This window comes from Myotis yumanensis, unplaced genomic scaffold (genome assembly GCF_028538775.1).
Source record: "Myotis yumanensis isolate MYYU_CA2020_CCGP unplaced genomic scaffold, mMyoYum1.0.hap1 SCAF_8, whole genome shotgun sequence".
Classification (NCBI taxonomy): domain Eukaryota; kingdom Metazoa; phylum Chordata; class Mammalia; order Chiroptera; family Vespertilionidae; genus Myotis; species Myotis yumanensis.
The window spans coordinates 66223225-66367403 of NW_027223759.1; the positions used below are offsets into that span (position 1 = coordinate 66223225).

General features: G+C 37.0%; 1 pseudogene; it reads left to right on the top strand.

Moving 5' to 3' along the window:
- Window positions 1-22784: 22784 nt before the first annotated feature.
- On the top strand, window positions 22785-87488 carry LOC139015797 (Golgi-associated plant pathogenesis-related protein 1 pseudogene; annotated as a pseudogene).
- Window positions 87489-144179: the final 56691 nt, after the last annotated feature.

A 144179-nucleotide genomic window follows, 5' to 3' on the forward strand; every position in this document is an offset into this window, starting at 1 on the left:
GAAATCTATAGCAAAGTAGATGTAAACATGTAATGTTTGGAGTTTCTTAAGATTCTCTCTTGTGAAGAAGGCACTAGTTAAAGTCACGGCTTAGTCTCCAAAAATTATATTTGGAATGCTTATAAAAATTAAAGGGTCCTCAATATTTCATACTGTAAAGCACAATCCAAGAACACTTCATCACAACTACAGCAACATCTTAGAAAAAAAAGCAAATATTGATTCGCTCAACAATGAAGAGACATCCACAGAAGTTACAGAAGAAGGCAGGTTCTTAAGAACCTTCATCATTATCTTGTTCCTACCTTGGCACTCCTCACTTTACATTCTGTTGTTAATGGTTCTAAACAGGTTGCTAGTGCAGAAATCTTGAGATAGCAAAGGAGAAAGATATGAGGAAAAGAGACTTTACACTGGTTACTCTTGATTGACACATTTTTTTTCTTTCATGTACTAGGATCACACAAATTCTTGCTTCTCTTTTCCCTCCATGAAATTCTGTAAAGCTAAATCTATGTCTTTCAGTTCAATAACAGTGTACATATAGCCTCTATTTCTAGCACTGGGCGAAGCACAGCAGTGTCTGTATCTTATGACTATCAAGAAGCCATTTGTCCTCTCCATTAGGTAGGAAGTCCAATAAGAACTAGTTTTAGAGTGTGAATAAGGTTAATGGTGAAACATTAAACATCGGATGACATACTTTTGAAGTTCCCTGTGTTTTCTATGGCACTAGAAGCATTCTGTTTGTGGCTCTTTACTACTCAGGATTTTTATTTCTGTTACTTTCTCAAAATGTTCATTGCCAAGTGAAACTGCTGGAGACCTTTTTTGGACACCTTTTCATGGTGCTGCTTGAGAAGACAAAAGGGTTACAGTAAGTGATTGCTTGGCTAACAGTTTTGAGTTTGTTATATACATAAACGCCTGCCTCTAAGGAAGTACAGAGGCAGGAGAGAGGAAGAAAATGAAGAGGAACTGAAAGAAAGTATTCTCTCATGGGGATAACTTCTCCATTCTGGATTCTTTATGTCCTGGTTGTCATCCTCATTATATTTATGTTGAAGTTGTGCTACATTAGAAATTAATCACAATGGGTTAAAACAGTAAGAGCTACAATTGTTGGGCTGAGTTCAAATTGGACTATAAAAATAGGCATTACACTGTAAGAAAAAATTTATATTTGAGGGGACTTTGCATATATACATAGATATTTTTTAAGTCTAATTACTGTTTGGATTTACTCTAAATTCAAAATAACATTACTTTTACAGTAAAAAAAATCATCATTGTTACACATTTACTTGATAATAATTTATGTAGCATCTTCTGTATTGTTCCAGGGATGGTAGACCCTGGAAATACAGAAGTAAAAAATATATAATCCCTGCCCTCAAGGATCTCACACTCTGATTATGATCAATAAAAATTTATCCTTTGCATATATTTATTTTGTGTTTTGAATCTAGATAATAATATGAAATTATCTTGTGATCAAATAATTAAAAGGCAGAATCATTGTTGTGATGAATTAATAAATTGATAATCTATAAAATTATCTTCAGCAATTTCTATTTCTGAAAGGAACACAATACGTTTTCAATTGTGTTACTATTCCTCATGTTACTATAATTTGGAACAGATTTTTTGTAGTGCCTCATATTGTATTGATTTGTTCAATGAAGGTAAAGAATATAATTTTAAAGGAAAAAAAGACAGACAAAATGAAGTAATGAAATTGTCTCTGTATAATTAAAATTAACAACTTACGGTTAAAACCAAGTCTGGGCTGATGTTCGACTTGACTCATACTTAGACTGTTTTCTTTCCACCTCCTTCTTGGAAGAAGTCAAATAAGATGGCAGTGCCAACCCAGGTTTTTGTGGGTTTAAAGAATTTTAGATGGTTGAAGTACTTTTATTTTCCATATTATGGCATCCTGGAGTCTGCAATGATTTAATAATTAATATTGGACTTTCATGGATGGATTAACCCTTTTGACACTGAATCTCATTTTAAGCTGTGTCTTTAAATTAAAGTGAAATAGAATTGTAAGCCTGATGTTTGAATTAAACCTCGGCCACAATTATGTATATGTTTCAGGCAAAAAGTATTCTTTGGCCGGAGCTGTTGAGCTAACAGACTCACTTCTCCCCAACTTTCATCTATGTTTCAGCACCACCATGACCCAGAATGTGTAGCCACACAGAATATTTTTATCTGTACTGTGGATAGCTGTTCTTAAGCTGCATCTATTTAATAACTATTTATACACTGGTCAATTCTCATTCTCTTCCCATATCAGTAGATCTCTATAAGAACTCCTGCTGAGTTTAGAAGTTTTCTAACCAAAAGACAAGACAATTCAAGACATATATTCCTAACCCATGCATTTCAGTCAGCTTGGCACACATTTAACCAAACTACTGCAAATGTAGTTATTTTCTAGGACAACTCTTTTCCTTTTTTTCTTTTTAGTCACAAGTTGATTTTGATCCTATAAGAATATTTGAAACCGTAGCTCTACTGAGACAAAGCAAAGGGAGCCGTGAATATTTTAGTGGATATTTAAATAGGAACATAACCTGTAAAAGCTAGAGATAAATAAAGTCCAGGATATGTGAAACATTAGTTGGAGCCGATTTAAAGGATTAAAATTGTGTCAGAATTGCACAAGTCCAGAACAATAGGGTGCTTTAACAATCAATATGTGGGATCCAACAGTGGAAAAAATAAACATGAGAAAAGTATTGGAAAAATTGGGACCATGAAAAAAGAAACTGATGTTGCTTAATCTAGAGAAGAAATGATTAGAAGGAAACAATAGAAATTTCATCATTATGAAGAGTTATTTTATAGATGATAAAGTCCAGATGTTTCTCTGTCCCCTTAGCTAACATAGAATTATGTGACAACAAAAATTTTAGGTTAATTATTGTGACTAGACAAGCTGAGAAACCCTGAAATTATTTATTGAGAGTTGTGCATAGGAAGGTTTATTCAGCCATGGAGATTGACATGGGGCTAGTACCCACAGGGCTTTGTTAAAATTAACCTTTGAACAAGAAGCTGAGCTTCTGATGGTTCCAGAAATCACAGTTATGTGCATATATGTAACACATACAATTTTTAAAAAAATATATTTCTTTATTGATTTCAGAGAGGAAAAAAGAAGGAGAGAGAGAGAGACGGAAACATCAATGATGAGAGAGAATCATTGATCGGCTGCCTCCTGCACGCCCCCTACTGAGGATTGAGACCGCAACCCAGGCATGTGCCCTTGGCCGGAATCGAACCTGGGACCCCTCAGTCCGCAGGCTCTATCCACTGAGCAAAGTTGGCTAGGGCCACATACAATTTTTTAAGTAAATAATTTTTTTTCAAAAATGATACCTGTCTATTTGAGATTATTCAAATAATTACTCTACGTATCTGTATCTTAAAATGGCCATTTTCCTCATGTTTTCTATGTTTTGTATAGGTTTCAATTGAATGTCTCCATAAACGTAGATATCTGAAAACGGATTCTGATTTGGTACATCTAGGTAGAGCCCCTTTCTAAGTAAAAGCAAGAAATAAAATCACACTGAGAATAGTAAGACTTTCTCATGAATGCGCAACCACTGAAATGTATAAGATAAACTCACTATGAAAACTAACAATGAAAACTAAACAGTTTGAGGCACTCATCATTTTCTTTTGCAGGGAATGTGTCCTTTGATAGTAAAAGAGAAAATTAAAATGAAACAAGATAGCCATTCAACAGAAACTATATGGATAGGAAAGATGATTTAAAGTTATTTTTTTTTTCAGCTGAATGAGGTAATGGAAAGTATTCTTTTATTTTTTAACATTTATAGAGAAATGTAACATTTAAAATAACAAAATAACATGTACAATCAGAAGCAGGTTCTATATTACTAATTACCTATATCATAAGTAACACTAAAGAGATCCAGAAAGTTCTTCAAGCTGAAGGGATAAGATACTAGAGGAAAACTTGAATCTATAGGAATGAAGAAAAACTCCAAAAATGGTAAGTATAAAATATTAATTGTTGGCCTCAAGTTTTTTTTCAAGATATGCATGACTATTTATATAAATGTTGCATTATTTTCCATTAATAACAAAGGTCAAAGGAAAAGGAGGTAGAGGTTCCAATATGGTTTAAGTGTTTTTACAATTTATGCTAGTGTACAATATAGGCTCTGCAAGACTATTAACAGTGTGATGCATGTGTATTTTAATTCTTAAAGCAATCTATCTCTCTTTGTCACACATACACACACACACACACACACACACACACACACACACACTGAACAAGATATAGCCAAAAAGCCAATATTGAAACTAAACTGAAATATTAAAAATATCTAAATAATCCAAAATAAAGATGAAAACATAGAAACAAACAAACAAAAATATGGAGAAAAACATAAAACAAATAAAATAGTAAACATATTTCAAAAAATTTATTAATTACAGTAAATATTAAATGTTATGGTCTAAGTAATCCAATGATGAAGTAAGGCTGAACAGGTTATGGGAGGGAAAAGCAGGACTCTACTACATGCTGTCTATAAGAGATTTATTTTAAAAATAAAGCCAATGATAGGTTGAAATTAAATGGAGAGAAAAAGTATATCATACAGATAACCAATAAGCATAAGAAAAATCAGTATTTTTTAAAAAATATTTTTTTACTGATTTCAGAAAGAGAGAAGGAGAGAAAGATAGAAACATCACTGATGAGAGAGAATCATTGATCAGCTGCCTCCTGCATACCCCACACTGGGGATCAAACCCACAACCTGGGTATGTGCCCTGACTGGGAGTTGAAACATGACCTCCTGGTTCATATGTTGACACTCGACAACTGAGCCACGCTGTCAGGCAGAAAATTCAGTGTTTTTTTTTTGAAAATTCAGTATTTTAATAACAAATAAAATAGACTTCAGGCAAATAGTATTAAGAGAAATAAACAGGACATTTCATAATCAAAAAGACAAAAATTATCAATGATTATGTACCTAAAAATAGGGACTCGAAATAAATCAAACAAAAATCATCAGAACTAAATCAAGAAATAGTCAATTGCACAATCATGAAAATGTATTTTAGCACCCATGAAATAAGAGATCTGACACCATTTTGTTTTGTTTGTTGACAGTTTCTAAGTCTTACCCCTTCCTCTCTCTTTTGTGACCCACATTTTGGTAAGCTGATAAAAAACCTTGGATACTTTCTCCTTCGGTACCAGCAAAATACTCAAATGGGACCAGCCCCTCACCTTGGTCTCAGCCCCTAATCACAATAAAAACCCAGACCACTCTCCTTTCCTCGCTCTCAAACTTTTTGAATCTGCTTGAGGAAAAAAACATAGTATGTATAGGATTCAGCACTATCTGTGGTTTCATACATCATTGAGCGTCTTTGAACATATCCCTCGTGGATAAGGGGAGACTACTTTAGATAATTTTTGTTCGTATCAAAGTCTACAATTAAGATAGCTTTCAAACTAAACAGAACAAATGTGTTTAAACTATGTGGGATTGCTCCCTTTTTATCCGGTCTGTGTGGTATGCACCAGAACGATTTGGTTCCTGCTGTATCGCCCGCTCTACATACCAAGTGGCACACATGGAAATAGTTGGCCACTGTTCTCTCTCCAACACCATCAAAGAACAGCAACTCTGTGATGAATACTTAATGCAGTGCCTACAACCCCCGTGGCAATGGAAGGTCTAGCAAAAAGCAGGAAAAGAGCCTGAGATGACACTGAAAGTCTGATGACTGACATTTACAACAATGTTAATGATTCACAGTTCTCAGATCTACAGCAGGAGAGCCTCCAGTGAGGCTGCCACCTGCACGATTCGTATGCCGCCTTCCCTAGCACTACATGGGAGAGTGGAGCTTCAGGTTGCAGGGGAATTAGGGGCCACTGAAAACTGCCAATATCTTGTGGCTGGCAATTTTTTATAAAAAATTGAGTAGTGATAACACATTTGCAAATTTTGCCTCTTCATATTTCACATTAGAATGCAATAGAAGGCACATTTTGTTTTGTTTTGCTTTAGTAAATAGGGTACAGACAGTAGTAGAAAGCAACATGATCAGATCTATGAGGTCAGACATTTCAATAATATACTCGTGGGTAACTATTGCTTAGTGTTTATGACAATTCTTGGGTTTTGTTTGGCCCCTAATTCTTATTGGTAGCTAGAGCTAACCCTGGTGTACGTTTAGAACTTAATCTTTAACTTTTTCTCTGAGGTTTTTGGGAAGGCAATATGCAGTGATCTCAACAGGCCTAGTTCTACAATCATGTTAAAAATTATAACATTTTGGCCCCCGTCAGTTTGGCTCCATGGATAGAGTGTCTGCCTGCAGACTGAAGGGTCCACGGTTGGATTCTGGTCAAAGGCACATGCCTGGGTTGCAGGCTTGATCCCCAGTATGGGGCGTGCAGGAGGCAGCCAATCAATGATTCTCTCTCATCAGTGATATTTCTATCTCCCTCTCCCTTCCTCTCTGAAGTCAATAAAAATATATTTTTAAAAAATTATAAGATTTTGAACATGTGGATGAATTCTATTTATTAAATTAAGATTCCTGAGTGATAATATTGCTAAATATATTAGTCATGTGCTTTATGTTTATTTCAGGCTTACATGAATATTTAAAAAATGTAAAGTAAAACCATTAATGACATAAACTTTACCATATTTTCATGATGCCAATAGACTAGGCAAATATGCTTTGCTAATAATAAAAGTAACAGTAGACTCCATTTAGAGAATAACTATTATATGTCAGGCAATTTGCATATATTTTCTCAAATTTATTCAATGACCTTTCAAAATAGGTGTTATTATCCTTATTTTACAATGGAGGACATTACACCTGTGAAAAGCTTAGTAACTTACTTAAGTGCATAGAGCTAGATGTCAGTGTAGTAAGATTCATAACTTGTTTTATCTCATTCTAAGACCTGTGTGACTATTAAATCCTGTGCTTTCCTCTGTAACATATAGAGTATGAGTGTCACATTACATATGTATCTATCAAAAACCATGTGTTCTCACATGTAAAATATGTTCTATCTCAGCACTATAATATGGATTAAAAATTAAATGTGGCAAGGTACTTATTAAAATAAAAACGTAAATATTGGCATATTTTTATATAGTCAGACCTTGTTTTATCATGCTTTGTTTTATTGCACTTCACAGATGCTGCACTTTTACAAATTGAAGACAAGACCCTCCATCAGCAAAAGATTAGGACTCACTTCGTTGTGATGCCCACTTTATAGTGATGGTCTTTAACAGAACCCACAATATCTCTGAGGTATGCCTGAATACCATAATTAAATCTGTACTCCTTACAAATCTACCACATAGTACATGATAGCTTTGCATAGATAACTATGAGGACAAATAAGTTGCATGCTACTACATATAAGCTTTCATTAACTGTTTATGTGACCTTTATGCCTTTGTGACATCCAGAGGTCACTGTGACATAATTTTATTTGTCTTACTTTTATCAATAATAATAAAAGTATAATATGCTAATTAGACTGGATGACCTTCCTGAGAAGGCAGGGCTGAGAGGGAAGTCCGGGTCTCGAGGGCTGGAGGGAAGCCTGGGTCCCGGGTGCCAGAGGTAAGCCAGTGCCGGCAGCCAGGGGAAGGAAGTCCTACTCTTGCACGAATTTCATGCATCGGGCCTCTAGTTTTTAAATAAATAAGAATTATAGGGTTCATATAAGAGTTATATTTCTGCTATAATAAAATACTTCATAACTCACAAACACTTAGTGAGATGAAACTGGATCCTTCACTTATATCATCTGAACACATCTTTTATAATTCTAACATTTAAGTATTGGTACACAGAACACACCCAGATCATTTGTGCTTTGTGCAAAAGTTGATTAACAAGTTAAAACCACTAAGTAGTATTTATTTTTTACATTGCCTATGATGCTCCTTGTTGGATGAAGTAGTGAGAAAATATTTCTACCCCATGTATCCATTTTACCATCCCAAGAGAATGTACATGGTATTAGGATTACTAAGTCAAGTGGATTCTTATTTCTTATACCTGTTAGTGTCTCTAAATGAAACCATATATTATTTTGCTTTATATTTAAACCATGATTTTTTTTTCTTTCTTACAAATTTTTTCTTTAATATTTCTTTTTTTCCCCAGTGGAATGACAATAATAATTTTTATTGTAACCTTTGTCTTTAATTTTTATCTTACTTTGTGAATTTCCAGTTTCTCAACTATTCTGTTTCACATGCTCCCTACTAACCTGGAATATTTTCTCAATATTTTTTTTGTCTTCTTGTTTTAGTCTGTACTATTTTGCTCTAGGCTTGCTACATATTTAACATGATGTGAATCCTCTGCTTGCAAGATCATATATCTTCCTATGTCTTTGTACTTTCCTTTTTTATTACAATTTGAATTTTTTAAATTACACTTTAAATTTAACATTATTTTGTATTACTTTCAGGTGTTCAACATAATGGTTAGAGAATCATATACTTTACAAAGTGTTCCCTTCAATATTTCAAGTACCTACCTGGCACCATACATACTTATTACAATACTAGAGGCCTGGTGCACAAAAATTTTGCACTCGGGAAGGGGGGCGGGGGGAAGGGGGTCCCTCAGCTCATCCTGTGCCCTCTCACAGTCTGGGACCCCTCAGGAGATAATGACCTGCTGGCTTAGGCCTGCTCCCGGGTGGCAGAGGGCACGCCCAATCCCTAGGTGCAGCCCCTGGTTGGGCTCAAGCAGGGCCGATTGGGGAGTTGGGGCACTGCCCCCTGTCATGCACAGAGCAGGGCGGATCGGGAGGTTGCGATGCCACCCCTAGTCAAGCTCAGGGTAGAGCCGATTTGGGGGTTGGGGCACTGCCCCCTGTCACACTCAAGGCAGGGTCAATAGGGAAGTTGCGGCGCCACCCCCTGTCACGCACAGAGCAGGGCCCATCAGGGGGGTTGGGGCTCCATACCCTGTCACACACAGAGCAGGGCTGATCAGGGGGTTGAGGAGCTCCCCCCTGTCACGCACAGAGCAGGGCCGATCAGGGGGTTGAGGAGCTCCCCCCGTCACTCACAGAGTAGGGCCGAAAGGGGAGTTGGGGCACCGGCCCCTGTCACACACAGTGCAGGGCGGATCAGGGGGTTGGGGCGCTGCCCCCTGTCATGCACAGAGCAGGGCCCATCAGGGGGGTTAGGGCTCTGTACCCTGTCACACACAGAGCAGGGCCCATGGTGGGGGGTTGGGGTGCAGCCCTCTATCACTCACAGAGCAGGGCCGATCAGGGGCTTGGGGCACTGCACCCTGTCACCCACAGAGCAGGGCCGATCAGGGGCTTGGGGCACTGCACCCTGTCACCCACAGAGCCACAGGGCGATCAGGGGGTTGGGGAGCTCCCCCCCGTCATGCACAGAGTAGGGCCGATAGGGGAGTTGGGGCACCGCCCCCTGTCACACACAGAGCAGGGCGGATCAGGGGGTTGGGGCTCCACCACTGTCACACTCAGGGCAGGGCCAATGAGGAGGTTATGGCTCTACCCTGTCACACACAGAGCAAGGCCCGTGGAGGGGGGTTGGGGCGCCACCCTCTATCACCCACAGAGCAGGGCCGATCAGGGGGTTGGGGCTCCACCACTGTCACACTCAGGGCAGGGCCTATGGAGAGGTTATGGCTCTACCCTGTCACACACAGAGCAGGGCCCGTCGGGGGGGTGTTGGGGCGCTGCACCCTGTCACACACAGAGCCGCAGGGCGATCAGGGGGTTGGGGAGTTGCCCCCTATCAGGCACAGAGCAGGGCTGATCAGGGGGTTGGGGCGCCTTCCCCTGTCACGAACAGAGCAGGGCAGATAGGGAAGTTGTGGCCCTGCCCCCGTCACACACAGAGCCGCAGGGCGATCAGGAGGTTTGGGCGCTGCCCCCTCTCACGCTGATCCCGGTGCCGGGAGCCTCGCTGCTTCGCTGATCCTGGTGCTGGGAGGCATATTACCCTTTTACTATATAGAATAGAGGCCTGGTGCACGGGTGGGGGCCGGCTGGTTTGCCCTGAAGGGTGTCCTGGATCAGGGTGGGGGTCCCCACTGGGGTGCCTGGCCAGTCTGGCTGAGGGGCTGAGGGCCGTTTTCAGGCTGGTGGGTGCCTGAATCTCCCAACTGCTCCTTCCTTTTCTTTTCTTTTTTTTTATTCTGGGCCAGCTTTAGCTCTGAGGCCTTGCTGCTGAAAGCAGGTTTCTGGCCTTTACCTTCTGTATTTGATACTATGTTGCGGTCCAGCTGGCTGAAGCCCGGCTGACTGAAAGCCGGTTTCTAGGGTTTTGTTTAGCTTCTATATTTGCAACATAGTTGCTTAGAGTTGCAGCTGAGAGGCCGGCAATTCAGGTGGGGAATGTTAGCAAGCAAGCCTCCCTGTTCACTTTAGTGCATGGCTGCCAGCCGCCATCTTGGCTGACAGTTAATTTGCATAAGGATATGCTGATTAGCCAATGGGAAGGGTAGCAGTCGTACGCTAATTACCATGTTTCTCTTTTATTAGTGTAGATTGTTGACTATATTGATGAGTAACTTTTCAAAAAACTTTTAAAATTACATAAAGGAGTGTCTTTACATCTCTCAAAATGTCCTAATTATCTTACAAAATATGATAGTTTTTCTGGGTATCAAATATGTTCAAATTCATTTTTCTTTAAAAATGTATGGACTTTACTTCACAAGCTCTCAGAAATTGTGATTGAGACATTGGTTGTGTTTCTGATTTGCTTAAATTTCTATCTCTGGAATAAAAGAATGTGTCTAACTGTGGATCTTTTCTTTCATATCTTGGTGGGCATGTGGTGTACCTTTCCAAACTTGAGACATGCCCTTTAACTCTTGAAAAGAGCTATTTTGTTCAACAATTTTTTCTTTATGTTGCTCTTTTGTGCATGAATAAACTCTCTCAATATAGTCATAAAACTTATTTTTAAGGATATTTTTTGTTTCCAGAATTAGCTTTTATTCTTCAAAGTTTAGTTTTTCTGCTTGTTTTAGTGCTCTCCTGCAGTTTGCTCAATTTTTCTATATGTAGGGGAATTCTTGCCAGTGCATTTGTACTTAAGATTTAAGAATTGGTAGCTCACATGAGTTTCCTCGGCTATTTTTTAAGTAGATAAATTCTATAATAATCACTTCCCATGAGTAGAAAGTACGCTTGAATGGAGTGTCAGATTCAGCCTTTGCTTGGAGCTAAGTGAGCAAAGAGCTGGCTTTCAGATTGGAACCCTTATATTGCAGTTTGAAGAAAACTTGAGAGAAACTTCACCCATGTTAAACATTTTGAAGCTATCCAAAAGATACATTTATTTACATATTTACTCACTTATAATTTACCTGAAGAGTGGCACCAAGGTGCTTCCATCTGTGCATAGAAACAGGAGGGTAGGAGGATACTGATTTTTCCATGCCTAGATCTTAAACTAATGTGGCTCTTTTCAGCTCAATTTTTCACTCCTGTTTCCCATTATATTTACAAATTCAGAACCTCTGGGGTTCTGACAAAAAATGTAAACTTGTCAGAGTATGCTCTGGGTTATGGCTACACATTTTATCTGGTCTAGAATAAACTGAGAATCACATCTACTTATGAATAACTCTTACCAGTTCTTTTTACAGCTATGGCATTATTCCATATTTTTACTTAGTACTTGCATTATATTGGGAGTGATTTAAGGATAAGAAGGAAATGTATTTATTCAGTCATGTTGAATTGGAAGGTGTCCTTTTGAAGTGCCAAAGGACACATTTAAACAATAGTGAAATTGTAGTTGCTATCTCCTGAATTACCCATTATATAAAATGAGGAAATTAATATCCCTATGCTTTGCTCCTGCTCTCCTCCTCCCTCCTTTGTCTTAACTCCTCTCAGTTCTTTCATAATGTTTAAATCACAAAGTGGATAACATTTATATTCTTAATTTTTTTACATTTTAGGGCTCAGTATATACAATGATTCTGAAAACTGAATACCAGAAAGCAGTGTTTATAAATTGTATAATGCAGAACTTAAGAATGAGGGAATTTTTAAAAAGCAAAACAAAGGTTTTAACTGATAAATATGACAGTGAGACTAATACATTATTTCTTATTTTTTCAAGAAAAAAAATGTAGTCTTTATTTTACTTATAGTAGAAAATTGATATTGTATGAATAAGCCAGTCAATAGTATAAATTCTGCATTGTGATTGGTAAAGTTGCATTGCTAATACCCAAACATAATGACTTCTTTTCTGACACCTTTCTCCTCAATGGCCTTGGCAACCCTATCTTCTCCTTATCACTATCTTGCAGCCTATTTCTCTTTCTCAACACTCACTTTTTGTGTACTAATACTTCAAATTTTATATTCAAAACACTTGTGTGTATGTGTATTCCTTTACCTCAGTTTGGCATCTGAGTCACATCTGTATTTTGAAGGTTAAAGGCTGTCATCTCTTGAGCTTCTGATTTGCACATCCTATTGACTGTTGAGTGTGTTCACATAGATGTGCTATGAACAACAGAACAGAATTAATCATCTTTTCTATTCCTACTTTTACACTAACAACACTTCTCCCTTGTGTGTCTCTTGATTCATTTATTACAACACTTTTTTACCACATCTTCCAGACCAGAAACGTACTCCTGCTACTTAGCTCTCATTAGAATTACTTAGTTTGCATTTTGTTTCTTTGATCTATCTTCTCTTGTCCACTTCCTTTATGGATATCCCAATTTAGCCATTGTCATGTCTACATAGGTTTTGTGGGGGGTTTTTTGGTTGTTGTTGCTGTTTTGTTTTGTTTTTTGCTTCTGTCACTATCTCTCCCAATGCATTCTTCACACTATCGCCAGTTATCTTTTTAAGACCAGAGCATATAACTTTGCTCCAAAACATTCAAGTGTTCCTCATGTCCTCAGAATGAAGTCTAACATTATTCCTTGGCATGGAGGAATTCCCACTATCCTACATGCTTCATCTCTACTCCTGCATCTCTCTCATGCAGTGAATTCTCTAGGCATTGGCTTTTCTATTTAAAGTAAGTTATTTCACACTGTCTTCCTTTTCAGAAGCCCAACTCAACTTCCTTTCATCCCATAAAGTCTTCCCAGATACACCTTGATTAAAGTTTATCTCACTTTTTCCAATTTCATGTTTAATTTGTATCGCTAATGCATTAATTCTCAACTAAGGTGATTTTTGCTTTCCATAGGATATTTGTTAATATTTGGAGGTATTTTTGATTGTCATGATTTCAGGGAAAATGAAGATAAAAAGCCTTCTGTCAATGAATTAGTAGAGGCCAGAGATGCTTCTAAACATCCTATCAAGCAGGGTCAGTTTCCCACAATAAAATGTTAATAGTACTGAGGTTGAGAAACATTTATTTACTGTAATACTTTGTTATATTCTTCTTCAACAATAAATATTTGTGAGATACTTAAATATTTTAGTAAAATGTAAGCATATTTAGAATAAGAACTGAGTCATACTTTCTTCGATTTCCCTCTTTGCCCAGCACAATAATCTTTTTGTTTTGTTTTGTTAATCCTTACCTGAGGATTTTTTAACCACTGGTTTTTAGAGAGAGTGAAAGAAACAGGGGAGGGAGAGAGAGAAACTTTGATGTGAGAAAGGCACATTGATTGGTTGCCTCTCCCATGTGCCCCGACAGGCCAGGGATCAAACCTGCAACCCATGTATGTGCCATTGACCAGGAATCAAACCTGTGACCCTTCAGTGCACAGGCCGATGCTCAATAACCAGTGAGAATGCTAGTCAAGACTGCCTATCATAATAACTTTTAAAAAAAGGAAACTTATCAAAGGCTTGTTGAATCAAAATGTAGACCTCTGAAAATGGTTTGATGTATCCCCTCAAATTTTTCTTGTCTCAACTTTCTCCATTTAAGTGTGTCTCTATTTGTTTTCACTGGTTCCTTTGCTTACACTTCTATCATCCTCATAATACTATACATAAATTTTTTCACTTGTTTTTTTCACTATCTTGTAAGTTCCTTATTAACAGAGACAATATGCCTTTATCAGGTTAACTACGGACCTTGGGATAATGTTTGAAAAAGATATTTGATAAATGGTGCAAAATATCTGAATAGTGCAATTATAGAAAGTGGTGTTAAGAAAATATATGAAGCAATTTCTATTGTAGGCAGACTTTCCTCTGAAGAAAATTAGAATGTTGGACATCAACTTTAGCTGATGCTTCTATTTAATAGTATCAGAGAATGCATACATGCCATTAGATAGAAATAATATTCCCAAATACACATTAGCAATTATAGCTATTAGGTTTGTTAGCAACCTAACAAGAAATGTCTTACTTCAATGTTTCTCAACCTATACAGTTGGTGGAACAACTGTATCAGAATCATCACAGGATGTTATGTAAAAATCAGTATTCTTTATAATCTTTTGGGTGATTCTTATGCATACTAACACTATAGGACCACTTACTTTCTTGTGCTTTTCCATTTGACATAAACAAGAATCTCCTTTTTCTTCTCACTTATATTATTTTCATAATAATGTCAAGAATAACTATATTTACTGAACATTTTCTGTATACCAAATATTGCATTAAGCACATGTGTTTTATACCATTCGAGGTTCACAATCAACCTATGAGGTAGCTTCAAGTTTATATCTATCTTGAAGATGTAGGAATCTAGGTAAAGAGAGGTTATTTGCCTAATGTCACACAGAGAGTAAATCCCACATTTGCTCCAAAACTCCTGCTCTTAAGCATGATGCTCCCTGCCTGTGCATCTTTTGTAGATCATTTTATTTCTTAGTTGATCATGCAATGTTCCCCAGTCTGAGATTTCCATTTAACTTCAGTCAGCTTGACTATATTCAGAGTGGCTTTCTAATCTGTGAATAAAAAGATTAGTGAGTTTTCCAAAAGACATATTCCATTTGGAGGGGTGGTTCAGCTCTTATGTTTCAATATCCTTAATTGATGAAGATTTCAAAGTGTAGTTTCTTTCAACACATGATGGAATCATTAGTCAATATAGATTTAAAACCGCTGTGAAAAGTTAGGCTAAATTGCCTATCACAGTTTGCAGTTTGAAGAAAATCTGAAAAATGAAAACCTTTTAGACCTTCCTGCTGGGGTGACAGGAACTGTCAAAGCTGTTATCACCTGATAATGCATCGCTAGGTAAGCTAAGTTTTCCAAAGGCCGCTGTATCCTGTGGTGATGATGACTCGTGGTGCACAGCTCACTGGGCATCCTTGAGGGAAATCGTCCTAGATCATCTAGAGCAGCGGCTCTCAACGTGTGGGTCGGGACCCCTTTGGGGGTCGAACGACCCTTTCACAGGGGTCGCCTAAGACCATCGGAAAACACATATATAATTACATATTGTTTTTGTGATTCATCACTATGCTTTAATTATGTTCCATTTGTAACAATGAAATTGGGGGTCACCACAACATGAGGAACTGTATTAAAGGGTCGCGGCATTAGGAAGGTTGAGGACCACAGACAGAGAGCAGCAGAATTCCCATGCTTGTCCCTGGAAAAGCAGAGGGAGTACACTCTCTCATGGTCTCATTTCAGAAATATTTCCCCTTGTCTGAACGCTGCCCCACAGCCCCGTTCACTTCACTAAGTGCAAAATCCAAGAGCTACTTGTCTGACAAATACCTGGCTCTGCCATCAACCAGGAGGCTCTGGGTCGAGGGGAGGGAAGGAGAACAGGCACACGCGATGTCACTGTGTTCCCAGCACCTGCTTGTTGACTTGGAAGCACAGGCTTGTTTGTCTTTATCGCGGCCCAAACGGTTCTTCAGCTAGTATTTTTCTTGGCTGCCTCATTCTGCTCTCTTCTCGCTGCGCAGCGGATGATTGTAACTGAAATTCCGATGGCTCTCATTTTACGTCCAAACAGTTCTAGTTTCCCCTCGCCATATGGTCATCCTGATGTTACCATTTGCCTCAATCATCCTTTTTGTAGCTGCTTGAACATCTTAATTGATCTCATGAGCTATGTTAGGGATGTATAACAGACATCAGTATAATTCATCTCTCACACACACATGGATGGAGTCTTTCTTCTGATTGGATGTGTTACATATACACAGATACTTACAATTCTCTAAAACCTAGGTTTCACCTTAGTGATAACGTAAATGAGCATTCAAGGTCTATGGCTCACCAGAAGAAACAATGACCTGTGTCCCCTTCTCTGACAGGTATTTTCTATTTCCCTGAAGTGTTTGGTGTATTACAAGGTACAAGCCTTTTCCTCCTGTTTAAAAAAAGCAATAAATACACTCAATTTTAAAAGTGTTTTTTTTTTTTAAATAAACTGTGAATTCTTATTTTAGTAGACACCCACATTGTTGTTTTTTTCTCATTCATTCATTTGTATTATCAGTAAGACACTCAGAATTATCAAACAATATGTGCTCATGAATTTTTTTAAGCCTCTGGACACAAGATTTGCATTGGATCTCTTACATTGATCTGTGATTTCATGTGTCCTTTAAAGCCGGCCCTTCATTGAAGTATCCCTCTGTTTTCAAAGTAAATTCTCAAAAGCAGATTCCTATAGCTATGTAAACTCACCCGCCACTCCCCTTATAAACCTAGTATACTGAAAGCTAATATTATAGATTGAAACAATAATAATTGTAAAAATTTTCTGTCTGGTGTTTTTTAGGTCTTGACAAGTGGGTGTCTATCAAAATCACTTTTTTAGGGGAAAGGTTTTTGACAAAGGTTATTTTCTGAATCTAGGAATTGGGCCTGTTTTAAGAAAAAAATATCAAGTAAGCCAATTCGATTTTTGATACTATTAGCTCTTCTCCTGAGCCTTCTAATTCTCTATCCTATTTTAACATAAGGATTGCCTCTGTGAGTTTTCAACTTTCTTAAAAAGCATACCACAGATATAGTCAAGATCTTGTACTTTATCCAGGTCCATTTACTTTTGAAAATTGACTTATAATTGTGAAACGAGAGTATTTATCCTGAGGCAAATTTTAAGGAAATTCTGTTGATTATGATGTTGTTGGGTTTTTTTTGATCAACTGAATAATGATCTGGTCAATTAATAGCATGTGCCTGATGCTACGTCTCTTGTTTATAGTGCTTTACAGGGTATCAGACAGATCTTCCTACTCAGCCTAGGGAGAGGACTGCTGGGTCTTTTGCAATCAGAAGCCCGATCTCTCTGGAAGGAGAAAAAAGAACACTGAATGCCCTAAATAAATAATATCAAAATGAATCTGAGGTAGCATGAGGCTCAGAGTTTTTGCTCACATGGTGTTAGTTCATCGGGGAATTTCAGTGAGAAAAAAAATCACTCTCAGTAAGAAACAGTCCACAGAAGCCCAGTGGTATACCCGTGAGGTTTTACTCCGGAAATCCAGGGAACCAAAACTTACACCTTTTGCATACCATGTTTTACGCATGCAATTTAACATATTTTATTTATGTTGACTTAATGTGGACAAATAAATACAAACACACTGAAGCATATAATTGGGTGCATGGCTTTGTCAGCTTACTGAACCTCTCTGTACCTCAGTTTCCTAACATGAAACAGGAACATATTTACGAAGAGAAAGAACATCCAGGCTGACATCCACAGAGGGGCACCAGATCAATTATTTTATATTTGGGAACAGAGTTGTTTATCTCAAATTCTAATTCCATCACTTACTAATTCTGGATCTATGGGAAGCACACTGACTTCTCCATTTCCACTTCTTTAAAATGGGGATAATGATATCAATCTGGGAAGGTTTGATGAGCACTAAAGGGCATAATAAATGTGCACAATGCAGTGTTGGGCTTTACCAGGCGTCACTTTCTTTTTTGACATCGATGGTGCATCAAGGATGAATCTTCCTCCAAATGAATATCAACGTAGAGTTAAGATTGAAAATGAAAATAAACAGACAGTTACGACATGACCCGCATTAATGCTATTGCTATGAGCACAATTCTTATAAAAGAGAAACAACTGAATTGAAGGATACAGAACCGACTAAGTGCCAAGAATTAGAACTTCAATAGAAGGAGAGGGTTAAATGATAAACTTGTAACTGGACAGACATTGAGTCCGTGCTGCCTGTCACTACTTGAGCCAATTAAGCAAAGACAGGGTTGAATCATATATGAGTGTTTATTCCAATACTGCCAGCAGTAGGAGAGAGCAGCAGGTCATCCACAAAAAAATATGTGCTGCACCCCTCCATAAGCCAGCTGCTTATAATGGTAGGAGTACAAAGGATTACAAGGGAAAATAGGCAAAAGGGCAAATGGGCAGTTTACCGATATGCAAAAGGACTGGGGATCTTCAAAGGGTTTAGTGATATGCAAAAAGGGCAGGGTCTTCAAAAGGCTTAGTGATATGAAAAAAGGGAGGGGTCGTCAAAGGGCTGGCATTTTTGGTTTCTGGCTCTGGTTTCTGCAGTAAAGTTCTTAGTCTTTCCAGCTTCAAATGGGGAGGAAGGGCTGCAGTTTCAGGTGAGCCCGAGTGCAGTGGCCAGCCAAGTTAGCACGTGCCTTCTTTAATCAAACAAAACAATCACAGTTAACAGAGCATGATTAATATTTCTCACCATTCTAGCTGGTTCCCCAACATTCTATTTCTGCCCTTATCAAACTCACAGTAGAAAATTTGAGAAATCAATTTGAAGATGCCAAGGACAAGGGAAGAGAAAAGGGATCTTTCAAATATGCATAGAAAATCAAAAATAAAGAAAATGTTCGGTTTGGGGTAAGGAAAGTGTTTCATTCTAAACTTAAGTCCTTAAAATGTCTTTTGGAGACTACAAAGATACTTTAGACATCGATCCAGCTTTCAATAGTTTTCAAGCACATAGTTTGAGAGTAGCATTTGAAATTATTCCAAATGGTGGGTTTGTTTTAAAGTTTGGATTAACTAAGAGGTAAGTGTTATTAAAGGATGTGACACTGAGCAATAAAGACTGATAAAATGATCACATGAGTCAGGATAGAGACAAAAACTGAGACCTCATGATGTCTTCAAGGAGAATCGAGGCCTGTAGATGACAAGGACAAAAAAGATGGAGACAGTGACATAACTGGAGGAGGTGATCTTCAGAGAAACTCAAGATTTTAAATACATACAAAGGAACAATGATTGGGTAGAAGGAGGAGCCATTCCCACAGAGGTGATAATTGACACTGGGACTAGATGAGATTGCCAAGGGCTAGAATAGAGAAGAGGACTTCAAGGATAAGCTCCTTCTGTGGAGGCCAGTGCAGACTGTAGAAGTAAAGCCATTTTTGTTCTGTGAAGTGGATGGTGATGGGCACTGGGTCTGGGATTTACTTGTGGCTGGTGCTCTGGTACAGGTATTTGTTGATGGTCAGTTAGATACATACTTATCTGATATCCTTACAACGTCCTACCTTATAAGAAGAGAAAATCTACAAATGTGTGCTAAAATGTTATAGGCTATCGTTCAAGTAGTGTTATTTCCTTTTTATAGTTTCAAAATTCATAAGGGCTTACTTTTCATCGAAAGAATCTTTGGCCTGCTGTAGTGGCTCAGTGGTTGAGTGCAAACCTGGGAACCAGGAGGTCACAGTTTAATTCCCGGTCAGGGCACATGCCTGGGTTGCAGGCTCAATCCCCAGAGTGGGGCAGGCAGGAGGCAGCCAATCAATGATTCTCTCTCACCTTTGATGTTTCTATCTCTCTCTCTCCTTCTCTATTCCTTTCTGAAATCAATAAAGATATAAAAAATAAAAATAAAATAAAAAGAGCATTTGACTTGGACCCATGGTCTTTTACCAATAAAGAACAGTGTCAGGAAGAAAAGAAAAACAAAACAAAACAAACAAACAACCTTCTATCTTTCAAAGTTCTTCTAGTTGGTCTAAGAATTAAATTAACATGGGGTAGATTAACAGAAGAAAATAAAATTTAATTTCATAAGTATGGGGGCTCCATAGGGATTTTCTGCCATTCTAAACTAAAGAAAATAGGTAGAAGTCCGGGACTCCAAAGGAGAGTCAAGCAATTCACATGGAGATGTAAAACCGGTGTTTGGAAAACAAATGTTTGCTATGCCATGCAGAGACCAGGGGATATAGAGAGGACTTTGATCTCCAAGCCCTGCTGAGTTTCCTCTATTACACTTCGCCCATATTGTTAGTAGAAATCTCTGGTGATAAGGTTCTTCCTGGACCAGGCTCTTTATCTATATTCTTTTAGGCAGTTAAGTGGGGAGGTAAAAAGTTCTTTCTGAGCCTTTTGTTTCTTAAAAATAATAAGCCTAGACTGCCTTTATCCCATTGAATGTTCTTGCCTCTTTTGTCAGAGATTAATTGACCATATATACATAGGTTTATTTCTGGGCTTTCTCTTTGGTTCTATGGGTCTGTTCTTATGCAAGTACCATGCTGTTTTGATTATAGTATCAGTTGATAACAGGTAGTGTGATACCTTCAACTTTGTTCTTCTTTTTCATGACTGATGTCACTATTTGGGATTTTTTTTGTGTTTCTATACAATTTTTTTGGATTATTTGTTCTATTTTTGTGAAAAATTCCATTAGTATTTTGATAGGAATTTCATTGAATTTATATATTACTTTTGGTAGTATGAACATATTAATAATGTTAATTCTTCCTATCCATGAACATGGTATGTACTTCCATTTATTAGTATCTTCTTTGAGTGTTTTTTTTCAATGCCTTATAACTTTCTGAGTACAGGTATTTTACCTCCTTGGTTAAATTTACTTCTCAGTATGCTTTTTGATACAATTGTAAATGAGATTGTTTTTTGCACAGCAAGGTAAACCATCAACAAACTAAAAGAAAACTACAAGAATGAAAGAAGATATTCACCCGATACATCCAATAAGGGGTTAATACCCAAAATTTATAAAGAATTCAGAAATATCAATGCTAGAAAAACAAAAAATCCAATTAAAAAATAGACAGATGATCTAAATAGACACTTCTCCAAAGATGACATACAGATGGACAAGAGACATATGAAAACTTGCTCAACATCACTAATCATCAGAGAGTTTCAAATTTATACCATAAGAAGCCCTGGACAGGTAGCTCAATTGGTTAGAATATTGTCTGATATGCCCAGGTTTCTGGTTCAATCCCTAGTCAGAGCACATACAAGAGTCAACTAATGGATGTATAATTACGTGGAACAACAAATCAATGTTTATTTTTTGCTCTCACACAAATCAATAATTTAAAAATAAACTATAATGAGATATCACTTCACACCTGTCAGAATAGCTATAATAAATCAATCAAGAAACAACAAGTGTTGGCAAAGATGTGGATAAAAAGGAAACCCTAGTGCATTGTTGGTGGGAATGCATACTGGTGCAACTGCTATAGAAAAAAGTGTAGGGTTTCCTCAAAAAATTAAAATAGAATTTCCTATGACCCAGCAACTAAAATTTTATAATTATAAAATAAATATTTCCCCCCATCTTTAGTCTAGCTCTTACCAGCCAAAAATGATTTTATATTGGTCCTATTCCCTGTCTGCAAGGAACTTAAAATAAGACTCTGACAGATTCACCTGTATTCTTGTGTCTTCCCATCTATAAGGTGAAAAGGCCAAGTTGTGTGGAGAGATTTGGTGGTGGAAGAACTGTAATGCAAAGATAATTTACTGAAAATAAAAAATGACATCAGGAATTATTCAATGTTAGTCCTGTGCTCCAGTAAATGACAGACTTAGTTTTAGAAGCCAATGATCTTACTCCTGACCAGTATATGACACTGTTAAGCTATATCAGCGTACTTTAACTTGGCTCATAACTAAGAAATGAACCTTTTTGTTTCTGAACTGCTGAGTGTTTTCATTTGTTCAACAAATATTTGTTCAACTTGGTAGCTACAGTACTAAGCCATGTGATACAAAATTTTTTTTAAAGTATAGTTTCTGTCCTCAAAGAGCTTATAGAACAATGATAAAAATAGTTTTAAAAATGAACTATTATAATATTCTACGGAATATAGTTCTAACAAGATGACCAATGGTGTCTTTCAATTGTAAGGTTAACCTATCATAGCCTATGAGAGGCACCTGATTTGAATTTATTGGAGCGATTCAAGTTTGTGTTGATCATTAAAAGTATGTTTTATTGTGTACCAAACTGTAAAAATTGAACTATTGCAATAGTAGTTTCAAGGATGGTGCCCCAAAAGATATACTAATATTAATATAAAAGTGAGGATGAAGGGAATTGCCACAGGAAGAATTTGTAAAAGAAAAACAAACAAACAAACAAACAGGATTTGATTCCACAATTATTAGATCCTCTATTGGAACAGAACATTAAAAATATATGAATAAGAAGAGATTTCTCCAGACAGCTTTTGCCATTCTATGAGTTTCTATACTCCTTCCCAAATGGGCAGTTGAATATTTCCTTATCATAAGCCAAGAGAGGGAGCTTTGTGGAACCCCCAGAAATAACAGAATGTTTCCCCTGTTGTTGGATTATATTTAAAAGAGCAAAAGCAACCTTTGGCAACAGGAGAGAGATAACTACGTTGGAATTTGCTTGGATCCCAGAGTTTATTGGGCAAGAGATGTGTTTATATTTCTGGTGAACTAAATGTGTGCCATAGAGAGAAACTGCTGGGATGGAGTTGTTTTAAGTTCTGCCAAAGAATTTCATGGGCGTCCAAGAGCAGGAGTCCGTGTGAAACGAGCATGAAGAGCATCACGGACAGAGATGCCCCCTGGGAAGCCGGGGAACCTGAAGAATCCACGGATACGCCCATTAGAAAAAAGGATTCACTCTCAGATCCTCCAGGCTCTGAGATAATGAAGCTAGCTTACAACAGTACCTATCCATCATTAGCCAAGTCATCTCTCCTGGTGTATCCCTTTATTTCTGCTCCTAGTACCTGCTTAGACCCCAGGTGTCTTAAAAACCAGCTAGAATTCAGAAACAAAGTAAACAGGGAGAGAAAAAGCCAATCAGCCACCTTCCCATCCCCTCACCCCCACTGCACTCTTCACTAGATAAAGTTTAATGATAGTTTTATTCCAAGGGAACATAAGAATGGTTTTTAGATAACAGTCTTATAAACGAAACATAGAAAACAAAACAAGAAAATAGACCTATTTTACTTTTCAACTAGAGGAAAAAGGACAAGATGGCCAAAGTATACATTTAAAGGAATAATGGAAGATCAAAATAAACAAACAAAGGTCATGGTTTAATGGCATCAGAAATCACGCTTTTTATACTTTATGTTACATTTGGAGATGGTGCCAGCGATTGGTATTAAGGAAGCTTTAAGGATTACTATACAGAGAAATCATGGACTGTGATATCTATCAATACAATGCTTCAATTAGACCCGATAAGGAAGAGTTCCATTTTAGCACTATGTGATAAGTCTGTCCAGAAATTTATCATTTCAATAAGTTTCTTTTGACCAAGGCACAGATATCTCTCTGTACATAGGTTTGTAATATAGATTTGATCTTTGGAGTTATTTTATTGATATGTATCTTCAAATTGTAGCAAACTCTATTAAGTCTAGGCAATTAGCAGAGAGCTTACTATTCTTATTCAGGGCCCATTTTCATAATCACAGAGGCCTCCAAATGCTCATCAGTGAAGTGGAGCACATACTTCCCCACTTTTGTGAAACTGTGATTCCATGGATAAAGAGCTCCTTAATATATACAAAAATAATAGGACGTGCACACACACACACACACACACACACACACCAAACATTTCCTAGTAGCATGTACATACGTCATTAGAGCATTCTCAGAGCAGTTGTTAACTTAATTTACAGTGTCTGAAACCCTTTGAAATGTTTAGTAAAAAAATCAATTCCAGATGAAATGTGAAGTCCCAGAATTGATATTATTATCTGTGTGACATGGGTAAGGTTCCTTAACTTTTCTGAATTTTAAACTTTCTTCAGTAAAATTGGCACAATGAAATAAGAATTCCCAAATAACAGTGTTCCCTGGAATATAGCAGGGTTTTCATGGATAATAGTATTACTTCTTACCTTTTTTTTTAAAGTAGAAGGTAGCCCGCCAGGCATGGCTCAGTGATTGTGTGTCAACCTATTAGTCAGGAGGTCTTGGTTTGATTCCCAGTCAGGGCATATGCCTGGGGTTGTGGGCTTAATCCCCAGTGTGGGGTGTGCAGCCAGCTGACTAATGATTCTCTCTCATCACTGATGTTTCTATCTCTCTCTCCCTCTCCCTCCAAATATATTTTAAAAAATAAAAGTAAATAAAAGTAAAAGGTGAAAATGGAACAAAAAGTGCATGAATTAGAAAAATAAATCCTTCAATTCCTTGCCATCTCTTGCCGACATTTCCCCTAGATAGAGATTTTCCCCTCATTTTCCAGAGGTTATATTTGTGAAAGCTCTGCTCTGGTTATACAAAGCAAGTTGCATAGTTTCTCACTGTATAAAATGTCATAGTGGACACCCTGACTAGTGGTGTTACAATTGGGTTACAATGGGCATTATTCAAGCCATGAAAACTGAATTCAGCACAGACAAATTGTTTCTCTTTCTTATTTTTTTCCCTTTGGAAAACTGTTGTTTTGTTTTTTGTTTTTTTTTTTCATTTTCACTCACCTTTTAGCTATACTATGCTTTCCAAAAATATGAGTGCAAATGAATTAATCAATATTCTTTCAGTTCATTTGATTAATATTATATGTAAAATGTATTGTTCTGGCAAGCCATACCAAAGTTGCAATGCGAATAAGGAAAAGTAAATTTTTAGGAAGGCCAATAAAATGGAAAATTATAAATACTACAGCATAAAACTTACTACCTCATTCATTTTATTAAGGGATCCCTTTGCTCCAAGTAAAACTCACATCAATAGAAGACAAAATAGAAGTTTTAGAATATTAATCATTAGACAAAATGAATCCTAGCATGAAGTTTAGATGGGGAAATTTGAAACAGCTGTTTTGAATGGGAATGTACTCTTTTTAACTCTCTTGATTTTATTGGGTCATTATTGATTGACAGCCCCTGATGGGCCTGTTATGAATTGCTAAGAAAGCACTAAGTAATGTTTAGTTTTCCAAGGTTTTATACTCACAATATTTGCTCAATCAATGGTTTTGTCTTTTAGCTCAGTGTATGTAAAAAATTACCTTAATTTCAATAACTCATTTGAAATGTTCCTCAAAGATTCTTTAGAAAATAAAGGTAGTGTATCCTAAAATCAGGAATTGGGACTGAAAGATAAAGGGACTTAACTTTCATCTTTACAACCTCTTTAGGCAATTTTTTAACCACTCTGAGTCTTAGTCTCCTTGTGCATAAAATGAGAATATTATCTTTGTGGCTGATTGTTGAGTGAAATATGTGCAATAGTGTTTGCAGTGTCCAACGTGGAGGCTGGCAAATAGTTCTGTTTAATCAAAAGAAAATTATACCATCTAATATAAATAGTTGCCACTTTTACCTAAGGATATTTTTTAGGCCTATACCACTGTACATAGCTCCAAGAACTTCTTTAAATCAAGGGCAAATCTGATCTCCAGATGCTGAAGGCACTATGTAACATAATGGAAAGAGACCAGGCACCATGCTTCCTCTTACCTTAGATGTGTGATCTTGAGAAATGACTTTCTAACTCTGGTCCCATTTCCTCACCTGTAAAATGAGAACAATATCCCTCTAACACAGCTATTTTCAACCTTTTTCATCTCATGGCACACATAAACTGAGTACTAAAAGTCTGCGGCACACTAAAAATTGTTATAATTTTTGCTGATTTCACACACAAAAATAGGTATAATTTTGATTCATTCACACCAGAAGGCTATTGTTCTGTTGGCTGTTGTCATTTTTTTTCTTCTTACAATCTAAGGGGAAAGAAGTCAATGCCATGGATTAGTAGTCAGGTATTGCATGCTTTAAAAAAAAATTGTCTTTATTGTTGAAAGTATTACAGATGTTCCCTCCCCCTGCCTCTATTGACTCCCTCCTTCCCATTCCCACCCCCTCCCCAGGCCTTCACTACACTATTGTCTGTGTCCTTGGGTTATGAATATATGTGTATAAGTTCTTTGGTTAATTTCTTGCAGAAATAAAAAAACAAACAAATTGGAAACAAATGAAAGTGAACGATTAACAACCCCAAATCTATGGGACACAGTGAAAGCAGTCCTGAGAGGGAAGTTCATAGCCTACCTCAAAAAGAAGGAACATTTGTAAGGTATTGCATGTTTTAAAAATTCTTTCAGCAGAACTTGTATGCATATATGCATAACTCATGGACACAGACAATAGGGTGGTGAAGGCCTAGGGCGGGGGGTGGGGGTGGGCTATAAGGGGCCAATGGGAGGAAAAAGGGGACATATGTAATACTTTCAACAATGAAAATTAAAAAAAAAAATTATTGCAGCATAAAGGTTGAAAATCACTGCTCTAATCTAATTGCCATTAGAACAAAGTAACTGAGTGCTTAGCATAAAGTGGGTCAATGAGAAAGTACTTCATAAGTGGTAATTATTAACAGAGGGATGCTATACTTTCCTAATACAAAATTCTTATTATGGCACTAACATAAAAATTATGATTTATTTTCTTTTGTTTTCCACATCTACTATCTCATTTTATCCATAGACAACTTCAAGAGTTGGCATAAAAGGAATAACCCTTTATTTTATAGATGAGAAATTTGAGGTTCTGAGAGGTTTACATTTCCTTATATCACACAGCATAAATCAGTGAACTAGACCTTCAATCAGTGAACTAGACCTTCAACCAGTGAACTCTCCACTATTGGACACTTTTTAAGACATTGTATTGCATTTTGATTATAGAATTGATAGATTGCAGGTTTTGGTTCATTAAAGAACTTTAAGGAGCAGCACCCCTACAAAAAAGAAGTGAAAAGGAAAAGAAAAGAAAAGAGAAAGAAAAATTTCAGGAGTCAGCTACTTTCCCTAAAAACTTTGTATCATATTGAGATTAGAAAACTTTATTAGCTAATTTCAAAATGATATGTCTAAAAAATTACTAAACCTGGCTTTGCTTTTATTCAATGAATGGAATGACTTTCAAGATAGTTATAGCACATTTTTCAAACGGTATTTTGTGTGTTTGCAATAGAAACTTGAATGTTCCAGTATTTTTCCACGGCAGGTGAATTTGATATTCAAAAGAATGAGAAGAGTAATGTTTCTGATCAGAGTGAAGCAGAAAGTGAGGAGGATGTGTGAACTTCCTCACACAGACATTTAGCCGGATAATTTCAGCTTCAGTGTCTGTTACTTTATTTTATTTAAAACAAAATTGACTCATTTCTGGAAATTCATGACTTAACTATGTACTTCAGTCTTTACCTGAGCAATGTAATTTTCATATACCTACGATCAAATCAGTAAACCAGAATACATGCAAAGCATGCATTTTCATCTACACTGTGCTCTTTAATCTCTAATATTTTCTGATCCTTAGAAGTGTCTCCATATTAATGTCATTATATCTACACAAATAGACAGTTTATTGCATTGTTTGCATGTATTTAGCCAATAATTTTTCAAATGTGATTCATTTGATAAGTTTTATGAGACAAAGAAATATTTGATGATCAAAGATATTTGTGAGCTGTTGGGATAAATTACCTAAGTCTCTAAGCAAGAGACAATGTTATTAAAGACTGTCAATTTTGTTTGACTAGGAATCACTCTTTCAAGAAAGCACTTATTCTTTGTAGTTTTTCATGACACATAATTTGGTAGTTCTTGTGTAAACTGGCATTGTGAGGATTTTATTTAATAATTCTCTACTTCACTTGCTGATTTTCTTTGTTGTAAAATAATTCTAAATGATCCATTCTTCTGAGTTTCCTGGTGTTATCGTTGAAAGTCCTGCATCCTGGCAAACCCATAAGTTCCAGGCACACAGGGCTGGTTGGTCAACTTCTTATCCAGGTTGGTTTCTATTACATAATCTGATACTGAAATTTTAATTAACATGTCTATAAGTTCTTTGATAGCTTTTCAATCAAGAGGCAGCATATAAGTCCCCTTCTTGAATAAGAGGTGACCACAGTGCTCCCCGGCATGGCTTCTGAGGACATAAGAGATAATACAGCCCCCTTCTACCTGCCTCTCTGTCTTGAGACACATGCCTCTGGAGTCCCAAGAGACCATGCAAGGAGTCTGGTTCTCCTGAAGCTCCCATGGTGGAGAAGCCACACGGAGCTGCCTTCAGAGCCACATCTATTCCATCTCAACATCCTTGCATTCCAGGCAGGTCAGTATGCTGACCTCCAAGATGACTTCAGCCCCAGCCTCCGCTGATTGCAAAACCTTCAGCCTCGCTGAGCACAGTCAATTCAACCTCTAGGACTGTGAGAAACACGACTGAATTGTTCTTTTACACACCTATGCTTGTTACATAGCATAGATAACTGGAACAATCCCAGAAATACTTCCATTCTGTCACATTGAGAATATATTTTCCAGGTTCAACAGTGCTCATTCAGATCACAAAACAAATATTGAACAAATATTAGTTGAGGGAATATTACTTTATAAACTGCAAGTTTCAAACTCACCCGAAAAAACTAAATAGCACAATTACAATCAATCAGTATTTAGAGCCTATTATGTTTCTGTATTTATTTCTCATTTATGTGATATATATATATATATATATATATATGCATATATTACCTTAAACTTAAATGTGTTGCTTTAGGTTATTTTGTTAACATCACTACAGAGTAAAACAAAAAAAGAGTTTATTTTATTTTATTTTTTTATATATATTTTACAGAGAGGAAGGAAGAGGGATAGAGAGTTAGAAACATCGATCAGCTGCCCCTTGCACACCCCACACCAGGGATGTGCCCACAACCAAGGTACGTGCCCTTGGCCGGAATCGAGCCTGGGACCATTCAGTCTGCAGGTCGACACTCTTTCCACTGAGCCAAACCGGTTAGGGCAAGAGTTTATTCTCAAGAGTTATGTAAGAAATAAAGAAAGAAGTGAACAAAGAAGAAAAAGAAATAGGAGGAACAAAGAAAAAAAGGAGGGAAGGAAGGAAGAAGGAAGGAAGGAAGGAAGGAAGGAAACATTGTTCTAGGGAATAGAAGCCAGAAAAGCAATGGTTTTGCAGAAAAGGCTGTACACATGACAGTTGGGGAACAGTATTCCCAGAACACATGAAACATAAACATCACATCTCTAGCTTGCAGATCTTCCCTGCATCACCACCTGGGTCATCATTACACTGTATTACATTTAAAAATTATCTCCTAAGCCCTAGCTGGTTTGGCTCAGTGGATAGAGCATCAGCCTGTGGACTGAAGAGTCCCAGGTTCGATTCTGGTCAAGGGCACATGCCTGGGTTGCAGGCTCAGTCCCCCGTAGGGGGCTTGCAGGAGGCAGCCAATCAATGATTCTTTCTCATCATTGATGTTTCTATCTCTCTCTCCCTCTTCCTTCCTCTCTGGAATCAATAAAAATATATTAAAAATAAATAAATAAATAAAATAATCTCCTAAAAGCTCCTTGATTCTCGCCTCATCTGTTTCTAATCTATTTGGCATAGTACTCTAAGAATTAAAAATCCACTGCACTGTGTGGATATTGTCCTTCTGCTTCAATTTTTCGTCATTGAAGAATTCAGATTTCTTACCATAGTTTAAAGCATCTTTCAAAATATGGCTAACTATCTCTCAAATTTTATCCCCATAATTCCTTTTTATGAAAGTTGGGTAATCTTTAACACCTGTCTTTTACCAATAAATATTCTTAGATACTGTTAAAAAAGAAGAAGAAGGTACAATTCTATTCTTTTAAGTGATTTTTAATAATAAAATTCTGTTTATACATTGAGGTTAATATCTATAATAATAAAAGCATAATATGCTAATTAGACCAGACATCCTTCCGGATGTCCTTCCGGATAACCTTCCAGATGAAGCCACGGCAGTGGGGGATGAAGCAGAGGCAGCCACTGTGGCGGGAAGGGGCCAAGGCAGAGGGTGGCAGGTGGGGGCTGAGGAGAGGCAGCCACTGCAGTGGTGGGGGCCAACCCCCTTGCACGAATTTCGTGCACTGGGCCTCTAGTATTATAATAATGTTATAACAGAAATACATATATTATGTTATTTGGAAGATACATTGCTAAAAATTGTCTACATTTGTCAACCTTTCAGAAATCTTTAATAAATAACCTAAATTAATAATCATCACATACAAAAAAAAAACCACAAGCAAAAACCTACAATTTTCTTTCTAGTTACTTCACACTGTTTGTGTGAGTTTAAGAACATTCATTCATTCCTTCAGACAAAACGGATGAGGATTTTATTTTTTAACAGAAAATGAATTATAATACCACAATCTGCTAAATTTTGTCTTCTCATGATGTCTGCAAGAATTTTTCTAAAGCATATCCATAAATCCACTGGATTGTTTCTTTTTACACACATGTTCAAAACAAAAAGAATTGATAGTAAATTATTTTCGTTACTCATCTTTTTACAAGTATAAATCCTAGTCAATAGAGCTTATTTAAATATGGAGATAGAAATATTTTTCATAAAGACATATAATTTTCTGTCATACAGAAAACCTTTTCCAATATTTTGGGGGTTTTTTTCAGACACAGCTTGTACCCCTTTATTTTCCTTTTGCTACCTGACAATTTCTCAACTTTGTTTCATAGTTTATTTTATGTTGATTAGCTTATATTTTTATCTTTTAATGTTTCCCTCACTTTTGTTGTGCATAGCTTTATTTTACTCCTCAGTGCTCTGTCTGTAAGGTCTTCCTTGCCAGTTTTAATGGTCCATAATTTCCAATGGAAAGTCTGCTGCCAGATCCTTCCATTTCTAGTGTTAATGGCTGCTCTTGAGAACCTGCCCTGCCCTCCATCATCTAATTTGAGTCAATGAGGGGGCAGACAAACAGATGGTTGGCACAGGATGGGATGATTCACTGTTTGAAATCATGGTGAAACATTTTTGAAATTGGTGAGGGAGAGAGAAGCCTGACATTCGACAGAGCCATGTAAATTCCAGACAAAGTTGAGTTTAATTTTGACTGTTATTTTCCAGATGTAGTGATCATATGATTACAATTTTAAGATTATATCCAGAATATACCTTTTCCCGAATGCACTATAATCATTTTAGCAAAATTAGTTTGTTGTCGTGTCCATGTTAGAACTATTTTTGAAGTTACCGTGTTGTCCTAACTTATGTCTTTGTGCTTTCCATGACAAATTGAATATCTCCTCTAGTTCCACTTATGTGAAGCTTACCTGTTTTGCATAATCTGTCCCCATGTCATGTAACTGATTTCTTCACAAATTATGGCTGCAGTGAACCTCAAACTACTTTGTAAGGGAATAAGTAAACTATGTATATTTTAGTTGTATTCCATGTATATTTTAGTGCCACAAATTTATGGCGTGAAACTATATAACTAAAAAGTAATTATCATGGAACTAAATCATTGTGAAAATATAAAGAAAATGATAAAACAATAAAATGTAGAATACAAATATTTAGAATATAAAATATCCTTATAATTTGTTTACAGACATTTTTAATTGAAATAAAATAGAATAAAAGAAATAATAAAGTCATCATAATGAATTGATATAGGCCTTGCATTCTAGACAGGAGCAGTATCAACAACATGGGGTCAAAAATTGGATTGGTGGGGTATAAAAGGCTTCAGATATTACAATGCTTTGTAGCTCTCCAAAGGGCCACATTACATAAGCAAATATACAGAATTCTGTTACATTAAAATGTTGTGAGATGAGGGATTAGAAAAAAAATATTTTGAAAGTTCCTAAGGGGAATAAAATATATTTTAGAAGTTTGAGAAACACTGTTATAGATAAGTCAGGTCTTTCTTTGTTATGACAAATGATAGTTTTATGGTCAACCTTCCAAGCTATTTCCTTGTATCTACAATTGTAAATGCCTATCATGTAGTTTCTTTACATGATACATTGAACATCAAATAATAGTCACCAAAACTATGAACCTAATTGCATAATTTTCTTTGCAATAAGATTTATTTTAAAGTTAAATTATAGAAAATGCCATCGATTTAATGATGCAAAAATCATAAGAAAGGAGCTAATAAGCAGTGTTTAAACATATACATGTGTACCGTATTTCACATATAGGAAGGTTTCTGAAAGCCATTCCACATGGGATTTTTCTGAAGGCATTTCTTAGCACTGAAAGCAGTTGTGAGAGTTGTGCTTTCTATACCCCCTTCATTGCCAATACTAATGTGATAGCAAAATTAATTAATATAAGAGCAAAAATAAACAAAATGAGGAAAAAGAACACTACAAATGAATCGGATCAGTTCTACAATTGTGTAACGGAAAGCATATGTGTGTGCACAGCATTACAAATTAATACCTTACTATTTCTTGACTATTTTTTATTGTATGCACTACAAATATTTTAATCATAAACCAATACAATTTGGAGAGTATAGAAGCAGTTCAAATATAAGGAAAAGTTGATGAAAATTGTTGTTTATTTTGAGTGCCATAGTAAAGTCAGGGTTAAAAATAAACAAACACATTGGGATTTTAGAGACAGATGATTGGTGACCTTTTAAAAATTCAGTTTTGCTAAAGTGGTTGGACCATAGCAAGATTATAAGGCCCTGGTCCATAGTATACCAAATTGTGTTGATTTGTTTTAGTAAATTTCCAGAGCATAAAAAACATGATGCAAGACTTAATTTTGTTTGTTATTAACATGGTACTCCAACCATATGTAGAAAATGTGTGTGTGTGTGTTGTATGTGCAAAAGAGATATTTTTGAAATTTAAAGAAATTTCATAGAAATGAGGGTCTAATGTAACTTATTCTTTCAATAAATTAGTGTTATACAAAAAAAAACAGGAAGGATATTTGAGCAAATAATAGGGGGCAATGAAATTAATTTTAGGATTGCCAGTGCTTGGAATGTCTCCACAAAGTAACAGACAGGTTGAATATAAACTATGCTCTGTCCAATTTGCCTTACACAGCTTTGGAATTTATTGTGCATTTCAAAGCAATAGAAAGCTTCGGGGAATTAGTGACAGAGTCAGGGTTAAAAAACTAATTAAATTTACTGCTCAGCCAGCTAAATTAGAGTTCAAGTGAATGTACATATATTTTTGAACAGCATTTCTATGTTATAACATTATATTCTTTGCATTTCTAATTCTTGTTCTCAACTGTGCTATTTTGGGGCATATTATTAGTTCCTAAATTAGGTTAAAAATCAGTGGGAACTACTTTGATCAGACAGCTTTATAAATTTAATTTTTAAAATTTGCACATTATGTTTGTGAATGGTTATCCTGTTGTCTTCACAAATTATATTAATCATAAGGTATCATAAATTAATTCAAAATAGCTGATTAATAGTTAAATAATATTGAAGAAAGTTGTAGTTGTACAGATGTAAAATAAGATAGGGTGGAAAATATAAAAGAGAATTAGAAGGAAATTATATAAATGAAAATGTCAGCAATAGAGATGTAGAATATCTTTAATGAGATAATTGAATCAAAACAACCCAAACAGCCAATGTAAGAATCAATGAACTTAAAGATAAGCCAATACAAATTATTAAAATTTAAAAGCAAGGAGAAAGATAGTTTTAAAAAAGGAAGAAAGAAAATAAAAGGAATAAAGAACATCAGAATAGGATATTCAAGATCTGTGAGATAATATCAAGCATTCTAATATATGTGCAATTAATGGAAATATGCTCAACATCATTAGTCATCAAGAAATTGCAAGTTAAAACCAAATGAGAAACTATTACATACCCAAAAGAATGCCAGAGACAAACAACCAAATAAAACAAAATTCTGAGACTCAAGTAATAGTGAAGAAGTAGAGCAACTGGAAGTCTCATACAATTCCGATGAAAGCAAAGATGTGCCAAAAGTTCACACATTTTGGAGAGCTGTTTGCCAATTTCTTATAAAATTAAACCTATCCTTCTCATATAACTTAACAATTCCACTCCTGGGTATTTACTTAACATAAATGAAAACATATGTCATTTTCTATCTTTAAAAAAGTAAAATAAAATAAAACCTTGTAAATGAAATAAAAACTTGTATATGAATACACAAAGGAGCTTTATTCATAGCAGTAAAAAAAACTGCTTAAACTCAAATATCTATCATGAGGTGAATGATAAAAAATTGTGGTAAACTCATACAATGGAATACAATGTAATTTATTGCAATTCAGGAAAAAGAAAGAGGGAAGTATTGACATACAACACATGGATGAATCTCAGGTCCACTATGCTGACTGAAGTTAGTCAGGCACTAAAGCGTGCATACTGTATGATACCACTGGTGCAAAATTCTAATTGAAGCAAAGCAATTTGGAGACAGAGAGCAGCTCAGTGGTGCAGTGGTCGGCAAACTGCGGCTCGTGAGCCACATGCGGATCTTTGGCCCCTTGAGTGTGGCTCTTCCACAAAATACCGACTTCTGAGCATGGGCCATGAAGGTTTAATCGCACTGTATGTGCGTGACTGCACGTGGTATTTTGTGGAAGAGCCACACTCAAGGGGCCAAAGAGCCATATGTGGCTCTCGAGCCGGAGTTTGCCAACCACTGGTTAGCGGATTAGATCGAGATGAGGGGTTCACTAGTTTGGGAAGCAAAGGAACTTTATGGGTTGATAAAGATATTCTATATTAATTGTTGTGATAGTTACATTGTGCAAATCTATTCAGTATGCTTAAAATGGGTACATTTTTATATGTATATTAGAGCTCAATATGGTTGACTTTAAGATTAAACAAGCATACTGAAGTGAAGAATGTCTTTACAAATTGGTAAGACTTAGTATTTCCTGAAAAATTTAACAATTGCCCTGATACATGGTTTTCTAAGTTCTTACCAATTTAATTAATATGAAATGCAATGATGTACAGTGCATATAAGAAGGAGAACAAGCAAAGCTGGCTCACTATTCTCATCCACTCTCCCACTAAGTTATAGAAATTGTCTAATCATAGAAATTGTGGCTCCTGTACTTTTGTTATGATTTTCTAATATATTTTATAAGTCATTTATCACAATTCTGTCCCTAGGCCATTAAGCCACAGTTATCATTATTAAAAAGAGAGTTTTTGTTTGTTTTGTTGTTGTTTTTAATTCAGGAAACATGGATGTAATCTGAAAATTCAATAAGCTAAACAATAGTTTATAGATTTAGCAAGCATCTGTGTGTTTTTTAAATATATTTTTTGATTTCAGAGAGGAAGGGAGAGGGAGAGAAAGATAGAAGCATCAATGATGAGAGAGAATCATTGACCAGCTGCCTCCTGCATGCCCCACACTGGGGATCAAGCCCGAAACCTGAGCATGTGCCCTGACCAGGAATCAAACCATGACCTTCTGGTTCATAGGTTGACGCTCAACCACTGGGCCATGCCAGCTGGGCTAGCAAGCATTTGTTGAATTGATTTAAATTTTCCTAGTCATATTCTAAGAAGACTGAGTCTATTCATTTACTGATTTTAAAATGTTTTATTAAATGTGCTGTATACATTTCATTAAATATCCTGCAGTGTTATAAACATAAAAAAATACATAATTACACTCTCACTAAACTAACATTTTCCAAAAACTAGGAGAATATTCACAATAGGATAATTTGAATATTGTCTGAGTGGCAGTCTATCATTCTGACTTTTCTATTCTTTTGACTTAGCAAAAACTAATCAATTTACTGAAGGGAAAATTCAGGTCAATTTTTTTGTTATTTATTTGTTTCATGAAAGACAAGCAACATACAGAGTGGAGTTTGCTCCCACTATAAGTCTAATATATATATGCTAGAGGCCCGGTGCACAACATTCATGCACTCAGGGGGGAGGGGATTCCCTCAGCCCGGCCTACACCCTCTCACAGTCCATGGGCCCTCAGGGGATGTCCAACTGACAGCTTAGGCCTGCTTCCCATGGGACATCCTTAGCGCTGCTGTGGAGGTGGAAGAGGTTCCCACTACCACTGCTGCGATTGCCAGCTGTGAGCCCGGCTTCTGGCTGAGCGACGCTCAGCCTGTGGGAGCACACTGATCACCAGAGGACAGCTCTTGCATTGAGCGTCTGCCCCCTGGTGGTCAGTGTGTGTCATAAAGACCGGTTGCTCTGCCATTTGGTCAATTTGCATATTAGCTTTTTAATTTATAGGATATATTCCCAAACATACATGTAAAACAGTAAAAAGAAAATCTTGTAGATCATTGCATATATTACCAATTACCTAATTTCTTACAGATCCAAGTAAACCTTGCTTAGTTCTACTCAATTTCAGAACTAGTGGCCTCAGCATGAAAGCTTTTCTCTCTAATCCACTCATATTAGTCAAGTGTAGTCAAGTATAGCTTTCCCAAATCCCCTGGAGAAAATCTGCACACAAAAAAATCAGACTTTTGGTTATATCAGGTGCTAATAATCCCAATTACTTTTCAGTAAGAACTTCATAAAGCACAATAATAAAAGGATCGAACATTGTAACAGATATTCCTTTTACAAATATTTAGATTTTTAGTTTTAATCTTCTTACATTTTAACATTTAAAAAATTTGTTTTACCACATTTTAGAAAAAAAAAAAATCAAAGTTTCAGTATGTGAATGTTAAAACCTGTGAGTTCTCAGATGAGTCCAAGTTTACCAGCACGACTCACCCAGGAAGGCCAGCTGAACATCTAGTGTACTTTCCCTCTCTGTGGTCAGTGAATCAGCAAGTGTTACAGGAGTTCAGGGTGAAATGCCAGGTGCTATTTCAACAATCCTTCTTTCACAATATCTAGGGTGGGGGCATTCAGTTAGATTCTGATAAGGTTACTGGAACTTACTTCCTAGGATGGTCAAGTTAACATGCTCTACCCTCATGCTCTCTGAATGTAGAAGGTAGTCACAGAGACCTGCTTCCCTTTTTTGGGCAAAAGGTTACTCAACCACAAGCTGCTTCTTAAACTCTGTCTGGAAAATATTATTCACTGAAATTATGCCTCAATAGCATAAAGTTTAATTTTGTAATTAACCAAACATCTGCCATTGCAAGCCTCTCTTAAGGCCATCTACATGGAAGAACTTTTTCTTGTAGAACTTTGCATAGAGAGTGGTGGTTTTTGTTAATGAGTGACTGTGAGAAGGAAATGGTATGGCTTTTAAATTATGACTACAAATAGATCACCAACTTTCTTCTGCCTTTGATAACTGACCCAACTCAAAACAAATGAATTTCCTAAAGAAAATCCCCTGTGTATTTTAGTAAACTGATTTTTTTACCTTTCCATAAAATGTTTAGTTCTGTTTTATTAAAAAAAAAAAAAGATCCATCTGAAAATGGATGTTGTTGCTGCAAAGAATTATCTATCTGTGTTTTTACTATGTATGAGTAATAGCAAGATTTCCTTGAAAACTTAGAAATAATTACTAAAGAAACAACAGTTAGTATTTATTAGTTATGTAATTTATTCTTCTTTTTGGATTTCGAGGTTTTCTTTATTGCTGCATTGACCATCCATAGGTGTTTAAAACACATGCAAATGCAGGGACATCAATGAATCAGATACTTAGAAGGGATAAAACACTATCACTTTGGCATGCCTTGAGTTACATTTGCATTGGGTTTGGATTTTTAATGACCATTAAGTCAAATATTTGGGTCTGGTACCATCCAAACTGCTTTGAACCAAAAGGCCAGACTAGACCTTAAAGACAATTATCAGCTTTTGTGGCTTTATTTTTGGATGTACATGAAAAAGCATCAGAAAAAATAGAATTAAAAAAATAAATTATACAGTTATATCTTTATAATTCTAATATTAGAATTATATCTCAAAAAGATGAAGCCACATAAATGGGAAGTTGAGTTGTATAACTCAGCTTATACAACTTTTGCCACACCTTATGTTAAGTGTTGATACTACCCAGCCGTGGGCAAACTACGGCCCGCAGGCCGGATCCGGCCCTTTTGAAATGAATAAAACTAAAAAAAAAAAAAGACCGTACCCTTTTATGTAATGATGTTTACTTTGAATTTATACTAGTTCACACAAACACTCCATCCATGCTTTTGTTCCGGCCCTCCGGTCCAGTTTAAGAACCCATTGTGGCCCTCGAGTCAAAAAGTTTGCCCACCCCTGAATAGTCCATAGGAAGGAAGGAAAGAAGGGATGAAGAGAGATAAGGGAAGAAAGAAGGAAGGAAAACTGGAAAGAAGGAAGGAAGGAAGGAAGGAAGGAAGGAAGGAAGGAAGGAAGGAAGGAAGGAAGGAAGGGAGGAAAGAAGGAAGAAAGGATGGAAGGGAGGGAGGGAGGGAGGAAGGAAGGGAGGGAGGGAGGGAGGGAGGAAACATTGTTCTATTGAATAGATGTCAGAAAAGTAATGGTAATCTACATATATTAACTACTAGGCTTTTTCAAGGAGACCTTGGTCCAACTGGTATTAATGTTTTAATTAATATTTAAATCGATGCTTTTACTGTTAAGCAGGAGAATTTGTCTTAGATTACCTATATCACCTTAATATTGTAATACCACCTGTATAGATCCTTTACTCCAGTGATGCAAATGGACAGAAAATGCAGTTATAAGCCCTGAAAAAGTTGGTTTGTATGGGTTAGCTATTTTCCGATGAGATCAGTCTAGCTCTGCCACCTGCATTCCAAATGATTGGTCCCGGGAGAGTGGTGATGTCATTATGCCATCACCATCACATCTCTGTGTTGTTGTATTGAGTCAGCCAAATGTGGCCCTATGTTGGTCTGGTTTCTATTCTTCTGGCTTAAATCCACACAGTTTAGAAATGGTATTCATTTTTAAATGGTAATGCCTTACTTATAATTTTCTTAATTATCAGTTACTCTCTGGGAATGCTACCTAGATATTGATTAAAAATTGTGTGATTTGATCTCAAATAGAAGATTATGTTTTATCGTTTTAAAGTAATTATCATAGGTAATATTCCACTTATAACTTCTTCAATATGCAACTTACATGTGAACTTTATTTATATAGTCAATGTGTTGCCAAAACATAATTGCCAAAAAAGGCAAAGGGAGAAAAGAAAGACAGTAATTATTTCTAAATTTTAAATTATTTTAACCAATAAAAGAAAAAGAAAACCCAGTTTTTAATTCTAGTTTCTGGGTACAATGAGTATTCCACAAACCTCACTGAAGATAATTACAGGAAAGAGACCATCAAGATTAATACAATTATTGAATGTGTTGTAATTTTTAATTATACACCCATATTTATATTTATTAGAATATAGATGTTGATGAAAATAATAAATGCATTTGAATGCCATGTTTTTAGTTTTTAAAAAATTTTGGTGTAGCCCTAACCAGTTTGGCTCAGTGGATAGAGCGTTGGCTTATGGACTGAAGGGTCCCAGGTTCGATTCCGGTCAAGGGCATGTACCTTGGTTGTGGGCGCATCCCCATTAGGGGGTGTGCAGGAGGCAGCTGATCAATGTTTCTCTCTCATTGATGTTTCTAATGCTCTATACCTCTCCTTTCCTTTCTGTAAAAAATCAATAAAATATGTTTTAAAAAATTTTGGTGTAAATATATTTGCTTTTTTGAAATACATTTATAATGGTACATCCTATGTTTGAAACTTAACAAATAAATTAGTAAATAAAGATCTTATGAACTTGAGCTAGGCTTCCAAACTCTTTACCTTTGAAGACTTCTAGAGGATTATCTTAAAAAAACAAATGACAAAACAACATGAGATAATCCCACACAGTACTAGAATTAAAACACAGCATACATTAAAATTAAAAGAAGTTATTCAGTATATTAAAAGTACTTATTTAAAACTTCCATAACAAAAAATAAAGCAGCAACATAATAGTGATGGAGAAATTTCTTTCTATAGTTGGTTATCTGAATAGACTATTTTGAAAAGAAAAAATCTTCTCCAAATCCCTTGCTTCTATCAGGGTCAATCCTTAGTAAAAAAATAAAATGAACAAGCTAGTAATCCATTACTACTTTAGGTCTTTAAGAAGATCCTCAAATAGAGAATCTTATAAGAAAGCAAAAGATATTGCCACACTTTTAAAATGCTTCTTATTTTGTTACTACATTGTCAAATTATCCAGATTAAACAAATTCCTCTCAAATTTTTAGCTATATTTTAAAATATTATGAAGTTACAAGTATGAGAAAGAGTAAAGAAACATCCATTTGCACTGGAATTAATAAAACATTGAAAGAAAATAAAGATAAAGAATTACAAAGTGAAAATTAAATTACTTTTTAAAATATTTCTTTTAATTATTGAGCCATAAATGCCATAATTATCAGCAGCCCTTATCTTTATAAAATTGTTACAGATTGGGCTGGTTATATGCTACTGAGTCATCCAGTCTGGAAATTTACCAGTAACAAATCACTACAATTGAACCTCTTGCTCTACTTCCACATATATTTTTAGGTAGTTACAATGAGAACAAAAATAGATATTATAGAGTTTGGGATATGTTCAAGATTTAAATAACATTATTAACCCATGTCCAAATAATTTATTATTTTCCTTGATGCCATTCAATTCATCTGATTCCTAGAATTACTATATTCTATCAAAAATGGATAGAATGTAACTCAAATTATGTTTACCAAAGAGAGCATTTCCAGATTATTCAAAGCAATTATGAATGATTCTCTTCAAAAACCTTACCACTGGATTTACTATTAAATACATTGAGAAGAAGAGATATTTTCATATTGAGCTTCTATGACATTGGCTTTGGTACAAGTTACCAGCTAGCAAAAATGATTGTCGTAAGATTTTAAAATCCTATTTTTGCCATTAGGTAATTTTAGAAGAAACTCTTAAGAAATTTTTTAAGGTTCAATCATTATTGCTAAACTTTTAAAAATGTATGTTTAATAAGATGCAAAACATGAGTTTTGGACTTAGTTTCAGAAAATAAAGCACAATGGAAATGAATTTAATAAGTTAGTATTTGTTCAGGGAGAAATAACTATACAAATATTATTACATATTCAGGGATAATAAACACCTTTTTTAGAAGTAAGAAAATTTGTCATAATTAAAATAATTGTGAAAATTAAAATGGTTTATTTCTTTTTTTGTAGATAATTCCTTTACAATCATATTCAACTGCTTTAAACGTGTTTTTACAATCTGCTTTCAGAGCTTTTGAAAGGTATCCTTTTTGTTCTAAATACTTTTTGTTTCTGAAGGCTTCTTTACTGGAAGAGAGTCTAAATGAAAATTAAAGGAAGACACAGGCTATTTTATACAGACTAAAGTGAGAGTCTCTTCACGAAGAGTCCATTCTGACGATTTTGAACAACCTACTTATATCAGATGTGTTATTGAACATGGCTAAATTATACTCTTTTCTTCCAATGTTTTGGTGTCACATTGACCAAACCATGGAAGTTACATATTAGTAAGAAAAGTCCATGCAGTATCAAAAAGACATGGAGTGGGCCTCCTTCTCTCCATTAATCCATTTTGTTTTTGTTTCTGTTTTTTTGATATCCTGGAACATGACTGTAAGATGTCAAACTGTTTATTTTATGAACCTGGGTCAATTTGCATTGGTGATGTTTCTTTACAAACTCCATCTCAATACAGTGTTGTATATTTTCCCCCCAGAGAGATTACTACATTGATGCATTATGTATCAGACATTGACTTTATGTTTCAACATCTGTCAGTATGAGAAGCAATGAGTGTTGCTGTGGTCACACATACTGTACACACACTGTAGCCAACTAAAATCAGTCTTAGTTTTCTTGTCAATAAAATGGGCGATGCTTAATTCCATGGGGACCTGTTAGTAGGAAAATAAATTGTTGACACAGCTCTATGTAGTGTTCTCATATAGTAGGGAGAAACAGAGACAGACAAGCATATAGATGTTAATTATATTTCTCATTTCTCTTATAGCAGTGACTCATAAGCAAAGTAGTTGAGAATAAAGGTCTAATTTGACTGCATAAATCAAGGTGGGTTTGCACTCAGGTGGTAAATGCTGATTCTAACCACTCCACGCAGTTTGCAAATATGGCTAGGAAAGTTCTTTTCTCTTACTAGTTCTGTCTGTTCTGTTCTCTCTATCCTTCCCCCGATACCATCTTTTCCAAATTAACACCTCCCACCCTAACCCCAAACATTCTGGCTCCTCTTGATAGCTTATAAACCCTGTATCAAACACCTGTGTGTGCAATTTATTCCAACAGAAAACATGATTTCTCTTTAGAAGCAAATAAAGCGTATGGCAATTGATTCTCTAAGCACACTCTCAAATATTTTAAGCAACTTCTTGATTTTCATAATTCCGGCTTCTGAAGTGCTTCCTTTTTTTTACCTCAATTTCAAAATTACTAGGTATCATATGATGATTGTAAAGCTGTGCATTTTGCAAATCAACCTCAATTATTATTAGCCTTTGCTTTTTCAGCAGGAGAAATAAATTCCCCACAGTGGCCATTCATTTGCCTCTCAGCATGAGCATGTCCCTAAAGAAACTTGAATCTAAATCTACTTCCTCTTTTCTGGTTGGAAAACAACTGTTTGATGTGGGGGGGAGCCTGTACCTGAGTTTTATGCACACATATAGGTAATAGCATGTCCCCAGCACCACCTTATCCATTAAAGCAATTTTTAAATTCCCAGAAATGGGACTTGTTTCACAGGAAAGCAAAGCACTAGAGATTAGTAGGTAAGCAATTTGGAGGATTTAGGAAATGCAAGTACTCCCAGTAACTTGCTGCACTCTGCCCTAATTCCTTCCCTCTAGCTAGAAAGACTTGGGGGAATGTTGCCAACGCATTAGCATTTCCAGAATTGAACATGCTTTCTTGGAAATAGCCTCTTCCCAAGATAGTACTATTGGAATGCTAACAAAAAAATATTGAGCCCAACTTTACTGGCTCTCTCCAGGGTCATGGGGAATAAGGTAGTTTCATAGATCTGCTTTGGAGTCACCTATGACAAAAATCTGAAAGGTTAAACATCTGTAGTTTATAATTTTATTTTCCTCTCCTAGACTTTCTCCTGCCAAGGAATCTTTGTACAGGGACTGGTGAAAACATGTTGACAGTACTTGCACCCTTCACATCACAATATTCTGAAGTCCTCCTCTTTCTCAGCATATTTCAGGGATGACAGTCTCATCATAAGACTAAGCTGGTCATGTCTTTTAAGAATAAAGAAAGAGCCCTAGCCAGTTTGGCTCAGTGGATAGAGCCTTGGCCTGTGAACTGAAGGGTCCCGGGTTTGATTCTGATCAAGGGCACATGCCTAGGTTGCAGGCTTGGTCCCCAGTGGGGAGCATGCAGGAGGCAGACAATCAATGATTCTCTCTCATCATTGATGTTTCTCTCTCTCTTTTCCTCTCCCTTCCTTTCTGAAATCAATTAAAAAAATTTTTTTTAGAAAGGGAAGAGATTTACTCTCCTCCTTTAAAAAAAAAAGAATAAAGACAAAAAAAGAGAAAATAATATAGGAACATCATATTTAATTGAAAGTGTAGTAGCCAGTTATGTAAGCAATAGAACAACAACAACAAAAAGAAAACATTTTCTTACCCCATAGAAGGTAATATTCAATCTTTAAATGAGATAGCTAATGAGATAGCTGATAAGATCTTTTGTTTTTATTTCCATCAACAATTCCCATTTACTCTACTCCCCCATAAAGACATTATGACTTTCATTCAGACAAAACTTAAGCCATTATATAGATGTGATCGATCTATGATTAAAAGTCTCCAGAGGTCCTGGCCATGTGGTTCAGTTGGTTGGAGAGTCATCCAGTGCACCAAAAGGTGGCAGGTTCAATTCCCCATCAGGGCACATACCTTGATTGCAGGTTCAATCCCAGATCTGGGCATGTACAGGAGGCAACTGATCCACTGATCACTGTTTCTCTCTCTCTCTCTCTCTCTCTCTCTCTCTCTCTCTCTCTCTCTCTTTGTCTCTCTGGTTTTGCTTTACTCAAGAAACTAATAAGTGAAGGCAGTATGGAAAAGTACAGTAGACACAAGGCAAATAAATAGAGGACAGACATGAACACTTTTCAATTGGCTTTGAAAGGTCAGTGAGTTGAAGACATTTGCTATTTTTTTAACTTCTATTTTTGTATCTTCATAGATACAATCAAAATGACTCAACTTTTGACCAAAACTTGTTTTATAGCCTACCTTCCTTCTAGGTAGTACTCATTTCCAAAATATTATCTTGGTTACCCTAGTCAATGGAGTAACTGGAAATGACTCATCAACAGCCACTCAAGCAGTTTTCTTCTGGGAATTATCTATAATTAGGCAAGAGATAACTATGGCAAAATACTTTATGGGCTAAAGCTATTCTTTTTATATCAAAGGTTTATACATGAACACACAGATTTATGTCTGCTCAGATTATGGGTTTGCTGAAATTGAGGACATATTCAGTAACTCAGTATTTTGAATGCATTTTTTTAAAATTCTCCCTCTGAATATTAAAGACAATTTGCAACCACATGGAGAAATACAAATCAAGATTTTGACTCAGAATGGTCAAGAATTTAAAATGTTGTTTAAGACAACAATAACAACAACAACAAAAATTAAAAATCTCACAAAAATGGTTTGCCATAGAAGATAATATTATAATCCTACAGGTCATAGTTACAATTTTCGTAAGAAAAGTTTTTTCTTATTGGTTGTAAAACTGCTGACCCAATTTAATATATCATTTAAATACATGATAATACCTTTAAATAACTTTTTTCTGTTCTACATTTTTGGTTATAATTAATACAGTGACTATAGAATTCAATGAAAAAATGGGAAGTTCAAAAGATAGAATATATTCTTTCTTGCATATTGTTTGTGGCCACTGTGGTCAGATGTAGTTACTACTTTTTTAAAAAATAGCTTATTAATTGTGTGGTGTGTATCTTTTGGCAAATAATACATATGCTCACATTCATTGAAAAGTATTTTAAAGCTAGTAACTTAACAGATATAGAAATTTACCAGATATAGAGTTAATAAAAATTGTTATAATTATCTCAATGAACTTAGTGAGAACTTCAAAAAAAGAGATAGCAAGCATAGAAAAGAACATAGGAACCTTATAAAAGAACCAATCACAAATGAAGAATACCACATCTGAAATGAAGAATAACCTAGAAGGAATAAATAGTAGGTTGGATGAAGCAGAGGACTGAATCAGCTATTTGAAATACAAGGTAACAGAAAACAACCAATCAGAGTAGCAATAAGAGAACAGAATTTAAAGAAAATGAAGATAGTTTTAGAGACTTTTGAGACAACATTAAGCATAACAACATTCACATCTTAGGGGTTCAAGAATGAGAAGTGGGAGAGCAAAGGGGTGAGAACCTATTTGAAGAAGTAATGACTCAACACTTCTCAAACCTGGCTAAAGAAATAGAAACATGAGTCCAAGAAGCACAGAGAATCCCCCAAAAATAAAAACCCAAAAAGGTCCACACCAAAACATATCATAATTAATATGACAAAGATGAAGTATAAAGACAGAATCTTATTTTAAAAAACTTTTTAAAAAATATATTTTATTGATTTTTTTACAGATAGGAAGGGAGAGAGATAGAGAGTTAGAAACATCAATGAGAGAGAAACGTCGATCAGCTGCCTCCTGCACACTCCCTACTGGGGGTGAGCCTGCAACTGAGGTACATGCCCTTGACCGGAATCGAACTTGGGACCCTTGAGTCCGCAGGCTGATGCTCTATCCACTCTATCCACTGAGCCAAACCTGTTAGGGCTAAAGAGAGAATCTTAACAGCAGCAAGAAAAAAACAGTTAGTTACCTACAAGTGAGCTCCCATAAGACTATCAGCTGTTTTCTTAACAGAAACATTCCAGGCCATAAGGGTTTGGCATTACATACTCAAAATAATAAAATGCAAGGACCTATAACCAAGACTACTTTACTCAGCAAGGCTATCATTTAAAATTGAAGGAAACATAAAGAGCTTCCCAGACAAGAAAACAATAAAGGAGTCCTTTACCACCAAACCCGTTTTATAAGAAATGTTCTTTATGAAGAGGCAATAAATGTATAATCACTATCAGTGATCACTTTAACTGTAAAAGGCTTAAATGCTCCAATCAAAAGTCAGGGTAACAGAATGGAAAGAAAAAAAGACCAATATATATGTTGTTTATAAGAGACCCACCTCAGAATGAAATATACACACAGATTACAAGTAAAGGGATATAAAAATATATTTCATGCAAGTGGAAATATTAAAAAAAAATGCTGGGGTAGCCATACTTAGACAAAATAGACCTTAAAACAAAGCCCATAACAGGAGACAAAAAAAGACATTATATAATGCTAAAGTGATTAATTCAACAACAAAAAATAATCCTTTTAAATATTTGTGACTCAACATAGGAGCTCCTAAATATATAAAATAAATCTTGATGGACCTAAAGGGAGAGAGCAACAGTAAGATAGCCATAACAGGAGATTTTACACTCCAATTGACATTAATGGAAATATCATCCAGACAGAGAATCAACAAGGAAACAATAGCCTTAAATGTCACACTAGATCAGATAAATTTAAGTGATATCTTCAGAGCATTCTACCAAAAACAGAATAGGCATTTCTTACAAGTGCACATGGAACATTCCCTAGTATAGACCACACATTAAAACAAAACAAATCCCAATAAATTTAAGAAGATTCATATTATAGTCACCATCGTCTCTGACCCAAATGGTATAAAACTAGAAATCAATCACAAGAAAAAAACTAAAAATCACACAAAGACATGGAGGCTAAATAACATGATACTAAACAATGAATAAGTTAACAATCTGTTAAAGGAAGAAATCAAAAGACACCTTGAAACAAATGAAAATAAACACACACCAATCCAAAACCAGTCCTAAGAGGGAAATTCATAGCATTGCAGGCCTACTTCAAGAGACAAAAAAATAATTAAAATAAACAATCTAAATTTACTGTGAAGGAACTGGAAAAATAAAAACAAAAGAAACCCAAAGTGAGTAGAAGAAAAGGAAATAGTAAAGATCAGAGCAGAAGTAAGTGAAATAGAGTCTAAAAAAAAAAAAAAAAAATACAAGCCCTAACTGGTTTGGCCCAGTGGATAGAGCGTCGGCCTGCGGACTGAAAGGTCCCAGGTTCGATTCCAGTCAAGGACATGTACCTTGGTTATGGCACATCCCCAGTAAGAGGTGTGCAGGAGGCAGCTGATCGACGTTTCTCTCTCATTGATGTTTCTAACTCTCTATCCCTCTCCCTTCCTCTCTGTAAAAAAAAAAAACAATAAAATATATTTTAAAAAAATACAAAAGATCAGTGAAACCAAGATTTGGTTCTTTGAAAAGATAAACAAGATTGACAAACCTTTAACCAGACTCATCAAGAAGAAAAAAGGGGAGGATCCAAATAAATAAAATCAGAAATGAAAGGGAAGAAGTAACAACTGACTCCACAGAAACACAAATGATGCTAAGAAAATATTACAAACAACTCTATGCCAACAAATTGGACAATCTGGATAAAATGAATAAATTTCTAGAAACATACAATCTTCTAAATTTGAATCAAGAAGAATCAGAAAATCTGAATAAACAGATTACAAATAATGAAATTGAAACAGTAATTTAAAGGACTTAAATGTACGATGGGAAACCATAAAAATTCTAGAAGAATCCAAAGGCAACAAAATCTCAGATATATGCCGAAGCAATTTCTTCACTGATACAGCTTCTAGGGCACTTAAAACTAAAGAGAAAATGAACAAATGAGACTACATCAAAATAAAAAGCTTCTGCACAACAAAAGAAACCATCAACAAAACAACAAGAAAGCCCACTGCATGGGAAAACATATTTGCCAATGTCATATCTGATAAGGGCCTAATCTCCAAAATTTATAGGAAACTCATACAACTCAACAAAAGGAAGATAAACAATCCAATCAAAAATGGGCAAAGGAGAGAAACCAAGATCGTGGCATAGGTGAACACTGGAAATTGCTACCTCTAACAACAACTTCAAAAATATAACTAAAAGACAGAACGGTCATCATCCAGAACCGCAGGAAGGCTGGCTGAGTGGAAATTCTACAACTAGAAGGAAAGAGAAGAGCACACAGACTCAGAGGAGCTACGAAAGTAAAGTGCAGAGGTATGGAGGCTCCGGCATGCGGGGAAAGGGGCTGGCACCTGAGGACTCGGCTGTCTTTTTGAATCGGGAAGGAGTCACAAGCTCCCGACTGCTCTGAACTCCGGTTCCGGGAAATCTCTGGGGTCCCAGGGCTCATACGGGGAGAAACTGGACTGTCTGGCAGCAGGCAGAACTAGGAACTTGAGGGCGGCTTTCCCTCAGAGGTGCTGGCAGCAATTACCCGGGACACTGAGATGCGCAGCCCCTTAGGGCAGGGCTGAGAATCAGCCATAGCTGCTTGCTCCGCCCTGTTGATTCTGAGACCCTGCCCCATCCAGGCTGCTGCAAAGGCTTTTGCATATGAATGCCCGGGTCCTTTGCAACCTGAAAATTACCTAACAAATTGCAGCTGGGCCAGACAGACCCAGAACATCCAAGAGAGGGCCCAAGGCCCCACAGCAGCTTGCATTGCTTCACAGCTGGGCCTCATCTGGGCACCCCCAAACCCCAAAAAAAGGAAGGGGAATCTGCATAACTCTTCGTAGCTCCTGCTGGGTAACCTCAAGAAGAGGCTTAATTAGCACCTCCTTAGATCCAAGAGCCAGTGTATCCAGTGGTCAGAGTGGGACCATCCAGATTACAACTCCTCAGATTCATAAGGAACACACTCAGGGGGCAGACTCAGTGAGCACCAAAGCCCCACTGAAGCAAGTCTTGCCCCAGAAGGGTGTCTTCAGCACAGAAGTTCTCCCACTGCAGACACAGCTGATTCTCACTGCCAATTGGCCTGGAGGTCAATTCCTCCCAGTGACACCTAAAACAATCAAGGCATAACCACAACAAGACTGTGCACAAAGCCCACAAGGGGGTGCACCAAGAGTGTCCACCTCAGGTAACTGGGGAGGCTGAGCCACTGGGCCCTGTAGGACACCTAGCACACAAAACCACTCTACCAACACAGTGAAACAGACAAAATGCGAAGACAAAGAAACAGGTCACAAATGACAGAAATGGAGGACAGCAAATGACTGGATATAGAGTTCAAAACCACGTTTCTAAGATTTTTCAAGAATTTTATGGAAACCGCCGATAAATGTAGTGAGATCCTCAAGAAATCTAGTGAGACCCTCGATGTTGTGATAAAGGACCAACTAGAAATTAAGCATACACTGACTGAAATAAAGAATATTATACAGACTCCCAACAGCAGACCAGAGGAGCACAAGAATCAAGTCAAAGATTTGAAATACGAAGAAGCAAAAAACACCCAACCGGAAAAGCAAAATGAAAAAAGAATCCAAAAATACGAAGATAGTGTAAGGAGCCTCTGGGACAACTTCAAGCGTACCAACATCCGAATTATAGGGGTACCAGAAGAAGAGAGAGGGCAAGATATTGAAAACCTATTTGAAGAAATAATGACAGAAAACTTCCCCTACCTGGTGAAAGAAATAGACTTCCAAGTCCAGGAAGCGCAGAGAACCCCAAACAAAAGGAATCCAAAGAGGACCACACCAAGACACATCATAATTAAAATGCCAAGAGCAAAAGACAAAAAGAGAATCTTAAAAGCAGCAAGAGAAAAAAAGTCAGTTACCTACAAGGGAGTACCCATACGACTGTCAGCTGATTTCTCAACAGAAACCATTCAGGCCAGAAGAGAGTAGCAAGAAATATTCAAAGTGATGAATAGCAAGAACCTACAACCAAGATTACTTTATCCAGCAAAGCTATCATTCAGAATTGAAGGTCAGATAAAGAGCTTCACAGATAAGAAAAAGCTAAAGGAGTTCATCACCACCAAACCAGCATTATATGAAATGCTGAAAGGTATTCTTTAAGAAAAGGAAGAAGAAAAAGGAACTCTTACCATTTGCCACAGCATGGATGGAACTAGAGAGCATTATGCTAAGTGAAATAAGCCAGTCAGAGAAGGATAAATACCACATGATCTCACTCATTTGTGGAATATAATGAACATCATAAACTGATGAACAAGGACTGATCCAGAGACCGAGAGGCATTGATTGGACTGTCGGGCAATGGAGGGAAGGTAGGGGAGGGTGGGGGTAAGGGGGAAAGATCAACCAAAGGATTTACATACATGCAAGCATATAGGTCTAACCAATGGACATGAACAACGGGGGGGTGAGGGCATGAGCGGGGGGGGGGGTAGGGGGTAACGGGGGTATAAGGACACATATGTAATATCTGAATCAATAATATATATATATATAAAATGAATAAACAGGAAAAACAAATAAAAACTCATAGACATAAAAAAAAAAAAATGGGCAAAGGACCTAAATAGACACCTTTCAAAAGAGAACATTCAGAAAGCCAAGAGACATATGAAAACATGCTCAAAGTCACTAATCATCCAAGAGATGCAAATCAAAACAACAATGAGGTATCATCTCACACCTGTCAGGCTGGCTATCATCAACAAATCAACAAATGACAAGTGCTGGAGAGGATGTGGAGAAAAAGGAACACTCGTGTACTGCTGGTGGGAATGCAGACTGGTGCTGCCACTCTGGAAGACAGTATGGAGCTTCCTCAAAAAACTAAAAATGGAACTCCCATTTGACCCTGTGATCCCACTTCTAGGAATATATCCCAAGAAACCAGAAACACCAATCAGAAAGGATATATGCACCCCTATGTTCATAGCAGCACAATTCACCATAGCTAAGATCTGGAAACAGCCTAAGTGCCCATCAGTAGATGAATGGATTAGAAAACTGTGGTATATCTACACAATGGAATACTATGCTGCTGTAAAAAAGAAGGAACTCTTACCATTTGCAATGGCATGGATGGAACTGGAGAGCATTATGCTAAGTGAAATAAGCCAGTCAATGAAGGAAAAATACCACATGATCTCACTCATTCATGGATAATAAAGACCATTATAAACTTATGAACAATAATAGATACAGAGGCAGAGCTGCCTCAAACAGATTGTCAAACTGCAGAGGGAAGGCCAGGGAGGGTTGGGGGGTAGGAGGGAGGGGGGTAAGGGATCAACCGAAGGACTTGTATGCATGCATATAAGCATAACCAATGGACATAAGACACTGTGGGGTAAGAGAGGCCAGGGGATTGTCAAGGGCGGGGAAAAAAAGGACACATATGTAATACTCTTTGTAATACTTTAAGCAATAAAACAATAAAATTTAAAAAAAAAATAATTAAAAAAAACTTCCAACAAACAAAAGTCCTGGACTGGATGGCATCATAAGTAAAATTTTTAACAAATAGTCAAAGAAGAACTAACACCTATCCTCATACTATTTCAAAAACTTCAAGAGGCAGGAAGACTTCCAGGCACCTATTATGAGGCCAGCATTATCTAATACCAAACCACATAAAGACACTACTAAATATATATATATACAGGCCAATATCTCTTATGAACATAGATTCTAAAATACTCAACAAAATATTAGCAAAGTGGATCTAGCAACATATTAAAAAAATCATACACCATGATCAAGTGGGATTAATTCTTTGGATGCAAGGCTGGTAAAATATTCTCAAATCAATAAATGTGATACACCACATAAACAAAATGCAGGATATAAACCACATAATCATATCAATAGATGGAGGAAAAAACAGTAGATAAAATCAAGCACTCATTTATGATAAACACTTTCAGCAAAGTGGTATATACCTCAACATAATAAAGGCCATCTATGACAAACCCACAGCCAACATCATACTCACTGGGAAAAAACTACAAGTGTTTCTCTTACAATTGAGAACAAGACAGGGATGTCTGCTTTCATCACTCTTATTCAACACTAAAGTCCTGGTGCACAAATTCATGCACAGGTGGGGTCCAGCTGACCCACCTAGATCGGGGCCCATCGGGCCAGGCCGGCCGGAGTGAGGGGCTGCGGTCAGTTGGCTGGCCAGCCCCACCCCCTGGCCGAGCTCCCAGTCAAACTCCCTGTCGAGGGGACAATTTGCATATTAACCTTTTATTATATAGGATAGTACTGGAAATCCTAGCCACAGCAGTTAGACAAGAAGACAAAAGGCATCCAAATTGCAAAGAAAGAAGCAAAACAGGCCCTGACTTGGTTTGGCTCTGTTGGTTAGAGTGTCCTCCCATGTACTGAAGGATCATGGTTCATTTCCCAATCTGGGAACATGCTAAGGGTAGTAAAATATTCTCAAATCAATAAATGTGATACACCACATTGCAGATTCAATCCCCAATTGGAGCATGTACAGAAGGCAGCCAACTGATGTTTCTCTGACACATTGATGTCTCTCTCTCCCTTTCTCTCTCTGAAATCAACAATAGAAAAATAAATAAAACCCACAAGATTCTACCAAAAAGTTATTAGAACTGATAAATGAATTCAATAAAGTGGCAGAGTACAAAATAAATATTCAGGAATCAGTTGCATCTATATATGCCAATAATCCTATATAATAAAAGGCTAATATGCACATAGACTGAAAGGCGGAATGACTGGTATCTATGATGCGTACTGACCACCAGGGGGCAGATGTTCAACTCAGGAGCTGCCCCCAGCCCACAGGCCTCGACCTATGGCAGTGTTGGGGGGTGGGTCCAGTGAGCGAGCGGTGCCAGGCCAGCCAAGGTGGGTGTGAGCAGGGGCCCCGATCATACCGTCAGTTGCCACACAGATTGGCCCTGATCGCCAGCCAGTCCTAGGGACCCTACCAGTGCATGAATTCTGTGCACCGGGCCTCTAGTAAGAGATAATTTGCATTAAAAGATTTTTGTCCTATAATTTTAACTTTCAAAATAAAATTAGACTTTAGAATATAGGATAGTTTATGGTAACTAAGTGACAATCATTCATTGGTTGTTTAAGGTAGACACAGCTCTTCATAGTCAAAGAAGTTGAAATACATAATAAGCATTTGAAATGCAGCAAATAAAGACTAAAGTAAACCAATATCAGCCTTAAAATTGTAACTCACATATGTAACCTCACAATATAATTATTTCAAGGCAACTTATCATAAAATCAATAAGTTAATATTACATATTTTTAGAAACAAATTTTTAAAAATTAAAAGAAAAACAGAAATGAGCTAGAAAGTAAATTCTCAAATACAGTGGGGCCTTGACTTACGAGTGTCCTGACTAACGAGTGTTTTGAGATACCAGCTGTCTCTCTGCAGATTTTTTGAATTGAGTTGACAGAGTAATTTGAGTTAAGGAGCTCCTTAATGAGCTCGGTCTCAGAACGAATTAAACTCGTAAGTCAAGGCCCCACTGTATAGCATGCTGAATGAAGGCGGGTGGGCCCACTTTGATAACAGTACTTTTCTCATCAGAACAAACATCAAGCGTGTGAGAAGATATGCTACCGAAAGGACAGGGAAACTTTGCTGAGACAGGAGGTAAAATTTACAACTATGATATTGCTCAACTGTTTCTCAAGTCCTGCTTCCACTTCTCTTTCTCCAAGTTATTTAAAGGTTTCAAAGTCAAGGACTAACAATCCACCACTATTTTCCAATTTAGCTAACAACTCATTAGAATAGACACCTGGTAGCCCTTTCAATTAAGTGTGCCAAGCTCCTAAATATGCATTGAATTGATATTTAAAAGACCTGTTACTGCACAGTAATTATATGAAGCAGTGAGGTGGCACATGCCAGGTTCCCTGAACACAACTGTATACTGTCAGGGGGAACTGGCAAGGCTTGACCAAGTTCCTCCTAATAACACATTCTGCACTCATCTTCTAATCAAAATAATCTTCTCTAATAACAAATGTAGTTGTTCTCATTGTAGCTAATATGGAAATTCAAAAACTAAAAAAGAGAAAAAGTTACATTTATTTTTATATATTAACTAGAGGCCTGGTGCACAAAATTCGTGCAAGGGACTCAGCCTTTGCAGCCCCAGGCAGCCCTCGCAGCCCCTCGCAGCCCCTCACAGCCCCAACTGGCCTTCACAGCCCCTCGCAGCCCTGGCCAGCCCTGGCCAGCCCTTGCAACCCTGTCTTCATCAGGAAGGTCATCTGGACGGTTGTCCAGAATGTCATCCGGATTGTCATTTGGCTGTTCGGTCTAATTAGCATATTAGCTCTTTATTATATAAGATATTTGTTCATTTTGAATACTATATTAATAAAGCTACTCTCTTTTTAAAATTACATGATTTCTACATCTAAAAATCTCCAACTTCCAATAATCAGCATTTTTCCTTACAAATAACAATTTATAGGATAAAAAAAATAGCATATACTTCTCGCAGGGTACCTATTTTCCATTTCCTATATTATAATGCTGTGTATTGATGTCTTATACATATATATATATACACACACATGTATACAGACAATAACAATCAATGGTTTCATAATAAAAAACTTACATAGATAATTCTCTTTTACCATAAATTCAGGAAAAATGATTATTTTTTATAAATGGTATTAAATGTATTAGTTTGAATATTATTACCTGGAAAGTAGAACAAAAAATTGAATAAGTTCCATATTTTACAATTAATATATATATATGGCTAATATGCAAAATGTACCCTCAGGATTTTGACCAAGAGACCAGGAGTTCAATCACTAGCTATGACATGCGCTGACCACCAGGAGGTGGCACAGAACAAAGGAAGATCCAAGCCAGCAGCCAGAAGGCCCGGATTGGCCCTGATTGCCAGCCAGGCCTAGGGACCCTACCTGTGCACAAATTTCGTGCACTGAGCCTCTACTTTCAAAATAAAGTATTCAGAGATTCTGGAAGAGGCAAGGTCTTTATTTGTGAAAATAGAGGTAACTGCTGAACTCATCTCACAAACTGTAGTCATTTGTCATTACACATTTTTTAAATCAGAAATGTAAGTAATTGTGGATAATCTTATTGGAATAAATGCCTGGTTTACAGTTGTTGCTCAATTTCATCTGTTTCTTTACATTTTAATTAATTGATGGGGTACTCTAGTAGAAAAAGATAATTACAACTGAAATTGTAAGTCTCTTAGATTCATAACAGCTAATTGTGTATCTGTCCCTTCTAAAGATTCCTCAGTGCTGGTTTAGAAAAGAACATTTTCATGGCAGAAGAAAGAGATTTTAGACATGTTTGAGAGGTAAAGATGAATAGTTCTTAAACTATCATGACTAGACTGGACAGTGTGAGAAAAATCATTCTTTGATATTTCTTCTTAAATGACTCAGATTCACAAGAATAAAAAATGTGTTATTGTTTTTATTAAGAGTATTTTAGAATGGTTTGTACTACGTATGTATCCAGTTAAAGTAAGATATGCCAACTGATAATGATATAAGGAATCTGTATACTTGTACTTCTTTGCTATTGTGACATTTTAGTTTGAAATTAAACTTCTCACATTTGGTTGGGAACTGAGCATGTTCTTTAAATCCTGGTAAGGAAAATATGCAAAATGGCTTTGGATTAGAGGACATAAGGTATTTCTCTCAATAGCAAGCCAGTTTTCACGAGGGGGCGGTGTGCTCTCAGCACCCATCTGCATGCCTGTGAACAGACCTTCCCACCAGGTGTCCGCCCCAAGCACACACAGATGTAGAACAAGAAGGTGTCCCCAGTGGAGAAGAGGAATGGCCCTATGATAAATTATACAAACATGATGTTCTAGCTGGAAATTTCACCAAATTAATTGGAGAGAAAAAGCAAATAACAAAATGACTCATTATACACAAAGCATCTCTCAACTATAGGTAGTCTTTTATATAAAAATGGATTAATTAAGATTGTAACTATTAAATGCCACAGTCATGATATTTAGCAATAAGGGGAACATCACAAAGTATAAGGTATAATTTCTGCCTTCATGGAGTATATAATCTAGTTAGGAATAAATATGCCTAACATGAAAAGAGAAGTAACGATTCACTTTGGTAAGCAATTAAGATTCAAAATGTGGTGCAATATAATTGTATATAAACATTTCCCGTTAGTTGGTAGGAATTACTAAATGTTCTTGTGAAGGAAAGTGAAGCAATAGATGCTTCATAGCAGAATAGACAATCGGGTGATGGTAGGTAGTAGAGTATAGTGGTTAAGAACACAGGTCCTGAATTTTGACGTTGTATAAAAGTCCTGATTCTACCACATAAAAGAACAGGGAACATTATGGAAAGAGGAAAATAAGCAAGGGAACCAAGGCAGGGTCTGAGAGTGGTAAGAACTGAACCTAGAGAAGTAGGCAAGGTCTGAGTCATGGCCTTAGGTTTGAATGTCATCTAAAACCTTTTTTCCTAGAGACAGTGGGGAGCCCCTAATGGGACAAGTTGTATTGTGGAGAATACAACTTAAAACAAGAGCAATTGATATCCTTAGACCTGGACATGAGGAGCTCTACACTTTTCAGCGGTTCTCAACCTGTGGGTCGCGACCCCTTTGGCGGTCGAACGACCCTTTCACAGGGATCGCCTAAGACCATCCTGCATATCAGATATTTACATTATGATTCATAACAGTAGCAACGTTACAGTTATGAAGTAGCTACGAAAATAATTTTATGGTTGGGTCACAACATGAGGAACTGTATTTAAAGGGCCAGCAGGTTGAGAACCACTGCTTTAGATGATCTCACATCTTCGAAACAAGAAAAGAATAAGTTTATTAAATTACAGATGAGTGTGTCTGGCATTCAGGAGTCAGACCCATAACTTTGTGGCTCACACCATTCTGTCTTCAAGGAGTGCTATTCCATATCTCCTGCCTTGTGTTCTTAAAATAAAAGACAATTGAATCAAAATGCCATAAAGATGTGAAGGGCTTGCTCCTGCTGACGCATGAGAGGGATAGGGCTTCAGAGAGTAGCGAGCACAAGCAGTAGAAGCACTTGGTAAACTGAAAGACAAATTAATTAACTTGTCGAATTCTTCCTTCCAGAGAGCATGCATGTAATAAATTTTTGCACATAGTTATCATTTCCCAGGAATGTTAAGTGTCCATTTTCATGCTTTTTTTCATGTTCTAATTTGAAGCTCTGGAGATATTCATGAATTAATACAGTATTTGTAAAAGTTGCTCTTGATGGCGGAGAACTATTTTTCAATGTTAAGCAACTCATGGTTAACTTTTTTCTCTATGTAGGTCCAGATGGAACATTGTGATGCGTGGCCCCCCTTCCTTGTATCTGTTAGGTGAGAACTGTGATAGCTTTATTACTATAGAAGTGTTTAATAAGTTTTAATATAACTTTCAAAATTAAAAGTTTTCACTTATTTAAATAATTTAAATTGTATTTAGTAATTAGCATTTATCTTTGACTTTAATTTTAATAGATAATTTTGATCATTGAAAAGTAAAAATATTTTTAAAACAGAAAATCTAACTTTGCATTCTTTTATTTTTATTTTTAAAATTTTATAAAATTATATACAAATTTAGTATAAAGTGAATATGGTACTTTCATTTTTTATCATTTACATTATCATTGCCATTAGAATTAAAATTATATGGAAATCCTGACTATCATAACTTAGTAATTTAATTAACACTAAATATAAAAATAACTTACATTCAATAAATAAGAAGTTATTTTATTAATTCATGTGTCTTTGTTTTATTCACCATACAAACTTCATTAGTCCATTACAGAATAATCAAAAATTCAAAACAATTTAAATTTTATCTTTGATATTTTACTATTTTACTTATTTGTCATTAAAGAGTAGAACTTTTAAAAACATAATAGGATAGAACAGAAAGGTCAGTTGATATATATATATATATATATATATATATATATACACATATATATATACACATATATATATACACACACACATATATGAGCAACAGTGAGTTTTTCTTCTAAATATATTATTTATTCAGATAATTTAGGCTAAGTGGATTATTTTCCTGGAAACATCAGTTTTTGGAAAACCATATTTCAAATTTTCACTTTGGTTGTGTAAAAGCAGTTCTCTTAGAATTTCTTAGTCTTTTGAGAATAACATTCACTCATGTCTAAATGTTAAATCACAAAAAATAAAGGGGAAACAATATCAGAAATAAATTAAATTACATGGGGACTTAAAAACAAGTTTCCAAATGGTTAAAATAATTGAATTTTAAAATAGGAGAAAAATAAGAATTTGAATGGAAGCAGTGGCTTGACATGAATTACAAAATTTATCATTCAAAATGAACTCAAAATTTCTAACAAATAAATTGTAAATGAATCTGAGTCAATAAAATGTAAGCAAAGACAGTGTCACCCCTCTGTAATGTTGATTCATAAAAATATATACTAATAAAGTCCAAGATGAAATTAACCAAAATCTAATAGAATGTCAGACACACAAAGTGAAAGTGAGAATAGAATCAACTATCCAAACACTTCCACTTCCCCAAATACTGTTGTCTAAAAAGCAAGAAAGCTTAATCTAAATTGTCCTAGCTTGGACCCTGAATAATTGCTATATTCTCCAAGTTACAGTCTAAACCTACATTTCAATGAGTTAGAAAGTTTTAAATCTGCTTTGATACCCTTAAAACATGAGTAATAGCAGCATTAATTGTAATTTTCTTATATGCATAACACTGTGCTGTGCATTATAAACGTGTCATAGATTTTAGGATCACAGTTGGAGAAACAGGTAAAAAGTGGGTAAGTCACCAGTTAGAGAAATAGTAAGTGGTGGTGCTGCAAATGCAACCATGTCTGGCTGACTCAGAGGAACAGTGACACACTTCACTGCCCTGGATATGTGTGAAGAGCTGATCCTACAAATTCTTTTATATATATATATTTTTTTCCATTAATTTTTTTTTTTTAGAGAGAGGAAGGGAGAGGGATAGAGAGTTAGAAACATCTATGAGGGAGAAACATCGATTGGCTGCCTCCTGCACACTCCTCACTGGGGAGGTGTCCACAACCAAGGTACATGCCCTTGATCGGAATCGAACCTGGGACCCTTGAGTCTGCAGGCTGACGCTCTATCCACTGAGCCAAACCGGTTAGGGCTTATCCTACAAATTCTTACTGACTCTTAAGAAGAATCTATGTCATCCGCCCATCAGCAACATTTAGAACTTCCAATGAAGGTAACAAATTGAGTTGAGTAGGACTAAAGCAAATATGGAAAATATTAGAGTCCAGCAGAGGACATTAAGTAATATTTTATGGTTAGCACAGTTAAAGGCAGCTGAGATATCTAATAAGATGAGTACAGTCAAAGACCCTATTTCAGAGTTAATGGGCAGATCATTACAATCTTTGACCAAAGCAGTCCGCACACTGACCTAATCAAAATCCAGAATGAAAATTATCATAAAGTACATGATGAACCAATTAGCCTGGAGCTGGGTTGCTTCTATCTGCTCAAGTATCTCAGCTGGGAATGGTAAATTAAAAACTAAAAGGAAATGAGGAGGAAAAAAGCACTAGAAGGCAGGAGCATTAGTGTAAATTTTGGGCCCTAATGCAAAAGATTCAGAAAGAGTTCCCTTTTGCTTTGTCTGCAGCAAAACAAACCTATGCATAGATCTCTGGCAAAGAGCATGTAACCCTATGTGGGCCTCCACTGACCTCAGGGGAGCACGGGTAGTACCTGTACCCCACTTAGGTTATAAAGACGTGCCTTTCCTCATTATCTGAATATTAAATGCTGCTTATAGAGAACACGTGAAAGCACTTTGGAGCTGGCGCTTCAGAGCCTCAGGTGGATGAAGATTATGTATAGAAGCAAGAAGCTCATTTGAACCAATGAAAACAGAAATTTAACAAGAACCTTATGCAAAAATGATAGCTTTACTGCTTCCCGGTTTTCCGGAGCATTTATTATTTTGAGACTTTTCTATTTTAGGTTGGGAGGAAAAATTTTAAAGTAGATTTTGGGTGAAAAACAAAAGAATACAGCAAATTTTACAAGGTTGACATGACACCTTCTCTGAAAGCCTTCTTAGTTTTGAACACATCAAATGTAAGATCTGTCTCTGGGTGACAGTCATGTAGCAGAAAGAATACAAAGAGAAACTATTGGCTGGACAATGACTTACAACAGTTTTTTTTTTTTGTTTATTTTTAAAAAATATATTTTTATTGATCATCAGAAAGGAAGGGAGAGGGAGAGAGAGATAGAAACATCAATGATGAGAATCATTGTTGGCTGCACATCCCACCTTGGAGATGGAGCCTGCAACCTGGGCATGTGCCCTGACCAGGAATTGAACCGTGACCTCCCAGTTCATAGGCTGACACTCAACCACTGAGTCATGCTGGCTGGGCTATTTTGTCTTTTTTGATTGAATGAGCAGGTTAGACACAATATTCTAATTTTTTTCTTATATTAAAATATTCTCATTTTTTAATTTCATATGGATATTAGTAGGAAAATAATAATAATAAAAAAGAGGGATTGTCTCAACATGCTTTGACCTCCTCTCAGATACAACCGAAGAATGTCTGTGCATTCATTTTCTAGTTTTCTGACAAACAGTTCTTGAATTTCCTTCCCTTCCTTTCATTTCCCATTGTATCCTTCATAGTAGTCACTTAAGAAAACTAGGTACTGACTTGAAGCATGTTTCCATTGCTCTAAACTTTTTGGATTGCCTTCATGTAAATTTAGACAGCAGAGAAACATTATTATTTAGATTCATATAAGTCATGTTCAAAATATAACTCAATTTAATCTCCAGATTTCATCTCAAATTACATTAAGCTCTTTTGGAAAATTAAAGAAAAAAGTTTTAATGTTGAAAATGTGCTATCTAAAATATTTAACAGAGAACACCATAACCTCAAAGAAAATCTAAAGAGGAAGAGAGAGAGAGAGAGAGAGAGAGAGAGAGATTCAAAATGATAGATAACAATTTGGCCTCCCTAATCATTGCTGGCCAGGATAGCGTTGTCCTGCTTCATGAGTAGTTTATCTTATTGAGGACGTACTTCTATGTGTCTCTGAATCTGGGACCGTTAATCAATATTGCCAGTCATGCCTCATAGCGGGGCCCTTTAATTTACCTCCAGATGGTAAATTCGAGTCAAAGTTAGTATAATAAAATGGCATGGGCATCAGAGTCAGACAAACTAAAGCTGAAAACACAGCTTCGCCCTTGCTAATTATGTGATTTCAGGCCAGTTACTGAGCCTCGGTTTGTCAACTTATAATTATGAGAATATTATCTAATTATGAGGCTATTTTAAGAATTTTAAAAAAGTGAAAATTCTTAGCACAATGCCTGGAACTGAGTAGCTGCCCGAGTGTGGCAGGGAGCTGAATACCATTTCCCTGCCTGCTTATGTCAGAGCACTGGCCTTTATGCAGCTCAGCGAGAAGACTCCATACACTGGATCAATTGTGGCAATTTTCAGCAAGCAGAATTAAAACTTTTCAACAGTAAAATAGGGCTGATCAGGAAGAAGCTAGGTTAAAAATGGGCCTTTTTGTTCCTGAGTAGATGGGAAAATGGTGACTAGGAAGAGGCCAGAGTTCCTCCAAATTGGCATGTGGCTTCAAACCCTGACTCTTACAAGAAGATGTGAAAGATTTTAGTTTCATATTTGAGTTAAAGTAGAGACCCTCTTTTGTCAGAGTGGCAGCTCATTTGGGAACCACTGGTAGGAATTACCGTACATATGATGACTATAGACTGCATGTGGGAGAGGTGGGGGAAGGCATTCAGGTGCTTAAACTTCTCCCAAAACCCAGATAGCATCACCTTTGCAGAGATCACACCAAAATTGAAGCCAGGGAGGAAGGAATTTTAATCCTGGAATTTCAAGGTATGTGATAATACAGCTTCCTTTTGGACATCCCTGTGGACTCGGTTACTCTCAAACAATTCATGTGCTCACACACATAGACTTAAAGATGAAGCCATTCTGGGAGCAACATAATTGGCAAATAATATTCATTTATTGCGTTTAACCAAATACACTGAGGACATCAAGAATGCTGGTTGGAGGTGGGGGAGGGATGGGGGAGGTCAGTGAGGGGGAAAAGGGGGACATCTGTAATACTTTCAAGGATAAAAATAAAATTTAAAAAAGAATGCTGGTTGGACTGAGAGTACTGACTACATGTATGGCTCTGTAACTGACATGCAGCTGTCCCCTCTCTTGCAGAGCTTTGCATAAAGTTTTTCTGCCTTTCTTTTATTTTTTGTCAGAGAAAATTATGAAAGTGTCACTTTCCCTTTGCAGTTAATTCAGGAGAGATCCTCTATTGGAGCAGGGCACATTTTCATGCAAATACAGCAGCACAGTTTCCAGCCCCCTAATAGCTTCTTACAAATGATGTGCCATTACAACGAGGTTTATTTAAACAAATTTAATACATCTTTAATCAAGCTGGAGAGCATTTTCAAAGGTCACGCTCCAAATCAGGATCACTGTACTGAGCTTATCAAAGTATTAGCTTAAGGGGGAGGGAGAATTATTTCTTGGACAAGTAATTTTAGGCAAATCTTTATTTACATTTTTATTCAGTTATTAAATTTTATTCCTTTCCCTCCTCCTTCTCGTCTCCATTTATGAACCTATAAGAAAGTCTGCAAATGGAGCTATAAGCATATCACTGCAGTCAGTCCTTCCAGAGGCGAAGCTTTGAAGAAAGAGGGACTAAAAGGCAAGGACAAGAGACCAGCATTTTCAATGTCAGAGATAATCTTTTAGTGCCTCTAAAGCACCCATCCCTAAGGTCTCCCATTAGGCTCTGTATATATTGCTGAAATTCTAATGCACTTCTTCTTTAGTGGATAAATGAAATAGACTTTGTGAGTTGCCCTACCATAGACCCTCATTCTTTCTCCCTCTGTCTATCTCTCTCTGGCTCTGGCTCTCTCTTTCTGCTAATATATGTATAGCATTTATGCAAACAAATATTTATTGTTTTCCTTTAATTTTTCTCACAAGCAATAGTATGATTATCCATGGTTCTCCCTGACTCTTGAAATCTTTTACATGAATATTTATGGAACACAAAAGATCGGTCTGATGCACCTAAGAAAAATAACTTTATCTTTCAGACTAAATTTTTGGACAAATGTTGGTAACAGCAATTGCCATATGCAGTCATGATGACAGAGGAAATGTCAGTGTCTGCAGAGTGTGAGCTTCCATTCCGTAAAATTCAACCCTTTATCCCAGTATAAAAGTGACTAATGAGGCCCCAAGATTAAAGGGCAAGCGAACTCGGCAAGAACACAGAAATAGCTGATGGGAAGAGAAGAGTTACTCCTGAGGATTTTAATGCTCATTAGAATTAGGAGCTTTCAAACTTCTCAACAACAGAGAAATGAAACAGAGCATCAGAAAGGACAAGCCTGAAATAATGAAAAGATCACGCAGCAATGCGATTGAATCGATTTTGGGGTCTTAGCTCACTGCAAGCAATTGGCTTTAGGGTGAAGAAAACTGGGGGACCAGAACAAACAAAAGAGTCACAGGGATGCTGGTGTGCACAGGCCAATAAGAAACAAAGCACCACCCCCTCCAAATAAAGGCTTGCCTGTAGCACTCACACAGAATGTGGCACCTGGTAGGTCAGGGCAAAGGGAACAGTAGGTAGGAGGGAAATAAGAGAAAGAAAATACAATTATTTATGGCTTGGGATACCAGGGAATTCATATGTAATCAATAACAGCAGAACAAGGCTCCGTAAACAGTGATGTGGGATTTGGGTTGGTTCACAAAGAATTCTTGAATGTCTTATTATTAAAGTCTTTGGTGGCAAAACATTCAAGCAAACAAACAACAAAACCCTATTGCACACAGTGAAAAAGCAAGCATACTGGTACATTTGGGGATATAATCTCTACCTGCAGGTTGATTTTTCCCCATCTTTCTAAATATGATTCCCCCACTACTCGGAAGACACAGAATGCCATTTTTATGGGATGTGTGGCAAAAGTTAAAAATTAATATGAGTTTTGAATGCTCCCTGGTCCATTAAAATATGTGCCCTTTCAAAAAGGTGATAGGTTGCAGGTGTATCAGAAGTTATCTCAGATTGAAAAAGTGGTTATCTCAGATTGAGTAAGTGGAAGCCATTCTTTTCTGCAATTTGTAGGCAAACTTAAATCTGTGTTGATGTGTCTTGATCAGCAACTCTGGAGTAGCCTGGCATATTTCCTCTTTCTCACAATATCCCTGGCTCCCCTGCAAAGGGTGAGTGGTCAGATGCTGCTCCCCCTAATATGCATGGTTTGAGTCTCCCCTTTCTTCTACAACACCTGTTGTCACTGCAGTCCATCCCCCCAATACTGCTCTTCCTGAACAGAAGTCTAGAATTCCAGGAATATTGACAGAAGACTTTGTGTCTGTGGAGCCAGAAACAGTGTTTCTGCACTGGGGTGTGGGGTGATGTGGCACAGTTAAGAGTGGATTTCACCTCTCACTTCTCACACTGTTTGTCTGCAGAGCCTTAGAAACGTGTACACCCTGGCTCAGAGACTCGGAAGCGTTGTGTCTGGCCTGAGATGTGGCATCTATATTTTGAAAAACTTTCCCAGGGACTTCTGCAGAAAGAATAGTGGATCCTGGAATACCCATGTCATCTTCCGGATTAATTCCCTTTCTAACTATTATCCAGTCATTTATCCTCTCTAAGCCTCAGTTTGAAAGACGGAGGTCCATTCATTTATCCCTTCATTCTTCCAGTAAGTATTTATCATGTGTAGACTCTGTGCTTTGCATAAATGAATAATTCCACCAGGAAAGCCAATCTAGTGGAATAGACTGCTTTAAATCTGATAGGTATGTATAAAGACCTGGGCGAGTTGGAGCCACCGTTTCTCTCTAGGGAAGTCAAGGTTGGTAAGACTACTCAGATCAAAGGATATTAGCTGTGTTTGAGATGATAAATAGACTTTAACCAGGAGAAGAGGAAGGATATTCTAAAAAGAAGGGGAAGTAGTATATTTAAGCCATGGAAACATGAAACTCATGGTGCCTTAAGGCTGATAAATTCTGTGGTCTTGAAAATAAAGTTTATTGGTTAAGGAATGGGTAGTAGTTGGAAATGTGACTAGAAAGGTAGGCAAAGACTAAACTTTGAAAGTTTTAGACAACCAGGCTGTGGAATTTGTTTGCTTTTTGTTTTTTTCTTGTGGAAAATGGGTTACCAATTTTCTCTTTGTTTTTAAATGGGAATGGTACACACACACATACACACACACACACACACACACACACACACCACAGATTTATAATTCCAAAGGTGAACTTAGTATCAGGCTGGAGGAAGTGATAATGACAGGAAAACTGGTGAAGAAAGGGACATAAGAAGGAAAAGATTTGAGATTCATTTCTCAGGTACAATCAACAGGTGACTAAGTCTAGGTGATTAGAAAACATCAATGATCATTTCTATTTAACTCGGTTGAAGATAGTATGAAATTTCGTATATAAAAATGTTTTGTAAATTATAAAAAATAATATAGTGAGGAAAGTCATAGTAGAAATCTCTAAAGAAATAAACATTGATATAATTATTCACTTCAAGTTAATAGCTTGAAATATTATGTCATTGCAATGTAGACAGTTTCCATATATTATTTAATAAAAATAAAAGAATGACTTGATTCTGTGAAATATTTTGAAAAATCTGGAATTATAAAGACCCAGGCTTTCTCTACCTCTAATTTTCCATGTAAGTCTATACTGGCTTAAAAAAATCGTTGCCATAACAAATCCATAATGCTCAACTCTTCAGCTAGGGAGTGATGTGATGTTGGGCAAACAATCACTGTGGAAACAGAAGGTAACTTCTCTCTAGTGGTCCTGTCTCCTTACTATGTATTGATATGGAGAAGGATGGAAATAGAACTGAAAACCCTCATGACATATTTACTTAGTTGTTGTTTACACAGATTATTTTTAACATGGTTTTAGGTTCAGAGAGCATGGAGCAGAGATTCTCATATACTACCTGCCCCCACAAATACACAGCCTTCCCTGATGTCAATATGCTGCACCAGAGTGATGCATTTGTTATAATCCAGGACCCTACATTGACATATCATTAGCACCCATATTCATACTTTACACTAGGGTTCACTCTCAGTGTTGTACATTCTATTGGTTTTGAAAAATGTATAATATTGTGTATAGTATCAGAAAAATAGTTTTACTGCCTTAAAAATTATTTGTGGCCGAAACCGGTTTGGCTCAGTGGATAGAGCGTCGGCCTGCGGACTGAAGGGTCCCGGGTTCGATTCCGGTCAAGGGCATGTACCTGGGTTGCGGGCACATCCCTGGTGGGGGATGTGCAGAAGGCGGCTGATCGATGTTTCTCTCTCATCGATGTTTCTGACTCTCTATCTCTCTCCCTTCCTCTCTGTAAAAAATCAATAAAATATATTTAAAAAAAAATTATTTGTGCTTTGGTCATTCCTTCCAACCCCCAGTCCCTAACAATCACCGATCTTTTCACTGTCTCCACAGTTTAGCCTTTTCAAGTATCTAATATAGTTGGAATACTACAGTATGTACCCTTGTCAGATTGGGTTCCCGCATTTAAGTATGCTTTTAAGTTTCTTCCATGTCTTTCATGGATTAATAGCTCATTTGTTTTTAGACTTGAATAATAATAACTCTTTGTCTGGAAGTATCATCGTTTATTTATGTACTTACATATTGAAGAGTAAATATTTTGTTTGTTCCAAGTTTTGGCAATTATAAATAAACTAGAGACCTGATGCATGAAAATTTGTGAAAGAGTAGGTCTTCGTTCCCCAAGCTGCTGGCACCGGCTTCCCTCCAGCACCCGGGACCGGGGCTGCTTCCCTCCTCTGGCCACTGTCAGGCACCCAGGATCTGGGCTTCTTCCCTCTTCCTGCCACCCACAGGCACATGGGACCTGGACTGGCTTCCCTCCAGCCCTGGCTCTGTCAGGAAGAACATCCAGGAAGATGCCTGGTCTAATTAGGGTATTACCCTTTTATTATTGTAGATACTCCATGTGGAGATATTTGTGTGGTCATAAGTTTTCACCTCATTTCAGTAAATACAAAGGATCATGATTGCTGAATCATATGGTAACATGTTGTTTTGTTAAACAAAACAAAACAAAACAAAAAAACCTGATCATCTTAGCTGGTTTGGTTTAGTGGTTGGAGTGTCAGCCCCAGGACTGAAGGGTCCTAGGTTTGATTCTGGTCAAGGGCAAGTATCTTGCTTGGTTTCAGGCTTGATCTCAGGCCGGGGTTGAGGCCTGCAGGAGGCAACCAATTGATGTGTCTCTCCCACATTGATGTTTCTCTTTCTCTGCCTCTTACCCCCCTTCCACTCTCTCTAAAAATCAATGGAAAAAAAATATATCCTCAGGTGAAGATTAACCACACTAAAAAACAACAACCCACAGGCTGTTAAATTATCTTTCAAAGTGGCCTTATCATTGTGTGTTCCCACTACCAATTAATGTGATTTCTATGTTTTTGTCAGCATTTGGTATTATCAGTGTTGTTTTTTTGGAGGGCCAGTCTAACAGTTGTGTAGTGGTAGTTCATTGTTTTATTTTACTACTAGAGGCCCGGTGCACAAAATGCAGGCACTCAGGGGGTCCCTCAGCCTGGCCTGAGCCTTCTCATTGTCTGGGAGCCCCCAGGGGATGTTCGACTGATGGCTTAGGACTGCTCCCTACAGGGAATGGGCCTAAGCCGGCAGTCAGACATCCTTGCACTGCCACAGACAGGAGAGGCTCCCACCACCTCCATTGCGTTTGCCAGCCATGAGCCCGGCTTCTGGCTGAGTGGCACTCCCTCTGTGGGAGTGCACTGACCATCAGGGGGCAGCTCCTGCATTAAGCGCCTGCCCCCTGGTGGTCAGTGTGTGTCATAGCAACCAATCGTTCTGCTGTTCAGTCGATTTGCATAGTAGCCTTTTATTATATAGGACTAGAGACCAGGCGCATGAAATTCGTGCATGGGGGGGTTCTCCTCAGCCCAGCCTGCACCCTCTCCAGTCTGGGACCACTGGCTCCTAATTGCTTACCTGCCTGCCTGTCTGGTTACCCCAAACTGCCCCCCTGCCAGCCTGGTTACCCCTCACGGCCCTCCCCCTCCCCCGCCCCCCCCCCCCCCCCCCCCCCGCCTGCCTGGTCGCCCCATGCAGCCTGCTGTTCAGTTGTTTGGTCATCCCTCACTAACCCCCCTGCTGGCCTGGTTGTATGCAGCCATCTTGTGAGGGTGTGAGGGTTAATTTGGATATTACCTCTTTATTATATAGGATTCCCTAATGACATATGATGTGGAGCATCTTTCTTAAAAATATATTTTTATTGATTTCAGAGAGAAAGGGAGAGGGAGAGAGATAGAAACATCAATGATGACAGAGAATCATAGATCAGCTGCCTCCTGCAGGTCCCACACTGGGGATGAAGCCACAACATAGGCATGTACCCTGACCTGGAATCGAACAGTGGCCTTCTGGTTTATAGGTTGAAGCTCAACCACTGAGCAATGCAGGCACAGGCAGGCAAGGAGCATCTTTTAATTGCTTATTAGCCATCTGTATATCTTCTTTGATGAGGTGTCTGTTCAGGTGGTTGGCCCATTTTGAAACAACTTGTTGGGCATTATGTTGTTTAGAAACACATTATAATTAACCACATTTCTTATGTATGGTACATTGTTGGGCCCAGTCTGGAAACTGAAAGATGAGAAAATAAGCAGTAACAACATTCTGGAAAATAGTACATAGAGCCGTATCTATATAGACTTGTCTATACCGTGCTTTTAGGAAATTATTGACTTGCTATTGAGATTTTGTTTTATTACCTAGGAGAATACTAGTTTGTCCTTGGGAGATATATATGTTCTATTAAAAAAATAAAAACAAACAAACAACTACCCATGAAAGTCTACAACTTAGCAAATACAAATAGGGGCCACAATCTGGACTAATTAAGTCAGCCACTCAGCAATATCCTGCTGAGATTACTTTGCACTACATATCACCCATGTACAAGAAGGGGCAAGATTCTTTGGTACATCATCCTGAAGAGCAGTAGGCTTTACTTACCTAAAGATAATAGAAAAGGGCCCTCCCTGAGAGAGATGGAAAGAGGTGAGGAATCCAGAAGGAAAACATGGTCAGAAAGAGGTTTCGGCTAAGGACTACTCAGTCAGACTTCTGGCTTATAATTGAAGAAGGTTTAATAAAATAGTTCATTTCAAAGTAGCAGGTAGAGTCTAAGAGAAAAGAAAGCCCCCCAACGAAAATAAACAAACAAAAAACAAATGACACAGTAGCCCAAGACTATCAAGGAAAAGAAAGTATCACCACCTACAGTCTGAAGGGGAAAGTGGTGGAGATAACTAGGAGTTCCCTGAGATTACCACTGATTAGAGCACGAAACTTTACACAACATCTGTGTCCTTTGGGAGAGTGATGACCTATAGGGGAAGTTAGTGACATATATATTCTCATCTCATTTTCCTTCCATTTTCCAAACGTATCCCATCATCTCCCTTTGGCTAAAACCACATTAAAAGGCAAAAGGAAAAGGGTCCTGTAGAGTCAGTCCTTATAACCAAACTCCCTAGAACACAAAGCAAAACAGGATGTAGAAAGACGGAAATGGTCCTTGAAGAGCAAAAAATATGCAACACAGTGACCTCCCATGTTTGAATGTGTGCGTATGAGAATGGAGACAGACTGAGAGAGGAGAGAGATGTGTTTTCTTTAGTCTTTGAGTCTTTAACAGGATGTTTTCAACACGATTTCCCCTATTTTCTCCTATTTGTTCAATAAAATAGTTTTCCAGTCTTGGACTATTGGCCAACATGAAAGGAGGATTCGCTATGAAAGGTAACCTTACCTACAGCATGATTCTGTAGAGGCAAGCAGAGCAGGGACCACCAGGAACCAATAATACTATGAGTCCTGGAATTCCCGAGGGCCATGAGACATGAAGCCAACAGGGACTTAGACTGAAACAGGGACAAACAGACAAGGTTTTAAGGCAGAACAGAATAGGTACTGGATTTGGAAGTGCATGTGAGACCACTCTCTTTAGAATTTTTTTCAAAATATATGCAAAAGAGGAACAATGAGATACAATTTATAAATATGTTATTAAATATTATTTTTAAAATACCTCTAATCACATATTAGTTAAAAAGTCTTCTTTACACAGACTCATAGATACAGAGAAAAATACTGAGGATTGCCAGAGTGGAGGGGGATTGAGGAATTAGGTGAAAAAGGTGAAGGGATTAAGAAGTACAAATCGGTAATTACAAGAGTCACAGGGATGTAACGTACAGCATAGGGACTAGAGTCAATAATGCTGTAATAACTATGTATGGTGCCAGGTGGGTACTAGAATTATTGGGGGGATCACTTCATAAATTTATATGATTGTCTAACTCCTATGCTGCACACCTGACACTACTATAATATTAAATGTCAAATGTAATTTAAAGTAAAAACAAATAGTAAAAACAAACAAACAGTGGTTTCCCCCCCCACACACATTATTTCCAGATTACCTTGTACGGGTCCTTGAAAGAGAGGTTCCAAATTTATTTTGAACTTTTGATTATTTAGAGCCATCCATCAAGAACATGTTGTAGCTTTCAACCTTTCTACAGAAACATTCACTTGAATGAGAGGGAATATTCTGCAAATTGACTCCCAGGCTAATTTCCCACTATCATTCACAGTGGATTTGTGCCAACTCCTTCAGTCATTAGCTATGTGATACAAATTGATTTTAATAATGCATTCCAAATACAAATAGAAATGCCTATTGTGTGGGTATATGTTTTGAAATATCTGTTTCATTGTTAAGCCAGATAAGTGAAATTTTATCCCATTTCTAATTTCTGTTATTTAGTAATTAGATCCCTTTGACATTTTGATTCCAGTTAGATAGTAATTAATAAAAAATCTAACACTTTTTATTGTAAGGAAAGTATAGTGAAGACCTCTTGAAAAAATACATCATGTGCAAAAAGTCATGAGCTTGTCAGGAAGAGGTAATTTATTTCATATATAATGAAAAATAATATAAAAATGAGTGGGAGCATCTTTTAGGAAAGTAATTTCACTTCCTGTGAATATTAAATGGATGCACATTTATTTCTAAGATAGAGTTTTGTTTTCACCTTTTTGCATGCTGGCACTAAATCTGGTGTCATCCCAGTAGTCTGAATAATTGCATTCAAATTCAAATTTCTTATTAATAATGGTCTATATTAGCTGTATAATCTCTCTATATCATCTATACATATAGCATACTTCCTAGCTCTTATGCTATAATCATAACTATGCTTATATTAGGGATTTGAGCAGAAAGTCTAAGGAAATATCTCATGTAAACACACATACAAAATTTATACTTATAGTTGCTATTCCATTTTGAAGTAATTAGATATCCCAGATTCATATTCTAGGCCCTTTAAGACATGAAATTTTGTCTCAGATCTGATGACATCTTCACAACACAGTATCTGGATGCTTATTAATTTAATTTCACTAAGCTTTTAAGTGTAAACATTACACTTTAATATAGTCATTAGTGTAATCCAAACAAAAATTTGCTAAGTATGCTTAAATTGTGTTTTTGACAGTTGTTCGCCATATACCATCAAAACTTAAAATTTTTATTTTAATTCAGTTCTATTAAAATAGAAAGAAATCTCTACATATTAGTCATTTCTGTTTTTGTTTTACAATAAAAATATCTTCAATTAGCTAAATATAATGTTTTATGATTACAAACTATTTTACTTGATATTTATATGCAAAATGTAATCCAAACTTTACTGGGAGAATTCTACTAGGCTAAAATACTTTAATGTGGAACACTTCAATAAAAATATTTGTTATTCAATATTACTTATGCTTCATACAGCACTATAAATTAATTTTTTACTTTTTAGCTTGGACTATATAAAATACTAGAGGGCTGGTGCACGAAATTCATGTGCCCTTTCACAGTCTGGGAGCCCTTGGGGAATGTCCGACTGACAGCTTAGGCCCGCTACCCACAGGAAGCAGGCCTAAGTCATCAGTTGGACATCCTTAGGGCTGCCACAGGGGTGAGAGAGGCACCTGCCACCGACAGGTGTTTCCACTGTCAGGCCTAAACTGGCTCTCTGACACCCCCTGAGGGGTCCCAGATTGTGAGAGGGCACATGCTAGGCCAAGGGACCCCACCGGTGCACAATCAGGGCCTGGAAGGGATGTGGGAGGTTGGCCAGCCAGGAAGGGACCATGGGAGGGCTCCAGGGCGTGTCCAGTTCATCTTGCTCAGTCCTGATTGGCTGGACCCCAGCATCAAGCTAACCTACCAGTTGGAGCCTCTGCCCCCTGGTGGTCAGTGCATGTCATAGTGAGCAGTTGAGCGGCCTTAACATATCATTAGCATATTATGCTTTGATTGGTTGAATGGCAAACTGGACAACCAGACACTTAGCATATTAGGCTTTTATTATATAGGATTGTACATATACATACACATACACATCAAAATGATAATTCTTGACTTTAGCCATTGGTTATAGTCAATTTTTATTTTATTAAAACATTTCACTCTTTTTCCATATTAAATATACTCTCCTTTGAATGGATACTAAAAAAATGTTTGTGCCCTGGCTGATGTGGCTCAATTGGTAGGAGTATCATCCCATATACCAAAAGGTGGTAGATTCAATTCCAGGTCAGGGTACAAACCTAGGTTGTGGGTTCCATCCTGGTCAGGTCAGGGTACATACAGAGGCAACCCATGGATGTTTCTCTCTCATTTTAATCTCTCTCTCTCTCTCTCTTTCTCTCTCTCTCTTCCCATTCCTCTCTCTCTCTCTCTCTCTCTCTCTCTCTTTTAAAGGAGTTTCTTTGTTTTTTTGTGTGTGTTTTTTAATATTTTATTGATTTTTTACAGAGAGGAAGGGAGAGGGATAGAGAATTAGAAACATTGACTAGAGAGAAACATTGATTCAGCTGCACACCCACCACTGGGGATATGCCCGCAACCAAGGTACATGCCCTTGACCAGAATCGAACCTGGGACCCTTCAGTCCTCAGTCCGACACTCTGTCCACTGAGCCAAACCAGTTAGGGCCCATTCCTCTCTCTTAAAAAGAGAAATATTTGTCATAACTTTTATACAGAGATATAAAAAATAAAAAATAATTTAGTGAGAACACTTCCACAACCCAATTTCAAGCAGTCAAGACCAATCCAAGATCTTAAAGTAAGTTGATTCACTTAGTTCAAATCATTTTCATGAGAGCCCAGAAATAGTATATGCAAAGGAACCCTACTACCATAAATTGGAACATTGTGGAGGTTGTGACAGTTTATGGCTCAGAGCCTCAGAACAAAATGATTCACTTTTCAAAATAAAGGAGAAATGAGTCCTTTGACTTACTTTTCCCTTAAGGTAAGTATTTTATCCTCTTGCTAAAAGATCCTATGTAAAGAAAGATCACAACTTCCTTCAGTGTTCCTCTCTCTCTCTCTCTCTCTCTCTCTCTCTCTCTCTATCTCTCTCTCCCTCCAAAGCAAAAAGAGAAAAGTTACTGTTGTGCTTTTTTCTTTATAGCATATTCAATTTCAAAAATTTTGGAACAGTATCCATGATGGAAAATGTTCAAACTTTATCCTCTTGATAGATACTAGATAGAAACTTCAGAATGAGATCAATATGTCCTCACATTTAAATAGAACATCCCATTAAATAGAGCCAGGCTGACAAGATTGGATTGCATATATAATCTTCTTTAAAAGAATTAATGCTTCCAAATGAATACGATAGATTAAAGTAGAAAATAATATTCTCCTTGCCAATCTATCATTTTAAAGTAATACCTAGGCAGTCCATCAGCATCAAGACGATAGAGACATCTGCTACACTTTTCTGAGACAGCCTAATTTACATATTTGTAAATATTAAATATAAGTTTAGAAATTGATATTTCCTTTTTCTCATAAATGGTCATAAATCATTGATGAAATTTGAATATGCTTGAGATGAATTAATTCCTCCTCTTGTTCTCTTGGAAGCATAGCTACTTTTGTCTATGCTTGTAACATTCTGTGCTACGACAGGGTAATTCACAAAAAACAAAGATGTACATATTTTTCTTTTATTTTGCCCTTCTCTCTATTTACTAAGTATGTTGACTAAAATATTTTGTCCAGTTTTTAATGTAAGTGCATCAGTCAGGCACTGATTCATCTTCAGGTATCAGGTAGATGGCTATTTGTTATGAAATGTTTCTTTCTCAACTTTAAGTTTATATGAGATGTGGGCAATACAATAGAATATATTCATGAACACAGTTAATTTTCTAAATGCTAAGCTAGAGCTGACAAAAACAAACAATAAAAATAAATATTTTCTGGCTTTTGCTCATTGAGAACACTTGTTAACCAATATTTATTCTGAGAAATTCTTTTGACACTATATTCCCTGATTCTTATTTGCTTATTTCTTATTGATTCTCTAGCTTACAATTGACTATATATCAATGCCATTTTAAAATGCATTTGTTAAGTAAATGGAAAATAAGATATAATAAAATATGAAGGTCAATTTGTAAAAGAGTATATTTCAAATGTTCATTTGTAGATGGCTATTTGTCACCAGGAACATATTTTTCTATAGAATATAGCTGTTAGGTTCCCAGGCTAACCCACAGATAAATCATACTATTTAATCAATGTTAATCATACTAGCCTTGGTTCTTGACAGCAGGACCCCTGCTACTTGGGGAACAGGAGAATGAGGAGGATAATGAAGATAATTATTCTCCCATCCTCTCTTTCTTGGATCCAAAACTGTTTCAATATCTTTTTAGAATATTTAATTTAAAATAAAATCACACCTTTAAACCTCCCGTTCTGCATATATCTCCAATTGGAGATATACCTTCCTACTGATACCTAAGTACTTTGATATACTTTCCATAGCTAACAATTTTAAGCTCTTACTATGTGAAAGAATAATTATAAATGCTTTAAAGGTATTATTTTTTTGTAACCACAACTCTGTGGTGTGGGTACTAAATTAACACCATTTTACAGATGAGGAAATAGAAAAGAGTGGGATTTAGTAATTTTTTTTACACAATAAAAAAAAAATGGGTTCCAACACATTCATTCTATCCCAAATCTTATCTCAGTATGGCCTGGCACCCAAGTCTACTCTTCACAGTGCAGGCCTCCTTTCCCCGTGCTCAGACCCTACCACCAAACTCCCCATCTGTTCACGCAGCTGACCTAAGTTAGGTCTTAGGAAGGAAGCAATAATTTTGATCTAATTATTACTGCCTCTTCTAAATTTCCTCAGAGAAATTTTAAAAGATAATGTTTCTGAATTAAATAAATATCTTATGGGGATAAATTCCATTGCAAAGAACAGGGAAGGAAAAAATAACACCCTGTTTGGGTGGGAGGGTGCTCTGGTTTTGAGCCCCCTTTGGATACCTTGCTCCTTCTCATAGAGGTATCCCTTACTCACCTCATTTCTATTAAAAATATTTTTCCCATTATAAAAATACCATCTAGACTGCAGTCATTCTATGAAATTTAGATTATAAAAGTATACGAAGATTTAAAAAAAGAAGCAATCTTAAATCGCATCCAGCAGAGAAATCAGATGTTAAAATTTTTGTATACATCTTTTCAACACCCCGTCTCCTATATTTTGTAAATCAGTATACAACTAAGCGACTATTACAGAGTTCTCTCTTTTTTAAACTTAATATATAACATTGGCATCTTCTAAGTTTTCACCAAAATTTTATAGATGTAATGTAAAATAGATGAGCCATATCTCATCATATGGAAAAGCATGGAAAACTGGTCTTAAATCTCTACTGATCATTTGTAAATGGGAGATTATCATTCAGGGACTGCCTTCCAAACATAATCTTTACCTCTTTGTCTTTCATATGAAGGTTGGATTTGTAATGCAATTATATGTATTCAAAAATATGTAAGTGAAAAAGTTTATGTGGATTGTTAGGATAAATGAAACCCAAATAGATTGCTTTCAAACTTTAAAAGTAAAGCTGTGTGCTTTTACTCCCCTTATCTTAAATACTTTGAGATTTCAAAAACGCATTGTTTGGTAAAAAACCTTTTAGTCATTGGCACCTTTTATAAATGTCAGTATATGAAAACAAGCCAATGGTGGGCTGATTCTATAACCAAATATATAAAAAATATCAACTTATTTACTACCACCATTAACCAGGCAATTAATTTTCATTTTTATCAGACTTGAGCTAACGACATTCATTTAACAATAAAATATATTAATGATCAGTCTTCCAGAATAATTCAGACTCTGATAATTCATATGGAATGTGCTTTTCCTATTCTTTAACATATAACACTTTAATATTGGATAAAAACTGCTCTGTGTGCAACTGTAATAGATAACAGCACCTGAGGAGGTAAGTACAACTTGGTAACTGGGGTTGACTAGATGTTCTGGTTTCATGTTTGATTAGTTTACAGTGACCTGTTCCATTACCAGTCTCTGCCTGGATCTATATGAACACTGGCAGTATGGAATTCACTGTTCAGATTCAGCTTCGGGATAATAGTGCAGACACTTTCTGCTTTAGCTCAGTAGAAAATTACTGCTTTAAAAATATAATTAAAACTATCAAATCATCAAGTTTTTAGATCTGCACATTACACCAGTATTAGAAATTTGATCACCAAACATAGGAAACAGAAATTAAGAAACCAAATGTAATAGGAAAAAAAGTACAAATAGAAAAATCCGGATTGTGAGTCTATAAAATGTGTTTCCAAGAAAGTCCACATCAAAGATCAAGAAGACTCCAAATGCTTTCCGTCTCTATTCATTTCTTTTGTGATATTAAAAAGTGGACAGTCACTTTTACAAGATCTTAGCCTTGATTTGAACTGACATCTTATAGCCAAGTACATTAAAATTTAGAAGACATTCCCAAGAGGACTACCCACAAGGGGTAATATATATGTATATTTCTGTGTCTACATCTCTGTATAAAGAAAAGTGGGTAGGTCAGCAAATATAGGGAAATATATTCATAGCAATTAAATGCTTGCTTCTCTCACTAACCCCTTTTCTTTTATTGCCAAAGTATTTGCTTAAGAAAGCTGATTCAAAAACCGGTAAATGAGCCTTGTTCCTTTGGTAGCTAGACTAGTTTAGCTTCTCTTGGTTATTACTAGTAAATAATTCTCCTCGGCAGTAGGAAAAAAATCCAGCCCAGTTTTACGCATTCTAAATCAATCTCAGGTTTAAGAGAAGGTGCATGCAGGCTTAAAAGTTATTACAACTCCACTGTTTTCGCTGATAAATTACATGAATAACATTTGAGACAATGCATTGTTAAATATTTATGTCTACTACTATAGAACCAAGGAAAGCACAAGAACCCCTAGAAGAATAAATATATTTACCTAAATAAATTACTAAGACAAATATACTCCTATGTGCTCTGTACCAATAAACAGTAGGTATTCACTAAATTGTAGAATATAAATGGTTCATTTCCTCTAAATGTACACTGAAAGATCTATAACATGTTACACATTTCCTGTGCTTTGCATATATATTTCAATATTCATCATGAAAAGCCTTGCTTATGTGTCAATATACATTACTTTGCATATATTAAGAAGGGCTTTTTAAAAAAATTTTAACATTACGGATGCTTTTTATATGGGAGAAAGCTTAGGTCTTATTTCATGATTAACCCTTTCACGGCTCATCCTTTTTTCTCTACATGACATTTGCACAAAATGAATTGCTTGCTTAGACACAGCTAACTAAATAAAAGCAGGCCAGAGCTGATAGTATGAAAAATGGATTTTCATTACTGTTTCATTGATTCTTGTAAATAAGGGCCTGAGGCCTGCTCTGAAAAGGCTGCAAACAGTAATAATTTAATCTGAGGTGACATAGACCAAAATGTATGTGGACAAAAATCATCCTTGAATATTAAACAACAGCCTCAAGACAGAGAAAAGTGTTGCAGGCGAATTTAAATGTATGCAGATCGGTGGGTAACATATTTAAAAACAGAAATTAAAGATTCCTGTCATAAATCACATTTGCTGCCATGGATATGCCTTGTTATGCTGGCGTTTAAGAAAACCTGAAAGGTTAAGGCAGTTGGTGCATTAAATCGTACAAGGATAATTAATACTTTTCTTGTGGCTATTTATAAGAAATGGAAAATACAGTCAGATCAGCTGTGGCACTGTAGTAATTTGCGGGGGGAGCAAAGAAAGCATGAGTCAATAGTTTTAACTGGACAAATGTCAAATGCTTCATGATGCGGTCTCCCAATTTGGAAGCTGTTTGAAAGTTGTATATGTTTTAATGAGATTAAAAATAGTTTGCTCTCATACGACAAGTATCATTTGTTTGCCTGTCATCTTCTTCATATTTCCCAAGGGGAAACAAACAACAACAATGCCCACATGGAATTTGTTGCTATACCTCAGCCACCTATCCTGTAGATGGTATATGAAAACAAACACATTTTCTGGCACCAAGCATTTCACCAGGTCTCAGGAAATAGTAAGGACATACATTTTTGGAAGGACTAATTTACTTGTCTTATCAGGAATTGGATTAGTAACATCAGAGAATCCACCCCCGCCCCCACCCTTTTACTCACACACACACTGCTTCCCAAGAAGAAACTCAGCCTTTGTGAGTCAATGAACTTAGACTTACAGTCATTCCATTATTTACCCCGCCCCCCGACCCCTGCCACCAGAGCTTGTAGGTTTGTATATGCTGAACAGAAATCAGTGCTTCTTATTAGAATCCTGCATTAGGAAAAGGTCCCCTCACAGACAGAAGGCATATAGCACCCAATCCTCAGCATGTGAAAGGCCATTTATCTTTCAGGGAACTGCTACCTGTGTAGGATTGCTTTGAGCTAAGTGTAAAGAGTGGCTTGCCTTTAAAAAGGAAACTATTCTTGTTATGGATAAAATGGCCTCACTACTCTCAGTGTGTTATTTGTGCGAAATATAATCTAGTTTGCAGGGTGCTTTGTTTTTTCACATTGGTGTTAAAATAATAGTGAGGTTTAAATATATCAAAAATATAGCCCTATCATATTTCAGTACAAAATGTGTATGAGATAAATAAGGACATTTACCAATATATTGATATAGATTATAGGGAGATACTTTTCTGGCTACAAAATCCATTAATATTATTATGATTGATCCCAGTCTAGCTACCTTTAACTGAAAGAGTACAATTGGAAATTGAATACAATGGGCTTTTAAATATCTTTTATGTAAACAAATAACATAAAGTTAGTTTGGGGGTTTTGGTGAGCTGTGCCATCACTAAGTGTTCCCTGTTGGCAGGGGGAACCAAACAATCCATTGGGACTCTCAAGGTTTTTAAAATAGGGCGAGTTCACCCATCATTGATAGCTAACACCAAAGCGAGGTGAGAAAACCATTTTCACATTAACACTCCTGCTCGGTATTGAGGTCATTGGGTAGAGCATCATCTTTCAATACAATTCCACAACTCAGAACTCAGCCATACCTTTATTCTTATTGGTATTTTAAAAAATGCTCTATGGTTATTCTGAGTGAATGAGACCTCCCTTGCTAACATCTGCAGGTTTGTAATTGCTTAAGTGCTCACCCCTCCCCTGTGACTCAGTATCCAGAGACATTGCCTCATAGGTAGCGGGTGGACATCAATACAGCTGGCCTGACAAATAGTCTGTGAGTAATGCCCCCATTGGCCAATAGTCCTTCCAATTTGAGCAAAAATGGAGTGGCTTCTGAGGAATGAGACTGGTTTAATATCACAACAATCTTCCTGACTCAGCATGTGATCTCAGAGGATGTGACTTGGCAAGGTTGAAGACCTTCCCACAGAGTGAAACTGATAAGGTTGTAGAAAGAATGGAACTCCTGTCTTCACACACCGGCCTCAGAAACCATGGATAAAATACAATCTCTACTTAAAGTAAATTTGTCCAGGACAAATAATTAATGCTAGGGATTCAGTTATGATTTAAACAAAAATGATTATCTTTGCTATATTTCTGTAGACTGGACCTTAACTCATTATAATCTTTGTTCGTTATTAATGGTGTGATCACCAATCGGTGATCAACTTAAAAATTATTGAGCAACAAAGAGAAAAAAGAGAGAAAGAACTCATGGACATTGACAACACTGTGATGATTGTTGGCGGGAAGAGAGGAGAGGTGGAAGAGGATATAGGGGGGATAAATGATGACAGAAAAAAAAATTAAATAAAATTTTAAAAATTATTTGGCAGATTACTTTAAACTTAAATGTAAGGCTCTTTTCAGTTTTCAAAGTTCTTTTTTTGCTATTGGTATTAAACATACATTAACACATTTCTGTGGAAGCAGATATAACCCAGCTGTTAAGGATAAGATAGAGAAAACAGACTAAACACGAATTGCAAGTGAGAATTTTTCTTGAAGAGAAAGCCTCTCTGTAAATTATGTTGCAAGGTGTTGATCTAGGGAATAACATTGTGTGCTGTGCTATCACTTACTATTGCACAATAGCTAAAACATTTGCAAGATGTGAAATATTTCCTATGTAATAGTAGATTATTGTCTAGACTACTATTAAAGGTGGATTAGCAAGAACAGAGACACAACTTCAAAGTGAAGGAGCAAGTACTAGAGAAATAGATTGCTTACAGGCAAAGAAAATATTTTATAAAACATAAAACTTATAGGTATAAGAAAAATTTTACCATTAGAATGTTGCCAAATAGTTTCAATGTGAATGAGGAATTTTAAAAGGGGGGCTCATCAGCTAAACAGAGTTAGAAGGAGATAGGATAAAATGGGACTAATCATAGGCACTGATCTCTTAAGAGCTGTAATGTCTCCTGTGGGTCTGTTATTGCCTTCGTAATAAATATATCTACTGTGCACGAGCATTAACCTCTGCAAAAATATCATGAGGAAGTGTAGCACATGGACGTGTAAACATTAGTGGCAGCTGCACTGATATATAAGTGTACAATGAAATGACTCCAAAGTAGCTATAATGTCCTATCATGGCAGGCTTGGTGAATGCCAATACATTTACATGATCAAAGAGACAAATGAATTGGCTTTAAATGTATCATTAGTTGTGAGCTTCATGATTCATCATAATTGACACTGCCTTCCAATGTCATGTAGAATAAAGTACATTAAAGCTATGGAGAGAGCTGCACGTCAAGGTTTCCACACTGATCCGAGCATTGGTGGGAATAAATAGCACCATTTTAGAGAATTACAAAGATATATATATATATATATTTTTATATCTTCACTCAAAGCAAATTTAAGGGGGAAATGTAGCATTTTACCAGCACAAAAACTCATGGTATCTATTTTGAACAATCAGTGGTTATAGGCTCACTTAATAATCCGAAAACAACATGCAGAAGAAGAAGGTGGCTGAAATGTTCCGTTTAGCTTAGGTTCTGGAATAAAATGTCCCTGCAATACCACTAATAAATAACCAAGTGATCTTGAACATCACCTATGCATAATTTTCAACCAAGTAATTTCACTTCTAAAAACACAGGATTCTTATATCATGTATAAAGGCCATCTGAGTTTTTTGTAATGAAGAATAATTAGAATCCCTATTATATCCAACAGAGGAATGAATCCACATTTAAAGTATCATCAGTTCTGCCCCAACTGGTTTGGCTCAGTGGGTAGAGCATCAGCCTGTGGACTGAAGGGTCCCAGGTTCGATTCCGGTCAAGGGCACATGCCTGGGCTGAGGCTCAATCCCCAGTAGGGGGTGTGCAGGAGGCAGCTGATCAATGATTCTCTCTCATCATTGATGTTTCTCTCTCTCCCTCTCCCTTCCTCTCTGAAATCAATAAAAATACATTAAAAAAATAAAGTATCATCAGTTCTAATATTTTGAATTTTCAAAGAATATTTAATGACTTAAAGATATATTTTGAAATAGAAAAATGAATAAGAACAAGATATACAATTGTATTGATAATTTTGTAGAGTAATTTGTAACCATATTAAAAGTATTAGAAGGAAATACACACAAAATATTAAAAATTGCCTTCAAGTATTTAGAATTTTTCTATCAACTTTTCAACATCTTCCAAATTTTTAATAAGTATTACTTGTATAATCAGAAAAATAATTTGTCATAAATATTTGCTAAATAAGAAAAAAAATTAAAGAACTTATCCCATAAAGTAGCAATGAAAAGCCCTTTCAAAGTGACTACGATCTATTTTCTATCAATCTTCAGATCAATTACATTGATTTTCTCTCTTTTAAAGCAGGGTTTTATTAAGTAGTTCTCTTAAAGCTTCCAATTTCTATGTAGTGATGATGAAAACTAAGAAGAGATTTTCCAATATGAGATTATCACTAAAATACCTTTTAGAATGCAGGAATCTTCTCCTTTATTAAATCACCCTAATAAATATTCATTCAAATCCACTTTACTCCGAGTGGCTCCGTCAGCTAAATAAACATATAAACATTACATAAGTCACATTTCTTGAACTTAAATTTGCCTCTTCTTTGCCTTTTACACCACTCATTTGGGCAAATAGACAATACTTGCAGATTTGCCTTCTGAACATGAATTAGTGCCTGGGTTTTAACTCATTATCTCCATTTTGAAATCCACTACATGCTGCAAACTTAAAAGCAACAAAACTGTCTTGGGGAGTCCCCTCAAATGCTGCCAGCCATGCCCTAGCCATTGTGGCTCATTGGGTAGAGCATCAGCTGGTGCACTGAAGGATAGTGTATTCGATTCTGGATTCTGGTCAAGGGCAGGTACCTGGGTTGCAGGTTTGACCCCAGCCCAGTCAGGGTGCATGTGGGAAGCAACCAATCTATGTGTCTCTATTAATCTCTCTCTCTCTCTCTCTCTCTCTCTCTCTCTCTCTCTCCCTCTCCCTCCCTCCCTTTCACTCTCTCTAAAAAATCGAAGGGGAAAATATTCTAGGGTGAGCATTAACAACAATAAGTCTAATTATAAACTGATTAGCATAATTATAAACCTGGATACTATTTGTGACTCATCCTACCTACTCTCACAAACATCAGTTTCCCAGACCCATAGATTTACCACCTGTACCATCTTCCATCACCTGGCATCCTAATAGTTTTGCTAATATACAGAGGAACACATTTGTTTTTGCCAATCCATTCTCACATTGAAGACAGTTTCATTTCTAGAAGCCTAATCTTGTCATGTCAGTCCTCTTTCATTTAAACACAAAGGCTTTGGCACAGCACTGAAGGCTCTACAACAAAACAAACAAATAAAAAAAAAACACAAACACACACAAACAAAAAAAGTCCCCACAGAATTCTAATGGTAGTCCATGTTGCAAATCACTGCCATAATCCTTAAACTACATGCAAATTAGAAACAGTTGTACACCTGGACCAGTTCCATCTATTTCTCAGGGGGAAAAAAATAAAGCCCAGAGAAGAGAAATGGGTCACCCAAGAATATGGAGTCAACAACTACAACAGCCTTGTCTCAGAAGAAATAGTAAAAGAACAGTACCCGTGACCTCTTTGGAATGGTGATGGTGTGAAAAGTGGCAGAGAGGGGAGATGATATGTGAAGATGCTTCCAAGGTTTGAAGGGCATCATCATTGTGAAACCTTGCCCTTGGCCTTGGACCCCATACCCTTGTGAGATTGCTGGATGACAAGGGGAAAGACTTGCTTTTGGAAATCAGTATGATGTAGCCCAATGAAAAGAGGAGCTGCCCGTTCTTCTGAGCATGAATGTCTAGATGTTAAACACCCTGGTCTCTCTTATCTCTCTTCTCCCTTTACTTACTAGTATAAATTTCCTTTTTTGCTTTTATTTTCCTTTATAATATTTTCAATATGAAGGTTTGGGAAACGTAAAAATATAAAGCAAATTACCAATAAATCCATTTCATTACACAATGCCTGCCACATATATTCAAACTTTTACATAATAATTGTTGGATGAAAGAATATTGAAATTATTTGAGTAACAAGAGACATTCACTATAGTTTTTCTCCCCTCAAATAATTCCAGTATTTGATGATAAAATCATTTTTTTGATTCATGATAATTGTTAATTACTCACAATATTTAATTCATTTGTTGTAAATCAGTCATTGCCTTTTTGTTTACTTATCTTCCTGGCTGCTAGTACAACTTTTTTTTTTGTCATTAAATTTTAAACATTTTTATTTAAATAGATTTAGTTATGTCTTCAATTTTCTTGTTCATGATAATTGTTAATTACTCACAATATTTAATTCATTTGTTGTAAATCAGTCATTGCCTTTTTGTTTACTTATCTTCCTGGCTGCTAGTACAACTTTTTTTTTTGTCATTAAATTTTAAACATTTTTATTTAAATAGATTTAGTTATGTCTTCAATTTTCTTGTTCTTGACTTGTTGAAATTTATCAATCTGCAACTTTGGATTTTTGGCCATTCTAGCGATGTTTTTCTTTAAAAAATAATTTATGTAATTATTGCTCCTGATCTTTGTTTTTGATTGGGTTATTGTCTTATCTGTATTTAATTTTTCTCATTTTCCCCTTTTATTTTCTTTACACTATTTCATCTGAGTCTGGTTGAATTCCTTAGATTTGACATCTAAAAATCAGTTTTCTAATGCATCTTATTTGTTGTTTTTGAAATGCATCTAGTTTCAATTAAGCAATCATATTTTTTTCTCATGCAATGCTTTCTAATTTCAAATTGTTCCTGTTTCGCATTTCCTTCCTCCACATAAATAGATAACGTATTCTATCGAATCTTAATGAGATCTCATAAATCAGAAAGTTTCTAATAGTATGTTGTTGTTGTTTTATTCTGTTGTGTGTTTTTTATAATTTTGTTTTGTTTTTACAGTATATCTACTTTGTTGAATCAATTCCACTAAGCATTCAGGAATGTCTCTTTGTTTTGACATAATGTATCTTTTTATAGAACTTGTAGTATTATTTTCTCCTGTACTCAGAAACTTTCTGTTTGTTCTGGCTGCTAGAGAAGGAAGAAACCCTGCCATATTGGGTTTCTAAAATGTTCATTGAGACCACATCCTGTTTCTTTCCCTCACACAGACTGTGAACGAATTTCTCTCAGCATTTTCTCCACTCAGATCCTGGCCGCATTGCTCCTTCGGGGAAACTTTGATGGTGGGAGAGGATCAAAATTCTGACCCCAATTCCCTCTTGTGTAACAATGGTGAAGAGGAAGGGGCAGATGAGTACTGCTAAGTAACATTTGTTGAGTGCCTATCATGGACTAGCCATTAGGCTGAGCATTTGCCCTGTAATTTAAATCACAACCCCTTCCCGTTTTACATATGAGAACACCAAGAGATAGGGAGTTTTAATACTTTCTCCTAAGACCATCCAACTATTAAATAAAGAGTATGGACTGAACCAATGTTCTTACTCAATTCACCATTTCCTCCCTCTTTATTATTTAATTAAAATATTTTGAGCCCTAGCTGGTTTGGCTCAGTGGATAGAGCGTCGGCCTGCGGACTGAAGGGACCAGGGTTTGATTCCTGTCAAAGGGCACATACCTGGGTTGCGGGCTGGATCCCCAGAAGGGGGTGTGCAGGAGGCAGCCAATCATTGATTCTCTCTCATCATTGATATTTCTATCTCTTCCTCTTCCTTCCCCTCTCTCTCTAAAAATCAATAAAAATATTTTTTAAATTTTTTTAATATTTTGAAGTTGAGGGCCTGAGACTACCATCCTTCCTCTTTTTCTCACCAATAAAATATCTCCCCTGACACACTTTATATTCTGCTACCCATTTCCATGGATCTCTCAGAAAAATAAAGGTAAAGGGCCAAGTTCACAAAAATCAACTTTCCCAGGGTGTACAAAAGAATGGCCAATTACCAGCTTATCTGACTTCTCAGAGATCTTTGCCCTTTTTAAACAATGTAGGAAACTTGAATTCCAGACATGCTAAAAGGCATGACTTCCAAAAATATAGTTTTCTTAAAAAATCTTGATGAAAAAATACTTAAGGCATATAACTTAAAGACTGACTAGGTAAAATCTTTATTTCAATGGCCTCAAAAACTTAGCTATGAAGCATTATTCCATAGGCTTAACTGTTATTAAGTGACATTAGTACTGTTTTCAAAGGATTTTGAGTACTTGCCTGTTGATGGCCATGTAACTAATATGGCCTCAATCCATCTCAGGACAATTAGATTATTGTAAAATTTAGAAAGCAGCCAATCACAAAGCATTTGTTACTCAGCACACTAATATATAGTGGCTTATCAAGGTTTCTGGAATAATTAATAAAAACTGTTAGCCAAGTGGGACATAACCAACTAGAAAGAAGCTGGAAATTGCAATAAGAAGGAAGGTCATAGGCAAGTTTGAGAGGCTCATTGAGAAAATATTTGACTCAGAATACTTGTTTTCTATGACCATCAACACCTACCTGAGTGCTTTGACCATAGGAAATGCTTAGTTAACACTTTTCCAAGGGGTGACAAAGTAGCACTATAATCGGTGTCTGGAGAAAGATAATTAAAACAGAATGTTGCATTGATTTTTCAATTACCATCTACTGGCATCTGGGAAGATGCAAGTAGAATGTCACCAAAATTATATGTTGGCATTTAAACTCCCCATGACACATAGGGCTTTTGCCTAAATAAAACTTAAGCACCCTGGTCACATATATTAAAATCATGCCCTTCAAAAAATCAGATTTGACGGAGCAGAAGCAGTGGGAGCCCGGAAGCCTGTGAGCTAACCAGGAGCAAGTCAGCTTCCAAACAGTTTAATAATGAGGTTCTGAGGGCCCGCAGGCCCACCCCAGCAGCACTGCCTACCCCTGCGGAAGCTCTGTAAGGGGCTCATCTAGGAGGCTTAGCAATATTCAGAGGCCCTGGCCAGCATGAGGACCACCAAGTCCACCCCGGAGTCCAGCCCCAGCCAGCGCAGAGAGAACCTGGCCTGGGCATCCTATGGTCGGACAGGAAAGGAGGTGGCTGATACATGGTACAGTGTAATTAAGAATTGCAGCTTCCAGCAGCCTGGGTTCAACTCTAAGACTGGACACTTCAGACCATGGTATGGGAGAATACAAAGAGGATGGGAGTAGAGAGAGCATCTGCAAGGGATGGGTCCTCCTTCGTGTTGGCTAGACACTTCCCATCAGGGAATGTCCTCAACCAGGGCATCTTTGAAGAAAATGTCCTGCCTCCAAAGAAGTAGCTTTCCAAATGTAAAGGGCAGCTGGCAGACTTAGAACCTGGATATGAAAAGTGTATAGAACAACAAAAACCTGGATGTGTGTCTCTCTTTGTGGGTGTGTATGCTTGTGTGTGATGCTTTACACACACACTTGGGTATACAGTTTGGCATGAACTAATTCTTATCAAAGGAATGAGCCAATGAGGCCTTTACTCTGATGGCTAGACCACAATTATTTGGAGTTGGGGGGAAATCAATTTTTAAACTTTTTTGTTATTTTTAAAGCAAACTTTTTTTGGGGGTACTTTTCTTACTTGTAATATTCATCCATGGACTTTTTGTAATTCCAAATGTTTGTGATGTTGAGAAGTGAAATTCATTTCCTGTGACCTTCCTGCACTGTAATCTACTAGTGGCAGATATTTAAGAATATTAAAGCCTCATTTAAACATGACAAAAGATTAGATTTGAAAGTGTTTTGGAATTAAAAGTGGTAAAAAAGTATAATTTCAGAACCATCAGAATGAAAATATAAAGGAGTATGGGTCTCTCCATTTTTGTTATCCCAACGTATCACAGAACACAGTTCCTGGCCTACCGTAGGTCCCACATAAGAAACCCTCAATAAATGTTTGTGGGAATGAACTAGGGCTTTTTTAGTAAACAAGCTAATACCTTTATTGTATTACTAGAGGCCCAATGCACGAAATTCGTGCAAGAGGCTCGGCCCTCGCAGCTGTGGCTTCATCTGAAAGGTCATCGGGAAGGATGTCTGGAAGGTTGTCCGTCTGTTCAGTCTAAGTAGCATATTACACTTTTATTATTATAGACTAGAGGCCCAGTGCACAAAAAACTTGTGGCGGGGAGGGGGTTCCTCAGCCTGGCCTGTGCCCTCTTGCAGTCTGGAACCCCTCTGGGGATGACCACCTGCTGGCTTAGGCCTGCTCCCCAGGGGATTGGACCTAAGCTGGCAATCAGACATCCCTCTGGCAGCCCGGCAGCCCTCAGGGGATGTCCACTTGCTAGTGGGGAGCAGACTTAAACTGCAGTCGGACATCCTTAGCACTGCTGAGGAGGTAGAAGAGGCTCCCACCACCACCGCTGTACTGGCAGCCATCAGCCCGGCTTGTGGCTGAGCAGAGCTCTCCCATGTGGGAGCGCACTGACCACCAGAGGGCAGCTCCTGCATTGAGCGTCTGCCTCCTGGTGGTCAATGTGTGTCATAGTGACCACTCATTCCCAGTCATTCTGCTGTTGGGGTCAGTTTGCATTTTAGCCTTTTATTATATGGGATAGAGGCCTGGTGCATGGGTGGGCGCCAGCTGGTTTGCCCTGAAAGGTGATCCGGATCAGGGTGGGGGTTCCCACTGGGGTGCCTGGCCAATCTGGGTGAGGGGCTGAGGGCCGTTTTCAGGCTGGCCGGCAACTGAAATTCCCAGCCTCTCTTTTTTTATTTTTTCTTTTTATTCTGGGATTTATTTACCTTTTATAACTCTAGCTCTGAGGCCACAGCCTGCTGAAAGCAGGTATCTGGGGTTTGTTTAGCTTCTATAATTGAAACTTAGTTGCTTTCAGAGCTCAGAGCCGGGCCGCGGCAGGCGGGGAACCTTGGCTTCCTCCATCACTGGAGCAAGCAAGCCTCCTGCTCGCTTCAGCTGCATGCATGGCTGCCGGCCGCCATCTTTATTGGCGGTTAATTTGCATATCACCCTGATTAGCCAATGGGAAGCGTAGCGAAGGTATGGTCAATTACCCTTTTGGTTTTTTATTAGATAGGATAGCTTATGGGCACTATAGTTGAAAGCCTACTTCAGATAAAGATATAAGGAGACCATACAAAAATGAAAACATTATATACTTCTGAGCTTTAAATGATGTATTTTTACTAAAAAAAACACACACACAGAAAACTCCTGAAAGTATACAGAAGAGTCAATTTGATAATTATATTTAAGATGTCCAAGAAATGTTCCATATTCTACATACTTATATATGTTCCATAGATTGAATTATGAAAATAAAATTAGTGAATAATCATTAATTCATTGAACATATACTTCTTGTTATAAAATAATCTCATAGGCATATTAATTCCAAAATTAAGACATTCCTTTAATACACAGAGAAAAAATATGTATTGTAACTGCTTCCCCCCCCCCCCCCCACAAGTGCCATTTACCAGTGTCACTGATGCTTTAGTTTAGGGATGTTCAATAAATGCATATTTCAGGGGGGGTTACTATTTTTTAATAACCTTAATGTTCACTATGAGAGAAAGGGTTTTTGAGTGTGATGGCATGGTTTCAGTTCTCTAGCTGCCATCTAGTAGTGTGATCTTAGAGAAGTCATTCAAGTTCTCTAAATCTGAATTTCCTCTTCTCTGGTCTGGGGACAATAATTATGCCTACTTCACACTTTCATTGTGAGGATCAAATTAAAACATGAATAGAGAAAGAAACCAGAAAGAGTTACCCAAGTGTAGATAAAGGTATAGCCTTACAACTTACTTTCAGAATTGTTCGAATTTTAGCAAGTTCTCATTTTAATTGGATATGATACAGCACACGAGTACAACTGAATGCTACTGTGGGATTGATTTCCCATCTCTGCCTCCTCCTATAATCAAATGTTCATCTGCATCGGCAATATTCAATTGTTGAATGCCTTTTACATGCCAAGCAAAGTGGGGATGAAAATAAGCAGCATTTTCCTCTTAGCACATGTAGTCTTGTAAGAGAGGGACATGTAAAAAAGCGAATGTAAATAATGCTAAAATATTTTCATGCACAATGTGTTAGACATTTTGGGTGTGGTACGATGGCATTTCACTTATCTTATGATTAGAGAAGCTCCTTGAAAATGGCAGCTATGTTGAATCACTAACAATTAGAGTTATAGCAAAGACTAGTAGGAAGGGTTTTCTGAGAAGCAGGTATAATAAGAACACAGACATAGAAGTTCGGCCAAGTATAGAGTGGAAATGAAGCTACAAATTATTCTTTATTATTTGAAAACAAAGGAGAAACAGAAACTAGTCAAAAATAAGGCTGGCAAGCAAGAGGGCACTAAGTCACGAGGGCCCTTTTGAGCTTACATTGTGACCTGTGCAAGTGAAAGCATGATCTACTGGGATTAGAGTATTAGCTTGATCCCCAAGTTAACTGCTGTGAAGTACATAAAAATTGACAAAAATTGGCCAGAGCAAATAAAGGATGGTACTATCATGACTAAAAGTTTGGTCTCTGTGTTGATCACGTGAGTTCAAATCCTAACCCCAACACTTGCTGGTTAGGAAATTTGGAGGCAATTTAACCCCTAGGAGCATTAGTTTCAGTATTTGAAAACAACATATAATAGTAAATATTATCTATCTCTGATTCAGTTCCACAAAGAGTAAATAAGCTCATATATTAAAGCATCATAATACTCAGTAAATGCTTGTATTATTGATGCTGTCTTTAAGCCAAAGAGAGAGAGTTTGCTCAGTTAGAAGATGAACACAGCAGTTAAGAGATAAAGGTCTAAATTAGTAAAAAAAAAAAAAAAAAAAAAAAAAAAAATTAAAAAAATAAAAAAGGAAGGAAATGTCTGGTACTTGGTGTCTGGCAAATAGCAGGAATTCAATGTATGTTGAATAATATGTAATAGATATAATATTAGGTATGAGTCAATCATATAACATAGTTATAAACATATAATTAGTGTTTCTTTTTAATTTAAAAATAACTGCACAACTGTCCCATAACTAAAGAAAACAAAAAATAATGATCAGCTTTAATTTCTGTTTTCTCCAGTGAATTGACTGGTTGTGTAGGCATCAGAAAACTTTGGCTTCACTGTGTTCATTGTGATTAGCATAAGATTTAAAAGGTAAAGAAGATAGAGGTTAAAAAAAAAACATTAAACATCATATGGTACATTTAAGATATGCACTGAATTAATAGGATTAGAGAAAACCTTGATTATGTGGTCAAATCTCTTCTTCTTGGTTCTGAATAACAAAGTAACTCACCAAGGAAGTTGCCTTAGGAACTATTGGCAGCACTGCTGATGTAAGGGAGAAGTTCCCCAAACACACAAGCAGGGTATTTCCCTCAGTAAATTTACTGTATTTTTAGATGTGGGACAGATGATTGCCACTTTTTAAAACTCCATTTATATAAATAATCCCAATAGTCTGGGTTCTCTTTGCTCTCACTTCTTCCATAAATCAACTTTTGAACAAATTGGCTATGTATATTTCTCATATAGTGAAGCACTGTAATTTATTCTTAAAATAATGTAAGGATTTGCCATATTAAAGCACTAGTAAGAGATAATGAGATAGTCTGTCCTTTGAGTTGACTACATAATTAGATTGGGGGCGATGTCCCTTATACTGAATTCTTAGAAGGCAAAAGTCATGTTTAATAACCTTCGTATTTATCTCTATTGGATGTCGGCAATATTAGATACTCAGTCAAGATCTGACAAATGAATGATTGTGAATTAATGAAAGGAGTGGTATATAGAGGTAGAGGTACAAAAGATAGAAAAGAGTTTCAAGTAGGGAGACTATAAAAGTTTTACTAAAGAAATAGCATACTAGCTGAGCTTTCATTGAAGAGGAATTCAGCAGGGGAACTGTATGGAGCGAGAACATACCAGACTAGCACACACAAAACCCCAAGCAGCAGGATGAAACATGTAATAACATTTAGGTATTGGTAGCACCAAGGAGAGATGGAAGAAAGATGTGGAAAAGGAACCTTGATAATGTAGACAGAGATCAAGTGGTGCTTGGTGTTTTAAAAAAGGCTAAAGGAACTGGACATTTTTCTGTTGTCAAAGAAAGCTGTGTTTTGGAGAGGGGCAGAACCTCATCTCATTTAAGATGACTTCCCTCAGAATAACTTACTGATCCTGTATAGAAACCAGGAGCAAAGAACAGTTTGGAATGGAAAATTCTCTATTATGCAATCCACAAACACACACACACACACACACACACACACACACACACCTGCAGTGTGAAAGTGGTTCCAAAGTAAATCAACTGAATAGCATAGAATCGAATTTATAAATTTGAAAACCTAAGCCAACATTTGTTAGATGACATGTTTTCATGCTGTAACATAAAGGCAATACTTAACTTTTCAACTTTTTGTTTCTGTTTTTACCACAGCACAAAGGCTGTGGATGATATAGTTCCAGGAAAGATTCTCCTGTGGGTGAGTTATGGACAATCTTCACTGACTTTTTACAATAATGCCATAATTGTCATTCCCCTTCCATAAAAGGGAAGCAAGTAAATTAGAGGAGATTAGTATAGAGATAGCCTTGTATTGTCTCTAGATTTTTGTTTTTGTTTTTAATGTAAACAAATGGTTATATAAATATTAGTAGGAAAAAAATTCTCTGCACTTCATAGCTGAATGGAAAGCACCACTCATTGTCCCTTACCTGAGAACCATTGCCTTACAGTACTAAAATGAAAAAAAAAAATATTTTAGGGGAAACCCAACTTCTCTTTTTATTTGATTACTAAAAGAAATCCTATGTCCTGAAAGCACTAGCCTTCATTTTAAGAGCAATCACAATAACATTTTCAGGGTCCTTATACAAACTCATGGATTCTCCAATCAAGTACAGTCACGCTGAAGTAATATTTTTTGGTCTAAGTTGGTAGATATAAAAATTATCAAAATTAAAATACCTAGAATAAGCATGATATTATCAGTAATTTTGCCTCATGTATTTTTCTGGTTTTCTGAAAATAAGTAGAGTGATTTTTTTTTCCCAAGGGGGGGAGGAGACAAAAAAAAAAAAAGTGTATTGGAGCCAAAAGCCTTATTTGCTGTGAAAATTGCAAATGTTTGCCTGGAGCAAATATGTGAAAATTTGCGATTTGTTGTAGGTGTGGAAGTTTGCTATTTTTCACAGTGGAAGAACTGTTCTGTGTAGTTTGCTCTTTCCCCCTAGATGTGTGATTCTTGGAGAAATTCTGAGATCTATGCATTTTGATGCCAAAGATGGCAAGGTGAACAATTCTTCTCAACAATAACTCAAAATCCTGCTATGTAACTCAACAAAATGCTTTTCCCCCCCAATGTTGAATAGTAGCACTTGTTAGAAGAAAGGACAGTCTTAATTGTGTATTGAACTTTCATCTAGTACAAAAATTCTTTACTGCATACTATAATACTTTTATGTAAGAGTATATTGATATCTAAAATTAAAGAGAGGGAGAACAGGTGGATAAAAAAAATCATTCAAACTTTGATGTCATGAATAAAGAACCTAAAATTCTGATGTCAATCTTACATATATCAAATTAAATTCTGACATCATATTGAATTGAATTAATTTACTACCACAAATATTTAACAATTCCAAAATTATGTAATAGCAAAAACTTCTAGTTTTGTTTAACACACATTTCACTTAAAATTGAAGGTATATATATATTCTTGGAAAAATAAAATGAAGGCATAGTATATTTTCTTCTAAGGCATTGCGATGCTATGACTTCCATGTCCCTTCTGACTTTTCCTAAGAAAAATTGTGAAATACTGCATTTTGATTGTCTCTTGCAACCACTCCCTAGGTGATGCCTGCCCACATTAGCCACTGAGAAGAAATGACAGCTCAATACTTCTCCTTTACACAGTAAATTTCTTGTCCGATTTCTCATGCCATCAGGGACACCTTCCTTTTAAGTTCTAAAATTATAATTTGCTTCTTTCACTAAGTAACCTGTCCTTTAACAGATTTCCCAGAGCTCTCCTTTTCTTCATAGGTAACATGTGCCTTGTAGAGTTCTTCCAAAAGAAATGTAGCACATTATATTTCTCTGGGTTAATGGAATTCTCTAATATGCAGCAAGCAAGACTAAATGGTTGGTTTTAAATGTCCATGATTAATCTATTCAATCAAAGTATGTTTTAATTAACAATATAATATGATTTTAAGATTATAAAAGGCCAGCTTACCATTTGAATTAATGCATTGGTTGCCTTTTACTTTTCAAGTACCAAAATCACTAGAAACTGGAAAACTTTGAAGACTATTTCTGCATCTCTCCAATCTTCCTTGGGATGTTGCATGAAGTTATTTTTGGTTTGCTTAGTTTTTAGTAAGATTCAGTACCTTAAAAGCTTTTCTTAATATCATATCACTTTAACATAGGTAGTGTTTTCTTAGGAATTTCTAAAACCTGGAATATGGATTTATTTTTCCTTGGGACCAAAGAGAAAACCCATCATAAAATGATTCTCAGCATATGTGCAAGGGCAAAAAAAAAAAAATTGCTGGAGGGTTAGGCAAGGGGACTCCTCTATTTAGAGCTATGTTACAGTTTCCATCCCTTTAAAATAGTAGCCTAATTGGACATAATACAGTAATTGAAAAATAACTTTAGTCACAATGATCTTAAAAGATTATAACACTAAACATCAGTAATGTACGTTAATGTTAATAAAAACAATTATAATTAACATATAATAAAAAAATCTCTTTAAAAAACTAAAATCAAAATTGCAAGGTTTGCTGCTATATTTTTCACTGTGGGTGGATGTTTTTTGAAGTTTAATTCTTTAGTGAATTCATTTATAGATCACCCTTAAAACGAAGCTTCTACTTGCCAATAACTACCAACTCCTTTCTATCTCCAGACCATATTCTGCCCCTTTTTGTTATCCGCCCAATTAGCTTTATGGGCCTTGGCTACCACCAGCCTAACTACCTTGGAGCTCTTAGATGAAAGTTCCTTATCCTAGGCTGTCCTATTCATCAGAAATCTAGCAAAACTTAGGTTTGAATAGTTTCCTATGAAACACCTCCCACTCAACTGATTTGTGGTCCCTAATGAACCATAAGCTGATGGACAATTACTAGTATTCATTTGGCTGAGGCTCATGGAACACTGAAAGGGTACTCGGGATCTCACAAGGCTGCTTATGTGACTTCCATTTAAGTTTAGATACAAGATTTTTGACACGAGCAAGAAATATAACAAGACTTAACTGAAATCACCATGAAAGAGCAACTTTGACTTGGAATCTTATGTCCTTGTGATTGGTGTGCCGATAAACCAAAAAATAATAAGGGTAACAATTTCCTGCATTTAGAAAAGCAACACTGAGTTACATTAAATAGAAACTTTGCAGTTTTAAAACATCACCGTAGTGTGTATTATAACTAGGAAGAGAATGAATATTTTAAGACTGCAATCAACATGACTCTTTTTTTTTGCAATGGACTTATATTATGCTATATTTAAAATCCAAATATGTAGAAATAAAAGGTGACAGTGGAAATTTCTTCTATAAAATAGAACAAGAGTACAACATGCTAAATTCTGTCTTTTTAAAAAAAATGCTATTTTGGCTTAATAAGCACACTGAGGCACAATTTCTGTTAAGCACCTCTTAAGTATCTCCACATAATTCATTATCAGGTAACTAGATATTCAGAAATCTTCCTAAGACAGGAGGATATATGTTTAGTAATTGAAGTCATCACTTGAAAAAGTTATTGCCTGGGGTTACTTTTAGTATTATGTGATTCAGCAGAGTGTGAAGCACAAAGAGGAGCACAGAGCAAAATCAGAGGAAGAATGTCTTAAATATTCGGTGGACTCCCTCCAGAGCGTCTCCTTCATCCCAGGCAGGCCGCGGACATAGCTTATGGCACAGCTATAGACTGACGTCTGACACAGGTGTTTGGTCTCATCAGCTGAGAACAAGGAATGTTTTGTTCTTGTTTTCTTTTCTGCAGTTTGGGGCGTGAGGACACTACTATTTTTTAAGGCTGTGTGGTCAAGTCACTATTGTAAATTAAGGCTTGCCGCCAGTGAATGCACTTACTACCATAATGCTTCTTTTTTTAATAATAAATTGAAAAATCTAAAGCTTAGTTCGCTGAACTATCCCTCCTCCCCCCTATGCACCACCACAATCCAATTGTAGATAACAGTGTGTGTCACAATGAGCATCAATGTTATGAAGGATGGTGGAGAATAGAAAGAAGAAGAAGAAAGGGAGACAATGAAAAGGGCCTATAATTTTTTCTAATTTTTATTCAGATATTTATTTTTCATTGTTTATTTATGCTGCAGAGCTTGACGTGTAGAATAAAATCTACTTTGTGCAGAAGCATTATACGATCTAGATATTCTGATTAAGGGTGATTCACATAGTGAAGCAGTTTGGCTCCTTAGGGCAGTGGTTCTCAACCTTCTGGCCCTTTAAATACAGTTCCTCATGTTGTGACCCAACCATAAAATTATTTTCGTTGCTACTTCATAACTGTAATGTTGCTACTGTTATGAATCGTAATGTAAATATCTGATATGCAGGATGGTCTTAGGCGACCCCGTCGCGACCCACAGGTTGAGAACCGCTGCCTTAGGGGAAGCTTCCAAGGGGATGGTGAAAAAATCTAGGCTTTCTCTAAAATCTCAATGACTCCCCCTGCTGCCCTATCCACCCCATTTTTGAATTACCAACAGATAGAATGGGCTGCTTCAGCAAGCGATTATAACACACATCATTGTAATAAATATTACCAACATATTGAATTTATGATAGTACATATTGCCAACATATTGAATAACACTGCAATTCACTTCCACTAAAAGACTATGCTAGTTTTCTCAAATGCTAACTATTGGTTTTAAATTTGGAATTTCAGGAAGTAGACATATATTCCTGGAATTATCTCAATATCCCATATCTCAAAACTTTTTGAAACCATTGATATGATCAAAGAATAATACTGATGCCAATGATCATTAAAACATGGCTGAATATTGGCAATTTCATATAGAGCGACTTTACTTCTGGATGGTGCAGTTTCCTTTTAAGAGGCAAGGACTGGATAATGAGCAAAATGGAATCTAGTTGACAATTTCCCTTTTGAGTTGATAGAGTACCTTCTTATATTATGGTTGCCCAGTTTTATTCAGTTTGGTTAAAGGTGATTCTTTTATTGTCTTTTAGTAGAAGACAATAGTAAAACTTATAGTAGAAGCCCATAAAAAAGTGAAACAAAAAAAAACTTATGAAGATTATCTTTGGCTCTGCTTATAATGACACAGTTGTGATATCAATAAGTTTGTCTGGGTATAATTTTGAAATGTTTCTGCCATTAGAAAAGCATAAAAAATTAATTTTGGTTTTAAGATATTACAGTGATTTAGATCCTTGTGTTTAATGTGAAAACATTGTTTTCTTTTAATAGCATTTTGGTGCTTTCTTACACTGTTACATGAGAGAGATTTTGCACTTGGAAATTAAAAAATGTTTAATATGCAAGTTGAAAAAAAGACCAATGAATATGAACCTTCATAAGCATGCTACTTAATGTACTTAATGTGATAAAATTATCTGAGGTTTCTAGGTTGATTCAAGTCAACATGCCCAGGAAATCAACCAATCAAAACCAAGACAAAAATCTAGGTTCCTGCATTACTTTATATCCATTCAACAAATAGATTAGCTACTTAATTGAAAATACAAAATTTGTATTTGTATATTCAAGTATTATTAAAAATAATTTGCTTTATGACATTCTTTCTTATGACCATTCGCCAAACGCTTGACTTAGTATGTATGGATCCCTTTCTCTATCAAACTCATGTTCTGGATGTAGTTTACCTGAATATCAAGTACTGTGCGGTGTCTGTTCGTTTGTTTTGATTTTTGTTTTAAGTTTTCTCTAAGTAATGCTGCGATTCAGCTGCACTTGAGGATGTCTTTAAACTATTGAGACATCTTTAAAGTATATGCAAGAATATTTACATTTCTCAAAAGTGAAAAGGAAATTTTTAAGCAAAGCTTTTTTTTCAGAATTTTTGCATTATGTAGATGTCCTGAGAAGGTATTTTGAGGAGGGGAAACTTCCCAGCACTTCTGAAATTATGAAGGGAGGTACTTACCCTGCTTTCTAAATAAAAATGTATTTTTGTTTCATGTTGCATGCCTGGATCCTGATTAAATCTTAAAATCGAAAAAAATAAGTCAGTGAGCTGCTTATCTTCCCTGGGAGAACACAGCCTAAAAGAAAAACAAAGCTGTTAGCTGCATGAACTTGGAAAACTATTTAGCCTCTCTGGATCTTAGTTTTAGCCACTAACTGCAGATATGCACATGCACTTCATAAAGTTGTCCAAAGAATAACACAAGCTGTTGTACAGTGCGTGGCCTAGTAGGTGTACACAAAGTATAAGTGGCATTCATTTCAAAAGGAGGTAGCCTTGAGCAGCACCTTTTAAACCAAAGCACCGTCCCTTTGTCAGTGCTTCCCATCTTGTGTTACATTATTCTTCAAAGGTGCTATGAAAAAGATGGCTCTATGAACAAGTTTGTTTGACAAATACTGAAGAACTCATTGTCATTTAGAGATTAATAACAAACAGATAAAAAATATTGAGGTCAGCTGGCATGTCTCAGTAGTTGAGCATCGACCTATGAACCAGGAGATCATGGTTCCATTCCTGATCAGGGCACATGCCTGGGTGGTGGGCTCCATCCCCAGTGTGGGGCGCGCAGGAGGCAGCTGATCAATGACTTTCTCTCATCATTGATGTCTTTATCTCTCTCTCCCTCTCCCATTATCTCTGAGATCAATAAAAATATATTTTTAAACAATTCTTGAGAAGTTTTTCATGAAAAAAAAAAGACTAACCTTATTTAATTCATCATTTCTGTAAACATATGCCCTTATCCTCATGGGACACTTATTAATGTTGTGGAAATAGTATCCCTTTGAGAAAAGATCCTCCTTTTATTGCTAATGCCTTAATAAACACATACAATTTTGCTTTTAGGCAAATTGAAACAAGGTGAAATGAAACTTCAGGGTGTGTAATTTAATTACTTGTAGTTGGTATTTATACTAACATTGTAATGGATTGGTGGCCCAATAATCTCTCTTTATAATACAGATCATATGTACAACTAAAGTCCAGAAACCGTTTTTCCTGATTGCCTGTAGGTTGAATGTATGTGTATGTATGAGTATGTAGTTATATGTGTGTATGAGCTTGTATGTATGTATGTAGAATTGGAATGTTCTTACATGACTACTAAATCAAGTTGTGAATGATACATGAAATGTAATTTCCTGTTCAATATAAAAAGAATAAGAATTAATGCTATGCTGTTTTAATCCTTATCCCATATGACAAATACAGATTTACTAAGTCTTGGAAAGTCTACTAATTTTTTTAATTTACTTTAATTGTTGAAAGTATTATGGATGACCCCATTTCCCCCGATTGACTCTGCACCCTGTACTCACCCCTCCCCAGGTTTTCACCACACTATTGCCTGTGTCCATTGGTTATGCATATATGCATATAAGTTCTTTGGTTAATATTCTTCCCTCTCTCCCCGCTTCCCTCTGAAATCCGTCAGTCTGTTCCATGCTTCTATGTGTCTGGGTCTATTTTGTTCATCAGTTTATTTTGTTCATTAGATTCCATATATAAGAGAGCCTACTAATTTAAACATCAGATCTGAGTGCAAAATAAAAATGACAAATAGTTACTCAACTTAATGCAGTGATCACTTCATTAATTAATGTTGAATAAGTATATTATATACCTAAGACTGATATAACAGTATATATTATTGATGTTTTAATAAAAAAATAAAATAAAGTCATTTAAATTCTACTTTTTAAAAAAAATTCTTCTTTCCCACATTCTCTTGCTCCTCAGAGTTTACCTCTACCGACTGGTATTTTTTCAGATAACCAGCTTATTTAGCAAAAACCGAAGAACTAAAAATTATGTTGCGCACAAAGCAATATTTAGGTTCTTTCAACATTTGAGGCAAAACAACAAGAGGTTTGATTTCCTCCAAGACCAACTTAGGGTCACTGGGTGTTTATTTTTTTTAAATGGGCACTCCAGCCTTCCTTACCATCCAATTTGCTTTCAATCAGTAGGTATTTAAACTACAGGAGGGAGTCCAGCCAAAATAAGCCATCCTTCTGCCAGGTCCAAAGCCTCCTTTTCTCCTACTCTCTCTCTGGGTTTCCTCTTATAACTTTACCCTTCACTTAGTTCCATGGAGCTTGCCTGGGCCCGCTGAGGGACATTTAACTTTCGGGAGTTATAACTCTTTCTGAACAAAGTGGCAGAATCACTGTTTCTGAAGGAGGCAGAAAAGCAAAAAAAAAAAAAAAAAAAATGAGCACAAGAACAAGCCTTTTCTTACTCTATCCTTGTTCATAATGGCTTTTACTGATTCTGAAAACCTGGGCTATTAAGAGAGGGTCAATCCCATGCTCATTTCCATTTATAAAAAAATCATACATAAACGTGTGTGTGCTTTTTAAAATATGAATGCATATGATGAAAGAAGGTCAAGTTAATAAAAAAAAAAAACATTTGACATGGGAGTCAGTGCCTCCAGCTGTAGAAGGTGCATCCCCATGCTGCCATGGAAGGAAGCACTGCTCTCTGCTCTTGCCTTTCTTTCCACGCATAAGCGACATGCCCAGGTTGACCCACCCTCCCGTGCATCTCCAAAACTCAAGTCCTGCAGGTCTCTTTTCTGAACACAAACTTTAATAAAAAGTCCTGGAGCTCACAGAATCTAGTAAATAGCATTGAAGATACTTTAACTGAGTTGAATTTATGCAGGTAACTGAAGGTAACTGCAGGTAACTTGGTTTTCCTTACTGATTTCTCCCTCCTGACATCCCTTTCTTCTAGCAGGAACGCCACTCACCCATGGCAGTCATGAACGAGAGCATTTAGGAGAGAGAAGCCTTTCCTAAAAGACACGTCCAAAAATGATTTTTTTCTCATATCAAGAGCCCTTTAAAATTCTTTTTTTAAAATAACACTTTGAAAAAAATAACATCTGTTTAAATCCTTTTATCATGATTTAAACACATTTTCAGTTATCACATTTTTTTTCCTTTTTTCCCCCTTTTTTCAAAAAAGTGCTTTTTATACCTGTTACCATGGACACACTGTTGCTTGCCTCTGAGTCTAATTAAAATGGTTACTTGCTCAGCCAGGGAATTAGAGAATAATCACGTGTTTGGGGGAGTGGTTTCAAAACCTGAGGAAACTATTGTTTAGGGCCTCTTGATAGAAATGCTTCTCTGCTATCAAAATCCTCTTTTTCATGTCACAAAAAGTTTTTTGACCAGTAAATCTCTAAAAAAGACCCAAATTACACTGTTGGCCAAATTTTAATCCTATACACCTCTGCACCTCTATTTTTTTGGGCAGGTTTCCCTGGGTTATAAAGTAAGGATCTGGTATCTGTACATATGAGTGCATGGGGAGAGAAAACAAATCCTCTTCTTGCCAACTTGTTGAATATGTAACATTTGGTCCAAAGAAGGATTTAAAAAAATATATATATATGAAGAAATTTGCTAAGTTTTAATCCATCTTCCCATAAAACCACCCTCCATCTGTTTTTATAGAGTTGATTTCTCTCATTTTGAACCATATGTGTTTGTTGTTGTTTTCTTAAAGAGAAAAATAAAATACTTTTAAATAGTCAAAACCATTGTTTAAGTTTAATTGTGATAATGGATTTATTCAACACATCACCCAGCAGCCATTTGAAAACTAAATAAGTTAGAAACAATTTATTTTTCTTCTTTCATAACAGTGCTTCTAAGAGCACACCGTTGACAGTGTTGGCTACAAGGGTACTTAGAATAGATGGTAAAACTGCAGAAAATTGCCATGGCTTTCCAACAAGGATATCGATCCAGCATTTAAAATGTTCAGGGCTGAACCCTAGACATGTAGCTTAGTTGGTTAGAGCATCGTCCAAATACACCACGGTTGTGGTTATGATCCTCAGTCAGGGACATACAAGAATCAACAAATGAATGCATAAATAAGTGGAGCAACAAAAATTGATGTTTATCTCCCTCTCTCTCTCAAATCAATCAATAAATAAAAAAACTTAAAAATGTTCATGGCTTTTTGAGACTTTACTATTTTTTATTTATTTCCCACAGCCCATTTATTTTTGCAACTTTTATCATATACTATCTTAGTGTGGTCGCAACATATAATAGAAAGTTGAAAAGTGTTTCAGAAAGTTATTTAATATGTGTTCCCATTTAAAAAAAATCTATTATGACAAGATGTTTTGATTATTCTTTATTATTTTGTTATTAAATATAGTGCATAGGAATGTGATATTCTGGTGAACAGCAAAACGGTAACAAGTAGTGGCAAATCAGTGCAGGGCTAGTGAGAAATTGATTAGATGATGCATAGGAAGTCAGAATTCAAGGGTAATCTCTGGTGCTAATAAACTCTAAGGCACTTTGTTGAACTATTATATAACCTCTCTAAAACAAAAAAAGTGGGTCCATTTTCTTTTACCTCCAACATCTTATAATAATTTGATTTTCCACCAACATCTAACTCCTCTCTTTCAAATTGTCGATGACGTAGACTAACGATTAAGTGTACATTTCACTTGAACCATAATCTTACTCATAGATTTGGGGAATTAGATACTGAGCATCCAGAAGGGAGTTTTCTGGTTGACAAAGCAGAATCTTCGTGAATTTTAAGAACTATAATATTTCACAAAACATCTTTGATTGTGGTAGGTGGTTTGTGGTTTTAACCCCAAATCTGAATGTCCAATTCCTTTGTCAGTAAGGTAACTTAGACAGCAAATGTTAAAACTTTTTGGAACTGAGACTTGACCTTGAAAAACACACACTTATACATACCTAAAAACACTTGGTAGTGTATGATTTCCAATTATAGTCTATAAAATTTTAGTTGGTAAATATTTTGGTTAACTTTATTCAAGTGAATTCATTCATATTTCCCACCAAAACTCGTGGGTTTTTCATTAAACAGAGTGCCCATGTCTCTTTATTTTTTAATTTATTTTTCCGTTACATTTTTTTACATTTAATATTATTTTGTATTAGTTTCAGGCATACAGCATAGTGGTTAGACAATCATATACTTTACAAAGTGTTACCCTTAATATTTCCAGTACCCACCTGGCACGATATATAATTACAACTATATTATTGATTACATTCCCTATGTTATAGTTTACTTTCTGTGACTATTTTGTAACTCCTAGTCTGTACATCTCAATCCCTTCACTCTTTTCACCCATTCCCCTGACACCCTTTCCTCTGGCAACCATCAGTCTAAAACAAAGTGCCTATGTTTTGGGGCAGATCTCTAATGCTGCTGAAAACAAACAAACAAACAAAAAATATTGATTTATTATGTTTTCCCAAAGCAGTCAAAACCATAGTTTTTGCATTGAGCCTATAGGAGAAAAAGAGGAACCAGAAAGAAATTAACTTCTCTCATTTAGTCCCTAAGTTGTATCTCCTTTGACAATTCTGTTAACAATTTCAGCAAACAATATGCCAATGCCTAACTAAATAATTCCTGGTCTCTCCCACCACATAGTTTAGAACCCACAGAGGCAGGAAAGGTTTTTGTAAGGATGCCAAATGATGCTGGCTTGCTTGATCGAGAGACCTAAAAAAAGCAACTATTTCCAGAAAATAAAGTTTGACCTTAATTCTGGTACTGTGAGAATCAGCTTTAAAATATGAACAAAAATTCAATTCACTTTTACCTAAATTTTTCATGATTGGGAAGGACAGAATAAGACTAAGGAACAGTAACACGAGGCCTATATTGCTTTGCTTATATTAAATATATGCAATGTTCTTATTTAATTAATCATTTGGAATGTTTGAATTAGGATAAAGTCAATTTTTTGAAAATTAAAGTAATTCCAAAGCAATGGACTACACCAAATCAAAAAGGTGCTATAATTCACATGCTGATATTCCCAATCTAAATAGTATCCATTCATCGAAGGAATATTTAGTGAACTCTTGTGTGTGCTGGGTACTCTTCTGGGTGGTTTAGACCCAATAAAGAACAAAAGAGACAAGGATTATTCTCTCAGGGAGTTTGTATTCTCCTGAGAGGCTCAGATGATAAACAATAATTTAAAAAACAATATTCGTTAAAAATAAGTTGGGCAAAGGTCTATTTCTTCAGATAGGAAGTCTGAGATGATGCCATTTAACTGATAATGGAATGTCAAGGGGAAACAAAGCATTTGAATATCTGAGTGGGAGAAATCCCAGAAAAGAACCTTAAAGGCCATGGTCGGAAGTGAGGCTTTCTCTGGGTAAGGTGGGAAGCTGTTGGAGGATTTTAGGCAGAGTAGTAGTATACATGCTCATAGTTATAAAGAAGTAATTTCTATTCCTCAGTCAAATTCAGTGCCAAATATTGCTTTCTTTAGGGTGTCTTTCTTGGTCAATTAGGATACTCTTTCATATTCTGAAGTTAAAAGCTTTGTCTGCTCTTGTTCATCTTGTATATCCCTATTCCTAGCAAAACTCTCTCAAAAAGAGTTTGTTGAGTGTATGCATGAATACATGAACTATAAATTAATGAAATTTTAAATAAAATAGTGAAGAATTTAGAATTCTAGAAATTAAGTATATTGAATTCTTAATAGACATTGATCAAGACAAAGAAATTTAGGTAAATCCATTCCTTCTTGCTTAATCTACCTGAGTTGTCATGAGGAAGGATAACCTCAGAATAAAGAACAAATCAGCCCTGTCTGGAACCAAGGATATAAATATAAATGACTAGATCTATTAGGCAGTTATTTTCATAGAATGTACATTCAGCTACAAAATCAGTGTATCCAAGTCTGTCTGATGTGATTCTACTCTTTGCTTCCATTATAGATCTTCTGGTATCTGATTATAATAAATCTAGGGAAAATGGAACAACATATTACACTTGCTTTCACTTTTTTTTCATAATTGATGAGTCTGTATCCTCTGGGAATACGCGCACTTATTTAGTGGACAAAGAATTTGTTTTCAGTTCCACTCTTTTGAGTTAAAGAAAGAAAAAAATAAAAGACTTTAGCCAGACTAAGGTACAGAAGCAAACGTCCCTACAGCAAAAATAAATATGATAAGAAGCATAATGCAAGACTGAAACATAAAAGGAGAAATGGAGGGTGGTTCAGGATGAGACAGATATTAGAATAGTCAGAATATTGTAGATAACATAAAAGATTTGGTCTGTACTTAAGGAATAATTCAATATTACAAAAAAAGGAAATGGAAGAAGTAATGGCATTGTCAAGTTTTATTTTGAAAATAAAACTGTATATTTCTTATGAGAATGATACAGGTGCAACAATAAGTGGTTATCCAATGGCCTAGGTAAGAGATGGTGGTACCCTGGGCTATAAAAAGGTAGTGATGAAATATTTAATAAGTAAAAACTACTGACCTTAGTAATATATTGGTCTAGATTTCTTCTGAATCAAACTGGATAGCAGTACCATTCACTATTATAAGAATACTGAGAGAAAAACAAGTTTGGTGAGGAGGGTCATGATTTGGTTTTAGACATGAGTCCCTCTTGAACTCAATTGGGAATTGCAAATAGACAATTGGATATAAGTTTCTAGAACTCAGAAGAAAGTTCTAGAAATACACATTTGAAAGATATTAGCTCATGGATAATACTTAAAGTATGTTGAACTACATGTACTAACCAGAAAGGAAGAATATAGTGGGAAGAGGGTCTGACCCTGAGCCTTGAGGGACCCCCCAGAAAGAATGAGATAAGCCTGTAAAGGAGACCAAGGAAAACGTGGTATCATAAAGCTAAGGGGACAGAATGATATGGTTTTGGTATAGTTTACAAATGTTATTCATCTATTCAATAAATATAATATGATATTACTATAGGTGCTGGAAATTCAAAGTAAAGTAAAACATAGTCTGTGATAACACTGCTTATTAAAAATATAAGCAGTTATCTAGAGAAAATCTAGATTGAAAACAAAAAAAGTTGATATCAACGTAATCAAATCTAAATACTCATTACATGTACTATTCTCAGATATGCTTTATTTCACAAGATTTCTCTAATTTTATGAGAATGCATTACTTAACCAGTAAAGAGAAGACAGTATGTAGTTTAAGAAAACATTATATTACTTTGACCTTTTTGATATTCTATATTTTGATTGGCTGGATTAGAATATCTCATCATGCCTGTCCAAGTAAAGGCAAGCCTGTAAACACTATGAACCTGACTAGTCAGCCAATCAAATTATAGAGTGTTGTAAAGGTCAAAGCAATACAATATGCTACAATAATTTACATAAGATATGCAGAATTACAAGCCCAATATATTTCATCCTTCAGACAAGGATTGACCAAGATCACACAAAGACATAACATAATGCATTCTCCTAACAACAGAACCAGAAAAACGTTCTTGAGATTTCCAAGACTGCTACTGAAGTTTAAAAAGAAACAAGGGGAAAAAAAGATATTTAGTGGTTGAAGTGAGTTCAAGGCAAAAGATAGGTAGTAGGAAGTTTTTAAAGAAGTTCCAAGTAAGTGGTAGAGAGGTAAGAGATAAATAGTGTAAAAGTCAAGAAACATAGATTCTATACCCTGTTCTGCTACTAACTAGCTACAAGTCTTTGAAAAGTTATTGAATTTTTTAACACTCATTTTCTTATCTTTTGAAGAAAGAGATTTTTTAAAACTATTAATTTCATTAATATTAAGTGACAGGATTTGTTGTTTTTTGTTTTTTGGTATACAGCAGAGAATTTAAATGTCCCCCTACTTTCAAAATACGTACAGTCTTATGGGAGATAGGACAAGTAAGTAAGCAAATACTTAGGTTAGTTTAAGTAGTTATATGAGGAGCATCTAAGCATAGATCTGCTTATAGCTTGTCAGACCATTTTGTGTAATATAAAATGGGCTTGCAAGGGTATATTAAGAATATCTTTTGGTCTTTTTATATTGAATTAATTACTTTAAATATGTATGAAAGTGGGTAAGCAAATATGATCCTTTTAAAGTTTGTGGTGGTTATTTATTGCTCATCCTATATAAAATCTCCACTTAAGGAATAATCTTGGTATCTTTATCTTCACAACTTCAGCAATTTCTTTCAAAAATTATTGCAAGTATCCAAAGTTCTAAAATATAAGAATTAAAGCCATAAGCGAAATAAGCCAGTGAGAGAAAGATAAATATCACACGATCTTACTCACTTGTGGAATATAATGAACAACATAAACTGATGAACAAAAACAGATCCAGAGACAGAGAAGCATAGATCAGACCGTCAAACCTCAGAGGGAAGGTAGGGGAGGGTGGGGGTAAGGGGGAGAGATCAACCAAAGGACTTGTATGCCTGCATATAAGCCTAACCAATGGACACAGACAGCAGGGGGGTGAAGGCATGAGTGGGGGGTGGGGGGATAAGGACACATATGTAATACCTTAATCAATAAAGAAAAACAAACAAACAAAGTTTACTTAAAGTAAGATGTATATGTACATATGAAAGTACACTTAAAAAGATATAGGAAATAATCTCCAGGAAATAAAATTTTAAGTATTGCTCTGGATGAAGGATTTTTTTTGTGATTTGAGGAAAGGTGCTCCCCTGAACCCACATTCTTAACTCAGCCAGTTAATAAAGAATAAGAGTAAATAGTGTAAATTTGACTAATACATTAAATACTTTTCAAAACATAAAGGGCCTTCGATATAATTCCATGGAGCAATTACCCTGTTGTACAGATGAATACAATGAAGTAGGGAGAGGCTAATCTAATTAGTTGCATAACTGAAAATATTCAAAAACTTCCCATTCACTCCCGGTAAAACCAAGGGTCTTATAGTGGCTTCCAAAGCACATGAGTCCAGTTCCAGGCAGAAATCCATGGTACACACAGGGTTTAACAGGAGAAAGCATAGTAATGGGACCGTTTATAGAGGTGTGAGTAGAGTTAAGGAATCCAAAGGTGGAAGTAAAGCATCCAGGGAATAGCAATAATAAGAAGCCATTAACACCTCTAGACTTGAAGGGGAAATAGGAATGAAACATTTTCCAGCTTCTAGAGGTAATGTACTCCTTTGCTTGTGGCCTCCTTTCTACCTCTTCAAAGCAAGAAGCTTTGCACTTCTATGACCTTTCCCTCACTGACCACAGCCAGAAAAGACCTGCTTTTAAGGACTCGTACAATTAGATTGGGCTCATTGGGATAATCTAGGTTTATGTCAATGTCAATATTTATAATTCTTAGTCCTGCCTGCCATATTGCTTTTGTCAAGTAAGGTAACCTATTGACAGTTTCCTGGGATTAGGGCTTAGATCTCTTTGGAGGGCCCACTGTGCTACCTACCATGAGTTCAGAGAACACATTTCGTTGCAATGGTCACAATTTGCTTCAAATTTCTCTCCAAACATTCCCTATCTTTCTTCATTTCCTTTATAGCCATACTTGATTTTTTTAAATCACAATCTTCAATTCATTCTCTCTTATTTACTGAAAAACCAAAGCAACTTAGACTATCACCTCCTCACTTCACTACAGTAGCATCTTTCAATGTTACCAAGATCTTCTTCTTGCTGATGAAAGGCTCATCTTTTAGTTCTTATACAATAGCATTAGATATTATTAATCTACTTTGCTTAAAATTCCCCCCTCCTCTTGACTTTTCTGATATTTCTATTACCTTTCAGCTTTATCTCAGCCTCCATGAAAGATGTTGCATTTTCTACCTATCCTTTAACTATGTCTGCTTTCCTGATTCTCTTAGGCTCCCTTGTATGATATGACATATTTCCCAAATTTGGGTACAGAAAATACAATTTTAATTTTCTGCTTGAGACTCTCCTACCCAACTCAGTTGACTGTTTCATTTCACACCAGTGAGGTCTTCCTACACCCCATTGTATGCCTGAAGAAGAACTGCCTGGGGACTAATATCCTTTGAATATTTTGTGGTATAATCTTTGTTATACAAATAATCTCATTTAATATGTTTAACAAGCTTATGAGGTAGGTACTGTTAGCATTCTCATTTGACAGCTGAAGAAATTAAGATCCAGCAGGATTAACTCACTTGCTTAAGATCAAATAGTTAAGGAATGATTATGTAAAGGGGGAAAGAAATAATGTTCCCAAAGAGAGAGGAGATAATTTGTGGTTTGTCAAACTATATTATAAAGCAGGGATTTTTATTTGCTTGTCTATTTGAAGCGGTGAGAAGAGAAATCAAAATGTGATTTTAGGTAAAATCTTAATCATCCCCACCTTTGTCCTTTAATTGATGTTCTGTATCTAAGAATGCAATAGATATAGAGGTGAAGAGAGTTGCTAATTATGGCCCCTGTCTTTAGTTTAGTCAGTAACTCAATAATGGGGTTTGGATACACATTCCATTAAGGACACTGTGGCTTTAACCTGCCTTCAAGTATGGCTTTGTTAGTAAAAGTCCCCGGCCTGAGTTCTAAATAAACATAAAATAATTGTTTCCTCTTCCCATGGAGTATGAAGATTGAAGTACAGAGAATAAGGTCCTGAAACCTTTGGGCAACCATGTGGAGAGGAAGCACCTGCCTGCCCACCCTGGGCAGTAGGCTGGCACAGCAGGTGTCTGTCTACCTTCTGGGCTTCTCAGGCCCTGCTCTCTCTTACTTGCTCTCTCTCCCTCTCTATTTTGTTCTCTCGTTTATTTTTCCTCTTGTCTCCTCTCTTATCACTCCACTTTCTTGCTCTTTTCTCTCCCTCTCCTTCCCTCTTTCTCTTTTCCTCTGTGAGGAGAGTTTCAGTTTCTGTTAGCATTCAGAATAAATCTTACTGACTCGGATCTGGGTAATGCATCCTGCCTGTGAAGGGCATACAATCATAGTCCAACTCGGTAGAAAGACTTCAGGATAATGAGAGAACCAAGAGACCCTGAAAGCTGCCCTATCTGGTGCTGATGAGCCAACTTGATAACCTAACTTAAATGTAACATTTTAAAAATATGTGGTCCTCATCTGGAAAATATATCAAATTTCTACTAGGGAGATTTAATATTACTTGGTTATATTTTAGAGGATTTAACGCTTCTTACATATTCTGCCTGGATAGCATGAAAACCCAAGGCAAATAAAATGAATTAAAACCCCACATTTACTGTTAAAATGCATGTCTAAGGCTGTGCTCTTTCAAAAGAGGCATTTGAAGAAGATATTTCCAAACTTCCCTTGTTATTTGACCCTGACAATTATAATTAAGGAAGCCATTTCCCAAAGCAGAAATCTCCCAATCTTACCATATTTTAAATCTCTCTTAGCATCTCTCTCTGTCACATGGAATCTCCTTTGTTATTTACTTGTTTAGTAATGTCTGTCTCCTCCATCTTTAAAGGAAGCTCCATGAAAGTGGAGAAATCGTCATATATTTTCTTATACCCTTGGAATGTGGCACATACCTAGCCTATGGTAGAGACAAACAAGTTAAGGTGAGGCTTCAGTACTGGATCTGAAAGCTTCTGTCAGGAAACTGAATTGATGGCTGTTTGTTATCTCCTTATTGAGGTGTTCATGAGGGAATAAGGTGAATGGGAATGGGTAAATGGGAACAACTTGTTGAGAATTTTGAGGGTTAGTCAGGAAAACATTATCCATCCAATAGAGGTCAAAAGCAAAAATACTGATTATATATATTTTCTAATATAGGACATTTCAAGATTTAAGAAACTTTACAAATGGCAGATGTTGCTTTCATAGTGCTGAAAGGCAGTGGGCTTGCCACAGGAAGCAGAAAGGTTATTCATTTGTATATTTTCAGCAACAAAATTTGTACCTTTATCTCTTCACTCTTGTTTATGCAAAACTAGTTCTTATTATGTGTAAGTTACCATCTTAGACTGGAAGATGACACCTACTTCACCCTGCAGAGGCAGGGGTATTTCGTAAACACTACTCCAGGTATGACTGACTTCCTCTGCTTCCAGAGGCCCGAAGAGTGAACGTGGTTCTAAAGACCTTCCTTAGGCCCTTGTCTGTCTCTTTCCCTTCATTTCACTTCTGTCATTTTCTTAAACTATAATTGCTCTTAATCATCATAGAACACATACTGGTGCCCCAGACAGAATACTCTTTCTTTTCATCTCTGCTAACTAATTATTGCTATTTCTTCAGGTCTAAACTACTCATAATACCTTTAGGACCTCAGTTTGCTCACAAATGGGCCCCTGCTGGGAACATAAGTTGATTTTAGTAGCAAAGATGTTCCTATAGTTGTTTATTAGATTTGAGACAATAAGAGCTTTACTAAGCCCCATTTTTTTCTCATGGGATTATTATATTCTACCCTATAGCTTGGAAATTAAATGTAAAAAGTATGGAACATAGTTGTAACCAACATAGGTTAAATTTCTGCCTTCTTTTCACTATTTAAGAAACCTAGTTTCCTATTATTAGTTATTTTTTTTCCAAATTCAGAAATAAAATCCATTAATAACTTGCTGCTGTATTTATAAAAATAAAATTCCATGGTCACAAAAATTTGCTTAAAATATATTTTATCATCCTTTTTTGTTATGGGCTGAATGTTTATGTCCTGACCCCAAATTCATATGTTGAGGCCCTAACTCCCCAATGGCTGGTTTTGGAGGTGAGGCCCTTGGAGATAGTTAAGTGTAGATTACATCATGAGGGTGGGATTCTCCTATGAAATTGATGCTCTCATAAGCAAGGAAGGAGAGAAACTCTCCATGAATGTGCACTGAGAAAAGGCCAACAGTGAAAGGCAGCTGTCCACAAGCCAGAAGTCTGCCCACACCTTGATCTTGGACTTCCAAGCATTCCAACCTGGGAAAAATATATGTCTGTTGTTTAATCAATCCAGTACAGTCTATGGCAGTGGTTCTTAACCTTCTGGCCCTTTAAAAACAGTTCCTCATGTTGTGACCCCCAACCATAAAATTATTTTCGTTGCTACTTCATAACAGTAGTTTTGCTACTGTTATGAATCGTAATGTAAATATCTGATATGCAGGATGGTCTTAGGTGACCCCTGTGAAAGGGTCGTTCGACCACCAAAGGGGTCGCCACCCACAGGTTGAGAACTGATGGTCTATGGTATTTTGTTACAGCAGCCAGAGCTGACAAAGATACTCTTGGATAAAATCTTATTTAAACGTATTAGAGATTCATAATGATATTACCCTATTAAAGGCTTTGTGGTATTCTGAAATAAACAACTTTATTTATATTTTTATAACCCCATTTACTAAGTCTATTACAGCATGGGACTCTTTTATTAAGTAAATTAGATATGTAGAAAAATCTACCCCAAATGATTGTTGAACTATTGGGGGACTTATTCCAATGTTGATTTTTATTCTATTAACCACTTACTAGAAGATATTAGTAAGTAGTCATGAATGCAAATGATCAGAATTTTATTTGTCTATATTGTAAGTTCAGAGTTTTGGGGGGCGTAGTAGATGGGATAATTCACCTCTAGACCTTAAGGATCATTTAAAAAATACCTTAAAGTATTAAAAACATAGTTTATCATATCCCTTGTTGTCAGAAAAGGGACTATCAAAAAATCCCCTAAAACTAATAGCTGTACTCATTTCTCCTATTTAAAGAAAACATTTTTTTCCAATTGCCCATTTCAGCCTATTCTTTTAGTATCCCTTTCCAGAGCAGCCCCCATTTGAGGTGATTTTGCTAAAAGTCCAACTCAACTCCGTTGCTTTTATCCTAGTGTATTCCTTTGTGTTTGGTCTGTCACAGATACCCAGAACAACTGCTGAGCATCCTTCTCATAAATGTTTCATATACTTGACGACAGTATTTATCCCTTAGTTTCCGCATGTTTGGATTTTATTCAATATTTTTTTGGTTGATGTGGAGGAAAGGGAGATGGCACTTATGTTTCATACTCCACATTGCTGCCAGCTCTATCTAAAACACAAATTGATAATGTCAGTCCCTGCTTAAAATCATCAGTGATTTCCCACTCCTTTTAAAATTAAACTGAACTTCCATAACATAGTCCAAGAGACCCCTCATCTTATTTCTTCTGCCTGACATTCTGACTGAATTTTTTTAGCACCCATTTAAAATGTTGCTTTAAATATTTTTAAGTGATGTATTTATTATATGCAAAAAAAGTGCCCTTCTATATCACTAATGATACATGTTGTCTTCAAGTCTGTTTTTCATATAGATACACCATGAGGGTTTTTTTTTTTGTTGGTTTTTAAATAGTATGTAGATTTTTATGTCTTAACTTTTTAAAGTTGCAATAATATTGGTTAATAACATTATGGAAATTCCAGGTATACAATATTGCAATATCTGCAAACATCATAGACTACTTTTAACAAAAAGAAGTAATATTAAACAAAAACTAAAATATATATACAATGATTTAGATTCCCAGAAATAAATATTAAAACTGTCAGAATTATTTTGATACAGGGCTTATCACTACTTCCATCTTAAAACATCCTCTGAGGCTTCTAGGACACTACTTTTCCTTGCAGTCATCCTGCCTTATTTTTTACAATTTGTCTTTGCTATTCTTTCTCATCTCTCCAACCACCAAAAATAAATACTAAAGGCTTATAATAATCAAGCTTAATAGTTTTTATTTTTGCTTCATCTACTCATTTTTTTCCAGGTGATTTCAGCTAATAGTATGGCTTTAAATACTCTCTATATGCTTACAATTCCACAAGTTAGATTTCTCTTAACTCCAGTCTCATATATACCCCACTCTCTAACATGTCTACATGGGTGTTGATGAGACATCTCAAATCTAACATATTAAATCAGACTCCTGATCCCTGTTCACCCATCCCAAACCTGAATTTTCCATAGTGATTCTATTTCAGTAAATGGCAATTCAAGTTTTTCAGTTGTTCAAGTCAAATATATGTACTCACCCTTAATCCTTTCTTTCTCTCATACTAATTCCCATCCATAAACAAATCCTATTTTTTTTATTTAATGACAATAGATGAATAAAACAAAGAATATATATAAATAGCATTATAATATTACCTTGCAAAAACAACTGAACACTCTTCTAAGTTATGAGCATTTGATGTTTGTCATAAATGATCACAAGTTATCACAAAGTCTTTCCATTCAAATGTTTCTTAAAGCTTACAGTATATCTTTCTCTCATATTCATTGACCAGGACCCGGGTTCACAACATATCAAAATAGAATCTGTGTCTATTAATAGTCAAAATGGACAATGAAAGAAACCTGCTGATTAAATATGTTTTTCCTCCTTGTAGTGTCTATCACAGCCTAAATAGTACTTTAGTTCCTATGGTCTCATAGTTTGTAATTTTCTTTTTATTAGAATAAGACTGTTTTAAATTGATGATCATTTAGAACAGCTTACAAAGATATGTTAAATGATTTCCTATTTAAAACTTACATAGAAGTAAACCTTGAATACCAGACATAATTACTCATAACAACAAATTAAACTATGACCTGAGTTCTTTCCTGTTTTTTTGTTTGTTTGTTTGTTTGTTTGTTTAGTTTGAAGGTGGTAAATGGAGGGGAAAAAACAACAACTCATGAAAAGCAGTGTCTTTTGACACTGCTGATTTGCATGTTTTGGTAAGGAGGTGGGTTTTTTTTAACACTAGAAGAGCAAAACTGCACTGAGAGAAACTGGGGTGAAAGCCTTTTATGTTTCCAGTCATTCTATTTGAGAAAGATACATATCACATGATCTCACTCATTTGTGGAATATAATGAACAACATAAACTGATGAACAAAAACAGATCCAGAGACAGAGAAGCATCGATCAGACTGTCAAACCTCAGAGGGAAGGTAGGGGAGGGTGGGAGTAAGGGGGAGAGATCAACCAAAGGACTTACATGCAAGCATATAGGCCTAAACAATGGACACAGACAACAGGGGGGTGAGGGCATGAGTAGAGGGAAGGGGGGTAATGTAGGGATAAGGACCCATATGTAATAACTTAATAAAAAAATAAAAAGAAAACAACAACAACACATTAAAACCATTTTTAAAAGTAAAAATAATAATAAAATAAAATAAAATAAAATGTAATGACCGTGGACAAACACCAGTGGTTCCACCTGTCACAGAGAACACTTAAAGAGATAGAAGAATTGTATATGATGAACTTCAAGGTAAAAACCTTTGTTTTTCTTCTCCTCAAATGCAGTTCTCCTACACAGAATTCAACTTAAAGAGAATTGTAAAAATATTATTCCCATCCTTTTATTTGGTTCATTTTTATAAATTGTATGCATTTTTATAAATTTCTTTTTCTTTAATTTTAAATACCTTTCAGGTTTTTCTCATTCGATTTTTTAGTTACCATTGTAACACTCACAGCTCATAGGACAAATGTGACAAGAAAACAACAGTTGTTAAGTGCAATCCCACAACTCCCATGTATGAATGGAGCCCAATATTCTGGGATTAGAACATACTCCCAGAAGTTTTCTCTCTAATACAACTAGCAATTGTACTAATAGATAAATAGATGATAGATGATGATAGATAGATGATAGATAGATAGATGATAGATAGGAGATCCCAAAGTTTAGTTTACTCTGGATGCAAAGATCAGACACTTCAATGTATTTTCTTATTCTCTTTAACTCTTTCTGAAATATCTTGAGCTTGTACCTATATAGATAAAAAAAATTACCATCTTCAATATAATATAAAATAAATGGAGAGATCTAACATTTGGCTGAAAGGTTATTTTACACCAAAATATGTAGAGCCTCATCATAGTCATTATTCCTAGACTCAGGGCCCCTGTGGGTATGCGGTGAAAGCTGAGAAAAGGAGCAAAGAGATCTATTGACATATGAGAGAGAAATACATCTAGACCAATAAAGCAAAAGGTTAAGACAACTGAGTGTCCGAAAAGCATGATTAGCTTGCCTTTGTAATGACTTACCAAACTGGCTCAGGTAGAAAGGACCTCTGTTCTTACCAATGACAGAAAGGAATCAAATCACTCAAGCTTTGAGCTATTTAGCAGAACCAAGCAACAGAAAGGGCAAATATCTGTGTGCTAAGGAATCTGGAAGAGATGAGAACATTTTAATATTATATATTAAAAAACACCTATATTTGGGCCATAAGTAAAATGAATCGATATTAGCCAAAATTATTCACTTTATACATGCTGCTTATCATCAAACTGATCCAGTGTTGGGGCCCTTGATAGATCTCCAGCTCCTTCTAAAAGGTATAAAGCCAGCTGTTCTCCTTACAACATATGAAGGCTCTTTCATCTGTAATTTAGGTACATTTTTACAGCCTTTCCTACAGCTGTTTCTTTCTCACAGACAACATCTCCTTTTAAAACCGAGTGTGAATTTAGTTTCAAAAAAACAAAACAAAACAAAAACCCAAAAAACTGTACTCATTGAGGCACCTAAAGTCCTGGGATGTCTGACCTTTTCCCAGGTCATAACCAGGCCTTAGAAACAATTAAACTGTCAGCTTTCTGAGAGCAAGGGCTATATCTTCTAGTTTATAATCTGCCCACAACTTATACAATGTGCCACACACGTCCTTGAAAACTGTGGTTGAGGGCTAATTGATTCCAGGATAGCCACATAAAATACACTTCTTCTAGGACATCAAGATTACCAGGGTCTGATTTAGAACACACTGAAACCTCTGACACCCTGGCACAAAGGGAGGAAAGCAGAGTCCCTTTCCCAGGAAGATCTACACCTTCAGAGCTAGGATCACTGTTTGCAAGAGGTTGGACTTGACGTAAGAAGGTCGTTTTCTTGCTCGCATCTCTTGCATTTGGATTTTTAGGCTGACTACAGAATTCATCTTGCACTGGATACACTTTCAGGGAGTCAGGAAGACTTACCGCATATTCTTTCTCCTCCAGCTAACGCTGCTGAATAGGCAGCACTTTCAGCCATTAGAGGTGAGGCTTAAAATACAAAAGCAACTGGGAGAATAGGTTGACGTAAAGTTATCTTACTCTATAAGAAATATAGCAGGTGTTTCGAGGAAAACATTGTAATAGGGGACAGGGTGAGTGGGCATGTGGAGTCTTCATAATGGTTATGGCATACTATGTATGCTATCTTATACTTTTTAAAAAAAACTCAACTGTTCCTGCTGCCTTGAACCTCCAGTGTAGCCTAGCACAATAGTGAAAATCAGTTTGAATAACCTGCCACAAGAAGAGAGAAAATATTATATTCAACTGACTCTTTTAAACTCCAATTCCCTTTTCAGTATCATAAACAGTTTAAGATAATCCAATTCAATTCACCTCAACAAGCACTTCTTGACTGTCTCTTGATATTGTTTTAAGGATATAGCAAAATCAAAGACAGTCCCAGTTTTTAAAGAATCTTAAATCTCTAAGTAGAAATAAGAATTACAAAAAAAAAAAACAAAGAGCAATCTAAATCACACAATGAGCATAACCTTTGTACTTAATTCAATTTTATCTATTTACAAATGTGGAAAATAAGACTTAGAAAGTTAAGTGACTTCCTCAGGAAGCCACAGAGTGGTAAACCTGGGTCTAACATTCAAGCAGATCAGAAAGAAAAATATATCATAATAAACACCAGATTATTTTATTTAGTGTCAGGTTTCAAAATACTCAGACAGTATATTTTCCCTTCATGATAGTGTTTTGGTACAATAATTATTCAGTCCCTAAAAAATAATTAACATTTTACAAAATATTTACACATTCTATGTGACCTAGAAATATCTGTGCTGAATAAATTAATAAATGAATAAAATTATCAAACTTTGGGAGTAAAAACATTTTTAAAATAACAGATCAAATAATTGACATTTTAAACAATAAACTGCATAAAATGCATATTGATGGTTAACAATATTAGGCAACAGGATTTGAGTTTGTATCATTGTATACAATTTGTTTTACAGACATAGTAAATTTCTGTGGCTTAAATTATGAAATGTTTCTGAATCTCGCCTATCTGTACCCTTTTGTATTGTGTAAGTTTATGCTAAAAATGGGAGGAGAAAGGGCAAAGTGGCAAAATGTTGCAAAATAAAATGGAGAGGACAGATGATAGTTTTAAGCTTTTAAAACTACGTATCTGTCACCTTGAAATGCATGTCAGACTAACTCATATTGTTTTGTATTTTCTCTTCATTAGCTTTGAAAATCCACCCTTCTGCTCATAAGTTTGCTTTTGGGTGAAAAAGGAAAAGCTAGCCTCCTAATTCTGAGAGGAGAATAGATGGAAAATAACAGAAGGGCATTTTTCTTCAGTGACTAGACATTCCGTGAACAAGCAGGTTGTTTTGACAGATGAGCTAAAGGTCTGTCCGTCATAGACGTGGGAGGTCCTCACTCTAGCTGCTGAAGGAAAAATGCTGAAAAACAGCCAATGTGTAGATTGATCAAAAGAAAACATAGGCAAAGCTGCTCAAGAAAATAGGATCCAAGCTAGAGATGGCTGTTGATAAAATAAATGATACGATATGTGAATAAATTCATGCTTGCATAACTCTATAATGATACTTATTGAGAATACTAAGTTTCAGTCTGCTCGATCTCATATAAAACATGTACCTGGTTATAAACTTGGCCAAAGTGTCAAGATGATATCCAAGTCTTTGAGGTTGTTTGGATCCTTTCTCTCTCCATGCCTTTGGCTAAAACCATATTCTACACATTTCTTTAGATCTCCTTCTTCCTATACCCTCTTTGATCCATGTTCTACTCCCTCAATGCACTATATTTTTTTTCAAATTATAAGAGAAAGTTTATTTAGAAAATCACAGAGATGGAAGAAGTGAGTGGTAGAAGAAATGGGCTCAAAAACAAGTTACAGAGGCAAAAGAAGGGCCACTGGAGCTTAAGTAAAGGTAAAGGGGTGAGGGGCTGGGGATAGAGCACAGGGGGAGGTAGAGGGAAAGGCACAGGGGTGCTCCAGGGAAGGAGAACGCAGAGGGAGAGCACTCAATGCACTATTGAATAGAACTCCTTAGCGATTTGATTTCAGGCAAATAAATGAATATCTTTCATTTGGTTTCCTCTTAGGTAAAATGAATCCAGCAAAAAAACTTCTCTACTAGCTTGGAGAAGCTGTCTTTTTTATTTTTTTTATTCTCCCAGATTTACTGAGGTTTATTTGACAAATCGTAAGATATTTCAAGTGCACAATGTGATGATTTGATATACATATACATTGTGAAAGGCTTCCCCCCATGGAGTTAAGTAACAAGTCAACACCCCACATATTTATCTTCCTTTTGTTTATGTTCTATTCTCTTAGCAAATTTCAATTATACAATACAGTGTTATCCACTATAGTTGCCATATTATACAATACATCCTCAGAATGTATTCATCTTATGGCAAAAACTTTGTCCCTTTTACCAACTTCTCTCTATTTCCCCCACCCCTAGCTTCAGGGAGCCACTTTTCTACTCTTTATTTCTATGAGTTTATTTTTAGATTCCATACATGTGATACCATGCTGTATTTATCTTTATCTGTCTACTTTATTTCAGTTACCATAATGTCCTCCAGTTTCATCAATGTTGTCATATTTTTGATCCATTCATCCATTAACAAACATTTAGGTTGTTTCCACATCATGGCTATTGTGAATAATGCTGCTATGAACATGGCAGTACAGATACCTCCTTGAGATAATGGATAGGATTGCCAGATAATGTGGTAGTTCTATATTTTTAAATTCTTTTTTAAAAAATATATTTTATTGACTTTTTACAGAGATGAAGGGAGAGAGATAGTTAGAAACATCGATGAGAGAGAAACATCCATCAGCTGCCTCCTGCACATCTCCTACTGGGGATGTGCCCGCAACCCAGGTACATGCCCTTGACCGGAATCGAACCTGGGACCTTTCAGGCAGCAGGCCAACGCTCTATCCACTGAGCCAAACCGGTTTCGGCTATTTTTAAATTCTTGAGAAACTTCCATAGTGACTCTGCCAGTTTGTTTTTTTTTTTTCTTTCCCTCCAACATTGTACAAGTGTTTCCTTTTCCACATCCTTGCCAGTATTTATGTCTTGACTTTTTAATTTTTTAAATATATTTGTATTGATTAGGGAGAGGGAGAGAGAGATAGAAACATCAATGATGAGAGAGAATCATTAATCGGCTCCTCCTGCACACCCCTCACTGAGGATCGAGCCCATAACCTGGGCCTGTTCCTTGAACAGGAATTGAATCAGGATCTCCTGGTTCATAGGTCAGTGATCAACCACTGAGCCATGACAGCCTGGCTGTCTTGTCTTTTTTATAACAGGCACCATAATTGGTATGATGATTATGCCTATTATAAATAAAAATATGAGAAAAAGAAATTTAAAAAACAATGTCATTTATAATTAATAAGTATAAAATAGATCTGTATATTGAAAACTATAAGACACTGATGAAAAACAAGACACAGATAAATGGAAAGGTATTCATGTTCCTGGATTGGAAAAGCAAAGCTAGAAGGATCACACTTCTGATTTCAAATTGTATTACAAAGCTATAGTGATAAAAAAAAAAACCCCAATATGTTTTGGCATAAAAACAGATCCATAAATCAATAGAACAGAATAGAACCCAGAGATAAACCTATACATATGGTCAACTAATTTATGACAAAGGAACCAAGAATATACAATAGTGAAAAAATACTGTTTTCAATAAATAGTGCTGGGAAAACTAGAAAGCCAGATGCAAAAGAATGAAACTTGACCATTATCATAAGCCATACACAAAATGGACTCAAAATGGATTAAAGACTTGAATAAAGACCTAAAACTGTAAAACTACTAGAGGAAAACTTCTTGACATTGGTCTTGGCAATGCTGTTTTGGACTTGATAGCAAAAGCAAAAATAAATAAGTGAAAATATATCAAACTAAAGTGCTTCCAAAAGAAAAAAAAAAAAACAAAACAAAAAAATCAACATGAAAAGGAAAACTAGGAAATAGAAAATATTTGCAAGTCACATATTTGATAAAAGGTTAACATCCAAAATATACACAGAATTCATATAACTAAATAGCCAAAAATAATACATACATGCATACATACATAAAGAATAAAGGGCCCAAATGGACTTTTTTAAAAAAAAAAGATAAACCAAATAGTACTTGAAAAGATGCTCCATGTCACTAATTATCAGGGAAATGCAAATCAAAACCACAATGAGATATCACTTCACATTTGTTAATATGCCTGTTATAAAAAAGACTAGAGGCCCAGCGCACGAAATCGTGCACGTGCAGGGTCCCTAAGCCTAGCCTGCAATCAGAGCCATGTCCACTGCTCCACAATGCTGCTCGCCACCACCCCAGGATGCTCCACGATGCTGCCACCGCCCCCCATGGCGCTCTGCGAACCTGCTCGCCACCGCCCCAGGACACTCCATGACACTGCTCACTGCTGCCCCGGGATGCTCCGCAACGCTGCCGCTGCCCTGCGACCCTCCACGAAGCTGCCACTGCCCCAGGAATCCAGTCCCCAGTCCCGCTCCGCTGCCACCCAGTCCGGTTTCTGTGGTTCCCCGTTGGCCATCCAGTGATGGGAGCCTGTGGGCTGGGAGGAGGGATCGAGAAGTGTTCAATGCACCTCATAGCAACTGGTCGATTGCTCATTCTGGTAGTGACGCCTGGCCTTTTATTATTATAGATAAGAGGATAGTTTAAAAAAAAACAAATTTCAAATATCTTAGAGTGCTGGAGATGTCTGTAGAAGAGTAAGACATTACATTATAAAAATACTTATTCTTTTAGCTGGTTATTTGGCAATAAGAAGGGATTATACTGAATAATTAAGGCAGATACTTTCAGGCATGTTGCAAGTGAGTGCTTATCTTAAGTGCAATGAAAAAGTGGTACTGAGGATGCAGTTAGTGGCTGGAGAAGAGGGGAGTTTACAAGGTTGTACTTGGGTCAAGTCTAGAGTTTGTACTCACTGATCACAAGCTCTAGTCAAATGAGTGAATTGGCAATACAATTAAAACACCCTTAACTTTTATTTTATGTAAAGTATATCAAAAACAGAGATGTACAGTGACATACTCAGATGCTCAGAGTTACACAATCATTTATGATAGAGCCATTATTGCTAGGGAGTGAAGTGACTAGATTCTTCAAAATGTTTGAACATAGTAGAGCGTGGGCCAGGCCTTTTCCTATTGCCCTATTGGAAACTCAATTAAAAGCTACTTTGTATCATATTCCAAATAAATGAGTTGGTTCTTCTAAGTGGGTCGTCTTCAAGATGTTTTCATTCTCAAGCATTACCAGGTCCAGAGCCCCAGCTAATATCCTTTAATATTTGGATTCATTCTTTTTTTTTTCTTTTTAATATATTTCTATTGATTTCAGAGAGGAAGGGAGAGGGGGAGAGATAGAGAAACATTAATTATGAGAGAGAATCATTGATCAGCTGCCTCCTGCACGCCCCCCCGCTGGGGGTCAAGCCCACAACCCGGGCATGTGCCCTGGACCAGAATTGAACCTGGAATCCTTCAGTCCACAGGCTGACACTCTATCCACTGATCCGGCTAGGGCTGGATTCATTCTTAGATAGGTTTTACCTAAGTCACTTTTGTTGTATTATAGGTAACAACCTTACCAATGTTTAAAAAGATGTGTTTTATATACTGACTCTTACTAGCTGGTTTGGGTTATGTGCCCAATCTTGAGCTAATTTTGGTGGCCAGGTCATTGGCATACCCTGCTTGGCTGAGCCAGATTCAAATGCCTATTTCAGGAGCCAGGGAATGAGGGTATTCCATGACAAATATGTAAGCTAAGAAAGGAAGACTGGTATTGCTAGTGATCTATTTGTCCCTGGTTAATAGCAAACTGATGACTCTCTAGCCCCAACCACCACCAGCATCCCCAAGTTCAGGGCATACTTATGTGGTTTTCATCCTAAAGAGAGAAAAATAATATTTGACTAGATATTAGTGGATTCCTAACTTGCTCAAAAATATATTTTATATTCCCTAAGGAGGTCAACTGTAGATGAATAATTAACCCTGAAAAGCTGCATAATTAATTGTAATTCTTTAAATATAAGTTTTAAAATGTAGATGCAATGAATGTTGGTAGCTGTAATTTCTGAGATGGTCTTTAGCAAACTTTAGGACATGTATTCCAGGGTCATACACATAGTACATAATGTATATAAATTTGATGGAGTAATTTTCTTGAACCACATGTCTGTTGGGATTTATTAGATAAATAACTATATGTCTTTATATAACAAGAAAAGAAAGGGGAAAAAAGAAAACGATTTTTTCCCAAAAGATATTAACAAATAAAAGCAAGTTCTAAAAGGAAAATTTATATCATCCTGAGTAGGATATTTAAAATCATTGCCATGACTCATTGATAAGCTATAATTAACTAGAGGCCCGGTGCACGAAATTCATGCCTGGGTAGGGTCCCTAAGCCTGCCCTGCAATCAAGGCTGATCGGGGCTTTCCGGCTGCCAGCCAGGGCCTTCCTTCCGGCTGTTGGCTGGGGCCACCCTTCCCTGGGTGCTGGCTGGGGCCTGCCTTCATTCTGTGCCATCCCCCCTGGTGGTCAGCGCATGTCATAGCGAGCAATAGAACTCCCGGTCTCCCGGTTGAACTCCCATGGGGACACTTTGCATATTAGCCTTTTATATATATAGATTTCAGTGAGCGAAGCAATAGCTTACAATATTAAAAATATGCAATAGAATATAACAATGAACTAGAAAGGCAAGAATAAAATTGACCATATCATCTATAGTAGTAATAACTATTGTTCCATTAGATTTATTTCAGTTGTTGTTTGTATGTCTGTGTTTGTATTAGGCTTTACTACAAACATATTTCTTTTATTTCATTTCAAAAAGTTTGGAAAACATTGCCCCCAGAGTGATGGTATGTGTTTGCTTTGTCAGTGTTCATGGTTTATGTTGTCAGCTGGTAGCAGAATCAGAGAGCAACATTGACACTTAACATATAACCATATTTGGCAGATGAAGACATTGGAGAGCATGTGCCATGTATGAATCCAGCTTAGGCAGGTTTTCAATTTGTCCATAATGTGCTCATTGGTTTGGAACTCTGAACGTCCGTGTCCTTTGGTATGGATGGATTTGTGTGACTTCTTGTCAAATCAATGTTTATTGACAAAAATCTATTTTGTTGTTCTGTCCCTGAAATCTAGATTGGCACCATTCCCTGTGGATATTTGGCTAGTCAATGGCAACCAGGGATGCCAGCTAGAGTTTTTACTGTTTTTATGGTGCCAGCTGCTTTCTTGGCTTGGGTTTCTTTTGTTCAGATTGTAAATGAGGGCAAGACACCCAAATCCACCCCAGTGTGCTCAGTGGGAAATGACAGGAGTCCAATAGCTTAAGGCTAAGCAGCAGGAGTTTTCATGAATGAGGGGTCAGATATAGTGATGGCTGTAAATGTGGAGCTGTGCTAACCGATGTCATGCATAAAAGTACTGGAGAAGCATGCGTATGAGGGTGTGTGTGTGTGTGTGTGTGTGTGTGTGTGTGTGTGTGTCTGTTTATATTTGTATGTGTTTGGGAGAGAGTTCTTTGTGATTGGAATGTCATTATTTTTAACTAAATTAGATGATTGATGTTAAGTGCATAAAAAAGTAGTCAGGATACAAAATAAAAACCTCTCCTCACAGACAGGGTTATAAATATGTGATATTTTTGTGAGCATTTCCAATCAGGTACTCCATTGGAAGGTTATCTGGGATGCTGGGCTTTTTTCTTCTTCTATTCCTAGTGTGAACTCTATGGTACAATGAAGAGAACAGAAAAACATGAATTTTGTATCCTTCAAATGATATTATCTGTTTGTAGCTCTTACAAAATTTATGGAGATTGAAGATTATGCCCAGAACAAAGAGTCTGAATGATCAGTATGCTTAATGATCCAGGCTTTCAGATTCTTGAATTATAAGTAATACAGACAGAGAAACCACACAGGATGACTAGACCTGCCTGTGGTGCAGGAAGGTTTGGGGCCAGGCCTAAGGGATGGCCCCAGAGAAGCGGGGAGCTGCAGTGAGCAGAGTGAGGGCCAAGCAGAGCCCACTCCTCTGGAGTGACCAGCTTCACTTGGAAAGGTCAATGATCCAGTTCCACTTACTAGGATGCACTTATACGGAAGTAGGTTCAGGTTGAGGGGCCATCATAAAAGTCTGTTTAAGGCCATACCTTGCAATGGGATGGATTAAAATTGTGCTAACTCTTAGGAGAAAAGAAAAAAAAAAGAAAAGGAGAGAGAGAGAGAGAGAGAGAATGGCAATAATTAAATAAGGCCAATATCTCCTTTTGGATTGGTAAAGATATGACTGTCAAATGATGTTTTGATCCCTGGCATAGAGGTTTTCCATTTCATAATTTTTATAGTGTTGTATACATATGAATGGCTCTAAGTAGCTCTAAATATATTTCCCTATAATAATAAATTATAGAAATATGAGAAATGAGTCATCATTTCTATAAGGTATATGCTGATTAAGAGAGATAAAAACATAAGGCACTAACTTATGTCCTGATTTTCAAGTCACATTTCTGTCAAGGACTAACTAAAATCTCGACTCCAACACCAGCACTTTCACATTGATTTGTATATATGTATATGTTTTTATTGATTTTAGAGAGAGGAAGGGAGAGGGAGAGAGAGATAAACATCAATGATGAGAGAAAATCATAGATCGCTGCCTGCTGCACGCCCCCTAGTGGGGATTGACCCCATAACCTGACCCGAATCAAACCATGATCTTCTGTTCCATGGGTTGATCTACACACTCAACTACTGAGCCATGCCAGCCAGGCTGATTTGTTTTTCAAGCCCCAATTATCTTGGCTCTTGCTTATTTTGGCCACCCAGGTGGTTTCTGCAAGAAATGGGCTGAAAAATTAATAGACTCCAATGGGGGAGGAGGGGTGTTCCCTGAAGTCATGGTTCTAAGGTGTTAATGCACAAGCAGCCAGACTCCTCTCAACTCACCACCTTCCTCCAAACCTTATCATCTTAACATCTTCACTGTCAATTTTGTAAAAGGTCCTCAAAATCCAGTCTGTTTCCTGACTCTGACTCTAAATAGGTTAAAAATGAATTTTTCATTGCCCAGAGAAAAGATCACAATACACAACTTTCTGCATACTTTTTTCCTTGTCTATATCTCATAAAGGGACTTCCTCTGAAAAAACTGACTCCACCGAAAACAAGAAGAGACACACCCTGAGCCCCACCCAACCCTCAAATCAGATGAGGACTTTCTATTTTTTAAAAAAGAAATGCCATAATAATTGCTTTTCTGCTGCCTTGCATGAAATCATGAGACACGGAACGTTTGCCAAATAGTTCTAAGCCTCTTAACATGATCAACTGCATGTGAGTAATGAAAAGGGATTCAGGAGGATTCTTTCAGTATTGAGATCACAAATTTAAAGAAAACTAAGAAATAAGTCTGATCCCTTAAAAGAAAACATTTCTAAGAAAGTTGGTGAAGAATAATAGCATGAATACTCCGCACTTAAATTTTTAGGGAAGCATACTTTTATGAGCACAGAAACTTATGTAAAAGCATGAGCAGTGCAATATTTAGACAGTAAGTAGGGCAGGGATCCTTGCAACTTTTTTTTTCTTCCCTAGCAAATGTCCAGTTTAGCTCAGATATGAATTAAATGAACCATTCAAAAAAAAAAATCTCAAAATTCATGGTTAAAGCAAGAAGCGATATGCAAAGTGACAACAAAAAGAAAGAAAACTCAGCAGTCACATTACTTAAGCTGGCTGGGGGCCTCAGTGTTTTAAAAAAAGGGTTGCTGGCATTATTTAAGGGTGTACTACCCTTCCAACTTATTTACAGGCCAAAATGAAAACAATGCTTAGGTACATATATAAACATACACTCATTTTTCATCTAAGGGTCTAAGGATATAGAGAAAGTGGACCTACTGCTAGTTCACAGTTAACCCTTCACCTTCCCTCAATATTCTCCACATTTATTAAGAAAAAGTGACAGGGCTCATGTCACCGTAAGATCCATATATTGTAATCTAGGTCTCCGGGTAGGCTCCGGGTTCCAGGACCTATACCATATGAGGTCCCAATGTATTATCACCTAGAGGGCAAAACTCTGGCTGCATTGCTCTGTTATGGCAAGCGAGCCTGTAGCTGTTCCCAGGGGGCCTCCTAAGCTCATGTAAGACAAGAAGTCTGCATAACCTTTCCAGGTCATTCACATGAGCCAGAAGAGCATGGGGGCCTCAGCTCTCTGGAGTGCTGGACTCTCCTGCTTGTTTATTTGGAGAATATGCTTCTTTTAGTCAGGGCTAAGGATCTCTGATTTACCCAGTCCTGGATTATTAATAGAGAGAAAACTCATGCCTATGGAAGGGAACAGTTGAATTGCACGCATCCAGCCAACGCATTGCAATGGTATTTTCCAGGAAGTCTGAGGACTCTCTAGTAAACCCCTAAATGAAAGCAGAGCCTGTTAGCTATAAAGATCCTGAAGAAAAAACCTGGGGTATTTGAGTGCATTTTGCCTTTTGTGCGTGTGAATTTAATATTAACGAAGACAACGGAGTTTAGTTAAGGAAACAGTGCCATTGAGTTTGTCTAAGAAGGAACAGAACCACCAGGGTTACATAAATATACATACATCCCAGTGATACAGCATTTGTAAGAGGGAATTTCCTCCAGCAAGGGGATGTGAGTAATGTAATACAAGAAAATGACTGGACAAGCAGTTCAGAATGTGAAAAAAAAATACTTCCCTGGAAACTGTGTTTAAAGCAACCACAATCTCCTGGAAGAAAAACTGAATTCAGACGTAATATTGGCATGTTTGAGCATTTTTAACCATAAAACATTCAGATCAGGTGCCCGATTTCCTTCTTCTTGATAAAAATAAAAACTATAAAAATATTTTATTCTATCTATTAGCAGAGGTACAGAATGAAGTGTGTCCAGATTCAGGCCTAAGTGATCTCTAATTTACACAATAAATTTATATCATTGTCCTCTGGACTTGCATTTAGAGATTATTACTTCATGTTAAATATTAACATTCCCCAGTTATTGTGTTTTTTTTTTTCTTCTTTCAGAAAGCTGGCACTGTATTAAATACAAGCGCTTTTGTATTCTCCTATCCTCTTTGAGGGGAGGGTGATTGCGTAATTAAACTTGGCCTGAAATCAACCACATAAGAGTTGAATGACTACCAAGTCCAACTGGGGAGGATTTACCGTATGAATGTTACTTTCCTAAGACTAAACCAGGTTACATTTCCAAGTTTCAGAATGTTGCTCAATGAAAGAAATATGTTGCCCATGAGAGAAAAATAAATCAAATGGTGGTGTAATCTATAATCAAAGGCACTAATGGTCACAAAGTATTCAGAACAAAGGTTTGCTAAGCTAGCAAAGGCACGGTAAAAGTTTCATACATAATCCATCCTAAGTAAAAAGCCTTTATTACCTAAAAGAACAGGAATGTTCGTGGCTCGGGGTGTTTTCCTTTTGTTGTTATTGTTATTTTTGTTTTATTTCTAAGACTAGCGTGAATAGATCAACTCTTTCTGTAAAGGGAAAGACCTTTTAGAATATGAATTTTCTTGACAGATAGAATAACATCCAATACGCTATTTTTTAATTTCATAACCTAAAATGCATTTTTAAAAGACTTTAAATTCTCTTTTCTTAATTCTTTGTTTTTTACTGTTGCAAATTTTTGCCTCCTAGAGTGCTCTTCCAAGAAGAAACAGAAGTGCATCCCTGCTTGTTTGGTGTGAGGAATGGCGCCCGCATAAAACATTTGATAGACAGCACCAGTGTTGCGAAGGAATGCAATGTCAACATACGCTTACCCTGTGCTTTATAGAGCAGGAAAAGGCAGTGTCTGCCTGGAGGAAGAGAAAAGGAATGTGTTATTTATTCTTTTATTCACAGGTAGGAGACAAATGATATTTATGTGAAAGCAGATACCCTTGTTTTCATTCCATGGCCAAAACCTTATTCCTTACTCAGTCCTAAAACATTAAAAAAAAAAAGTGTGTATGCACATGTGGCCTGCATACCAGCATGTGAGTGGGTGGTGAACAGTAAATCTGTGGTATAAGTAGCAGACGGAAGAAAATGGCTAGCATGCAGATTTAAGGAGGCATCTAAGAAAGGGACAGAAACACTACTGATTTTTTTGCCAAGACAAGATAGATGATATATGTCATTTGTAAAAGTTCTCCAAGAAATAATTAAGTTCCCTCAGAAGGAAAGCAACAATGTTTAATATCATAAACATTTTAATATTATGCTCCAAATAAACCATATTGTTCTTCCTATAGTGGGTACCTCAACAGCAATAATATATTTATTCATCCTGGTCTGCAAATCTTGTTCCTGCTCACCTGCTCTGCCATGGCAAATGGACCCTACTGCTCTTGAGACTACTATTCAGGTGTGCTTTGCTATTTTTATATAAAAGCTTGCCATGCCCAAGTGTGCTTGATTCTAAAATAATAAGTCATTGAAGTGCTCAGAGAATCAAGGGAGTTTAAATTGTTTGACTTACTGATGTTACTCTTCAAACCCTTTTTTTTTTTTAATTCTTTAAAATTCTCCTGTGTGTCTTTCACTTCCCAATTCGGTAGGGGATTTTGTCCTAGTCTGTGCCTGTTTCTAGCCAACATAGTAACATGAATCTACTGAGACTGCTTTTTCTTTCAAATGAATTACTTGAGTTTTAATACTTCAGTCAACTTTCAGAAGCATCATGGGTATGATTCCTTCAGAAGGAAACAGAACCTTTCTCTGGCAAATCTGCACCGTGACGATTGATGCCCCATCATCATGAGCATCAGCTTCCTGGTGGTGCCACTGTGGGGCAGAGAGTGTAGGAGAGATGAAAAAAAATGTGTATGGACCCTGTGCTTTTTCAAATAGGGACACATCTAGAGTTAAAAAGTGGACACTTTGCTGTTAGAAACACAATTATCCAAAGCAGAACTAATACAAGGTGTGGGAACACCAACCAGAATTTGAGAAAAATGTAATTATGGCATGACAAATGTTTTTACAATATAACATGAAGATTTCAAATGTGACCACAACAGAGCACAAGTGGGAGGTTTTAGAAAAATGTTAATTTTGGTAAACTTACCTCTGTTTATCTAATATCAGTAGAAACTCAAGTATCCAGTGGCCCACTTACAGTTGTTAAAGCAGGCATTAGGAAGGCCTCCTGAGAATGGTGGCAAAGAGCCATTCTTACCAGGCCCTGGATGCCAGAGCTCACATCCAAACAGCTTCCATGCTGTACCAAGATTGTGTTGTTGTTGTTTTTAATTTATATTTTAGGAAATGACCGTGGTAAACAGGATAGTAGGAAGAGCACTGTCTTAGAACTCAAGAGTTCACAGTCAAATTCTGGTTCCATTTGGAAGTTGCTTTATGGTCTTGAGAAATTTCATTTCACCTTTTTGAGTTTCAGTATCATTGACTAGAAAGAAGAATTTGTAATATCCAAGATCCTATCTGATAGTTAATATTTCTACATATCTAGGGTTCTGTCATCAAACGATCATTATGAATCCCTAACACTATTAGCTTGTCCTTTGGCAATTGCCTCCTTCTACGGAGCAGATTGCAGTCGGGTACTGATTAAGGGTTCTGACACAGTGATGTCCAGGTATCGGGGGTGGGGGGGGGGTTAATGCTCTCTTCTATCTTGGACTCCCACTGGATGCTCTAATATGGTGTTGAGTCATTGTTGAAGGTGAGAAGAAGAAAACTGAACAAAAAGTAAAGAATTCAATGGGGAAAGTAGAGACTACGCCTTATAGTTCTTATAGTGATAAGACTCAAAGCAATAAAACCAGGCATCAGAATGGGGGCAGGAAACAGTCATGGTGGCTGGAGCTCAGAGGATTAAGTCCAGGTACTAAAAAAAAAACCTGAGAGATCTGATGGACCACTAGTAACTAAGCCTCAATTAGATACTAAGTTGAACTTGCCTTGGATCTTAGATTTTTATATATTTCCTATTAACATTTAAGGTTTGAACTCTATGCTCAAGTTTTATGCCAGTTATTTCAGTAAGTATTTGTGGTCAAAGACAGTGTGTGCAGGGAGAAGCAGTGGCTGGTGTGTTTTACTAGACGGCCCCAGCCTTGTTTTAAGAGAAGAGGGTGTTAAAGTTAGGCAGAGAAGGTGGTAAGGCACACACATACACCTGCACCAACCATTTTATCCTAAAAACACATCCATCAAAATCCTTTATTTGCAATAATTTTTTTCAGAGATGAAATCGTTCTTTAGGGTATATAGCCTTTTTAAGAAATGTGAATATACATGGGGAGCGACACACATCATGAACACCTTAGTATAAGTGATTTGATTAGATGGGTCTCCTGGGAGAAAGATAACATGAGAACACTTGATATCTGGGGAAGTATAATAAATAGAAAAAAATGTAGCAAAAATGGGGTGTAGGGAATATATTTCCAAAGGCAAAACTCTTCTCACTTCATACTTTTCCCACCAATCATAAAAATAATCAGGAGTGATCTGGACTTTCTAAAATGGAAAAAGGAACACCTAGGAACTTCAGATTTCATTTGACTTTGCTATGCACATAGCCTGCCTGTGTGGCCTTAAACTCTAGAGGGCCTAGTAGTTCTTTTTACTAGTCTAGAAGGAAACTCAAACATATCCTTCCCTTGGTCTAATTCCTTTGTGCTGGAGCAGTTCTCTGGGATCCTTGGAAGAAAGGTGCTCTGTGAACCATGAGGGTGTGGTGTGGACTTGGAGCGCTGGGGTGGGAGCCTGTGAGGTCTTGGATGAAGGCTTGCTTTCTCCATGTGCATTCAATTTATGTGGGTTTTTTAAATTTTTTTTATTTCTGGAACCCACTCAGGAGGCTGATGGTGCATGTTATAAGTCTGGAAAAGCACATGCATGAAACAAATAAATAAATAGCTGCCTCCGCCACAGAAGTGTGCTGCTTCCTCAGAGATGAGTCAGTGTGAGACAGGCTTGTGCAATTAGACAGCGGATATGCCCCACCTTCCTGGCCCGATTCATCATCTCCCTCAGAGGTCCTGGCAAAGGGGTATGTGGGAGAGGGTGTGAGGGAAGGTGGCAGAAGAACATTTCACTCTTCCGGGTAGGGCCTGTGTGAAGTTGAAAGCTCTCCTAGCAGAAGAGTGACAAGCTGACCCTTCTTCACTTCGCATCAGGCTCACAGACCCCAACGTTGGACAGTTTGGGGTCACCCTTTTATCTACTTAGGATTTTGCTGAGCCAAATGACCTTGTGAGCCTGGCTGGAGATTCTTATATACACCTGAAAATATTTACTCAATTGTCCTGAACAATTGCTTACATCATTTGAGTAAAAAGAAAATGAAGTACTGTGTGTTTTTCCTGTGAAAGTTATTAAAAAGTTGACTCAATGATAAAAATAAAAAAGGCAGGATGCCACCTGAAATTATCAAACAATCATCAGTAAGAAGGAAAAACTTTTAAGAATGGCATATCTGTTTGATAATTAAATGTTGTACAAATGGATATACTATATGATATATGCAGACATATGTAAGAGCATGCTTTCTACTAAAAGATATCTTGAAAAGTTTGAGTCATATTACTAATATTTATAAAAAGGTAAGTATAGTTAGAAATATAGAGAAGTGAAAAAAGATAAGTATTTTAAGGGCTATTCTTATTTTTTTAGGTTCTTATTTTCTTTAATTTGCAATTTTCATTCTTCCTGTGGAAGGCCTCAGGCAGAAAGTACACAAAAAGTCCCTGTTCTAACAAATTTAGAAAAATGAGATGCAAAATTTTAAAAAGGGAGTTGATAATGTTAATAGAGAAAGAGAGCAATGTATGGTTCATTGAATAAAGTTGGATCAAATTGTGGGTAATGCTACAAATAAGGTGATTGGTTTTTTTTCTCATATAGGAAAAGCTTAAATCTATTAAGAAGTAAAGTATTGAAAATGGCTACATCACAAAGAAATTGTAGATAACTAAACAGAATAACAATATATACTGGGCATGTCTCTGACTTCAGAGAGACACTTCCAGTTAGAGTAGCTCCAGATTTCTGAAAATTTATCTTGCTTCGGATCACGTCGTAATTCAATTATATTTTCACATATTCACATTTTTAGAAAAGTTTTATCCCTTTTAATTTCTAACCCCAAATCTCATGCCTTAGCCTAAAAGCCAATTTATCTCTACTCAATGGCAACGAAGAATTCGTACAATATTCAAATATTTTCAGTGTTCCTCAAAAGTCTGCTCTTCAGACAATCAGAATCAGAATCACATGCAGTGCTTGCAAATTCCCAGTGTCCAACCCTGAGTCCTTGAATCCGACCTTCTGGGATTTGCCTCAAGAATCTACAATTTTAGCCCACTGTCATGGCTCAGTGGCTGAGAGTGGACATGTGAACCAGAAGGTCACAGCTTGATTCTGGGTCCTGGTCAGGGCACATGTCAGGTTGTGGGCTCGATCCCCAGTGTGGGGCATGAAAGAGGCAGCCGATCAATGAATCTCTCTCATCATTGATGTTTCTATGTCTCTGTTCCTCTCTCTTCCTCTCTGAAATCAATTAAAAATATATTTAAAAAAAGAATCTAAGTTTTATCAGGCTTCATATGGCAATTTTATGCAGAGCAAAGTTTGGGAACCTTCAGTAAGCCAGCAACAAGATACTTCCAGGGGATGTCTTAACTGCACTTAGCTTCTTAGCTAAGTAACTATAATAATTAAATTTAAGGTAGAGAAATCCCGTTGTTAGGACAATTTCCTTTTTGAAAAGCAGCCCTGATGAGCCTGCCTTTGGGGAATAAAAGGAGACTGATAGAGGAAATGCCACTGGATTTTCAGACCCCTGGAATAAACCATCTGAAGGAGAAGAGGCCACAAGAAAAAGCAAATTTTTAGTACTTATCACTAACACGGATAGTTGATCCTAGGGAGCTTATACCCTAGAAGAATTAAGGAACCAACTCTTTTGTAAAGGGCCAGATAGTACATATTTTATGTGAAAGGGCGAGGGCTAGGCCCTCCACCTTGCCCCAGGGTAAAGGCTACACCCTCCATCTTGCCCCAGGGTAAGGGCTACATCCTCCATCTTACCTTGGCCACGTGCTTGGCAAGGAGCTTCTTCCCGGAAGTCTAAGACTCTGCTAGCCACACCCAGGAACAAGACATCTACTTGCGCCTGGCCAATCGGCAGAGCACAGTCCTTTCTCCTCCCCTTACTCCAACCCCCCCCTTTAAAACCCATCTCTAGGTGGGGTTCTGTCTCTCAGCCACTTGGCTTGCCATTGTGTCAGTGAGTCTGGTGGACGGGGAGCTCAAGCTAGCTTGAAATACAGATTCTTATGCTTTTGCATCGGATTGGCTGGCTCCCTGATGTGGTTTCTTGGGGATCTTGAACTCTGGGCATAACATTATGTAGATTTTTGTGGGCCACTCATGGACACAATTATTCATTTCTACAACAGCACCCATGAGCATATGTGAATATATACTGGTAGATGTAGTACGGCTCTAATAAAACTGTATTTATTGACACTAGACTATGAATTGCATATACTTTTATGTGTAATGAAATCTTTTGATTCTTTAAAAATGTAAGATCCATTCTTAATCCCTGGGCTGTACCAAAATAAACAGAGCACAATTTAGCCCAAGGACTGCAGTTTGCCAATCCCTGCCCTAAAATAGTTCTCAATATTCACCTGGAAGGCATATTTAAACATAGATTACTGCTCCCCTCCCCCAAGGATTTCTGATTCTGGGGGTCCGGAGCAGGGCCTAGTGGTTTGCATCTCTAAAAAGCTCCTAGATGGGTTCCATTCACCCCAAGTGCTGGGCTAAGATGGTAGTTCCAAACATTCACCTTATTTTACCAATGCAAAGAGTATTTCATTTTTTAAATTGAGTCTCATATTTGGAAAGAACAAGGATAACTCAAATCAAATAATGTTTAAGAGAACATTTTTGCTCTGAAGTTGTTGAGAAGTTAATTTAGACTTATCAACAGCAGCGGTGGATATGGGGAAGATTTCCTGGCAAAAGAAACCTGGGAAAAGAGGAAAATAACAGAGAAACAGGGTGGAGACTCCTAGTTAGCGTTACATTCAGAACAGGTTCAGCTGACTCATGCTGACCTTAAAGTAATCTAATCGAGAGGCTGAAACTGCTCCATGTGAATCATTTTTTCTGAATTCCAAGCCATTATTGTTATTTTTATTATTGAGGAAACAAGAAGTATTTTGTGGTCAAGTCACTGGTTGACAATCCAAAGCAACTACAAAAACTTAAAAGGCCAGGCCCTTGTTTTCCATTTATTCGCTTCAATGTGCTCGTTGGGCTATGAGGAGCTTTGCTTCAAGGGGCTTCAGTCTGTGTCTAGAGGTCAAGGAATGAGGGTGAGGAAGTACTAGTAAAAAGATATCTCTTCATCTCCTTTGTGGAGGAAACAAGGAGTTTTATGGAAAGTAACCTCACAGGGTGATCTGGTCATAAATTCCTAACTGGGCAGGTCACCAAGAAGAGCCAGGCCCCAGGCCTCTTTAGTGAAAGATTTTAAACCAGCCCTGTCCATTGTTCTTGTGCTTCTAGGTTAACATACGCACCTTTGAAATAAATACCCTCAAGGGAACACCTAATCTTGTGAACTATTCCTGTAATCCAATCAGCCTTGCTTCCTCCCATCTTCAAGGATTCTCCTGAAGCTCAAATGCATAAAAGAAGCTGCAAAACTTCTCTTCTTGAGCATTTGAGATCTTTCTCCCCAGCATCTGCAGTCAGTTGGCTCAGCTAAACTCTTATAAACATTCTCTACAGGTCTGGGTGCTTCTTACATCAACACCTTTGTATTTCTGGGTTCTTTCTCCATTTATCACTTCTACTTCCTTGGGACTAGCCCTGTCAAGTCTTCTCGGTCTGTCTCTTCCAATCTCTCTTTCTCCCTCTCTCCTTGTCTACAGTAGCTCAAACTTCTTTCCACAGACTTTTGCATTTTTTCTTTCAAATACGTAATCCTGACATGAACCCTTTACTCAAATGTTATTTCTCTGGGTTTACAATGCTAATTAATCTATCTCCTTCATTAAAAGGCAGCATTTACATATGGAAAGAAATTAATGGCCATCAGATGAGATAAGCAAAAGGTATTTATTCTGAGCCAGGGAGTCAGCCACTATCATTTGCTTTTTGACAGAGGCTTAAAGGCAGGCAGAGGAGTGGGAATGCTTTTTAGTAGAAAACAGGGAATACTTCAGGTATGTATGCTCTGGATGGAGCCTGTTGGCATGAGGAAGCTTTAAGTAGACTAACTTAATTGGGGCATCCTGTATGATTGATTAGGGGTAATTTTTTTTTTTTTTTTTACCTTTTTCATTGGTTCTGTTGCAGGTAGTTAGACAGACATGATCAGAGCAAGGACGATGGGCCAAGGTCACCAGGGTGGAAAAGCCCCAGGTGCCTAGCAACAGAAAAGCAATTGTATGAGGGGACCTCACCTACAGGCAGACTTTTCCTCCCCTAGATGCTAGGGCCTAGCATATTGCTGGTCATGCGGTTGGACCCCCTGACCTTTCCACCCTGGAGATAACATCTAGTCCTCAGTTGTATTTCAGCTACAGGCCCAGATAAGCAACAAAATCAGCCAAGGCTGACTTTGGGACCAGCTGCATGGAATAATGACCCCCTGACCTGGTGCAGGCCACTTAATCAGTGGAGACCACTACCCTGAAAGGGTGGAAAACTGCTGAATATTCTATTGAGAACTTCCTCAGGGACCTCCCCTGAAATGTCCTTAAAACCCTTAGGACAGAGGACCCACTGCGCTCTCCAGGAGCACGCCCATACCTTTCCCTTCCCCCTCTCTGCCCCAGGCACATTACTATTAGCTTCCTCACTCCCAAACTCCAAGAGCTCTCTCTCCCTTTTCCTCTAGAACAGTGGTTCTCAAGCTGTGGGTCGCGACCCCTTTGGGGGTCAAACGACCCTTTCACAGCAATCACCTAAGACCATCGGAAAACACATATATAATTACATATTGTTTTTGTGATTAATCACTATGCTTTAATTATGTTCAATGTATGTTCATTTAACAATGAAAATACATCCTGCATATTAGATATTTACATTACAATTCATAACCGTAGCAAAATTACAGTTATGAAGTAGCAACGAAAATAACTTTATGGTTGGGGGTCACCACAACATGAGGAACTGTATTAAAGGGTTGCAGCATCAAGAAGGTTGAGAACCACTGCTTTAGAACTTTTCTTCTTAATCCCATTTTTTTTTTCTAGGAATTACTTTTTCTACCTCTCTGATTTACCAAATAAATGCTCTCTTATAGCTCTGAATTCTTTCCTAGCCAGAACCCAAGTACCGAGGGTGCTGAATCCAAGTTTGGTCTGACCCCACAGGCCTGACACCTCATGCCATTCCTGCCATCTACAACAGCTATAAGTTGGAAGTGGGGACAAAAAATAGGGAGGCTGTCAATTATGAATCAAGTCCTGCCATTTGGGGCCTATTGCTACTGAACTTATTGTTTTGTTTTCTGGATTGTCAATAGAGAAAGCAATCAGGCTTGCTACAAGCTTGGCATATCACTCTGGCTTCCAAGGTTGTTTATTGTAGATAAAGGGGTTAGTTTCCTAGGCAGGTTGAGTATTATCTCTTTTGTATATTGAACCTCTCACAAATAAATAGTTTACACAATGACCTCTACTTCTTTACCTCTCCACTGTTAACTTCCCATAAGCTTGTTTCTACACTAAACATCCTAATTAAACATTTCCCAAAGTGTGTTCCTTAACATTCTGGCCTACAAGACACTAAGGATAGTCAGTGGCAAACCAGTTAGGGAAAGACAGAATTCTATATTCACTCTATCCTGAGCTCCAGAATGTATACACAATTCAGGGAAGGAATTTAGGGAGGTAACTCTTAATTAGTTTCTCCAAAATACTTGGTCAAGGAGACTTACCTTTTCTTTATACATTTTAAATAACATAAATTATACAGTTACTAGAGGCCCAGTGCACAAACATTTGTGCACTTGGGAGGGTACCTCAGCCCGGCCTATGCCCTCTCGCAGCCTGGGAGCCCTCAGAGGATGTACACTTACCAGCGGGGAGCAGGCTTAAGCTGCAGTTGGACATCCTTAGCACTGCTGAGGAGGCGGGAGAGGCTCCCACCACCACCGCTGTACTGCCAGCCATCAGCCTGGCTTGTGGCTGAGCAGAGCTCCCCCTGTGGGAGCGCACTGACCACCAGGGAGCATCTCCTGCATTGAGCGTCTGCTCCCTGGTGGTCAGTGTGTGTCATAGTGACCAGTCATTCCCAGTTGTTCTGCTGTTAGGGTCAATTTGCATATTACCCTTTTATTATATAGGATAGAGGCCTGGTACACGGGTGGGGGCCAGCTGGTTTGCCCTGAAGGGTGTCCCAGATCAGGGTGGGGGTCCCGCTGGGGTGCCTGATCAGCCTGGATGAGGGGCTGAGGGCCATTTTCAGGCTGGTCAATCCCCCCAGTGGAGACCCTCACCCCATGGAGGTGTGGCCAGCCTGGGTGAGGGGCTGAGGGCCATTTTCAGGCTGCCCACAGCCCCTTCAGGGTGGGGGAGTCCTGCTGGGGTGCCTGGCCAGCCTGGGTGAGGGGCTGATGGCCATTTTCAGGCTGGCCACGCCCCCCAGCAACCCAAGCTCCCAGCCTCTCCTTTTTGTCTTTTTTTTTCTGGGATTTATTTATCTGCTATAATTGAAGCTTTGTAGCCTTGAGCAGAGCCCAGGCCAGCCAGGGCAGGCGGGAAGCTTGGCTTCCTCCATCACCGGGGGCAACCCAAAACTCATGCTCGCTCCAGCTCCGTGGCCGCCGCCATCTTAGTTGGGTTAATTTGCATTCTCACTCCTGATTGGCTGGTGGGTGTGCCTTTGGCATGGTGATGGGATGGTTAATTTGCATGTTTCTCTTTTATTATATAGGATATAGGATATTTAATATAGATATTAAATAATTTCACAATGTTTATCATCCAGCTACACTTGTAGTTAAAACTTTTTAGATAATGCAACTCCAGGAAAACTGCCAGTTACTATCACCTCTGAACTGTCAAATCCAAAGGTTGTTTCTTAGACCACTTTCTCCTTCACTTTTTCATCATCTGATGCTATTGGTGATACCAAATTTTTGGACTGGAACCCGGATTCTTTGTCCACCAGAATTAAAGAATGAATCCATGGACAGAAAGTGGTATAGCAAAGGTGGAGATTTATTAAAGAACAAGTACAGGCTCCCACATGAGGAGAGGGGGAAAGTCTCACAGAATGGACTCCCATGTAGGGAGGGGGGAAAAGGGTCCCACTGAGTCCCTTTTCTCTTAGGCTTATAAAGGCTGCAATTCCTGTGTCCTGATATCCCCACTGATTGGTCAATATTCCCCTTTCAATTGGTTACTATAGTGATTCCTAAGCTCAAAGGTCAAACTTCTCATGGGACCTGTGAGGCTCTCCTCCCTCATTGTTCTTCTAATTCCTTCTGGGCTTTCTTCCTCCTTCTTTATTTTGTAAATATAGACCTTCCTTGGCTACTTCCAGTTCCCTTGTCTTATGGAAATATACCTGTTGCTGCTTCCTTGTGTTATGGAAATGTACCTTCTCCCAGTCTGCAGCCCCATGCATTTCCATGGACCCCAATTCTAAGAAATCTCTAAGCCTGCCTATGTTACCCCCAAATTCCTGCTTCATTGGCATAAGTCTCTTGCAATGTCCACCATTTTATTAACTAATGTCACCCCAATAAATTCAATTAAAAAAATCCTTCCTTCCCTGAATCATGTTATGCACACCATGTTTTTGCCCAATCATTGGTTCCTTTGTTGACATCTCTCTTGTTCACACTCCCCAGTTTGAAGAACTAATGAAGACTAAGCTCTCTACATTGTCTTATTTTCTTCTCTGTATGAATTTATTTAGGGGAAATCATTATCCCTCCTTTCTCTTTCTATTTCCCAATAAAGAGGCTAAAGTCCAATGACAATAATTAGTCTACTTTTTCAAGGGGTGGACTTTTCAAAAGGTCAGAATGGTAAGAGCATATAATCACTTTTCTCTTTAATGCATTTAAATGGTAAGACCATAGGACTAACCTTGATAGCTCCCTTTATCCCATTCTTATCTTGGATGCTCAGATCAGCTCTGCATTTGGGGTTGTGGCTAAATACTCTCATAATTTTTATCTCTGCCTCCTTTTCCTGTAATACTAAGACAGTTTTCCTCAGCATTACAGTAACATTAAAAGTTCCAATTTTGAAGTCTAAGAAATGGACTAATTAGACTCTCTGGGTCTAATTACTTCTGTTAGCTAATAAATGTATTCATTTGGTGAACGTAGCAGAGCTTAAAAAAAAAAAGAAAATAAGCATTAGAAGCATTAGCTAAGGTAAAGTAAAGGTTAGGAAATGGTTAGCTTAAGTAAAGGTGTCTATTATGGATTCCAGTTTACCTTCTGCATTAGGGTAGGTTGAAAGTTGCTATTACTAAGAAAATGCCTTTAGTAGTTATCCCCATATATACCTTGGAGATCTTACAGGAAAAAGAAGTGAACTACACTAAGGCATGCATGTTAATGAGTCCCTAGCTCAATCCTATTAGCACCATATTCTCACCATCATATCCGATATTTATATTATCTTTTTTATTCTGAACACCATTTTCAAATGTCAGTAGACTCCTCATGTTCATTTAATCAGACTCCCTTACACTTAAAATATAATCTTTTCCCTCAAATTGGCTTTCGTACTTAATATATTTACCCACCTATTTCTGTCAGTGATAGTATTTTTCCTGGTCAAAGAGCTCCATGTATGTATTTATTTATTTAATCTTTATTGTTGAGAGTATTACAGATGCCCCCTCTTTTTTCCTCCCATTGTTCCCCTCCACCAGGTTTTGTCTCCACCGCAGGCCTTTTATCTCCGTATTTACTTGGCTCCCCTATATCTATCAATGACCTAATTTAGATAGTTAACAAGCATGTTGATTCTTCTTTAATAACATTACTAGCATCCATTCTTCACGCTCCATGTAAACTGTTCTCAATCAGGTCCAGACCTCACACTTGAATTTACATCATTAGAAAACCCTCATAGTAAGCTCCTTGCTTCCAGTTGGCATATGTGGAGATATGTAACATCACACTGGAACTTCTCTCTTTCTTGTACCCAAGTACCCAAGTACAGCATCACAAATTAATCATGACTTTCCTCATCAGTCATGATTGTCATAGATACAGAGATCAACTGAAGATATATATATTTAAAATATAGTATTCCAATTAGGCAACCAGATATATACAGTGATCAATGAAACGTGAAAAAGTAAGATCCCTTAGCAGCGAAGTATGCAGAACATGAGGGGCAGAGCTCATAAAGTTGGTAAAAGAAAATCAAGAAGATCTGGGTAGGACACATAGTATTTACTACAAAAGACTATTAACCCCCAGTATTACAACTGAGGTAACTGAAACTTAGAAAAAGCAAATAATTATTTAAAGGTTAGACATTAAGTGTTGTTTCTCCCCAAGGACATGGACTCCTCTGTTTGGTTTGCTGTTCTAACTCCATCTTCTAAAACATTGTATATATTAAAAAATATTTGTTGAATGACTCCATAAATGATGTACCCTTCCCCATCATGAGATCAGCTTTGTCTTTATTGATCCATCTGTATTCAATATTGATTTTCACCAAGCTCAAGTCTTGTCAACTCCATTAAGACTTTCTTCACCATTCCAGACTTCTATGACTTCTCTTTCTGTCAAAAGTTTAATGTGGCTGCCAATGATACAATATCTTATATAATGTTGTTTTCAATTTTTTTACATGTCTATGTGTTGTCTCACTCAGATTTGGAGTTCTTGAGACAAGATTTTACTTTTTTGATTATGACACAGCACTCAAATATCTTTAATTAAAATATGTTTATGTACTAGAGAGACAGTGCTAGCCTCCAAGTGCAGAGTAGCTGATAAAATAGACTGCATCTCATAGAGCTTACAGGCTAGTGGAAAAAAAAAAATCACTAAACCAGCAGGTAAACAAATAATGATCAGTTATACACTGTGGTCAGTGCCCTGAAGACAGTAGAACAGGATGGTGTGAGAGATAGTACAATTTTACACGAGGTTGTTAGAAAAAGTCTCAGAGGAAGTGGCATTTAACTTTGACAAAGATAAAAGGAGCTAGCCAGAGGAAGGATGAGCTTTCCAGGCAGAGGAAAAGTCCTGGGCAAAGGTCGGGAGGTGGAAACGAGCTTAACAAGCTTGAGGAAATAAAGCAAAGGGCACTGTTACTGAAGTGCTGTCCAGAACAGGATGGATGGTGAGAGATGAGCAGCTCACTTGGCAGTAAATCCTGTGAACAGTATCATTTTTTCCTTCTTTATTTTATACTAGAGGTCCGGTGCACAGATTCGGCGCCCTCTCACAATCCGGGACCCCTTGGGGGATATCAGAAGCCTGGTGCATGGATTTGGCAATCTCCACAGGCCAGGCCAAGGGACCCCACTGGTGCACAAATCCATGCACCAGGCCTCTAGTATGCATATAAGATCTTTGGTTAATCTCTTCCTGCTCTCTCCCCTCCCCTTGTCCCTCTAAGATTCATCAGTCTGTTCCATTTTCCCATGCCTGTGCATTAAGCGTCTGCCCCCTGGTGGTCAGTGCATGTCATAGCTACCTGTCGAAAGGTTGAAATGTGGGACACTTAGCATATTAGCCTTTTATATATATAGACTAGAGGCCTGGTGCACAAAAATTTGTGCACTTGGGCTGGCGGGGGAAGGTCTCTCAGCCCGGCCTATGCCCTCTTACAGTCTGGGACCCCTTGGGGGATGTCCATCTGCTGGCTGAGGCCTGCTCCCCAGGGGATTGGGCCTAAGCTGGCAATCAGACATCCCTCTGGCACCCCAGCAGCCATTGGGGGATGTCCACTTGCCAGCAGGGAGCAGACCTAAGCTGCAGTTGGACATCTTTAACACTGCTGAGGAGGCAGGAGAGGCTCCCATCACCACCGCTGTACTGCCAGCCATCAGCCTGACTTGTGGCTGAGCAGAGCTCCTCCATGTGGGAGCTGACTGACCACCAGAGGGAAGCTCCTGCATTGAGCGTCTACCCCCTGGTGGTCAGTGTGTGTCATAGTGACCAGTCATTCCCAGTCTTTCTGCTGTTAGGGTCAGTTTGCATATTACCCTTTTATTATATAGGATAGAGGCCTGGTGCACGGGTGGGAGCCAGCTGGTTTGCCCTAAATCGTGTCCAAGATCAGGGTGGGGGTCCCGCTTGGGTGCCTGGCCAGCCTGGGTGAGGGGCTGATGGCTGTTTTCAGGCTGCCCGCACCCCCTTCAGGGTGGGGGTCCCCACTGTGGTGCCTGGCCAGCCTGGATGAGGGGCTGATGGCTGTTTTTAGGCTGCCCGCACCCCCTTCAGGGTGGGGGTCCCCATTGGGGTGCCTGGCCAGCCTGGATGAGGGGCTGAGGGCTGTTTTCAGGCGGGCCAAGCCTGCAACTGAAGCTCCCAGTCTCTCCTTTTTTCTTTTTTCTTTTTTTTATTCTGTGATTTATGTACCTTCTGTAATTGAAACTTTGTTGCGGCTCCAGTTCTGAGGCCGGCTGGCTGAAAGCAGGTATCTGGGGTTTGTTTAGCTTCTATAATTGCAACATTGTTGCTTAGACTGGAGCTCAGAGCCTGGCTGCGGCAGGCGGGGAACCTTGGCTTCCTCCATCACTGGAGCAAGC